Source organism: Bubalus bubalis, chromosome 7 (genome assembly GCF_019923935.1).
Source record: "Bubalus bubalis isolate 160015118507 breed Murrah chromosome 7, NDDB_SH_1, whole genome shotgun sequence".
NCBI classification, from domain to species: Eukaryota; Metazoa; Chordata; class Mammalia; order Artiodactyla; family Bovidae; genus Bubalus; species Bubalus bubalis.
In genome coordinates, this window is record NC_059163.1 from 6,210,676 (window position 1) to 6,337,377 (window position 126,702).

The 126,702-nt window shown below is 45.8% G+C and overlaps 1 protein-coding gene across 1 annotated transcript; it reads left to right on the forward strand.

Annotated features, from left to right (window-relative positions):
• The first annotated feature begins 31,535 nt into the window (after positions 1–31,535).
• Positions 31,536–91,069, forward strand: TAPT1 (transmembrane anterior posterior transformation 1). Its single transcript, XM_025289659.3, has 14 exons — positions 31,536–32,156; positions 45,295–45,425; positions 60,232–60,350; positions 70,632–70,794; positions 73,540–73,675; positions 75,499–75,596; positions 75,781–75,850; positions 79,497–79,577; positions 80,893–81,002; positions 82,412–82,471; positions 82,987–83,055; positions 86,061–86,137; positions 88,060–88,220; positions 90,281–91,069. The coding sequence occupies exons 1-14, from the start codon at positions 31,685–31,687 to the stop codon at positions 90,496–90,498; spliced, it is 1,965 nt and encodes a 654-aa protein (XP_025145444.3). The 5' UTR covers positions 31,536–31,684; the 3' UTR covers positions 90,499–91,069.
• Positions 91,070–126,702: the final 35,633 nt, after the last annotated feature.

Sequence of the window (126,702 nt, forward strand, 5' to 3'; positions counted from 1 at the left end):
ACGGCACCTCACTCCAGTACTCTTGCCTAGAAAATCCCATGGACGGAGGAGCCTGGTGCGCTGAAGTCCATGGAGTTGCTAGGAGTCGGACACGGCTGAGCGACTTCACTTTCACTTTTCACTTTCATGCATTGGAGGAAATAGCAACCCACTCCAGTGTTCTTGCCTGGAGAATCCCAGGGACTGGGGAGCCTGGTGGGCTGCCCGTCTGTGGGGTTGCACAGAGTCGGACATGACTGACGTGACTTAGTAGCAGCAGTGACTATATAACATCCAGCTGAAGACTAGCACAGGGGGGTACTCTTTCTGCCCCCTTCTGATGCCTATGTCAGAAGCTTTCTCTATCTCCTTTATACTTTAATAAAACTTTATTACACAAAAGCTCTGAGAAGTCAAGCCTCATCTCTGGCCCCAGATTGAATTATTCTCCTCCGGAGGCCAAGAATCCTGACATCTTTCCGTTCAGCAACAACCTTTCACAAGGACAGGGGAAGATTCGTGAAGGGGACAGTGGTTGGAAATGCCATATACTGAGCAAGGTTAAGGAAGGTGACATTTGAGGGAATGTCATTCAGTGTGCTGACCAAATGTCCCTCTGTGACCTTTGGGAGAATAATGTAGAGCAGCCAGGCATTAGAGGGACTAGGATTGGGGAGAGAAAGTGAAGGAGGAGAAGGGAGACTTCCAAGCCTCTGATCCTGAGCTCTGCCTAGTTTCCTGCCTGGCAGCGGCCATCTGTATTCAACCTTCACTTGACCCTTTTTCCCTGGCTTCCTGTCCTGTCTCTCTGTCTGCTGTCCCAACAGCACAGCATCTCCTGCCAACAACAATCCCAGCGTTCAGCCAACCAGCAAGCTATGAACTGAATCATCAAGTGGACTTTATCCGATAACAAAATAGGTCAAGGATTACCTCGATGACACGTGTGCTGTCCTCGACTCTGGAAAATGATTAGGATCGCTTTGAGGACACCTTCGACCTGGAAGAGTCCACAAGAATCTATGAAAAGTGGTTACTAACCGGGTCCAGAAAGTAGGACATTGTGGGGAGTGGGGGACGTTTTTTCATTTCTACTATATACCCCATTTTATCATTTTAGGTTATTGTCGTTGTTGTTGTCATTGTTTTACAACAAAAATATGTTAGTTTTATCATTTTAAACACTTGGTAAAAAAAGAAAAACAAATGACATCACCCCCCTCCCCATGCTTCTAAGCTGCAGAGACACCATTTGGCCAAGACCATCTACATTTCTTCTTCTCTTTGTGTTCTCCTCTCATCAATCTTTGGCAGCTAGAATTAACTCAATGGAAATGTTGGCAAACCCTCCAGTCAGACATTTGTTCTCTTTAACATCATGGACGTATCAAGATAATTGTTCTTCTGTATCAACTGATATCTAGCATTTAATTAATTGGCTTTGCATATCCAAAAGCCACTTATGCAAATTAAAACAATGACTCCGCTCAAGAAACTGGGAATGATAACCATGGTCATTATGAAAATGAGTGAAGTTAATCAAAGCCCCATCGTCATAATTTTCTTTTTAGAGACCAACAGCTGAAACAAGTGGAATCAAGAAAAGAATAATTGGCCACTTATTCCAAATGCCCACCATTTATAATAATAATGAACAGCACAAATAGCAAACAAATTAAGAACTGCTCCCGTTGAATTCATCAGTTACCAATATGACCACTCACTACTTGAATTTCTCCCTTCTGTCTCTGGCCCCTTCCCTCTCCCTGGACCACAACAACCTCCTCCCAGATTCCACTCTTGTTCCTCTTAGGTATAGTCTCTACACTGGCCACTGGAATGAAGTCCTTAATACCAAAACCAGGCCACTGCCTTGATTAGAACTCTTTAACCCAGAATTAAGCTCTTTATCAGCCATCCAAGATGGCTAGTCTCCTGGCTCCCACCTGTGGATCTTCTGGACTCAGACTTATGGTGGATCAGCAGAAGCTGCTCACCTGGACTTGGGACTATCCTGTGGCACCCGGATCACTGCCAGACTCTGCTGTGTCTTGTGGTGAACTTCCCTTTGGGGAATTCAAGTGTCCTCTTCTGTCTCAGCACCTTGGTCAGGACCACCACCATCCACTGTAGCAGGTTTTCCTAATTTTAAAATTTAGGGGACTTTGTTGACAAAAGTCCATATAGTCAAAGCTATGGTGTTTCCAGTAGGCATGAATGGGTGTGAGAGTTGGACCTTAAAGAAGGCTGAGCACTGAAGAATTGATGCTTTCAAACTGTGGTGTTGGAGAAGACTCTTGAAAGTCCCTTGAACTGCTAGGAGATCAAGCCAGTCAATCCTAAAGGAAATCAACCCTGAATATTCATGCTGTTCAGGACTGATGCTGAAGCTGAAGCTCCAACACTTTGGAAACCTGATATGAAGAGTTGACTCACTGGAGAAGACCCTGATGCTGAGAAAGATTGAAGGTAAAAGGAGAAGGAGACGACAGAGGATGAGATGGTTGGATGGCATCACTGACTCAATGGACATGAATTTGAGCAAATTCCAGGAGATGGTGATGGACAGTGAAGCCTGGCGTGTTGCAGTCCATGGGGTTACAAAGAATTGGTCATGACTTAGAAACTGAACAGCAACCTGGTAGCCCAGTGGCTAAGGCTCCACACTCCCAGTGCTGGAGGCCTGGGTTTGATCCCTGGTCAGGGAACTAGATCCCACCTGCTGCAACTGAAGATCCCTCATGCTGAAATGAAGATCAAAGATACTGCATGCCACAACTAAGACCTGGCCCAGCAAAAAGAAAAACAAAAAACAGTTTTGGTGGAAGGGGTTTGGTACCTTACCTCTTTTCTTTTCACAAGTCTTTTGGGATCTTTAGGCAAATACATCTACTTCCTCCCCAAACCTCTGAAAAATGAGGGAAAGTTTGGCTAAATCACAGGATTTTTTTTTTAAAGCTACTTAGTATGCCATTTCCCAAAGTCAAGGTATACCTCAATTGTTACATTTATATAAAGGATGCAACTCCTATGTGAATTTCTGTGTTCACCTTTAACTAAAAAATTTCAGCACACCAGGTACTCATTATAGATATAAGCACATACATACATCTTAAGTCTTATTATCTCTGCTTAGAAAATGACTTTTCTGAAAACATCTTTTAATAATATCATTGCAGTTTTGTAGGTAGTCTGACACATCATTTCCTGGAGTCAATAGCACCAAGATTAGAGCCTTCTTGATATTAACCAGAAACAAAATGAATGGAGTGTCTCAGTCAACTGTTAATTACTTATTCTGCCCTAGACTTCTAAAAGAAAGAAGGAAAGAAGCTAGCAATTACAGATTTCTCAGACTATTAATAGGCGCTGTTGAAACAGCATCTGCCTCTATAGCTCTCAATCACACATACACACAGAAAAGGGCAATAGCCACAGTTCTTAGGATCAGGTGACTCTTCGGAAGGCAAAATTTTCAAACTCAGTTTTCAAGCTGTTCAAGCTCTTTCACCAAGAATAACCTTGCCTCTTGGAAGACATTACTCAAGCATCTAGAAAATGGTGACTGCAGATACAGGACTATCCACTGAAAACCTAATGGGAAAAACTTTAGAGATATGATGTTGGACCATCTGATATCAGTAAAATTTTCAGCAGGTCCCACAGACATACAGTCAACTAGCAAGCTGTGATCGTTTTAAAGACCCTTCAATACACAAAAATACAGAGTTGGCCACAATTATGTCTTCAAGTCCACCAGCTTTTTGAGTTCATTTATTCTTACAAAGACAAGTTGAAGCAGACAAGGAAGTTATTTCAGGACACCGGGAGTGCTAGAATCTCTGGGAGTCATGTTTGGAGCCATCTGAGGTATCTAACCAGGAAAAAGGCTGCCCAAGTCGGGCACACATTCCACCCATTCAGTTTGAGATTATTGGGAGAGGTTAACAAAGCTTTGTGTCTTTCTTCATATTATAGTTTCCTTTTATTCCAAATAATAGACTATTATCCCATTTTTTGTCTTATCTCATTTTTGTCTTAAGTCTCAGAGGTCAATTTAGAGTCTCCTGCAGTAACTCCAAAGGTTTGGGCAGTGATTGTCAGGAGGAATTTCAATAACCTCAGATATGCACATGACTCCACCCTAATGGCAGAAAGTGAAGAGGAACTAAAGAGCCTCGTGATGAAAGTGAAAGAGGAGAGTGAAAAAGCTGGCTTAAAACTCAACAGTCAAAAAAGGAAGATCATGGCATCTGGTTCCATCACTTCATGGCAAATGGATGGGGAAACAATGGAAACAGTGACAGACTATTTTCTTGGGCTTCAAAATCACTGCAGATGGTTACTGCAGCCATGAAATTAAAAGACGCTTGCTCCTTGGAAGAAAAGCTGTGACCAACCTAGACAGCATATTAAAAAGTAGAGACAGTACTTTGCTGACAAAGGTCCACCTAGACAAAGTTATGGTTTTTCCAGTAGTCATGTATGGATGTGAGAGTTGGACTATAAAGAAAGCTGAGCGCCGAATAATTGATACTTTTGAACTGTGGTGTTGGGGACGACTCTTGAGAGTCCCTTGGACTGCACGGAGAGCAAACCAGTCCATCCTAAAGAAAATAAGTCCTGAATATTCACTGGAAGGACTGATGCTGAAGCTGAGGCTCCAATACTTTGGCCACCTGATGTGAAGAACTGACTCATTGGAAAAGACCCTGATGCTGGGAAAGATTGAGGGCAGGAGGAGAAGGGGACGACAGAAGATGAGGTGGTTGGATGGCTTCATGGACTCAATGGACATGATTTTGAGTAAACTCCGGGAGTTGGTGCTGGACAGGGAGGCCTGGTGTGCTGCACTCTGTGGGGTTGCAAAGACTCAGACACTACTGAGTGACTGAACTGAACTGAACTTGTCTTTTGGAGCAGCCTCATTTATATGAGTTAAAGTCAACAAAGTCAGGTAAAATTTCTAAATACATTAGGTAAACTAAGTAGAAAGCATAACACACTGCCATAATCAATTGCTTCTAGACCTAGACACAGACATGGCACAGCTCTGGTCTTTTAAACAGACGCTGGATTATCAAAAAATGAATGGCTGATATTTCCCTTTTGCTAAGTTCTCTATCTTCTAAGATCATCATCCTATCAATATCCTAATGGAACTGCCTGGGCCCCATACCACGAATTGATGCTTTCAAACTGTGGTTGCTGGAGAAGACTCTAGAGAGTCCCTTGGACAGCAAGGAAATCAAATTAGTCCATCCTAAAGGAAATCAGTCCCGAATATTCATTGGAAAGACTGATGCTGCAATGAGTCTGCAAATACTTTGGCCACCTGATGTGAAGAGTTGACCCATTGGGAAAGACCCTGATGTTGGGAAAGATTGAGGGCAGGAGGAGAAGGGTGTGGCAGAGGATGAGATGGTTAGATAGCATTACCAACTCAATGGACGTGAGTCTGAGCAAACTCTGGGAGATGGTAAAGGACAGGGGAGCCTGGTGTGTTGCAGTCCAAGAGGTCACAAAGTGTTGAATACGACTTAGTGACTGAAGAACAACAAACATACCAGGTGCCTTGGGAAACCCCAACACAGGCATACACATGGAGGTGCCATTTGCACCCCCTTGGCACCTCCCATGTCAGTATCTCCAAGATGCCTGTGAGGTTATATTTCTAGTCATCAGAATGCCCTCTTAGCTTCCTCCTTCCACTTTGTTGCTCCAGGATTGTGGGCAAAATTTATGGGCATCCAACCAAAAAGAGCTACATCATCCAGAAGGTTCAGCTTCCACCATCCCTTCTCCAGAGAAGACAGGGACAATGACTGACCAACACAAGGGTCTGAAACACCGCCCCTCTGCCTGAAGAGGGGACCAGCTCTGTGATGCAGCACATGCTCTGAAGCTCCCCACGGGGTCAGGTCCAAGTCAGCCCCCAGGCCACGTCCATGCGGGGTCCCCTCCTCCTTCCCCGCTCTTGTCCTTTTACGCCCCTTCTGCAGGGAGCACTCCCTCAAAATATCACAGTCACAGCACCCCCTGCCTCAGGCTCTGCTTCTAAGGACCCAGCCTAACCCAGCTTTGTTTAGCAAATGCTTTCCAAAAGGGGACTGAGAACTCAACACAGACCCGCAAGGACTCAGATTTGTGTGTTCCTTGCTGTGTTGCTAAATCAAGGATCCCCACAAGGAAGCCGTGCAGAGTAGAGAAACTTCTTCTTTCTGCAGGACGATGAGACAAAACCATAACTACTTTCATGGCTTCAGAGATTTTTATTTTGTTTTCTCTTAACTGCCTCCAAGGAAGCAGATGAGCTCAGGAAGGAGAGGCCAGCAAATCCTCGGTATAGGAACCTCCCAGAGTTTGACACTTGCGGCTTGCGAAGGTCCACAGTATTGTGTAAGCAGTTGCCACAGGAAGTGGTCTGCCCAGCCTGGGGGGGAATGGATTAGAGAGAAACAGAGAAGGCAGCGAAATCTGTCAGGAGGCTCTTGAAGTGATCGCCAGTGCTCACCGTATACTTAGGACATCCCAGGCGCTGTGCCGAGCATTTTCCACACTTTATTTCACTTAATCCTCACAGGGGTTGAATGTGACAAACCCTGTCGTGCATCTCAAACGGCAGGAAGAAACTGAGACCCGGACACCTAAGTAAGCGGTCCAGGGAGCCAAGGCTGCTAAGCACGGAGCAGTGATGTCAACCTGCGAGTCAGGACCTCCTTGGTGTCCAGTGGTTAAGACTCCAAGCTTCCCATGCAGGGGGCATGGGTTCGATCCCTGCTTAGGGAACTAAAATCCCACACGATGCTCTGCAGAGCCAAAAGCAAACAAAAAACCTGGGATTCTGGCTCCAGAGTAGGCAGGCTTTTCTGCTCGACTCCAGGGGAGAAACGTTTGCGGTTCTGTCTAGGGCAATAAGAACTGGAAGAGAAAAGTGTGGACATGTTCGTTGCTCCGTCGGGTCCAACTCTTTGCAACCCCATGGACTGCAGCCCACCAGGCTCCTCTCTCCATGGGATTCTCCAGGCAAGAATACTGGAGAGGGTTGCTATTCTTTTCTGCAGGGGATCTTCCCAATTCAAGCATCAAACCCAGGTCTCCTGTATTGCAGGCAGATTCTTTACCATCTGAGCCACCAGGGAACAGAGAAGGGACAAAACAAATGACATTTGCAGGGTGAAGAAGTGAGACCGAGATCAGCACAGATTACTGAGGTTTCCAGTGAACCAAGGCAAGGATATTCAAATTAATAAGATGGGGAACAGCAGCATCAGGGGTTAAAGTCTACCTGTGCGTGAGATGTGAAGGCTGCAGGGACTGTGGGTCTTACTCCTCTCCCCACCTCCCATCTTCCCACCTGGCACAGTCACACTCGCTCTGACCTCTGCTCTACTGAAACGTCTTCTCAAGGAAGTGCCTGGGACACTGGGACAGATGCCATCAACACACTGAGGCCAGTAAGTGCTCTCTGGCTGGACAGCTCTGATCGTAAATGTCGGGCTTATTCCTGTAGAAGGAGTCAGGAAAAATCAGGGAATGTGCTGGAGAGGAGGCTTCCCGGCACCACGGAAACCCTGACCGGCTTAAGTAGATGACCGTCAGTCCCACCCTGAAGGACAAATTCAAACTTAAAACAGAGCAGTTGTTCTTGTTGTTGTTGTTTAGTGACTAAGTCGAAGCCAGCTCTTGGCCACCCCATGGACTGCAGCACTCCAGGCCCCTCTGTCCTTCACTATCTCCTAGAGCTTGCTCAAATTCATATCCACTGAGTCGGTGATGCCATCCACCCATGTCACCTTCTGTTGCCCTCTTCTCTTCCTGCCCTCAATCCTTCTCAGCATCGGGGTCTTTTCCAATAAGTCAGTTCTTGGCATCAGGTGACCAGGGAGCTTCAGCTTCAGCATCAGTCCTTCCAATGAATATTCAGGGTTGATTTCCTTTAGGATGGACTGATTGGATCTCCTTGCAATCCAAGGAACATATTGGACCCCTTCCGACCTGGGGGGCTCATCTTCCAGTGTCTTATCTTTTTATCTTTTCATACTGTTCATGGGGTTCTCACGGCAAGAATCCTGGAGTGGTTTGCCGTTCCCTCCTCCAGTGGACCATGTTTCGTCAGAACTCTCCACCGTGACCCTTCTGTCGTGGGTGGCCCTGCACGGAATGGCTCCTAGCTTCACTGAGTTACACAAGCCCTTTGACCACAACAAGGCTGTGATCCATGAAGGGGAAACAAATCAGGGTCCTCCATTAATTCGGTGCCTGTGGATGGACTGGGGTGGTTCTCAGGGTTCTCTCACAAGACACAAAGCCACTGGGAAGAGAAAATGCTTTGGAATGTCAGCTTCTGCAAAAATGTTCTAGTCCCAAGCACCATCTTTTTAAACAATCAAGCATCTCTCTCTCTACCTCTCCATCTATTCCTCCCTCCTGCCTACTAACTCCTAGTGGTTTTACCTAAAGGAAGTCACTGACAAAGGGCGAAGGCTATTTATTCACTGTGTCATAAGTTATACTAGCAGGGCACGGGACACAATGTAAACCTCCATCCATAGAGGACTTATAAACTACGATGTTGTTACTGCTGCTGCTGTTCAGTCGCTCAGTTATGTCCGACTCTTTGTGACTCTAAAGACTATAGCCTGCCAGGCTCCTCTGTCCATGAGATTTCCCAGGCAAGTACTGGAGTGGGTTGCCATTTCCTCCTCCAGGGGATCTTCCCATCCCAGGGACGGAACTCACATATCCTCTGTCTCCTGCATTGCAGGAGCCCTCTCTTTACCACTGAGCCACCTGGGAAGCCCATAAACTATAATACATTCTCATAATCCTGTATATTCAGCCTTGAAGAAAAATGAGATCAATGGCATATGTACCAATATGGAAGCTGAGATAAATGATGTGCAAAAAAGCAAGGTGCAACCCGGCAAGTCATATGCCGTGTTTCCTATATATATTCTTATATTCGCAGAAAGAAATAGTAGAAGGCTACTTGCAGCCACAGCCTGAGTTACCTGCAGACTGCAGAGGCAGCAGGGCTGCAGAGCACAGGAGGAAGGCAACGGGGCCCTGAGGACGACTCTCCCTTCTTGACTTTGGAATCACACAAATCTTGTGTTCCAAGAGTAAAACTTAATGTAAAAAAAAAAATCTCCTGCACAAATTAAAAGGAGATATTTTACTAAAGTAAACCCTAGGGAGAAGTCAAAACGTGGTGTATGGCCTCCTGGACAAAACCCCCAAAGTGGGGGTCCGACTGGGGCCCGCCAGTCCTCTCCAAAGGGCTTTCCAAGGATGTCCATAGGATGGGAGGAGGACACACGCGGGGACAGGCGGGGCTGCATGGAGCAAGGGGCCACGTGGCTCAGGAGGAGGGGGCCCAGAGGAAGCGGCAGGAGAGCCGGAAGGGCAGAGCAGCAGGAGCGCGACAGCACTCCCCACCCCGCCCCTCCGCCGGCCCGCAGGGACTTCCCCCTCCGTAGCACCAGGACCCTGTCATTCCCCCAGATTGTTTTTAAATCGGAAACATTTTTTTCTAAATATTTAGAAGAGACCCTCTTTGCTATGAGCGTTCGGGGCTTGCGGGACAGGATCCTAATTGAAGACAGTAAACTGTGTCTTTGTTTCTGCACGTGTGTCCCACCCTTGGTCTCTGCTTCCATGTCCCCATCACAGCAGGGAGGTGGTGCCCATGGGTTTTACTGCCTTGGGGAGCAGATGGGGAGGGTAGACCTCAAATGCTTGTCTGTCCAGCACTCACTGCTCCACCCGCTGCACCAGGAAAGAGGGAAGACGAGCGAGAAAATGATGTCTAGGGTCCTGAGAATGAGGGGATCCTGCTAATATGCCAGGAATGGACTGAACACGAGGCCAGGACTCTCCAGGCAAAGCCCAGCCTGAGATCTGTGCTCCAAGCAAGGCAGGGAGACGGTGGCAGGGGGTGGGGGGGCTGGGGAGCGGTGGGGGGGTGGGGAGTGGTGGGGGGGGTGGGTGGCAAAGGAGGGGGGGAGCGCAGGGGGGGCCTTGTGGGGAGACCCACGCCATGTGAAAAGGCTGTGTAGAGTCCTACCTATAAAGACAGGCGGTGGACACTGCCCAGCCCCAGCCCCACCCATTCTCTGGCAGGGAAGGAGGTCAGGAACTCAGACACACATCAGGAAGAGAGACCACTCTGAGATGGGGTGAGGGTTTCCTCTTCCCAGCAACCTACCATGGGTCTGGAAGTGAAAGTGAAGTTGCTCAGTCGTGTCCAACTCTTTGCAACCGCATGGACTGTAGCCTACCAGGGTCCTTCGCCCATGGAATTTTCCAGGCAAGAGTACTGGAGTGGGTTGCCATTTCCTTCTCCAGGGCATCTTCCCAACCCAGGGATTGAACCCCGGTCTCCCGCACTGCAGGCAGATGCTTTACCTTCTGAGCCACCAGGAAAGCCCATGGGGTCTGGAGTTAGTATTATGGCTTAGAGGTTAAAGCATCTGCCTGCACTGCGGGAGACATGGGTTCGATCCCTGGGTCAGGAAGATCCCCTGGAGAAGGAAATGGCAACCCACTCCAGTATTCTTGCCTGGAGAATCCCATGGACGGAGGAGCCTGGTGGGCTACAGTCCACAGGGTCGCAAAGAGTCGGACATGACTGAGCGACTTCATCCAGAACCCACAGATCACTTGCATGCAGGGTTGATCACACACTTTGATTTAGGGGATGAAAGATACGCCCAGTATCTCTGATTCTTTCCAACCTCATTAGACACGTGCACGCTACAAGCGGAACTCTGGCTTGGTGCGGGGAAACAAAAGTAGGGTGTCTCTGATTTTCCTTGAGCTTACCCAGCCCCGTCCTGACCCACCAGGGGGTCACAGACACACCGGGTGTCTGTGCTAAGACCCAGAGGCAGCGGCATCTCTGTGGGGTTGGGAGGGCAACACGAAGCAAAGGCAGAAGCTGAGAGAACTTGTCAGGGAGGACTCGTGATTGCTCAGTCCACCTTTGTTTAATTCAGAACGAAATTCCAAGGAGGTCACACAAACACAGTTGACTCAAGAACAGCCAACAGAAGTGCCCTGTACTTTGTCCTAAAGGCAAAACAACAGCAGAAAAACAAACCAAAGAAAGGTCAGAATGGGGACAGGGTGGGAGGGATGCTAGCTATAAATACAAAGGAAGCAAAGACAATGAGGGTTCTTCCAAGTCCTGAAGGTGGTAGCTGTGTCAGCTGCTACAGGAGACAAGCTTTCGTGAAGGTAATCACAGTCCTGAAACCTGTTCGACTTCCTCATACAAAGTTAACCTTTGGGTCTGTGTGAACTGGCAGGTGAAATGACAACATGAGGGAAAGAGTGCATTTCATGTGTATCAACGATGAAACAAATGAACTCACAAAACAGGAAGAGGCTCACAGACTTAGAAAAGGAGCTTAGGTTGCAGGGCTGGGTAGGGGAAGGGATAGTTAAGGAGTTTGGGAAGGTCAAGTACACACGGCTATATTTAAAATGGATAACCAACAAGGACCTATTGTATAGCACAGGGAACTCTATTCAACGTCATGCGGCAGCCTGGATGGGAGGGAGGTTGGGGGCGGGGGGGAGAATGAATACACGTATATGAAAGGCTGAATCCCTTTGCTGTTTACTTGAAACTATCAAAACATTGTTAATGAGCTATACCCCAATACAAAATTAAAAGTTTAAAGTTTGAAAAAAAAAAAAAAGACTGCATTTCATATGTTCAACTGCTCTCCTAAGATTGCTATTTGTTATTATTGTTAGTTGTTCAGTCTTAGTCTGACTCTTCTGCAACCCCATGGACTGTAGCCCACCAGGCTCCTCTGCCCAGGGGATTCTCCAGGCAAGAATACTGGGGTGGGTTGCCATTTCCTTCTCCAGGGCATCTTCCTGACCCAGGGATTGAATCCACATCTCCTGTACTGGCAGGAGGATTCTTTATCACTGAGCCACCAGGAAAGCCCAAGATTGATACAGATTCTACAAAAATAATAATAATAATTAAGGCCATGTACCAGTGTCTGCTTCCCAGGTGGCTCAGTGATAAAGAATCCGTCTGCCAATGCAGGAGGTGAGGGTTTGATCCCTGCATCGGGAAGATTCCCTGGAGAAGGAAATGGCAACCCACTCCAGTATTCTTGCCTGGAGAACCCCATGGACAGAGGAGCCTGGTGGGCTACAGCCCAGAGTGGCGAAGAGTCAGACAAGACTGAGCGACTGAGCATGAATGTGTGTACGCGTCTCTGCTGGCTTTTTACCCTATTCACTTTCACACATTATTGCGACTCACTCACTCATTATTGCAAACTAACTCACCTGATGGACCGTGAGCTCTGAGAGGGCTAGAACAGTGTGTTTTCACATTTTAACCACACTGTTCACCACAGTGCTCGGTGCAAGTAAGCACCTACCAAGCAGGAAGCAAAGAGATGGCTGGGGGGGCTGGGGGGATCTTGGAGGATGTACAGCGGATATGTGTTGCTTCCTGCCTCCTTTTTTGTGAGGCCACCCAAGTACTGTGCAGTCTGAGAACAAATGGGAGAAGCAGGGATGGGCAGGGTCATAGCACCATGCCCGTGAGCAGCGGTTCTAGGTCGACGTGCTAAACACCCGCTCGCAAACTAGAAAGCAAGGGTGTCAAAACATGCGTGTGCGTGTGCTAAGTTGCTTCGCTCGTGTCCGAATCCTTGCGACCCTATGGGACTGTAGCCCACCAGGCTCCTCTGTCCATGGGATTCTCCAGACAAGAATACTGGAGAGGGTTGCCATTTCCTCCCCCAGGGGATCGTCCCAATTCAGGGATCAAACCCACTTCTTTTATGTCTCCTGCCTGGGTAGGCAGGGTCTTTACCACTAGCACCACCTGGAAAGCCACGTGGCAGCTGGACATTCACTACCGCAGGTCAAGACGGATGATAGCACTGTGGGTTTAGAGACAAGAGATAAAATCCCCTTGACTAAGGATTTTAAGTGTGAATCAAACAGCGATAGTTGAAGGCAGAGCTCCAGGCCCAGTAAGGCATCGCAATATTAACTGGGACACCAAACTAGACAGGCCAATTGATTTATGATGGTTACATCTCTGGGGGCACTGGGTGGCTGACTCACTGGATACAGAGCTTTAGGCAGCGAGACTGATGTCAGATCACACCCCCTGGAAAGGACTGGGGCCTTAACTGTCCTTGGAGATCCTCTTCCAATTCTCCTGCATGTTCATTCTCTTGCTCCAACCCACAGGCCGTTAACCATGCTCAAACCTCTTTTCTGTTTGTTGTTGGCTTAGTCGCTAAGTCATGTCTGACTCCTTTGTGACTTCAAGGGCTTTCCCAGGCAAGAATACTGGAGTGAGTGCCATTTCCTTCTCCAGGGGATCTCCCCGACCCACTGATCAAACTCAAGTCTCCTGGTTGGCAGACAGATTCTTTACCACTGGGCCACAAGGGAAACCCATCTCTCTTCTGTTAAAAGGAAATAAATAAACCAATCAACACATAAGCAAACAAGCTTGCCTTCTTGCAGCCGAGGTTGGCTGGACAACTTAATCCATTCTCACTCTCACTCCTCTTGTGAGTCCCCCCCCCACCCCCCGCTGTGTTTCCTGCTCGTGACAATGAAGATGTCACTGCTGCTCATGCTAAAGGACAGGTTCGTGTGCCTGCTGCACGCCCTCTGCGGCACCCTGGTCACTGACCACTGCTCTTCCTCGACGCGCCTTCCGTGGTGACGCCCTCCGCCGGGTTTCCTCCTGCCTCTCCTCCATGGACCTCTCCTCCGGCTCCTCCAACTTTCTGGAATGCTGGTGCTCTTCCTACTTTTCCTGGGTGCTCTCCAATCATACTGCCTACCCTCCTTGGGAGATGTCACCCATCCCCTTGTCCTCAACACCCGACGCAAATGACACCCAAATCTACATTTGACCCCAATTTCTATCCAAATCGCCATACCTAAATACATAGGCTATTTCCTGAACACCCTTCCTTGGCTATTAGTGGGCTGAAATAGGCCACTTTTATTCTATCATTAGAAGGCAGTTTGATTTGAAGGACCAAAATGAAGCTGACAAGGGCCAAAATGAAACAGATTTCCCAGGAAGCTCAATGGTAAAGAGTCTGCCTGCAATGCAGGACACGCAGGAAACTTGAGTTTGATCTCTGGGTCAGGAAGGTCCCAGGGATGGGTGACATGACAACCCACTCCAATATTCTTTCCTGGAAGATTTCATGGACAGAGGAGCCTGGTGGGCTACAATCCATGGGGGGGTCATGAAGAGTCAGACATGACTGAGTGAAGAGTCAGACACGACTAACTGACTGAGCACGGAAAATGAGATGCAAAAAAATTTATGACAGATGAAAAGCTGACTTGAGGATCATATATCATTGCTAAATTTAAAAACCACAAATTTTTTTCAGAAAACACTGGGTTAGGTTAAAAAAAAAAAAAAAAGCAAACCACTGTGGGCAATAGCTAAATCAGCAAATGGTAAAATATATATATATATTTTATAGATTAATGAAAAATCAAAAAGATTTGATTAAAGTTTATGTATATAAAAATTTGGCATGGTAAAAAAAAAAAAAAGTGGACCTAAAAGGAAACTTGCCATAGAAAAAACTATGATCTATAAAAATTTGACAGTGATGAAGAAAAAGAGGTTGAAAAGTCATGTCTTCCTTATGAAAGGGACATGAGAAAGATTTTATCCTGATGGAAATATTGGTAAGATGAAAATGAAAGTAGAAACCAATGGAAACAGTTGTAATATGCTGCAGAGAAAGTGGATCAAGGAATTAAATTGCCTCCATGGCATTTACAGAATTCATCCGTGTTGACATCATCCTAACAGATGTGTTTACATTCCAGAACAAAACCCAGCAGGGTCTAAATATACAAGAGCTGAAAACGATGAAGTCAAAAATGTCCCACACTCCCTCATGGGCACTTCAAACCCCACAGTTTCCAAACAGGACTCTCTTTTCCTCCCCCACTTACATCCCACATCATTTCTTCTCCCTCACCCCCCTCCCCGCCCTCTCACTGTATCACATCCTGCCTTTTCTGGCTCCTAAAGGAAAAGGAAAGGAAAGTGAAGTTGCTCAGTCGTGTCTGACTCTTTGCAACCCCAAGGACTATAGCCAACCAGGCTCCTTGGTCCATGGGATTCTCCAGGCAAGAGTTCTGGAATAGGTTGCCATTTCCTTCTCCAGGGCATCTTCCTAACCCAGAGAACAAACCTGGGTCTCCCGCATTGCAGGCGGATGCTTTGCCTTCTGAGCCGCCAGGAAAGCTTTCTTGCTCCTAAATGCCCCTCGATGGGTTCCCATTACTCATCCCCACTATGATTCCTGCTATGGAAGCCACAGCACTTGAGTGCAGCAGCCTCTTAACTGGTCCTCCTGGTTTCTGAGACTATGGTAAACCACTCCCACTCACTGGACGCAGGGAGAGCTTTCTGAATGTCTCATCTGATCACACATTCATCCCAGGTTCCCTCTGCCTCGTGCCTGGCACACAGGGGCCCTCATGGGTTTCTACATCTCCATCCTCAACCCCACATCCACTGGTCAATGACGGCTGTCTCTGCGTCCTGACCTGCCATCTTCTCTCTGATGCAAGAGCAGTTCACATTATCCCCTTAGACCTCAAATCCAGCTGCCCTCATCCAAACCCAAGAATCCCTGTGCTTGTGAATTCCTACATGTCCTTCAAGAATGACATTGCAGTTGCTTGTTTTCTTGTCCAATAAATCATAAAGTTCTCGGGGGAGAATCATGCCTCATTCACCACTGTATTCTTAGTACAGAGTACAGTGGCCTATGTGTAATAGGAGCCCTCTCTATGTGTTTGTCAAACAGAAGGATGGATCATATTTAATCTTCACAACAATCCTGCACAGCAGGCATTACTGCCTTTATTGTAGGAAGCACAAAGAAGTCAGGCAACTTGTCCAAGTTTCCACGGAAAGTAAACAGCTGTTAAGGTTAAACCTATAACAGTTTAACCATAAAGTGTACATTCTTTTTATTCCATCATGTACTGTCTCTGTTACAAATTGGGTCTGGTTCCAAATAGGAAAAGGAGTACGTCAAGGCTGTATATTGTCACCCTGCTTATTTAACTTACATGCAGAGTACATCATGAGAAATGCCGGGCTGGATGAAGCACAAGCTGGAATCAAGATTGCCGGGAGAAATATCAATAACCTCAGATATGAGATGACACCACCTTTATGGCAGAAAGTGAAGAAGAACTAAAGAGTCTCTTGTGAAAGTGAAAGAGGGGAGTGAAAAAGCTGGCTTAAAATTCAACATTCAGAAAACTAAGATCATGGCATACGGTCCCATCACTATTTCCCATACGGCAAATAGATGGAGAAACAATGGAAACAATGAGAGACCTTTTTCTTCGGCTCCAAAATCATTGCAGATGGTGACTGCAGCCATGAAATCAAAAGATGCATGCTCATTGGAAGAAAAGCTATGACCAGCCTAAACAGCATATTAAAAAACAGAGACATTACTTTGCTGATAAATGTCTAAGTCAAAGCTACAGTTTTTCTAGTAGTCATGTATGGATGTTAGAGTTGGACTCTGAAGAAAGCTGAGCACCAAAGAATTGATGCTTTTGAACTGTGGTATTGCAGAAGACTCTTGACAGTCCCTTGACTCCAAGGAGATCCAACCAGTCCATCCTAAAGGAAATCAGTCCTGACTATACATGTGAAGGACTGATGCTGAAGCTGAAGCTCCAATACTTTGGCTACCTGATGCAAGGAACTGACTCATTGGAAAAGATCCTGATGCTGGGAAAGATTGAAGGCTGGAGGAGAAGGGGACGACAGAGGATGAGATGGTTGGATGGCATCACTGACATGATGGATGTGAATTTGAGAAAGCTCCAGGAGTTGGTGATGGACAGGGAAGCCTGGAGTGCTGCAGTCCATGGGGTCACAAAGAGTCAGGCACGACTGAGCGACTGAACTGACTGAGTGTCTTTTGCTGGGGTCCAGCCCCAGCTGATCCAGGGTATTTGAAGGAGAGGCGGCGTAGGCGAGGGTCAGGAAACAACTGCTTAATTAAACGTTAATTAAGGATATAAAGAGTAATAGAATAAGGATAGCTCAGTAGGAAAATTCAGTGGAGAAAAGAGGCTGAGTAGCTTGGTTTACGCGGGAGACCAATAAAACTTCAAGACAAGAAGTTTGCACCACTTACGTAGGCCACAGGCATCCTTCCGTTCTCCTGAAGGAGAGGAGACACTGAGGCCTCCCCAGTCGGATCTTAGAAGCCCAGGCATAATTAGTAAGCATGGTGGGTTCCGCGCTCCAGATGGAGACTCAGCCAGAGTGAGAGAGAGACATGGGGAGACCAGTATTTCGAGAAACTGATCCCAATTCTTTATTTTCCATGGTCTACTTTTATACAGTGAGATGTTATGCAAAAGTCACGCGGGGTCAGCAGTCCTGACTTTTATCAAAGTCAGGTGCTTCATACAAATATATACAGAGGTCTTAGGGGTGTTACATCATCTTCTGGCCAGGGGGCCTGCTGACAATTTACGACCCTCTCCTTGTGACAGCGGTCAGTCAACCAGGACACTTATTTCTCCAGGGGTGATTATTCTTAAAACAGATGCCACCCAAATAAAGTTACATTCCTATAGGGTGAAGGTGTAGTGGGTTTTAGTTAAGGAAATAATTTACTTAGCCTAAGGTCTAACGTGATTTATATCAAAGGTTAATACTTATTTCTTCTATATATTCATTAATGTGTGTAAGGGCAGGGGATATGGAGACTTAGCAACAAACATTGGCTCAACAAATGAAAAAAGCCTTCACCAATACAATTTCTAATCAGCCCATTATACTTATGGTTTTCTAACTTTTCTAAGGAACCTGTTTTTAGAAGGTTTAAAGCACCTCATGCCTCTCACAGTTGGGAGGCTGTGAGCAATCACATGTGTCCGGACAAGCCTGTCAGGCAGGCTAGAGAACCTTCAGAGGAGTTTGTAGGTTAAAACACTCCTATCACGCCCAGGAATTATTATTAACTGGAGCTCTAAGTTAACTCCTTCTCCGAAAGAGGTGGTGGGGGACAGCCCCCTGTAAAGACAGAGGTATAGGGGAGAGCACAAAGTAGTAAAGCAGGCAGGCTCTGGTTATGGGGGTAGATGCTCGAGGATTTCCAGGGGGACTCCTGAGGCTCGATCCCGCCTTTGCGTATGTCGAGCCTCCTTCCTCATGACCTTTGCCATGGGCGGAGTGCCTCACACCGGCCCCCAACAGTCTTTGAATTAGATGCACACAAAATATAGATACGGAGACAATTCCTACAGATACGGTGTTGAGAGTCAACAGGAGATCAATGCATTGAAAAATGACAGTGTAGGGCTTCCCTGGTGGCCCAGTGGTAAAGAATCCACTTGGCAATGTGGGAGACACGAGTTCGATCCCTGGTCCGGGAAGATTCCACAGAAGCCGTGTGCCACAACCACTGAAAGCACAGTGCTGTGCTTTAGAGCCCGTGCTCCACAACAAGACGAGCCACTGCCACGCGAAGCCCGCGAGCAACAACTACAGAGAGCCGCCGCTGAGCCCCAGCTCGGAAACGTGAGACGGGCCCGCGCAGCAACCAGGACCCAGCGCAGCCAAGTATGCAAGTGAAATTATTAAAAATAAATAACAATGCAGTTGCAGGCGCGTGGATAATGGGTACATACAGGAAACAGACTGGCCATGGGGAAAGGGGAGGTTAGGAAAGACTGGGAGGAGGGATATGCCAACTAGGGTTTAAAGGATGACTAAGAGCTTGACTGGCAAAGCTGGGAAGCAAATCCTTAGGCAGATGTAGAAAATGAGTTTAGTTTTCTCATATACCAGTTGCTGCATCATAATAAGCTTAAGAAATTAATATGCCCTCCGAGTGTTGTTTAGATGACAAAGCACTGGATGCCAGCATTTTGACATTTCAAAATACTGAAGTGATTAAATGTGTAAGAGTGCAAGTGCCAGCAAAGGTGATTTCTCAGAAGTGTCGGGCACAACGCTGGAAGCCGCTTTCCTGGACACTGCCAGGGTCCTCAGGCAGGCTGTTATGAACACATTTCTTCGTGTCGTGTACCTCGTCAACCTATTCTGCTGTGTTCTAAGTGCTAATTAAAATTGTACACTGCCTGCCAAAGGAAAAGTGCTTATATTAAAACAATAAGAGTCTAAATTAAATGGCTCCAAACAGCCTGATTCCAAGTTGACATACAGTTCTTACCCCACCCCAGAACTGTCGGGGGGAGAGGGGTAAGACTCAGACATAACATTTAATAGTGTTCTTTCTGATATTTATAATTATTCAAAATAATCTAGAGCTTTAATGTTCCAAAGAGCAACCTCCAAGCTGTCATCCCATTTTATTCTTTCAATAGACTGAAAGATTTGGGACTTGGAGGTGAAATGTAATATTCTCTATGTAAAGAATACATTTCTTATCATTAAATTGCCCCTGTGACTGCAAGATCAAACCAGTCCATCCTAAAGGAAATCAACCCTGAATATTCATTGGTAGGACTGTTGCTGCAGCTGAAGCTCCAATACTTTGGCCACCTGATGCAAAAAGCCAACTCATTACAAAAGACCCTGATGCTGGGAAAGATTCAAGGCTGGAGGAGAAGGGGATAACCGAAGATGAGATGGTTGGATGGCATCACCTTCTCAAAAGACATCAGTTTGAGCAAGCTCTGGGAGATGGTGAAGGACAGGGAAGCCTGGTGTGCTGCAGTCCACAGGGTCACAAAGAGTCAGACATGACTGAGCAACTGAATAACAACAAAAGCCTCTTGACTCTGGGGGTTAGACTCAGGAAGGAGAGGGTAGGATAACTTGTTGTAAAGGTCTACCGCAAGTATATAAATTAAAGACACTATTAACCAAGAAAAATAAAAAATAAAAAAAATAAATTGCCCCTGTGATTCTCTGACAAATACCTAATCCTTTGCCTTCTAGCCAAACAAAACAAAACACATCTTTAAGAAATGTTTGTTCTGTAAACATACTGAGATAAATCCTCAGAAAAAAAGATGTCAGAGATCTCTTCAAGAAAATTAGAGATCCCAAGGGAACGTTTCATGCAAAGATGGGCTCAATAAAGGACAGAAATGGTATGGACCTAACAGAAGCAGAAGACATTAAGAAGAGGTGGCAAGAATACACAGAAGAACTGTACAAAAAAGATCTTCATGACCCAGATAATCACGATGGTGTGATCACTGACCTAGAGCCAGACATCCTGGAATGTGAAGTCAAGTGGGCCTTAGAAAGCATCACTACGAACAAAGCTAGTGGAGGTGATGGAATTCCAGGGGAGCTATTTCAAATCCTGAAAGATGATGCTGTGAAAGTGCTGCACTCAATATGCCAGCAAATTTGGAAAACTCAGCAGTGGCCACAGGACTGGAAAAGGTCAGTTTTCATTCCAATCCCAAAGAAAGGCAATGCCAAAAAATGCTCAACTGCTAACTGCTAAGTCACTTCAGTCGTGTTCGACTCTGTGCGACCCCACAGACAGCAGCCCAACAGGGTTCCCCGTCCCTGGGATTCTGCAAGCAAGAATACTGGAGTGGGCTGCCATTTCCTTCAATGCATGAAAGTGAAAAGTGAAAGTGAAGTCGGTCAGTCGTGTCCGACTCTTAGCAACCCCATGGACTGCAGCCCACCAGGCTCCTCCATCCATGGGATTTTCCAGGCAAGAGTAAAAATGCTCAAACTACCACACAGTTGCACTCATCTCACATGCTAGTAAAGTAATGCTCAAAATTCTTCAGGCTTCAGCAATACATGAACCATGAACTTCCAGATGTTCAACCTGGTTTTAGAAAATGCAGAGGAACCAGAGACCAAATTGCCAACATCCGCTGGATCATCGAAAAAGCAAGAGAGTTCCAGAAAAACATCTATTTCTGCTTTATTGACTATGCCAAAGCCTTTGACTGTGTGGATCACAATAAACTGTGGAAAATTCTGAAAGAGATGGGAATACCAGACCACCTGACCTGCCTCTTGAGAAATCTGTATGCAGGTCAGGAAGCAACAGTTAGAACTGGACATGGAACAACAGACTGATTCCAAATAGGAAAAGGAGTACGTCAAGGCTGTATATTGTCACCCTGTTCATTTAACTTATATGCAGAGTACATCATGAGAAATGCTGGGCTGGAAGAAGCACAAGCTGGAATCAAGATTGCCGGGAGAAATATCAATAACCTCAGATATGCAGATGACACCACCCTTATGGCAAAAAGTGAAGAGGAACTAAAAAGCCTCTTGATGAAGGTGAAAGAGGAGAGTGAAAAAGTTGGCTTAAAGCTCAACATTCAGAAAACGAAGATCATGGCATCTGGTCCCATCACTTCATGGGAAATAGATAGGGAAACAGTGGAAACAGTGGCTGACTTTATTTTTTTGGGCTCCAAAATCACTGCAGATGGTGACTACAGCCACATCACTTCATGGGAGATAGATGGGGAAACAGTGGAAACAGTGGCTGACTTTATTTTTTTGGGCTCCAAAATCACTGCAGATGGTGACTACAGCCATGAAATTAAAAGACTCTTACTCCTTGGAAGGCAAGTTATGACCAACCTAGATAGCATATTCAAAAGCAGAGACATTACTTTGCCAACAAAGGTCCATCTAGTCAAGGCTATGGTTATTCCAGTGGTCATGTATGGATGTGAGAGTTGGACTGTGAAGAAAGCTGAGCGCCGAAGAATTGATGCTTTTGAACTGTGGTGTTGGAGAAGACTCTTGAGAGTCCCTTGGACTGCAAGGAGATCTAACCAGTCCATTCTGAAGGAGATCAGCCCTGGAATTTCTTTGGAAGGAATGATGCTGAAGCTGAAACTCCAGTACTTTGGCCACCTCATGCAAAGAACTGACTCACTGGAAAAGACTCTGATGCTGAGAGGGATTGGGGGCAGGAGGAGAAGGGGATGACAGAGGATGAGATGGCTGGATGGCATCACTGACTCAATGGATGTGAGTCTGAGTATACTCCAGGAGTTGGTGATGGACAGGGAGGCCTGGCGTGTTGCAATTCATGGGGTCGCAAAGAGTCGGACATGACTGAGCAACTGAACTGAACTGAAAAGTTAACCAGGTATGAGACTTGGACTTTGAGAATAAGACTTGTTGTTGTTGTTGTTGTTCAGGGGCTAAATCAAGTCCCACTGTTTGCGATCCCACGGACTGTAGCACACCAGGCTCCTTTGTCCTCCACTATTTCCCGGAATAAAGCTTAATACATAGTAAATGGGGGCTGCCCCGATGGGTCAGTGGTAAAGAATCCACTTGCAATACAGGAGACTCGGGTTCAATCCCTGAGTCGGGAGGACCCCCTGAAAGAGGAAATGGCAACCCACTCCATTACTCTTGCCTGGAGAATCCCATGGACAGAGGAGCCTGGTTTAGCCCTGGAAACAAACTCAGTCTTGAACCTCTACTCAAACCCTGCATCTTCCTGCCTTGCTCCCTCTGCCCACACTGTTCCATCTCCCCGTTAAGGCCTTTGTAGCCACCTCCCTCTGCCCCGTTTTCCACCTGATGGACATATCTTCCCGGTGAAGTCGCTCAGTCGTGTCCGACTCTTTGTGACCCCTTGGACTGCAGCCCACCAGGTTCCTCCATCCATGGGATTTGCCAGGCAAGAATACTGGAGTGGGTTGCCATTTCCTTCTCCAAGAGATCTTCCTGACCCAGGGGTCGAACTAGGGTCTCCCGCATTGCAGGCAGACTCTTTACCAGCTGAGCCACCAGGGTATCTTCCAAGACCTGTTCAAAAGCCACTTGCTTCTAAACTGTCCTGCCCGCCCCACCCCACCCCCTGCCCCCGCCCAGCGGAATTATTCCGTCTCCCGTCTGAACTGCCACAGGACTTCATTCATCCCTCTACAGTGATACTTACCACGTGTGTGTGTGTGCTTAGTTGCTTCAGCCTTTCTTCTCTTTGCAACACTATGGTCTGTAGCTCAACAGGCTCCTCTGTCCATGGGCTTCTCCAGGCAAGAATACTGGAGGGGGTTGCCATGCCCTCCTCTAAGGGATCTTCGCAACCCGGGGATCAAACCAATGTTCCCTGCATTGCAGACAATTCTTTACTCACTGAGCCACTGTGGCTCAGCCTTCAGGGAAGCCCTGATACTTATCATACTGCAATATAATTACTTGCAGACAGGAAACACATGTCATTTGTCTTTGTTACTCTTGGGTTCTGTATAGTAACCGACATCAAACACACTCAACGAATGTTTGCTGGATAGGAAATGCTGAAGTCTGTGGATTAAAGGTAAGCAATTTAAGATAAGCATTATAATTTAGAATAGGGAACTTGACTTCATCAGAAGAAAAATAACATTACAAGCTTTATGCTAAGTCGGACATTTAACTTCAACCTAAAATACCCCCAAGAGGTATTCATACTTAAAACCTCCTAAGTCTAAAACTGAAAGGAAGCTTCAAGAAAATATAGCCCATCCTCTGCTATCAGGTTAAGAGCCAGAGCTCATCCCAAGGACTAGTAACGTCTTCAGTGAAGCTTTTCCAGCCTACTGCCATCACTTGATGTTAGATTGTAGAATCTTTTCCCATCCTTGTACTAAGTCGCTTCAGTCATGTCTGACTCTTTGCAACCCTATGGACTGCAGCCTGCCAAGCTCCTCTGTCCATAGGATTCTCCAGAGAAGAATACCGGAGTGGGTTGCTAAGCCCTCCTCCAGAGAATTGTCCCAACCCAGGGATCGAACCTGTGTCTCTTACGTCTCCTGCATTTGCAGGCAGGTTCTTCACCTGGGAAGCCAATGGGGAAGCCAGATTGTAAAGTCTGTGCTGTGCTTAGTCACTCAGTCATGTCCAGCTTTTTGTGAGCCCATGGACTGTAGCCTACCAGGCTCCTCTGTCCATGGGGATTCTCTAGGCAAGAATACTAGAGTGGGTTGCCATGCACTCCTTCAAGGGATTTTCCCAATCCAGGGATTGAACTCAGGTCTCCCACATTGCAGGCGGATTCTTTACCATCTGAACCACCAGGAAAGCCTTTGTAAGGTCTACTTCCAAATAAAGATGCCACCCACTCTGGTACAGAAGCAAAACAGATTGTTTTGAGAAAACCATCAGCTAGCTAGAAATGAATGCTTGCATGGATGAATCCACCTGTGTGTTTATGTAAGTCCCTTAAGAATCAACGGACACTGCCTATCTGAAAGTTTAGTTTAAAAATTACAGATTCTGATAAAAAGAAAACCACTCCTAATATATTGTTTTTAAAAATACAACTTAACAATCCCCACAAATACAAAGAAAATGATTTGCTTTCAAGGGAGAAGCCAATTATACTACTGTCTATAAAACAGAACATTGTCTATAAAATACCAGTGAAGAGACCATATTGTACCAATTAGGCTTTCTCTATGGAACATTATTACAATGTAAGAAGGAAACAAACAGGCGAAGATTTAGAGTGAATATTAAGTTGCCCAAACTCACCAGAATCAACTTATTTTTGAATCTGTACTTACTTAGTACAAGAATGATTTTATTGTCTGCACTAAGATAAACTGGAAACTATGAAAGAGAATAATAAGCTTGTAAAAATAAACTCAGATTGCATGAAACTGAACAATATCTAGAAAAAGGATATCTAGCTAACCATGTCAGATGATAAATTCCAGAATGATACATATTAAAACTGAATAAAATAATAAAAATAGCTTGCAGGACTAGAAATGAATTTTTATTTGTATATTGTGTTACTACAGAGCTAAGAAAAGGTCAGAGTTAAAGTCAAGAGATGATAAATAATGATCAGCATCTGATTTAGCTTGTTTCCTTAGCAATCAGATATTTATGTGTGAATTACCCCTGCCACATTTGTAACCCTAGCATATATCTGTCATCGGTGGGCATATGTACAAGGCAATGTGAATTAATATTAGTATCACCTTAGGCAAAGCATAATTAGGAGGATAAAACTGTCCCAAGAAAGTAATGCTCAATGCCCAAGAAAGTAAAGCCACAAGACACTTTTTCTTTTTATTGCTGTTTTTAAGAACTAGCTATAATAATGTTTTTCTCCAGGAAACTGTACACCTAAGTTAAGGTACTTATTAAGTATTCATATGGAAGATAAGGAGGTAAAAGTTGTGCAGTATTTGAAATTGATACTAAATTAGAAAAATACCGGAAACAAAAAAAGGATTTTACATATAAACGTAAATTTAGAATATTGAAAAGGAGATTACGACAGATGCTTATAAAAAAGCAATTTGAAAATTCAAGGCCTTAAACTCATACAAATTTCTAAAGCCTGGATAGCAAAAACCCTTTTAAAAGGATTATTTTGAAACTCTATTATTTTGGTATCAAAGACCAAAAAGAGATAAATACTTGGGTTTGCACAAGAAGAGGCAAAATTTAAATAATCGATGTTAATAAGAACCAAGGGGTACATTCACTTCTAACTATATGAGAAACAAAGAGGAGAAATGGAAAAAAAATATTAGAGTGGAAATACTGATTCACGAGCAGAAGGGAAACTAATTACAAGGGCAGGACTCACAGCCGATCACAGCCGAAGGGAACTTAAAAGGGCGTGGAAGTAAAGAGAAACTGCACTCAGTTATTTTGATCCAAGAGAGCTCAACTAGAGACACTAAAAGAAAGAAAAATTGACCTGGATAGCATGTGAGGTCTTCTGACTACCAACTACGACTCGGTAACTGGCCAGAAGAAGCAATAAATAACTCACCACAGGGAATAATGGAAACAGGACAATAAAAACAAAAAATTCTGAAAGGCAAAATCCAAAAGGGCTACCAACATGAACCAAGTGATACATAAAATCTTCTCTGCTGCATGATTCCTAAAATTAAAACCTTTGGTAGCTAGAATCCTAATGAAGGATTTTGACAGTTATCAACAGTTCAGTCTGCAAATGGATTCTTGTTAATTAACTGACTAAATGATTAAAACCGCTCTAAACACGACACATCTGTGTTTTTAATCGGGATAATGAAAAATGAACAATGTTTTTCTCCTCCAAGAGAGAAACCTGGACTGCACAGTTTGCTAAACCATCACTATAGTCTGTCCCATCAGTATTTCAGAATTTTCCAGAAATTTAAAATTTCACATGAAACAAACCTTATAACTGATCATGAATAAAAGGTCTCATTAGCCAATAAAATATGGGTTTATGTTCATACACTTTTATTACATAAACAGAACCTACTTTTAGGTCTTCAGAACAGAGTATCTTTTATGAAGCATCTCTTGTAACAAAATACAGTTTTCAGTAGGTCCTGTTTAAAATGGTTTGAGTCCTATATTCTTGTGCCAGAGAAAAGCTTTTAGAAATAAGATTTTGCTCCTGACCATTTTAGTTAAGTTGTAACAGGTACATTAGAATCAAAGGCACATCATTCAATTTGTGCTACATCTTCCAGAAACAAACTGAGTTGATGTTCTTTAGAAATTCATGGAATAAAGCCCAGACAGGATAAAACATAATTAGTATCAGTCCAAAAATGATTGCTGAAGAAAGGAAATATTATTACTGAAACTCAGAGATTCAATAAACTCACATAAATTTACTGCAAAGGCTTGCTCTGGGGCCCATAGTATATTTTATTTCTTTAGAACATCAGTTGCAAAGCTGCTCGGATTTTTTAAAAACATCAATTCATACATTTTTCTCAGAAAGAAAATGGCAGATGAATTAACTTCAGCACTACATTTTGTGAATTAGATCCATGGTATTTATGGTTTAGAGAATAGAAGTCATGTATTGCTGAAATCAATTTTCAACTGGGAAATGCAGAATTCTTTTCAACTGTACTCTAGTCATTGGAGAAGGAAATGGCAACCCACTCCACTGTTCTTGCCTGGAGAATCCCAGGGACGGGGGAGCCTGTGGGCTGCCGTCTATGGGGCCGCACAGAGTCGGCCACGACGGAAGTGACTTAGCAGCAGTACTCTATTCGGTGGCTGAATCTATACTACCAAAATGAACGTTACAGCGGTAACCATCTCAAATACTGGGTTGGGCCAAAAAGTTGGTTTGGGTTTTTCGTAAGATGTTTATAACCCAAACGAATTTTTTGGCCAACCCAGTACCTCTGCAGTTGTTGTTCAATGCCACCTTCAACCAGTATTCTTAGACTTACGTATGCCCAAGTCCAGTATAGGAAATTTACAAAAATACAAAAGTCCTGGGGTTAGAACTGGAAAGGTCAGCAGGAACCATCAGTTCTCACACACAGGGATGAAGAACTGATGCTTACATCATGAAGAAGGGACATTAAAGATTACTCACCTTTGATGTGCTATCAACAAAGTTGTGTGCCTGCATGCTTGTCCGACTCTTTGTGACCCCATGAACTTTAGCCTGCCACACTCCCCTGTCCATGGGATTTTCCAGGCAAGAATACTGGAGTGGGTAGCCATTTCCTTCTCCAGGGGATCTTTCCCGACCCAGGGATGGAACCCACATCTCCTGTATTGGCAGGTGGGTTCTCTACCCACTGAGCCACCAGGGAAGCCTCTATCAATAAAGTTACTGCATTTGAAATCCCTGCATTCAACTTTTAGGCCTGATTACAAAGTAATTCTATAACTAAAGATTTCATACTTTTCTACAAATCTTGAGAGTGTAGGCAAATATCTAGCTTTTTATAATCCAGGGGTCCAAGAATCTGCAAAGGGTTAGGAAGGATTTTATCACAAAATTCTACAAAAGGACACCAGGGTAATCCAGTGTAATGCTCTACAGGAGAGACAATGAAACACAGAGATGTCACGTGTCACCTCAGGTCAAAAGACTGATGGGAGAGCTCAAGTCCCGGCTTCTCCAGATTCAGGGTCCTTTCAAGTCAGCAAAGCACGTGATGTTTTTGTTACTCGGGAAAAGTATATGGAGCTAATTTCAAATATATTTTAGGGGCAATATACCAGAAATATTATCAAGAGGTAAGTTGCTTCCTACTCAGTCTAAACAAAAGGAAGCATTCAAAGTTAGCACTCAGACCAGATCAGTCGCTCAGTCGTGTCCGACTCTTCGCGACCCCATGAATCACAGCACGCCAGGCCTCACTGTCCACCACCAACTCCCGGAGTTCACCCAGACCCACGTCCATCGAGTCAGTGATGCCATCCAGCCATCTCATCCTCTGTAGTCCCCTTCTCCTCCTGCCCCCAATCTCTCCCAGCATCAGAGTCTTTTCCAACGAGTCAACTCTTCGCATGAGGTGGCCAAAGTACTGGAGTTTCAGCTTTAGCATCATTCCCTCCAAAGAAATCCCAGGGCTGATCTCCACTAAGGAGAATAAAAAGGAAATCTTTTTTTGTTTTGTTCTTTTAACTCCTACTATTGTGTAGGTATTGCCCCATTTACCAGTGAAAGATACTGAGAACCAGAGTTTATAGACTCAAAAGAAAATTTTCTGAAGCTTGAATCCATGGTTCATATACAATGTGTTCAATGTATTTTCTATAGTCATAACATCAGTTATTAAACATTTATTAAAAATGAAGTTACGTGATTTATTTTTTTAACTGTATACACTACTCACCCAATTTTCATTCTTTTTAAAAACATTTTGTTTTGCTCTTTTCAAAATACAGCAGCTACATGGTAGATACTACCACCATTAGGTAAAGGTTACACAGTTAATTAAGAATATGTGTAGCAATTTACAAGCTCTTGATTGAATTTACATAATCAGTTATGTGTACATATTAAAATATAATTTGAATGTATAAATCCCTTAAGAAGTTTCTCCACTCCTTGAATCGTTTTCTTTCTATATTGTTTACATGTAAAGACTATTCTCAGCTTCTCATTCTTGCCCATCACTTTCCTCTGTTGAAACTATTACCCAGCAATGAATTATTTCTTTCACTAGCAGTTAATACAGTGACATGTTAACAGCATACCATCTAATTGTTTGTTGAATTAATGTTTTAAGTTCAATTCCTGCAGCTTATTGTCAACCAAATCCTGCTTTTAATGTATACCTTAACTCAAAATGCTTTTTGATGTGTCTTAAATGGTGAGGGTTATCATGTCTTTTTCAACTACTCCTATTATTTCCTAACAGTAGCATTATAAATCTAAGCGTATACCTTTTGTTCTGCAACTGATAAAGAAAACATATTTTAAGTTCTGTTTATTGTTCTCAGAGAACTGTTGGTTTTCTATGCTCTATAACTATTTAAGATTATGTGTAACTTGCCTTTTTGATGATACAGAATACATATTTGACAATACCTTTTTCCTGGATTCTGAAATTCTGACAATGGGTTGAATGAATACAAAGAAACTTTTCATGTACAATAAGATATGTGACTAATTATCAATACCTAGACAAGGAAAGAATAGTGTTAACTGAAAAAGTTATTTACTGTTCATTTCAAAAATGCTTTTTATTTCCTTTTTGGCCATGCCGAGTAGCATGTGGGATCTTATTTCCCAGATCAGGGATTGAATGCAAGCCCCTTGCGTTGGAAGCACAGAGTGTTAACCACTGGACCACCACAGAGGTCCCTCAAAAATGCTTTTTATCATGTTCCACTTCAAGATGGGTTTGTTTGAAATGGTGCAATTTCACAAAACATCAGAGAAAATAATGTAGCGCCAGTAAAAAGACCCACTTGGTGAAAAGGTATAAGAGTTTCAGCTTTCCTGCTTCTGGTTAGGTCGTCTGCTGAAACACCTTCACACCTGGCCTGGACACAAGACTCCCTCCCTTTGCTGATTATTTTAAAGGACAAAGACGGCCTTTAGAACACCCTGTCTTCTTCAGGCCGTTACAGAACAAGAGAGAGATCCATTCCTACAACTGGCTGCCTTAGGAAACAGACTTTACAATTCTTTCCCTTCCAGTTCCTGTGGAGTTAAAAGCAGGGCCCATCAGCCAGTAAACGTGGTGAGACAGGAATTGGGAACTGACAGCAACAAGCAGTAAAAGCTTCCTTCCTCCTGGACAATCGGTAAATAATAGAACAGGATGGTTTTACTCTATCAAAGACCAGAGAATAACAGAACTCGAGCCTTAAGGAATCTCAGAGGCCGCACAGTTTTCAGTACCTTTTTTCAAAATAATTCTGAAGATTTGATCAGAGCACTTGTTTTTGACTGATTTCTTAACTCAGTTTTGACAGATGTAACCAAAACAAGAGAATTTCGTGGTCACAGGGATGTTTAGAAATGTAATGAATCCTCCCAACGGTTCCGTTTTCTTTAGAAGGATAAGGATGTTCCAAAGACATCAGTTCCTCTTTTCACTGGCGCCCAAGGGCCAGTTCCCATCTACCGGGCCTTCCTGGTCCAGCTGGGTCCCTCGACCCCTACCCCTCGACCTGCTCTTAAATCTGTGAGGCAGCTGTCCTCTTTGCATGAAGCCCAGAACAGCCCACTCTGAGTTTGCAACCAGGTGGGTACCCGCTGGCGACAACAGAACCCTCAAGGTCTCTGATGAACCACCACGAGGTCGATTTTTGCTCTGTTCACACCCGCTTCTATCTATCAGAGCTTCCCTGGTGGTTCAGACGGTAAAGCGTCTGGCTGCAATGCAGGAGACTCGGGCTCCATCCCTGGGTGGGGAAGATCCCCTGGAGGAGGGCATAGCAACCCACTCCAGTATTCTTGCCTGGAGAATCCCATGGACAGAGGAGCCTGGCGGGCTACAGCAGTTCGTGGGGTCACAAAGAGTCGGACACGGCTGAAGTGACTTCACTTTTCTATTTATCTATCTAGCTCTCCAGTTGAGGTCTAGGGAACTTCCAGATAACCTTAAGCGAAGAATTCCAGTTTTCCTTAATCAAAAGGGAACCCCCAGGGGCACAGGTTTTAGTTGGCAGACAAGAAACTGACCGGCCACAAACCCCCCACCCCATAAACGGAGCGGCCGGCCCCTTCCCGGAGTCTGGAGCATCCTGACTCCCAGCGGCGGCGGCGGTGGACACCCCGCTCGGTGCGGAGTCACATACGCCCATACGCCCGAGCTGCCCAGGGCGGTCACCCCAAGTAAAGAGGGGGCGCCCCGGTTGATGAGCGAGGGCGGCCGAGAGCCGCATCCTAACCCTAACGCCGACAGGCGGCCTTAGGAAGTCCGCGGGCGCGGAAAAAAACAAACGAAAAAACGTAGAAAGCACCCGGCTCCTCGGGCGGAGTCCCTGGGCCCGTGCCCTCCCCGCTCCGCACCCCCACCTGTTGGGCAGCATCTCCAGGGCACCTTCTGGCCCAAGTGCTTTGGAAACTGTCAACAACAACAACAACAAAACCCCAGAGGCGCGGGATGCTGACGGGCGAGCCTAACAATGCAGAACAGCGTGAGCCCGAGGAGCCGACCCGCGGGGCTGGGCCTCGCGGGGGTCGGGGATCATCTGGAGGCCGGCCCGCAGCGCCGCGGCCGCGCCAGCGGTGCCAAGACCGGGCGGGCGGCGGCGCCGGCGCACTCCGGGCACCGAGCCTGCAAAAGGGGCCCCGGGCGAGCGGCCGGCCACCTCGCAGACGGCGGGCAGCGGGCGCAGCAGCAGCCGCCGCCGCCCCGGGGCTCCTCGGCCGACCCTCCGGCCGCCGCCGCCGCGCTTGGCTTGCTCCCGCTGGGGTCCCGACCCGAGACCCGGTGGCGCTCGCTCTCCCCGGCCGCGCGGCCCGGCGGCATGGAGCCCGGCACGGCGCGGGAGGGCAGCGCGCGGCACGGGGACGGCAGGAAGAAGATGGCGGCGGCCGTGGCGGCGGCGGCGGCGGCGGCCGCCTCCTCTCACGCGCCGGTGACGCCAATGGCGCGCGCCGGCCGGCGGGCCGCGGATGGCGGCGGCGGCGGCGGCGGCGGCCCGGGCTCCGCTGAGGGGCGGGGCGAGGCGGGAAGGGGGCCGGCCGGAGGAGGAGGCCGGGCCGGCGCCTGGAGGGAGGCGGTGGGGACGGTTTGCTGTGCTCGGAACATGGCGGGCGTCGGCGACGCGGCCGCCCCGAGAGAAGGCGGCGCGGACGGCACCGAGCGGGATGGCCGCGCTGAGGCGGAGCAGCTGGGCGGCGGCGGCGGTCACGGGCCCCCGCCGGCGCCTCAGCACACGGAGACGCTGGGCTTCTACGAGAGCGACCGGCGGCGGGAGCGGCGCCGCAGCCGCGCAGGTGAGAAGGGCGGGCGGGGAGGCGGGTGGCGCTAGGCCGCGGCCGCGGAGGCGAAGGGCGGCGAGAGGCGCCGCGCGGGACTCCGGCCGCGAGCTCCGGGGGCGGCCGGGGCTTGGTTGGGCTCCCGCGCCGCGGCCGCTGACAGGCTCCTCGGGCGGGGCCGCCGGCAGCGCCGAGGCCCCCGGGCGATAAAACGCCCGCCCGGCCAGGTGCGTCCGAGAGACAGAGGGGGACAGCGGCCGGGGGCGTTCGTCCCTGCTGCCTTTTCCTGCTGCTTCTGAAAGGTCTTTCTTTAAAACAAACAAACGAAACAGAGCGCCTGGGGTCTCCTCCCGCCTCGATAACGTTGGCGAGCATCTCAGCCCCCACCCCCGGCTCGAGGAGCTCCAAACTGAGCAGCGCGAGGCTGGATTTCATTATCTGTGTGCCAAGGTGACTTCTGTTCTGTTTTCAGCGAACTTGAGTCATCCGAACCTGTTAACTTGCTCTCTAAATAATGTGTTCTTCTGCCGCAGATAAGGCGGTGGTAATGACAGCGAGGTTTCAGCTCTTCTGCCCAGGGTATAAATATTTAGCACTCCTGCACATGTTACCTGTGAACTTTTCCTAAACCGAAACTTAAGCCACTTTAAAAAAAAAGAAAAGGCAGCACTTGCGAATCCTCCTTTCAATGACCGGTTTTTAAGCCTGTTGTTTTAGTATTGTTTCTTTCAGCTGTAGGATTTTATTCTTGTGTTCAGAAAGTTTTTAAAAGTTGCCTTTGTATTCATACTGCAGTTCTGTATGGGGCTCGAAAGAAGGGAAGACACAGGTGTATGTTTCATTGAATGTAGAGTGATCATAGCATTTTAATTCCTGCGTAATTCTGAGTTTTGAAAATCAGTGGAGCCATAACTCCCTTTGAATTTCTTCCAACTACAAATTGTTTCAGCTGCACAGTAGGAGCTGCATTAGCCGTTATTCCTGCAGTTCGTGCTAATAAATGTTTAAGTCCTAAGGCTTACTGCATCATTGGCTGTACTTGTGTATGGAAGACTTGGAAGTCCTTTAGTGCTAACTTGGTCTGATCAGGTGAGATGGTGATTGATTTGCTAATTATCAGAACTAGACATAGGTTAGCTTTTGTAGAGATCTTTATCTTGGAAAAATTAAGTACAGACTGTGCCTTGGTTTGTCTTTCTCAATTGGACCACTTAAAAATTCTCAACTCTGTTTGGTTAAGTTGTCAATTTAAACTTTTGCTTGGGAGAGTGTTTACTTTCTGAATTGGTCAGATCTGAGTAAGACAAAGGATTAAATCTCTCAGCTGTCTGTTTACTTACTTGGACTTGAAAATTAAAAGCACTCTGGTGCAAAGAGAGAGCGATGTGTCCAGGTTCCATTGTAATTTTTTGAAATATATATGAGTTTCAGGAAATCCAACATTATAAATGTTGCTTGCACGCACAAAAAATGAAGTTGTCAGGAGCCTTTTGATGAGCACAGATGCTGGGACCCTTAGCACCATTTCCGTAGCCCTGCCCAACATCCCTCTGGATACCTGTGACCGTGGACTTCTACAGACTTCATGCCGCCCATGCATTCTTCCTCATCATGGGTTACTGAGGGTGGTTTACTTAACATGTTTGAAGCTGGACTTTCAACCCAGAGTTTCGGCAAGTCGTTATCAGGGACACACTCCCGGCTCTGGTGGTTGGGGTAGTTAAGTGTTTCCCCAGTTCCATCCATTCAGTGGAGGTGAGATGCGTGTGGCAGTCCTTGAGGATCAGGACTTAGGTGAGGGTCCCGGGAGATCTCAGCTGGAGTCACCAGCCAGCGTTGTTCTGTCTTGGCCTCCACGTGGGCCCCTTGTCCTCTCTCCCGGGTGTCTGTCCCTCTCTGGTAGGCACACAGCTCTCGCCACTGCCAGAACCCACTCCCTAACACTGATGCTGCTCTGGTCAAACTCTCCTCACTGGAGATTCGAAGTCTTGCAGTCATTCTGAAAGGCCGTGGCCTGCTCAAGTGCCCAGTGCATTCACCCTGACCCTCCAGCATTGCTCCCTTCCGCTGCTCAGCATCCTTTCCTTCCTCTCCCGTCCAGAATTTAGAAAATTCTTCCCTAGGGGCTGCCCTGGGCCAGAGCGCCTTGGAGTGGCACCACCTAGGGTCCTGTGAGCAGCATTTCTTCCTGAGTCAGATGTCTCCCAAGACTGGATGCTTGCACTAAAGGTGTTACTTTGTCCATTTTTTATATTCCAGCGCTGCCTCTGATGCTCTGGTCTTCCCTCCTTTCCTGCCGATTCAGGGCAACCTTTGTCTTGCCTTTTGAAAGTCAGAATTTTAGTGTCTTGGTGGCCTAAAGCATCAGTTAGTTCCAAAGTCCCCTTTATCATTTCTCCCAAGGAATGTAGGACTTGTATAAATTAGATGTTTGTTGGCCTGTCCTAACCATGCGAAATCCTGTAAATGAATATACAGATTAGGTAATTAGCCACACCCTATCAGTCCAAGGAAAATAATTCAGAACATAGTGTTTGAGGTTCCTAGTTTTATTTTGTACTTGTCCGTGTTTATGTATGTGTTTGTAGAATGTATTTGTACGCTGGTTGGTATATATACAGCTACATTAAGGGTAAGCTTTGTTTTTCTCCCTCAAACTCTTGTAATCATTTCATTCACTGAATTCCCTCTGAGTCGTGAGTAGCCTGGTGGTGGGCTGAGACTTTTCTCAGATCTGGTACTTAAACTCTAACATGGTTAGAAATGGTTAGTTCACTCCTCACTCCCAGTTTTGTTCTCTCTCTCATGATGGTCGCTGTGTATTTAATCCGCCTTGCCTCATATGGTCCCCTGTCTTGAACTCTGGATATATTAGTCATCACGAACTGCAGATTCATCTCTTCTTTTTTTCTTCTTCTTAAAAAATATGTATCAATGTGTACAGTTAAGAATAGTTAAAATGGTAACATTTATGTATATTTTACTGCAATAAAAATAAATTTAAAAATTAAAACAAAATATGACCAACTTCTATTGTCCTTTTTGCTATAAGACCAGATAATAAGTACATATTGCTGATCCTTCCTAATGATCCAGTGGTTTCAGGACTCTATGCCTTCACTGCCAAAGGCGTGGGTTTGATCCCTGAACAGGGAACTAAGATCCTGCCAGCCAGGAGGTTCCCACCCGCCTCACCAGCACTCCCCCACCCCTCCACCCTGCCAAAAAAAGTACATGTTGCTATGTTTCCCTGCTTGTTCCCCACCTCACTGCTCTGCAGAAGTTCTAAGTGGTAGAGTTTCTGTATAACCATGTTCCCGTTTAGGAATCTAGGTCCAGCGAGTCAACTTTGGACTAAGCGTTGGGCAATCCATTCTTGGCTTATTTCGATGGTTGAATTGCTTTGTAGACTCTGTGCTTGCCTAATGTACTTGGCTGTGTTTCATAACTCCACCACTCAGTGGTTTAGTATCCGAAGTATTTAAGTTGGCTCTAATAACTGGAGACTTAACAATAGAAGACCTGGTGTAGAATAAACACAGCAGCTACTGGTGAAGATGAAGCAGTGACTATGTAATGCAGGTATTGGAATATGTATAGGAGCAGGTGTTGCTTATAAAACAAAAGAACTTGGAGTAGGGTATGGGTGAACATCCAGGTTTCTGACTGTAAATGGCCCCAGTGTCATGGGGCCCATTTCGTTCCTTTCTCAGTAGTGACTCTTCACTTCTGGAACTTAAACTTGTTACTACCACTTTTGTTTCTCTTCAGTTTCTTTGCATTTTAGACCTCTTGCTTATCTCCATGAGAGAGTGAACAGAGCAAGGAAAACTAAAGCCCAGAAAAACCAATTGACGCCTTTTTAGCAGCTCCCACAAAAGATTTCGTCTGGGACTAAGGTTCAGATTCACCATGTCTGTCCTGTTGTGTAACTGAAAATTTAATATGTTAAAATACATTTTCATTTAACCAGTCCTGAATCGGACACGACTGAGCGACTGAACTGAACTGATCCTCTATAAAATATGTTGCATAGTTATCCTTGTGGCCCGAGAGTTATCCTGATGGATGATTAAAGCCTGTGATTTGGAAAATTATGCCCTAAAGTAAATCAATTTCTCATCTACAAAGGAAACTAAGAATAGTTGTAAAACTGCCTAAGAAATTACCTGGAGTGACCACAACTCTGATACAGATAACGTAAAATTAGCTTCTTTTCTTCTGACAAATGATTGCTTTTCTTTTAAAATTCTCACCTGCTTTATTTAACTAGTACTTGCAAACTAAAAAGCAATGATATGATCTTTGCCCAGGTCAATATCTTGACCTTTTTAAAGATGTTAAGCTTCCATCTGGTTTGCCCTCCAAAATTCAGTCCTAGAAGCTCATTTGCAGCCCACTTTGGGGTATGTTTGCCTGAAAGAGGTCTTTGAAAAGACTGTATATCATTGACTGTCAAGTTAATGATGACTCTGTTCCCATTTTTAGTTCTTTGTAACCTTGTAACCTTGGAAAAAGTCACCACTCTTTTTGTATCTGTTTTTCCATCTATAAATTTATGAATATCTTTTCTGTTGTTTACTTCCCAAAAGAGGTTATTTATAAGCAGATTGAGAGCTTTAACAGCTTCAGATCAGATCAGATCAGTCGCTCAGTCGTGTCCGACTCTTTGCGACCCCATGAATCACAGCACGCCAGGCCTCCCTGTCCATCACCAACTCCCGGAGTTCACTCAGACTCACGTCCATCGAGTCAGTGATGCCATCCAGCCATCTCATCCTCTGTCGTCCCCTTCTCCTCCTGCCCCCAATCCCTCCCAGCATCAGAGTCTTTTCCAATGAGTCAACTCTTCGCATGAGGTGGCCAGAGTACTGGAGTTTCAGCTTTAGCATCATTCCTTCCAAAGAAATTCCAGGGCTGATCTCCTTCAGAATGGACTGGTTGGATCTCCTTGCAGTCCAAGGGACTCTCAAGAGTCTTCTCCAACACCACAGTTCAAAAGCATCAATTCTTCAGCGCTCAGCCTTCTTCACAGTCCAACTCTCACATCTATACATGACCACAGGGAAAACCATAGCCGTGACTAGACAGACCTTTGTTGGCAAAGTAATGTCTCTGCTTTTGAATATGTTATCTAGGTTGGTCATAACTTTCCTTCCAAGGAGCAAGCGTCTTTTAATTTCATGCCTGCAGTCACCATCTGCAGTCATTTTGGAGCCCAGAAAAATAAAGTCTGATACTGTTTCCACTGTTTCCCCATCTATCTCCCATGAAGTGGTGGGACCGGATGCCATGATCTTCGTTTTCTGAATGTTGAGCTTTAAGCCAACTTCTTCACTCTCCACTTTTCACTTTCATCAAGAGGCTTTTGAGTTCCTCTTCACTTTCTGCCATAAGGGTGGTGTCATCTGCATATCTGAGGTTATTGATATTTCTCCCGGCAATCTTGATTCCAGCTTGTGCTTCTTCCAGCCCAGCATTTCTCATGATGTACTCTGCATATAAGTTAAATGAACAGGGTGACAATATACAGCCTTGATGAACTCCTTTTCCTATTTGGAACCAGTCTGTTGTTCCATGTCCAGTTCTAACTGTTGCTTCCTGACCATATTTGAGTTAGGAAAGCAAGATTGCTGTTATTGATTCCTAGTTGGCCTTGTACAAGGGTATGCCTTTGTATTTGTGTAATAAACTTGTAACTAATATCTTAGTGTAACTTTAGTAAAGCCTATTAAGGATCACATTATTTAAGATCATGGAGATTTGCATGTTTCATAGTATTGTCCTAGCAGTTAACCAATATTACTTTGCAATTTTTTAATGGTCAGTGCTATTTTAAGAAAGATATATTTAGACATATTACTGAACAAGTAAATATATTTATGATTACTGATTACTTCAAATTAATACTTTTTTATCCTGAGTTTTTATTTCTAAAACAAGCTCTCTCAAAAGATAATTAATCATAATATTTCTTTGTTCAGGTATGAGGAAGAAGCCATTTATACTGTAATTTTTCTCAATTTAGGGTAGTGGATCACCAAGCAATTCTGTAGTAGATGTATATTAATTAAAAATAATCGGGAGTAATTGATTCAGATTTATGATTGATATTATTTTCCTAGTGTTAAATGTTCGTAACTGGCAAGGCTTACTTATTCAAATGTAGAAGCTCCTATTTCTATTAAATGGTGAAATACTTCTATTTTACTTAATAATACTTGTTGGTGAGAACTGGATAAATGAGCTAAAATTGGTTGACATCTGAAAAGCTCAAACGGTATTGAGAAAACAAACAATTGGGTTATTTTATTTTGGAAAATCATTTGCACTTACACTATAAAGACAGATGTTTGACATAACAAATGAAAGTCACTCTTGCTAAGAAGGCATGAAGCCCCGCCGCAGCACAGAGAAAGCGCAGGTCCCGTTGTGTGTGTGCTCAGTTCCCGAGTCGTGTCCAGCTCTTTGTGCCCCTGTGGACTGCCGCCCGCCAGCTCCTCTGTCCATGCGAGCTCTGGTCCACTGAACCAGTTGAGTTCTTGAAGAGTGGTAGCCACAGGTCAAAGAGCAGTAGTCATCTTCCTGAATAATTAGCCAGGCAGCCTGCCAGAATCGCAGGACAAGTGAGTTCAGGTACATCCATATAACGGAGAAAACAGTGTTTAAAACAATAGCAGTGACAAACAGAAACACTGAAACACAGCTATGCTCCAGAACAGAAGGTTCCAGAACAGAAGTAGAAGATATATTCAAGAATGTATCCATGACCAGGAAAAGGTTTGGGGGGGCGGTGGGGTGGGGACCAGACGGCAGCAGGACTGCCGCATCATACCTGAGGAGCTCGGGCTGCAGGGCAGCAGAAGCGCCTTCTGCAGTGCGGATCAGAGGCTCCTCCTGGGAGATGGAAGCCAGGCCAGGGCTCGGTTGTCTTCTCTAGAAGGATCGTCAGAGAGATGGATGGTAATTACAGTGCAGGGGAGAGTGTGTGTATGCAGTCGCTCAGCCGTGTCCAGCTGTTTGCAGCTCCAGGGACTGCAGCACGCCATGCTTCCCTGTCCTTCACCATCTCCTGGAGTTTGCTCACATTCATGTCCATCGAGTCGGTGATACTATCTTAACTGTCTCATCCTCTGCTGTCCGCTTCTCCTTTTGCCTTCAGTCTTTCCAGCATCAGGGTCTTTGCCAATGAATCAGTTTGTCGAATCAGTTGGCCAAAGTATTGGAGCTTCAGCATCAGTCCTTCCAATGAATATTCAGGGTGGATTTCCTTTAGGATTGACTAGTTTGATCTCCTTGCAGTCCAAAGAACTCTATGTAGAGTCTTCTCCAGCACCACAGTTTGCAAGCATCAATTCTTCGGTGCTGGGTTTTATTCCCAACTTGCTTCTTAGCTTTTCAGTGACTTTGGACAAGTCTCTGAAGCTCTATGAGCCTCAGATTCTTGGTTTGAAAAACGTGAACACTGTCAACTGTGCCTTTAGCTCTCAGAGTTGTGGTGAGGGTTTGATGAAGTAATGTGTGCAGCGCCTTTGTAAGCCACCTCAGTCAGGTGTTACATTTGTGTTAGTCCCTAAGTCGTGTCTGACTCTGTGCCAGGCTCCCCTGTCCGTGGAATTCTCCAGGCAAGAATACTAGAGTGTGTGGCCATTCCTTTCTCCAGGGGATCGTCCCACTCCAGGGATCAAACCCAGGTCTCCTGCATTGCAGGCAGGTCTGAGCCACCAGAGAAGCAGAGGACCCTAATTCCTTAAGCAGGGCCAGTCCTTCAGGAGTGTGGCGGGGTGGAAGGGTGTGGTGGACAGGGAGGAGTGTGGGGAGGAGGAGGTAAGAAAGCTTTCCATCTGTCTCACCCCATGAAGCTTGATTCTTTTGTTAGTATTGCTTTAATGTTTCTTTTAAAACTGTTCTCCAACCCACTGCTGCTGCTGCTGCTAAGTCACTTCAGTCATGTCCAACTCTGTGCGACCCCATAGACGGCAGCCCACCAGGCTCCCCCGTCCCTGGGATTCTCCAGGCAAGAACACTGGAGTGGGTTGCCATTGCCTTTTCCGCTCCAACCCACTAGTATGGTGTTAATGATAGGTAAACCTTACCCTTACACTCAACTCACTGGAGGCTGGATTTGGGAAGATCTGGATACATGGTGCTTGGTTTCAGAAAGTTTAACGGCTGGCAAGGGAGCTGCTTAGTAAACAGTGTAACATCACAGAAGTAAACCCACGGTGCTGGGAGCACAGAGATGGGGTCAGGGGGTGGTTCCCAGTTTTCCAGAACACAGTGGCCTGTTTACAAAAGCACTGAAGACAGTGATAGAATAATCTAGTGCCAGAAGGCACAGGCTTTAGGGATGGACTGCTTGATTTAAATGCTGGCAGCACTGTATGCTTCTTCTGTGACCTTGGAGGCCTCCTTCACTTCTCTGTGCCTCAGTTTCTTCATCTATAAAATGGGCATGATGATAAAGCCTGTCTCGTGGTTATGAGAACTGTGTACTCAAAACATGTTTTATCCTTTAATGCTTGTGTTTACTGTTAAAATTTCCATTGGAGAATCAAAATTGGTATTTACAACTGAAATTCTTGCATTTCTAGAGGTAGAATCCTGATACAGTACTTCTTCACATTTATAATAGAGTTAAAACACCCTCATAGGTTTATATTTTATAATTTTTTAAAACTCGTTTAAGGAAAGTTCCTTAGGTTATATAGTTTGTTAAATGTGCTTGTTAGACATTTTCCCTTTTATCCTTGGAAACAGGATTGCAGCCATAGCAGTAAACGTTAGGTGACCACCAAACGCGGATTGGCTAGTGCTGTGACCATGCGAAGTTACTAGTAAGTGGTTCCAGACAGCGTGTCATGCTTTGCGGTCTTCACACCCTTTCATACACAGTGGCTCGAACATCCTTTGTGAATGACAAGCAGGTGACAAGTGTTGTAAAACCGCTCCAAGCCTCGGTTTCCCTCTTCTTGACGTTGAGATCTGTGGGTGGAGCGGGGTCCCAGGACCAGTGGGGACAGAACCGGCGCGGATCCGCCCTCATCTGACAGCTCTCCCTGTGCCCTCCTCTGGACCAGGGCAAAACCCTCGCTGTGGAGGAGGCTCCGTCATCTGCGGGCCCAGGGAGGACACTGGCCCGGAGGATGACTTTCTAAATAAGCAAGGGTACAGGGTCGGGCTGCAGCCCGCGGGCCCACCTGGCCTGAGCTTGCCCAGGTTCAGGACCGAAGGAAGAGCCGGGACTCGGCAACAGAGAGACCTCTGTGGTTTGAAAGGGATGGGGGTGGGGGGGGGGGCTTCCAGGGAGAAGGGGGCTCTTTGGTTACCAGGGAAACCAGCTGAGGGCCACGCCCCTCCCCGCCCTTCGACCAGTACAGACTAGGGCCGAGGGCGGCTCTGCAGGAAGGTCAGCCCTGCACCAGGGACACAGTGAAGCAGGCCCTGGTCGGTCAGCCGATGGACAGAGAGCAAGAGGACAGCCGTCTTGAGTGGCCTGACCACACGGACAGCTCATCCCAGCCTTTCGGTTTAATTTGCTTTTCAAAAGATACACTCGTGTGACAGCCTGTTTATCTTATCCTTCACACACCGAGATACTAGCTCACGCACCCCAGCTCCCTTCCCTGCCCTTACTTGGTGTGGACGATGCGCCGGGGCCCTTACTGGCTGTGCCCCTGGGGCGGAGTGCAGGTGCCTGTCGGGGACCGTCCTTTGGATGCTCACTGACCAGATGCTCCAGAGCTCTTCCCTGCTGAGAGCGCCCGCATCTCAGAACACACCTGCCCCAGTCCCGGGCTCTGCTGGAGAAGCTGCCGCGCTCTGCTTCCGCCGCCTCTCATTTCCGATTCTTGCTCTCCACCACACCCTCCTCTGTGACTGCCTTCCTCTCCTCTGAGCCACTCATTCGTTCAGGGAGCATCGGCTGAGCCCTCTTTAGCGCTGTGTCCCGAGGATGCAGAGGGAAAGAACACCGGATGAGTGTGTGTGTACCCGGGCTCCAGGGGAAAACCCGGGGCATCTTCCTGGAGCAGGTGACTCCGCGCGTCCCTCGCCCATAGAGGCTCACCTGTGTGCTCACACGAGTGGACAGAGGGAGCCTACACACAGCGTTTGCCCGCGGTGAGACGTGTTGTAACTAGAGAACAGTGACCTCGACGTTCAGGGGAGGCAGGCATGCTGCGTGGCGGGAAAGAAAGATAAACCGGGCCGAGTTGGCAGGGCTCTGCTGTCGCCTCTGCCAGGGTGTTGACCTCGCCTGGAGGTGCCACGAGCCCCGGAGGGTTTCTGCCGCCCACCTGTGTGTGTGCCGACCCGGGCCAGGCCAGGTGGGGCCTAGGGGAGCGAGGAGCAGAAGGCAGGCGCTGGTCAGCCTCCTCGGTAACCTGGAGAGAGCGGGGAGGACCACATGCAGGCAGAGTTCGGAACAAGAGGGCAAGTTTATAAACGTTTTGAGGAGGAGTCATCAGGGCTTGGAAAGGGGATGGAGGGGATGGTCAGAATCGGCCCCCAGCTGCCGGCCTGGAGCCGTGTCACTGGTGAGCCCTGAACTAACGATGGGGCTCCAGTAGTGGGGGTTAATGGGGGAAGGGTGGATTGCAGTTTGCCGGCTAAAGGTGCCTTTGGAAATTCTAGGTGGAGTTGCCTACAGGCAGTGGGAAGTAGTCCAGGCTCAGGAGTCAAAAGCGGAAGCTATGGCAGCGTCAGGATTGAGGTGATGGTTTTGACCTTAGACTGCCCCAGGAGAGTATGTGTAGGGAAGAAAGATAAGAAGAATGAAGAAAAGACACCTAGTGACACATGAAACAATATGGCCTTAAAGGGTGGCCGGAATTTTACTGTGGCCCTGCTGTGTTGCATGCGTGTGCGTGTGTATGAAGTCGCTCAGTCATATCCGTCTCTTTGTGGCCCCATGGGCTGTGGCCCGCCAGGCTTGTCTGTCCATGGGATTCTCCAGGCAAGAGGACAGGAGCAGGTTGCCATGCCCTCCTCCAGGGGATCTTCCCCACCCAGGGATCGAACCCTTGTCTCTGGTGTCTACCTGCATTAGCAGGCAGATTCCTGACCCCTGGTGCCGCCTGGAAAGCCCATAAGAAGCAAGAGCACCCAACCAAACCCGCAAGCCCTTCAGGATCAGGTGGAGGAAGACCAGGGAGTCTGGTGACGCGCCCTTCGGGGCTCGTGACCCCGCTGGCGGGCGTCAGTGCCGGTTTGTGCCAGCACAGTTTCTTCTGCTTCCTGAATGTCCCGTTGCTTCCCAGCATTCATTCACTTGAAAGAATTGATATTTATAGATATTCACTAATGAGAGCGTCTCTCTTCTGTCCAGTTGGAAAACCGAACTGTGTTCAAGTCTTAACTGTTTGATCTTTCTCTTCGGTTTTAGCTGTCCTTGTTTACAGCACAAAACACTCTTTTTTCCCCTCTCCTTCAGGCCGTAGATCTTGTGCTGGATCTAGCCAGCCACCAGCGAGTCAGAAAGTTCCGAGCCAGAAGTGTCACTCCGCACGGATGCGGTTGCCTTGAGGCGCACACGGTGGAGTCCACACCTTGTGTCCGTGGCTTCAGCCATGGTGTCCTGAGAGCACCACGCTCGCGGTCACTGTGCAGCCTGACCTGCCTCTCTGCCCGGCTGCAGTAGGCCCTGGTCGGGTTCTCCACCTCTTTCAGTCTCCAGGTGGCTTTCATGGTACCACTGACTCTCCAAGTCGATTATGAATCTTGTATTTAAAGAAATCTGTAATTTGGGGATGGGTGGAACTCTGACTTCTGCACATAAGCAAGCCACTTCACCTGATGTTCAAGGAACTCGCTGTCTGTCCCAGTGCTGGAGGAAGTCAGCTGTTTTAGGCCCACTGGGAGGTAGTAAGTCCACTTCTGAGTCTTCTAGAGACTCTTCCAGAGTGTTTAGGACTGTGCACTCTTCCCCACCCCTGCAGCCTTTAAATCCTAGCGTCACATAAGACAGAACTCCGAAGGAGGACGCTCGTGAGTGAACTCGACCTTCCTGCTTTGTCATCTGTGGGAGGGAACACCAACATGGGGTTTGGGAAAGGAGCAAGAGGCCAGCTCAGAGCAGAGAGGACGCTTTGCAGCCCTTGGTGTCCTGAGTCCGGGAAGAGAGGACGGCCTTCTAGAGAGTGAAGGAAGAAGGGAGGATCTGAGGCCGGGGGCCGAGAGGTCGACCAGGTGGTGGGCTGCCGGGAAGCGTGGCTCGCACGGTGGAAACGTTAGGATCAGGTAACAACCTTACTTGCCATCCCAGGTCTGCCAGATACAGCCCAGTGGAAAACATTCAGCCTCCTCCACCCTTTCTTTCCTCAGCTGAGATGAGACAATGGAGGGTGAATTTGCATCAGAGGAACGGAAAACAGGTGGACAGGTCCACAGGGAGTGCGGTCTTCAGATGGGGTTGAGGTTCTGTCTTGTGTGACTCACAGTTACCATCGTGTTGGGAAGCCTTCACCTGGGGAAATGGTGTTATTTAGACACTGGCAGCATCTCTGAGACTGAAGAAGGAAGGAAGGATTTGTACCAGTGTCGAGTGTGTTCTTCCGCCCAGCTCACTCCTGGACTGGAGGAGTGCCTCTCGGGTGACTCGGCTCGTGTGTGTGTGTGTGTGTGTGTGTGTGTGTGTGTCTCCGTTTTGTGTGCACTTGGTACCCGCTCTGTGTGGGGGGGGTGTTTGTGTGCGTGTGTGTGTCTCCGTTTTGTATGTACTTGGTACCCACTCTGTGCGTGTAGGGGTGTGTGTGTGTGTGTGTCTCCATTTGTGTGCACTTGGTACCCGCTCTGTGTGTGTGTGTGCGTGTGTCTCCATTAGTATCTTTTCCCCTGCCTTCTGCTCTGCTTCAGCCCAGGCCCTCTATCACCTAAGACCCCTCAATAGACTCTCAGAGAACTTCTGACTTATATTCTGGCTTATAGCAATGGCCCCTGGTATATTCCCCTGACATTTTCATTTTATATCACACAAAAACAGCAGTTTTCTCACTCTCTGCTGATGGCTTATGTGCAGTTCAGTTCTGGGCACCGAAACGTAGATTACTTTGTTTTATAACCTTGTTTTACGTCTGTGTTACCTGGGGCGCCAGCTAGCCTTGGAAGTCGCTTGATAAATGCTGTTCTTTTTGTTTTGTCTTTTTTTTTCTTGTAGAGCTTTCACTGCTCAGGTTCCTCAGTGCTGAACTAACCAGAGGGTACTTCCTTGAACATAATGAGGCCAAGTATACAGAAAGAAGAGAAAGAGTGTACACGTGTATGCGAATACCAAGAGAATTGGAAAAGGTACTGTTATTTTTTTTTTAATTACTTGCCATCATTTTGAAAATTGCCATAATTTTCAAAAAATAGAACATGTTAATTCTATTAAAAACAATTTGAACTGCTTGAGTGGAATTTTTTAAATATTGGGAATAATGTGATCATGAATAATTAGGTGGAATAGGAATTCCCAGATAGGGAGAGTCTTTAAAAAGTGCATTTTTCAGTGTCAGATCCAGTGATCTGTAACTTTGCTATTTATTAAACTTGCTGAATTCCCATTTGAGTCTTCCCTGGTGGCTCAGTGGTAAAGAATCCGCCTCCAATGCAGGAGTCATGGGTTTTATTCCTGGGTCAGGAAGATCCCCTGGAGGAGGAAACGGGTACTCACTCCGAGTCTTCTTGGCTGGAGAATCCTGCAGCGCGAGGAGCCCTTGCCCACCAGGCTCCCCGTCCATGGGACCACAGACAAGCTGGACACTCCTGGTGACTAAACAATACGAGCAACAGTTCCCATTTCTGTCCCATCCAGATAACTTTCTTCAAGGAATTACTCTCTTCTTATCCTTCTAGTTCTCTTCAGTTTGTTTTTCCTAGAAGCAGTTTTTTTTTCCCATTCATCACGATATAAATTATTTAATTTCCCCCTTTGTTAAGGTGTCAGTTTCTCAGAAAGCCCTCATTTTAAAAATGTAAAGGATAGTTTCTTCAAAGAAAATTAGATAGTCTGTTTCACCTTCAACACAGAAAACATCTCAGTAGGGAATAAACACGTAACAGCAGCATTGATCCTCCATGTGGTGCTCCCTTGATGTCTTCGTGCTCCCTTGATGTGTCCTAGGCCACAGGACTGATCAGATACAAAGCCAAGGCTGCCCTTTTCCTCTGCATTCACAGAGTTGATGAGTCTGAACCATCTGGAAATGTCTTATAAGAAGGAAAGAGTTAAGCGATAATTCAGCTTTCAGTTCAGTTCAGTCGCTCAGTCGTGTCCGACTTTTTGCAACCTCAGGGGCTGCAGCTGCTAGGCTTCCCTGTCCATCACCAATTCCCAGAGCTTGCTCAAACTCATGTCCATCAAGTTGGTGATGCCATCCAACCATCTCATCCTCTGTCATCCCCTTCTCCTCCTGCCTTCAGTCTTTCCCAGTATCAGGGTCTTTTCTAAGGAGTTAGTTCTTCACATCAGGTGGCCAAAGTATTGGAGCTTCAGCATCAGTCCTTCCAGTGAATATTCAGTGCTGATTTCCTTTACGATTGCCTGGTTTGATCTCCTTGAAGTCCAAGGGACTCTCAAGTCTTCTCCAACACTACAGTTCAAAAATACCAATTCTTCAGCGCTCCGCTTTCTTTATGGTCCAACGTGTACATCCATGACAGTTTCTTATAAGAAGGAAAGAGTTAAGCAATAATTCAGCTTTAGCTATGCTGAAACATGTTTTCATACATTTTTAGAAACAGAACTTTTGATGTTCGAGTCACTTCCCTGGAATCACAGTTTCTCTTAGAGCTGCTATGGAAGGGTTTAGTTGGTGTGCTTTCTCCGTGGGCCGTAACAACAGGAGGAGCGGTAGACAGTGAGAAGGGAGGGCGCGGGCAGTTTGGCCGAGGTTTGTTTATTTCTAACCATCCATCCATTTGGTAGAAGGAGGAGGGTCGCATGTGAAGAGGTGGGTTGACAGACCTTGTTTTCGTGGGTTTTTGGTGGCAGGTGGCATGCGAGAGCATGGGGGTGTTCTGTACTGGGGCAAGGTTAGAGAGTGGAGGAACCAGCAGACATTTGGTGCCTTTGGCCAGGGTCCTCAAACACACGTGGCTGTTACCGTGTCACTGCTTTTCTCTAGGGCTCTGTGCTAGAGCCAAGGCCTGGAGGTAAGGGAGGTATTTGTGGCAGGGAGGTGTGGGGTGGTGCAGCCCTCCTCCCAAGGGCAGCAGCTCCCTTGTTTTGTGTATTAGAGTAGCTTTAAGGTTTTGTCCAGGAGGAACCTGGCGGGTGACATTTCTTCTGCTTGAAAAAAGAATTTTTTATTTACAGTAATTCTTGTGTCTTTCTTAAAACACCTGAACCTGCTTTTCAAAGCTCACTTTTTTCTGCCAGTGATCAGCCATGGGCTGGAAGTGGAAGGCTGCTGCAGTTGACCCTGCTGGGGGTCTGCCTTCTCTCTGCAGCCTGGACACTCGTCCACCCACCTGTCTGAGCTGCTGGCCTGCCGCTTTGCTCTGGGTGAGCCCAGAGGGTCGTGTCCACTGTCCACAGGCAGACTTTATGGACTTCAACTAAGGAGGTGTCCTTCTGACCCCTTGTACCACTCCACCTGCGGTAGAAATAACTCACAGTGACAGCAGCCCCCATAACCGTCACCTCATCAGAGGCAGGCTCAGTACACCCATCCTTCTCTTTTCCTCATCTGCTGTTGTTCAGTCACTAAGTTGTGTCCAACTCTTTGCGACCCCATGGACTGCAATACTCCAGGCTCCTCTGTCCTCCTCTCTCTCCTGGAGTTTGCTCAAATTCATGTCCATTGTGTCGGTGATGCCATCCAACTATCTCATCTTCTGCCACCCCCTTCTTTTGCCTTCGATCTTTCCCAGCATCAAGGTCTTTCCCAATGAGTCGTCTCTTCATATTAGTGGCCAAAGTTTTGGAACTTCAACTTTAGCATCAGTCCTTCCAGTGAATATTCAAGGATGATTTCTGTTAGGATTGACTGGTTTGATCTCCTTATATTAAGGGACTCTTGAGAGTCTTCTCCAGCACCACTGTTCTTTTCTTCATTCAGTTCAGTTCAGTTCAGTCGCTCAGTCTTGTCCGACTCTTTGCGACCCCATGAATTGCAGCATGCCAGGCCTCCCTGTCCATCACCATCTCCCGGAGTTCACTCAGACTCACGTCCATCGAGTCAGTGATGCCATCTAGCCATCTCATCCTCTGTCATCCCCTTCTCCTCCTGCCCCCAATCCCTCCCAGTCAGAGTCTTTTCCAATGAGTCAGTTCTTTGCATGAGGTGGCCAAAGTACTGCAGTTTCAGCTTTAGCATCATTCCTTTCAAAGAACACCCAGGACTGATCTCCTTCAGAATGGACTGGTTGGATCTCCTTGCAGTCCAAGGGACTCTCAAGAGTCTTCTCCAACACCACAGTTCAAAAGCATCAATTCTTCGGTGCTCAGCTTTCTTCACAGTCCAACTCTCGCATCCATACATAACCACTGGAAAAACCATAGCCTTGACTAGATGGACCTTTGTTGGCAAAGTAATGTTTCTGCTTTTGAATATGCTATCTAGGTTGGTCATAACTTGCCTTCCAAGGAGTAAGCATCTTTTAATTTCATGCCTGCAGTCACCATCTGTAGTGATTTTGGAGCCCAAAAAATAAAGTCTGACACTGTTTCCATTGTTTCCCCATCTGTTTCCCATGAAGTGATGGAACCAGATGCCATAATCTTCGTTTTCTGAATGTTGAGCTTTAAGCCAACTTTTTCACTCTATTCTTTCACTTTCATCAAGGGGCTTTTGAGTTCCTCTTCACTTTCTGCCATAAGGGTGGTGTCATCTGCATATCTGAGGTAATTGATATTTCTCCCGGCAATCTTGATTCCAGCTTGTGCTTCCTCCAGCCCAGCATTTCTCATGATGTACTCTTCATATAAGTTAAATAAGCAGGGTGACAATATACAGCCTTGATGTACTCCTTTTCCTATTTGGAACCAGTCTGTTGTTCCATGTCCGGTTCTACCTTTTGCTTCCTGACCCTACATATAGGTTTCTCAAGAGGCAGGTCAGGTGGTCTGGTATTCCCATCTCTTTAAGAATTTTCCACAGTTTCTTGTGATCCACGCAGCACTGAAATCACAAGCAAGTTTCTGGGTGGATTTCTCACAGAAACTTGTAAGCATTTCATATTTGTCATTGTGAGTACTATGTTGTCTTCTGGGAAAATCTCTGCAGGTCTTGATGGGGCTTCAGTATAAACCAGTGTTTTTCATCCTGTGGTCTGTTGTAGGGCCACAAGTAGGTGGAATAACCCATGCACTAAGTTGTAATCGATGAGGATTTATTCTGTTTAATTGAAGAATAGAAAAAGTATCACATTGCATTCATTGCCTGCACTCAGGGTAAGTGTTTTGTTTTTTTTTTTTTTTTGAAACTTCGGTTTCACTTGTACGTGTTTGAAACATTATTAGCGTGAGAAAAGTTTAGTGGACACCGCTCACACACAGTTGCCATTATGTTCTAATCCTGTTGCCCATGAAAAAGGCTTTGGTTTTAGTCCTATTTAGGGCATGTCGATTTAGTCTCTGAGAACAATACTTCAGGTGTTTTACTGCTTAAAATATACAAAAGAATATCATCTTTTTCAGTTTAGAGAAGTTTCTTCTTCTATTAGGTTGGTGCAAAAGTAATTGTGCTTTGGCTCTTTGATATTGGAGTACATTCTTATATAAATGTGGTTATGTTATACCCCATTTTAAGGCTCATTTCTCACTCTATTTTTTTTTTCCTAATGACTTACTACTTGCTGTTTGTTTTATGTTTATTCTAAGACTATAAAAATGATATTAGAGAAAAAGCAAATTTGAGCAATTTTTTAATTCAAATTCAAAGTGGGTCGTAAAGCAGCAGAGACAGTTCACAACATCAGCAGTGCATTTGGCCAAGGAACTGCTAATGAACATATAATGCAGTGGTAATTCAAGCAGTTTTAGAAAGGAGGCAAGAGCCTTGAAGATGACAGGCTTAGTGGCTGCCCATTGGAAGTTAGCAACAACCAATTGAGAGCAATTATCAAGGCAGATTTTCTTACAACTACATAAGAAGTTGCCAAAGAACCCATCGTCAACCATTCTACATTCATTCAGCATTTGAAGCAAATTGGAAAGGTGAAAAAGCTCGATAAGTGGCTGCTTCATGAGCTGACTGAAAAATCAAAATAAAGTCATCGTTTTGAAGTGTCGTCTTCTCTTATTCTCTTCAACAACAACGAACCGTTTCTCGATCGGATTGTGATGTGTGACGAAAAGTGGATTTTATACAACCAGTGATGACCAGCTCAGTGGCTAGACCAAGAAGAAGCTCCAAAGCACTTCCCCAAACCAAACTTGCATCAAAAAACAAATGGTCTTGGACACTGGTGGTCTCCTGCCAGTCTGATTCACTCCAGCTTCCTGAATCCTGGCAAAACCACTATATCTGAAAAGTGTGCTCAGCAAATGGATGAGACGCGCTGAAAACTGCCATGCCCGCAGTCAGCACTGGTCAGCGCAGCAGGCCCAGTTCTTCTGCACGACAGCGCCCAAGCACACCAAGGCTTCAGAAGTTGAACGAATCAGGCTGCAGAGTTCTGCCTCGTTTGCCATAGTCACCTGACCTCTCGCCAGCCGACTACCACTTCCTCGAGCATTCTGACAGCTTTTTGTAGGCAGAACACGGCCATAGCCAGCAGGAGGCAGAAGATGGCTTCCAAGAGTCTGTTGAATCCTGAAGCATGGATGTTTATACTACGGGAATAAACAAACATTTCTGTTGGCAAAAATGTGTGGATTGTAATGGTTCCTATTTTGATTAATAAAGATGTGTTTGAGCATAGTCATAATCTAAACTTCACAGTCCAAAACCACAATTTCTTTTGTATCAACTTAAGACTAAGTGGAGCATAGAGGAAAGCAGACTTAGATTTCAGTTTAATTCCAGGCTTAAATATCTCTCATAACAGCGTGAATTCACTGTGCTGTCCCTAAGGCCTTTATTTGATGTGGGGACAGGGTCCCATTTCAGGCATTTATCGTGAGAGTTGAGAGGCAGTTGAGACGTTTGTGGTAATATAACTTATTTTTATTGGTTACCTTTGTGTTTATTTAATATATATGCCATACTAATTTTTTAAAAAATGTTCTTGTTTTTGAGGGGGATAAATGCTGCTGTATTTCCACCTAACCTTTGCAAAAAGAGAAACTTGATAATTAAAGAGCACTTTGTGTCTTCAGGGGTTGCAGATACTATAAAGCATGTAATTAATGCTTCTTCTTTTAAAGTCAAGAGAAAGGTCAACTCAGCATCTCCAACTGAACCTGTTTAGTGATTGTTAAAAAGAAAAAAAGACAGGTTTTTTGTGTAATATTGTCAGTAGATAAACATGTTATACTTGACATTTAATAAAGATGAATTACTTATATATTTAAAGTAGTTTTTCTAGTTATTAGCACATTTTTATGCGTGAACTTCTCAATGTGACGTAAGGATGTGAAATTCTGGAGCATTTGTTGACCGCGGGCAACACTTCTTCTTTCCTCTGCAGTCCTTTCTCCACGCTCCCACACGCGCCAGGGGTTCTTGTCTGGATCTGCTAGTAGCTGCTCGTATGCTCCACCTGGGGAGCTCTATTTGTTTCTTCCACACAAGGAGGAAGCTAAACTGCAGTATCTCTGCTTCCTGAACTGAGAGCCAGGATAGCAGAGTGGTTGAAGGGCATGAATTGAAGGCCAGCCTGCCTGAATTTGAATCTTGGCTCCACGGTTTATCAAGTATGAGGCCGTGACCAATTCACTTCTGTTTCCATGTGCCTCAGTGTTCTCATCTGAATGTCAATTTCATGGTAAGCCTTCTGTGGGCTTCCTAGATGGCTCAATGGTAAAGAATCCAGGTTGGATCCCTGGGCGGGGAAGATCCCCTGGAGAAGGAAATGGCAACCCACCCAGTACTCCTGCTTGGATAATCCCATAGACGGAGGAGCCTGGCAGGCTACAGTCCATGGGTTCACAGGAGTCGGACATGACTTAGCAACTAAACAACCGTAAAAGCCCTCTGTAAGTGTTTTAAAATCTTTACAAGTCTCACTTAGCAAATTGGAATGCCCTGCCCTGGGAGAACAGGAAAAAGTTTGAAAGGTTTCTTGTCCCCTGGTTGCACTGCAGTGGCCGTTTCGTTTGCAGTGGGGATGGCAGTCACCCTGGGCTGAGTCCAGCGGGGAGTAGTTGGGAGGGGACTGGTTTTCAAGGTTCTCAGTGTCCCTCTTTGATCTCCTGCTCTACTTCTAACCAGCCTGCTTCACTTGCTAATAAAGGGCTCTTCTAACCCTGGAAGGGTCATGATTTCTGACCCCTGGCCTCTTGGATTGCTGATCTCGGGCGGAAAGAACCTTTAGGAAAAATGTTTTCTTCCCTTTCTCCTTGCAGTCAAGCTATTTGAAAGTGAAGCTTATATCTTTCATGGGGGTTTAGCTGATGGCCACAGAGATAATGCTTGTTCTTTGGAAGAAAAGCTATGACAAACCTAGACAGTGTATTTAAAAGCAAAGACATCACTTTGTGGACAAAGGTCCATATAGTCAAAGTTATGGATTTTCCAGTAGCCATAGACGTATGTGAGCATTGAACCATTAAGAAGACTGAGCATTGAAGAACTGACGCTTTTGAACTGTGGTGCTAGAGAAAACTCTTAAGAGTCCCTTGAAGAGCAGGATCAAACCAGTCCATCCTAAAGGAAATCACCCCTTCATTGGAAGGACTGATGCTGAAGCTCCAATACTTTGGCCACCTGATTTGAAGAGCAGGCTCATTGGAAAAGACCCTGATGCTGGGAAAGATTGAAGACAGGAGGAGAAAGGGACTACAGAGGATGAGATGGTTGGATGGTGTCACCGACTCAATGGATATGAGTTTGAGCAAGCTCCGGGTGTTGGTGATGGACAGGGAGGCCTGGCGTGCTGCAGTCCACAGGGTCAGAAAGAGTCAGATGCAACTTAGTGACTCAGCAACCAACCACCCGCCCTCATGCAGTTATTTATCTTCTCAGTTTTTGATTTGAGTGCTATGTTCCAGGCACTTTTACCATGGGGAAGTACAGAGATAAAACATGGGACTCGTGAAGGGAATGGCAAGGTGATGAGGAAAAAGAGGTCACTTCTGTACAGTTTAGGGCATACGTGGAGGTGTTGGTTAGTGTTAGTCGCTCCATATTTTCCGACTCTTTGTGACCCCATGGACTGTAGCCCACCAGGCTCCTCTGTCCATGGGATTCTCCAGGCAAGAATATTGGAGTGAGTTGCCATTCCCTTCTCCAAGGGATCTTCCTGACCCAGGGATTGAACCTGGGTCTCCCATAGTGCAGGCAGATTCTTTACCATCTGAGCCACAGGGAAGTCCATGTGGAGGTGAGGGGTGAGGTGTGCTAGGGAGACCCAGAGCTGGGAGGTTGTCAGGAACACAGAGGACAGGCGCACTGAGAGGACAGGCTGGAACCAGGTGACTGAAGGTTAGACTGAGGGGTTTAGACTGGCATCGGGAGGAAACGAAAACTTTTTCCTCAGGAATACTTTTAGCTGTGTGTATTGTATAACAGAATGGGCTTCCTGGTGGCACAATGGTAAAGAACCCACCTACTGATGCAGGAGACGCAGAGAAGAGGCCTGGGTTCTATCCCTGGGTCAGGAAGATCCCCTGGAGAAGGAAATAGCAACCCACTCCAGTATTCTTGCCTGGGAAATCCCTGGTGGGCTACAGTCCATTGGGGTTGTAAAGAGTCAGACACGAGTGAGTGACTGAGCATGAATACCTAACAGTGACTTAAACAAAAAGGTTTTTAAAACTTTTAACAAGCCTAGAGCAAGGAGATCTGTGTCCAGTGGATTCATGAGGCCAGCATGGACTCAAGTCCTTTTTCTCTTTCTCTTTCACCATCACTGGCAGATTGGCTCTTGGTCCCCTTGCTGCCTTTCACTAGAAAGATGTCAGCTGCACCTCCGACCTTATATCTGCATTACAGTCAGAGACGAGATGGACAGCGCCGCCTTCTCCACCGACCCTTTCATAATAAATTAAAAGCTTCCCCAGAGGTGCCCAGTGTGCCTTCTTCCGCCGATGCCTTGTTGGCCAGGCTGAGCCACACAGCCACCCCGCTGCACGGGGCCTGGGCCGGGGTAGATTAGGCTTTTCCAGCAAAGGGAGAAAGAGATTGAGGGCGATGAGGGGTCATCTGCCCCCTCCAGAGCTCTGCTTCTGAAGCATAGTGATGTTCAGCATGGACTGGAAATGAAAGAAGCAGGGAGAGGTCAAGACCACTCCAGGTGTGTGCTCTTCAGGTTCAAACCAGTTGATTAATTTACCTCTTTAAGACATCTATCCTTCAAGTTAAACACATGTCAGATGATTATTATGAAGACTTTTATCAAAATTACTTTTCTATGGTAACATACATTTATATAGCTTTGCCTATCCTAAGATGTAGAACTAAGGTGAAAACATAATTTTGACTTTTCTTTGCCTTATAATTCTGTGCATTTTGACAGTCTTTTTCATTGTTACCATGCTTTGTACATTAATTATTTATAGAAAATTGAATTCAACTGCTTAGTCTTAAATAGTAACTACTTAGGTCACATCAGGTTGAAGAGATAAGTATGACGGTAGGTACAGAACGTTGTCTTTGGGGCATAGACTATGTTACTGTTGCAAACGAGAGGTTAGTGCGGCACAGGGGGTCTTGGGGTGGAGATGAACAGCCTTACCTTCTCATCTCAGGTCCGCCGATCAAGGCGTTGCTTTGGCTTTGACTGTCTTTGTCTGAGATTAGGAGGTTGGACTCGGTCATCTCAGGAGGCCGGCAGTCCATGACCCTGTGAATGAGTTTGCCCACAAGGAGAGTATGTGGCAGCAAGGGAAAGAGTCACAGAAGGGAGATTTGATCTTGCTAGTGGAGGAACTCAGTTCTGCTCTTTTGACAGACAGGTGATAAACATTTAGGAAAAATAAATAAAAAACTTCTTTCAAAATAGGAACTGAATGAACATACCATGTAAAGCCTTTTTGTTGCTTTGTAGTGTTGAGGGTATGTTAAGAAGAGGTAGTTGCAGCCGCTGTTTCACTTTTGTGTCAGTGAGACAGTCCTGAGATGGCATTGTGAAGCTAGCGGAGAGCACTCAGGCGCTCTCGTCAAGGTGCTTCCTCCTTTCCGTGCCTGGCAGCAGCTCGTGCCCATCTCTCCTCATGGGGGAGCTTTGCTGACCGTTCCTGCCTCCCCGGGGTGCCCACTCCCCAGCCCCTGTCCCCACCCCAGCTCGCGCACAGCCCTTATCTTGTCCCCAGTGCACCCAGAGTACATCCTTCATCCAGCCCTTACCATGCAGTCCTCCTCTCTAGCTTTGAATTCCCTGGGGAAGGGGTCCCTCCCCAGTGACCTCGTATCCCATGTATAGGACTGAGCAAGACACAGGAGTGCACCCAGAACCTCACACACTGAGACCAGGGGCGGAAAGAAAGCCCTCCTCCTGCTTGACCCCTGATTCCTGGCTCCCACCTCATAGCAGCGGCCTTTGCTCCAGTCGCTGCTTGGGGGCTGTGGGGGAACGGATACAGAATTGCCAGAGGTGGTTTCTGCAGCTCAAAGAGACATCTTCTAAATACTTGTGCTGCTTTTATTTGTAGCCATAACATTTTATTTATTTTGAAATTCCAAGTGGCATTAAAAGGAAGGCAGGAGGTTTTGGTCAAAAAAGGAAACATTTTTAAAAGGTGAAGAAACCTTTCTCTGCTCTCCATGGAGAGGGGCCAGCATTTGATTTGGTTTTATTTGTTTTGAGGCTAGTATCTTTCAGATGATCAAGAGCAATAGCAGTAGGTTCAAAATGAGTGTGGTAAGAGCTGGTTGTGGAACTTTTCACTAGCAGGTGATGTTGACCAGTGTTACAGAATCGTGGTTGGTTTTCACATTGGAGTTTAGATGTTAAAAACTTAATGGTAAATCCTTTTTTTTTTTTTTTTTTTTAACATACAAGCCCAAATCCAGTGGCAAGGTTGAGGCTGAGTGGCAGGTGTCATTAGTAGAAATAGTGCTTCAGTCTCAAAGCCACGTCTTCTGCAGACCTGCGGGGGGCTAGCCCTGCCTCTGCCGCTCAGGCACCAGGTGAGCCCCTGAACCTTGCTGCAGAGTTGGGGGCATGGTGATGAGGTCCAGGTGGAGATGAGGCTGGACGGAGGCCAGCGCCCGGCCCTATTGCCCAGTACCTGCGAAAGACTTCTGAAACCCTTCCACACAAGATCTCCCGTGAGACAGAAAGGCAGGGGACTCTTAGAGCGAGCAATGAATGCTTAGTTAAGAGAGAGAAAGAAGAAATCAAAGCCTGAGTCAGCCCTGGGAAGTTTTCACACAAAACCTCGTGTAGCATTTTGTCATCCATCCCCGGGAAAATCCACCAGCTGGAAAAGAGATAAAAGCCTGCAGCTGCAGTGTAGGATTTCTTTTTGAAGCATGTTCATTATGCTTTGGTGTCTTTGCATTTTGTTATATTTCATATAATTGGGCTTCCCTGGTGGTTCAGCTGGTAGAGAATCTGCCTGCAATGCAGAAGACCTGGGTTCGATCCCTGGGTTGGGAAGATCCCCTGGAGAAGAAAATGGCAACCCACTCCAGTACTCTTGCCTGGAGAATCCCATGGACGGAGGAGCCTGGTAGGCTACAAGTCCATGGGGTCGCAAAGAGTCAGACACGACTGAGCAACTTCACTTTTTTTTTTTATTCATATAATTGCTGGTTCAGAGAGATGACATATTTATAAGGCTTCCCCCTCCACCACCCCGTAAAGCTCAGACACAGCTAAGGCAAGAGATAGTTATAACTTACACATACTTATACATAATTTGCCACCTTCTACAAGATGGGTAAAGTTGTGCGGGGGTGGTGCAGGGAGCTGGAGCAGGAAAGAAATGGGGATGGGGCGAGCGAGAGACAGGGACCCATGCGCACGGTGACGTGACTACCATCTGGCTAGATGGGTGTTCACCCACGGTCTAAAGAGGTGCATCCTAGCAGCATCGTGCTGCTTTGATTTTAGCCACACCACTGTGTTCATTTTGACCTTTCAAGTGACATTTAAAGGAGATTTTTGTTTTCTCAGAAGGGAAACAGTGGGTGGCATATGACAGCAGTTTCTCTGCTTTGTAGTTACACCTTATACATTTTAGGGACAATTTCATCAGCCATTGCTTAAGACTGCGTGACTGCTTTGTGGTTATTTGATCCCAATGAAAAGTAAATCCTAATACTTGTCTGTTTTATCAAGGTGGGCTTCCGTGGTGACTCAGGGGTAAAGAATCTGCCTACAATGAAGACTCAGGTTCAGTCCCTGGGTCGGGGAGATCCGCTGGAAAAGGAAATGGCAACCCACTCCAGTACTGTTGCCTATGAAATCCCACGGACAGAGGAGCCTGGCGGGCTACCGCCCATAGGGTCGCAAAGAGTCAGATACGACTGAGCGACTAAGCAACCACAGCAGTCTACAACATTTTATCAAGATGCCAAAGCACGCTGCCTTCTATACCTAGCAAAAACTGGGCCTGAGATCTTTTGCTACGCTCACACGGCTTCAAACCTGCGGGGCCTGTGGGTAGACAGCCGCAGCGCACAGGCCAGCTCCTGCATTTGACGCGCGGCCCTGGTCCAGAGTCCAGCCGCCAAAACTGTGGCTCCCTGGTGTGCCAAGCAGGGCTGACAGGGATGACGCAGTCAGCACTCAATGCCACACGCCCAGAGGCCCAAGGACACGGGAGTCCCACTTAGCACAGACACCCAGACACCTGGGTCACCAGGTTGATTAAACCAGACGCCCTGGAGCACCCATTAGGGTGCCCAGGGATTCATCTCCCTCCCTCAAGGGTAACTGTTCTCAGGATTACATCTTGTTTATTGCCTTTTAAGGACTTTTGTCATTATCATTGGCAAAGGATTTAAAAGAATGCTGTGCTTTGTGAACAAACGTAACACCTGAGCAGTAGGTACAGGAATGGAGTCACTTGTTTACATTTCTGAACCCTGAAAGGCATAACTGGGTGCTTTCCTGGCCCCCGTTGAAGTGTCTGATCACAGCTGCTTGCTTCCTTCCATTTTCACGTTGTGATCTGTCGTCGCGATAGCTCCAGTGGTCCCTAGGTGCTGAGCGCGCAAGGGTCGGGGGAGTTTTGCTTCCTGGGCTGATTTAAAATGCGATGGGAAGACCCTTAGATGTTTGTTACTGGTGCTTGCCCTAGATGAGAAGCAATACTAAAACAAGTTTCTCTAAGCCTAAGAAGGATGACTCTTCTCCAACAGAAAGTCCGATTCTTTAAGAGACGATTTCAGTCTGGTCAGAAGACCCAAGATGGAAGGGTCATCATGGTTGGTGTCTTCTGAGGCCTCTCCCCTTGCTTGTGTATCCGTCTGCTCCGTGTCATATGATCTTCCCTGTGTGTGTCTGCATCCTAACAGCTCCTACAGGGACGCACCAGTCATGCTGGATAAGGGCCATCCTTACGACCCCATTTTAACTTGATTGCCTCTTTAAAGAGCCCCCACTCCAAATACAGTCACATTCTGAGGTGTGGGGAGGGAGGCCTGTGGTCAGGCCTTCAGCATATAAATTGCGGGGAGGGTATGCAGCTCTTCCAGTAACTGTGGGTGTTAGCTACTTAGTACATTTCTGTAGGTCAGTTTATTGACTAAGAATACATGGAGTGTTGTGTGTGAGGGTGTGTACATCATACCATGTCTGTGTGTCAAATGTACAGAAAGTCACTCCTCTTGAAATAGTACAGGTTAGCAGCCTGGGTGTGGCTATTTGCTAAGGCATCACAAGATTCTACTCTCCATCTGTGAAATACTGTTCTTCAGTCGCTAGCTTGTGTCCAACTCTTTGCGACCTAGTGGACTGCAACACTCCAGGCTTCTCTGTTCTCCACTGTCTCCTGGAGTTTGCTCAGATTCATGTCCATTGAGTCGGCGATGCTGTCTAAACATCTCATCCTCTGCCACCCCCTTCTCCTTTTGCCTCAGCATCAGGGTCTTTTCCATTGAGTCCACTTTTCTCATCAGGTGGCCAAAGTATTGGAGCTTCAGCTTCAGTCCTTCCAATAAATATTCAGGGTTGATTTTCTTTAGGTTTGACTGGTTTGGTCTCCTTGCAGTCCAAGGGACTCTCAAGAGTCTTCTCCAGCACCACAATTTGAAAGCATAAGTTCTTTAACAGTCAGGCTTCTTGATGGTTCAACTCTCACATCCATACATAACTACTGGAAAAACCACAGCTTTGACTATATGGACCTTTATCAGCAGAGTCGCTGCTTTTTAATACACTGTCTAGGTTTCTCATAGCTTTTCTTCCAAGGGGCAAACCTCTTTTAATTTCATGGCTGTAGTCACAATCTGCAGTGATTTTGCAGCCCAAGAAAATAAAATCTGCCACTGCTTCCACTTTTTTTCTTCTATTTGCCATGAAGTGATGAGAGCATGAAATATGGTCCTAAATTGTAACAGATAAAAATGGACAGTGTCACCCGAAATAGGAAGGATGTGGCAAGTACACGAGGAAGCAGAAGAGATGAAGACATTAACAGCTAGTCCTCCAGTTAGGAATAATGACTTCTTTGCACAGCAAGTTCAAGTGTACCTAAAATTGTATTAAAATAAATAATCTCTTCACATTAAATTTAGAGTTTAAGTTTTATCTGAAAGGTTTTCTATAACATCTCTGCAGCTTGAGGAAGTACCCAGAGAGCTACGTCAGATGTGGCATAGTTGTGGTTGAGGGTGACTTGTCTTTTGAAAAATTGACTTGTGTAGATGATAAACCAAAGGCTCCGGAAGAAGAACTACAAGCTTGCATTTTGAAAAGGAATTTTTCATTAGAATATGGCTCATGTACACAAGGAGAACTGTTAACTTGTTATTCCCGTAGCCAAGTTATGAGAAATGAATTTTCTACCAAGTTTAGAAATTCCTTGATTGTTTGAAATTTTCATCTACAGTATTTTAAAGAACACTTATTTTGCATTTCGTCTTTTACGTTCTTCTCTCCTTTTGAAATCCAGCTCATGGTTTTTGGAATCTTCCTGTGCCTGGACGCGTTTCTCTACGTGTTCACCCTGCTTCCTGTCAGAGTCCTCCTGGCCCTGTTCAGGCTCTTCACCCTGCCTTGCTATGGCCTCAGGTAAGTTTAAGATGATGAACTATTGTAGAGGTTTAAATTATTTTTGCTACTTGTGCTTAATAATCACTTGGATAGATTTTTTTAGAATAGGAATAATTCATTAAGTTTCTTTCATACTTTGGCCCTTAATGCTGTTTATCTTTGTAGTGAATATTATATAATATGCTTATTTAATATTTCTACTTTTTATGTGTACTTCTTTTTTTTCCAAATGGTTCTGAACAAGAACTTTGTTTTGGCTAGGCGACAAATGTTAATAATGCAGGAGATTGTGTGTGTGTGTGTGTGTGTGTGTGTTTAGTTGCTCAGTCGTATCCAACTCTTTGCAATCCTATGAACTGTAGCCTGCCAGGCTCTTCTGTCCATGGAATTCTCCAGGCAGGAATACTGGAGTGGGTAGCCTTTCCCTTCTCCAGGGGATCTTCCTAACCAGGAATCTAACCCAGATCTCCTGCGTTGCAGGCAGATTCTTTACCATCTGAGCCACCAGGGTAGTATAGAAAGGGCCCAGTGCTGAGGGTCAGGACTGACCACATGGCCACTGTGCAGGCTCAGCCTGTACTTTTATTTTCTTCACGTCCCCAGCCTCTTGGGCATCGTCTGTATAAAGTGAGGAGCAGGTTCTAGGCTGGGAAGTGGTGGGGCGGGTAGCATCAGTAGCCCTTATGGAACTCCCCCTGCGGGCTCCTCCTCCATCTCATTGGAGAGCCACCGTCTTTGTGGTCTGGCCAGCCTTACCTGCTTACAGGTGAGACTGGTCTCCCTCTGATTTGTGAGAGGGGAAAACCCTGAAAGGCATTGTCCTGGTGGGAAGAACCAGACAGCCTGGCCCAGCAGTGATGAGCTGATGACTCGTGAGCCAGTGCCTGACTTCTTTCAGCCTGTATCCCCGTCCTCAGAAAGGGGGTATTTAGTGCCGGCATCTTTTACTGCAAAGATTGAGAGATGTTAAAAGAATACCCAGCGTAGTGACAGGAAAAGATACTAGTTTCCTTCCTTCCTTCTCTTCCAAAACTAGGAACAGGAAGATGAAAACGTAAAGCTTACATGAATCTTGATTCTTTATTGGTCTTGAGGTTAGAGATTGGATTTTACAGTTTTTTTCTCCGTACTTGTATCTCCATGAATCTACTCTGTGTAGTCCCTCTGTGTAGCATTATTACAGTTCTTAGCACAGTTGCCCAAGTTGCATTTCTAACATTGCATCACTTTTTTAAATACATTTCATTCTGAAAAGTTTCAGAATACTGAAATGGATAATAATATGTGAAACTTAGCTATGAAGTAGGTGACTCTTCCATGGGTATATTAAATGTATAATTAATAACATTATTATCAATAACCACAGAAACTGAGTTTAATATACAATATATCCAGAATTATATGTTGTTTTCTTTTCAAAGACTAAAGTCCTGGAGGTTTCTCTTTTAGTAAATGAGTGTGTACTTGGTATTTAGTAAGTACCGAATGACATTCAGCCTTTTTGAAAATGAGCCTTAATCAATTTTAGTAAGGAAGAAATCCCTCCGATATAAATTAGAAGAATTTATTTATCATGATATTATGATAAGAGTAAAAACTCCTTTGCAAGATTTCATGGAATAAAACAATTACAAGGATTAAGATCACATTGTTGTTACATGTAATACTTTATACTCTTGTCTTACTCTGCTTCGAGAATGAAAGAATTATGTTTTATCTTTTATTAAGTACAATTAATCAAATGGGAAAATCTGTTTTAGGAATTTACCATCAACTTTAAGTGATTCAAGTACTTGCTTTATGCCTTTGGAAGAATTTTTAAGAAGGCCTTATTCATACCAGGAAACCTTTTTGGAAGACATCTGTAACATTCACAAAGCCTCACCTTCTATACTATCCCTATTTCTTTATCACTTTTGGGAGCTCAATAGAGTCATGGTTATTTCAGTTACCTTTTCAGAAGAGCAGAAAAAAAAAAAAATCTAGTAAGACATTACTAAACAGAAGTCTTCATGTGTGATTGCGTAACAAGGATGAACACATGGAAAGCTGGGTAAAGCCAGGTGAGGCTGCCTCATGCCATATATAGATCTTGATGTCTGCTCCATGAGCCAGGTTGCCTCTAAGTTATTCTCAGCTTGGCGGTGTGAGCACGTTCCTGCTCTAGCTGTCTTTAAGCATGTTCTGTGTGGCTGTTGGCGTGATGAGGCAAAGGGTCAAAAGGCTGTGTAACCTAAAGATCCCTTCCTTCTGGAGGGGCTCCTGGGGTCTCTCAAGCCCTCAGTGGATGGTCACGGGGTGAGTGACGAAGGGGACTTGCCGTGTTCCCAACCGCCTCTAAGTTTTCGCTGCGGCAGAGGCATCTAGACTGTGTCTGTGTCCCCTGGGGGAGCAAGGCTCCAAGGTCGCCTAGAGAAGCGCTTTGGTGTTTGTTCTGGAAACCGGGAGAGCTGTTGGAGAGAGCCAGGACACCTTCAGCCCTCTGCTCCTGGTGGCTTCAGTGGGTCGATGGTCCCTGGAGCCAATCTTTTCTAGACCTTTTCAGATTTTTTTTTTTTTTAGCCTATAAAATAAAGATGATAGCTTTCATATATTACTCTAAAATACTTTTTAATCTAAATTAATCTGAGTGGCATTTTAAAGCAGGATTCAGGTCTGTTCTGTTTTCACGCTCTTGCAGCCAGGCCGACACTAGAGGGCGGCCCGTCACACTGCTGCAAGGCGCCGTGCAGTTTCCTGGGCAGAGGGTTCTTGCTGTTTCTGCAGTTTGGATCCTCTGAAAAATTACATTTTATGCCGTCACTTATATATGTGTATATACCGTGAAGCACAGTTAAAACGGTATAACAGAACGTCAGCACTTCTAAGCACTCCGTGAGCATAGGCAGATCATACAGAATATGAAGACCCTGCCTCCCTGTCTCAGCGCCTTAAGTGTGCTTTATCAGAATGGAGTACTTGGCTGATAGTAACATGGGCTGCAGTCCATATTTTCTTTGAGCAATTTAGAAAGCCAAGTCTTCTGAGCATTATTTTTTTAAAGCACCTAACTTGAAATATTTAAAACTTAAAATATAATGTAAAAATTGTATTACCAAAACTATTGTTAATACTAAGTCTAAAACCTTGCAGATATTTTAGGAGTATATGAATACATTTTCTCTTTTAGAAAATTATTAATCAGACAAGTTTTGCCTTCTTTTTCTTCCAACATTCTATTCTGTTCAGGATTATTTGACTTTTCTTTCCTGTGGCTGTATCATGTTCCATCTTTTTCAGCAAGCAAAAAGTGCTCTTTCCTTCAGTCTGACTTAATTTTTTCGAAGAGATAAGAAATGAAAAAGATCAGCAAAGAGGTCAATTGTATTTTTTTCTATTTCCTTTTTCTCACACTCCTGTGTTTTAGTTTCCTTTCTGTTAAAAAAAAAAAAAAGTTAGGGACTTCCTGGTAGTCCAGTGGTTACGATCCCACGCTTCCAGTGCCGGGGCACAGGTTTGATCCCTGGTCAGGGAGCTAAAATTCACCTGCCTCTAGCTGCAGCCCAAAACAAACAAAGTTATTGTCTTCCTAGTCTCTTAGTTCTTAGAAATTATACCCAGAAAGTTGGGGAGGGAGGAGAAAGGATATTTGTCAAAGTGGTTAAGGTGCTGGCATGAACGCAGCAGCGGTTCGCAGGCCCTGGTGCTGTGTTGTTGGCATCTGACAGTGGCCGAGGGCTGGCACGGCCCTCCTTTCAGCAATGGGATCGGCGCTCTCACCTCCTGTACGTGCGGTCACATCCGGCAGTCACATTTGTGGGGCCTGTGGAAGCTGACAGTCTCCCAGGTTTTCTGCTTTAGAATGGACTCTTTGAACCCACTTCTGCACTGCGTCCATAAAAGGTTTACACCCACCCTTAGCAATTTCAAGAACACTTAGGTGAAAATTACTGCTAACGAATTAACAATCTTGAAAAATCTTTGCCGTTACATACCTTGTTGTGGGTTAAAATAAATGCATGCAGGCTCTCTAAAAGCCTATTGATGTATGTATCTCTTCCCTCTTTCTCAGGTAGGGTAGTATAATTTTGGAAAAACATTTGAGAAAGTTCTTGAATTAGGATAATTTTTTAGATGATGAGATGAAAATGAGAATTAAGTTTTGGTTTATTATATGAGATGTCTGTTTCTTGAAAGAACGAAAGTAGTTTGTTTTTAGAAAAGTAGGCTGTCCCGCAGTAGCTGCAGTGTGCTGCGTGTGGCATAATGTGCTTTATGCCAAAGAGGTGTCCAGTGATATTTTTCCGAACTTATAGAATAAATAAATAATAACAGTTGTATGTGTATTTCTAATTTACCTGGCATTTTTATGAATCCTTTTTCCTCCTCCAAGCTATGACTTCATCTTGTGTTTTAGAATCCTCAGTCTTTCTTGAGTTAGAAGGTGAGTGAAGTTGTAGAGAAAAATTATACTATCTGGTGCCAAGAACTGATGGTTTTGAGAACTTTGCTGTGATATTTTAGACAGCACTGAGTGTAGGTGAGGTTTAAGGTAAATGCTGGAGTATTTTTCTTTTACTATTAGAGCAAGTAAAATGTGTGCGAGTAAATTTTACTGATTCTCCCCCTGGCTTTAAGCATGTCTGTTACTGGAAGCTTCAGGTACCTTTCTGTTTTTGAGGCGGTGGTAATTTACCCCACAGAAGTCTCTCTCATCTCCTGAAGAATTAGGAACTTCAGATGCCCGAGCGTTCCTTAGCCCCTTGGGTTTCCTCCCCCTGCCTTACCTCCTCCAAGGTAGTTCTCCCTGAAATGAACTTCACACACGAACACACACACATGTGAGATTTTTCCTCTTTGTAGACAGAAGCCTTAATTTCGACCTGAGTGATTTGCGCTACCCCTGTCATGCTCGCATCACTTCTCCGGGAATCACGGCCGGCCGGCATTGCCGCTCCCAGGCCGGGCCTCTGTGCTCGTTTGTAGAGAGCAGGGTCTCGTTAGAGGGTCTTCCCACCTCAGGTGTCGTCGTCCCCTCCTCCTCCTCACCTCGGCGCTCTCAGCAGCGTAGCAACATTACAACGTTCTCTCTCTCTTTCTCTCTCGTAAATCAGACCGAAGGGAGGAGCACTCTCACTTCCTTTGTAGAGTGGAATGTGGTGTCACAGGGACTCCTCGTGGTGAGTAAACCCTGATTTTCCTTCTATTCTCTTGGCCAAATTGACATCAGTACAAACAGATATTGATTATACTGAGAGACAGACATGACTGTTTGGAGATGGACGCCTCGGAAGGAAGCGAGCCTCCTTATCCTGCCTTGGTGACAGTTTTGTCCGCATTTGTGCAGGAGTTGAGCAGAATCTCACCTCACCTAGGAAGATCACTTGATAAAATGAATTTCGGTTACACATGTTGTCTAGATTTGACATCAAGTCCTTCACTCCCCACGCCACATCAGTTCCTTCACGTGAGCTTAAGTTCCTTCGATGTGAGCAGTTTTTATTTTGCATCATCCAAGTACCAAACATAGCTTTATCAAGCCAGTGCTTTTTTCCCTAGTATAGTTTGGAATCATTTTAAAGCCCAAGAAACATTTTAGTCATTCAGTTTAAGCATTTGTAGTTAATTTTTCTACTGTCTGTTGCAAAAACTTACGGTGTTCAATTTTCAGTCTTCTAAGTAAGGAAAACCTCTTCATCTCAATAGTTTATTGCAGTTTACTTTAAAATTAGAAAATGACTTCTCTTTCAAAAATGGACACCATTTTTGACTTTTCACATTTTTCCAATAGTCCTTTGTCTTTCTTCATTCTTTCAGTCATACCATGAGCAGCTAGAAGCGTTAAGAGAGAAAGAAAGATAGCTCCAGCCTGTGTGTTTTGTGATGAAGTGCCTCATGCTGGTGCCTTGGCATGTTTGAACAGCGATTTGAACATGAAGTAGGCACAGATGACCCCGGTCTTGTGGTCACGGACGCTGCCGCCTCTTTCCTGGTCTTTCTGTTCACTTGTCAGCTCACACTTCAGTCTTAGTCAGCTGAGCACCTCCTGCTGCACAGGGTGAGGAAAACCCTGCAACTGACCATCTTTGTCTGCTCCATCATTCTGTTCCCCAAGAGGGCCCTTGAAGCAACGGGGTCCTTTACTGGGTAAATGTGCAAATCCAGGGAAAGTATTTGAATGACCGAAAGGTAAAATGTAGAAATGTAGAAAGTTTAATTTCCGTAAGCATGGCTTAACCTGAAAGTTTTAAATGATTTCAAGTTCTGTTGAATTTCTTGGTTAATAGTACTTGTCTTGTGATAACTGATAGCCAAGCTATAAATTAGATTAGCGGGTTTTTCACTTTGTCCAGCAGCTTCCTCCACTTGTTTATGTGTTTGTGTAGGATTTTCAGCATTTGCAAAAGGAATTGTAAGTAACTGCTGTTTAATAGGCATTTATAAGGAAGAGCTTCACCCTGAAAGCATTACTCAGGAACCACTTCAAAGCTGATTGGCAGAGCTGGTGGATAAGCTTCCTTTGGAGTTGGAAACACGTATCACACATCCACAAGTGTCCCAGCAGAGAAGGAAACAAACACTGGAGCTGGCTCGGGTTGTTTTCACCAGGTGAACTTACTCTGAGGTTCGATCTTACTTCAGAGAGGCTGTGATGCCACCTTAGAATTTTTTTTTCTTCAGTTTTTGCAGCTTTCCTTTTTCATTTGCAGGGACATTTATATGATAGCAGCATCCTTTGTTTCTGAACAGTTCTGCTTCTTTTGTTTTTTATTTGAATAAATCTCTTTAATTTTTAAAATCAGTCATCTCCATAGCAACCAGTTATGATGTAAGCAATGGAACATTTCCACCAAAGCAGAGAGTGCACAGAAAGCAGCGGATCCAGTGGAAACAGCCCTTTTTTTTCCCCCCTCTCTTTTTAGAAACAAAGAGCAAAAATTGTAGCTATATTTGGTATTTAGCACAATCATTTTTCCGAATGAGATGACAGTACAGTGGTAAATTATACAGCATTAAATTATGCTGAAAGATCAAACATGCTGAGTTGCTGATTCCTGTGAGTTTAAAAAGTTCTTTTAAAGAAATGTCTAGAATAGTAGGCGGGAGTGAGAAATTGCCTCCTCGAGCCAGAGGCCAAGAGTCAGATCCTGGCTCCGCCACTTGTTAATTCCGAACTGCAGCTGCAGGCGCGTTCCTGACGCCCTTTGGGAAATTAGGTGGTGGTGCCTTCCTCATAGGATCTCATAGGGTTTCTGTGGAAACTGAAAGAGAGAACGTACGAAGTGCCTAGAGGGGCCTGCCTCGCAGGGCCTGGGGATTGTAGCGTGTTTCTACAGCACTTCCGCATTTTCCCGACCGGGTTTAATCCTAGGCAACAGAAAGCTAAGTTAAAGTTGTTTATGCTAGATTTTGAACCTAGTATCTATCGTCTTGGTTTAAACAGTGTGGTATTATGTTATTTGAGATTATAGCTTTTCAATGTTTGATTCAGTTCAGTCACTCAGTCATGTCCAACTCTTTGCAATCCCATGTACTGTAGCCCACCAGGCTCCTCCATTCATGGAATTCTCCAGGCAAGAATACTGAAGTGGGTTGCCATGCCCTCCTCCAGGGGATCTGCCTGACCCAGGGGTCGAACCCAGGTTTCCTGCATTGCAGGCAGACTCTTTCCATCTGAGCCACCAGGGAAGCCTGTTCCTTCTTAGAGAATATACTAACTGATTGTTCCATTGTTGTAAACGTTTATAAAGAGATACAACTGAACATATATGTGTTAAAAGTCCCTTCATCTCTTTAAGAGCTTTGGCTGAGACAAGTTAACTGAGTAGATGCCATTCTATCCTAAAAGCTCTACAGATTTCTGCTTTAACTCGTTACCTAAAGGCTTTTGGTAATTAATGCAGATCCACTAATGCCATCCTGCATTTCATTCCTGTCATTTTTTTTCATTCATAAAACACAGCCTCCAGCACTTAAACAGAAGGCCCCGGCCGTGGGTGACTTGTGCGTTTCAGTGTGTGCCCATCTGTGCCCGCACGTCTGCAGAGACACGGGTGGGCGCTCCTGGCTGATGCTTCCATTTGTGCCCCCGCCATCTCGGGGGGACAGACAGTCCAGGAGCCCAAGAGTGTCCGCATGTCTCCTTTTCTCATGGTTTGCATTAGAAATGTTTACCTCCGGCTCTTGACAAATACTTATCTCGGCGTGGGGGGAGGGGGCAGCAAGTTCCCTTGAGAGTTGCACAGCCCTTGGCAGAGTTCTGTGCTCTGGGCTCAGTGTCCGAACTAAGACATAGCTCACTCCAGATTTCATGGGGAAAAACAGGGCCGCGTCTGTGGGGAGAGAGAAGAGCATTGGAGACAGAAAGGGACAGAGGAGTGTTGGTAGAGATATATCAGCCTTGTCCTGGAGGCATTTTTCCCCAAGATTTGAACTTTCACTGCTGAGAACTCCCCTCGGTCTCTTGCGCCTGTCTCAAGGCCCGGGGTGTGACCTGGACCGTCCTGACCCGTCTCTGCATCTAAGCTCATTGGTTCAGCCCAGCGTCATCTGCTGCTGGCCCTCTCTGGCTGCAGTCTTCACAGAGTTTGCCTCTTTTTGGGGCGTTTGTCCGGTTCCATGTTCTCTCTGTGATGAGACTGAAAGCCATGTCCAGGGCACATTGCCAAGGTTCTGCGTGCCTCACCATCACTTACAGCGCACGGCGCTCTGGGCAGTGGTTACCTGTCCTTGCTGAACACAGCAAGGATCTTTGCAAGAAAAGCACCCCTGATCTGAATGTGTCCGAGGGCTCGGCAGGAGCTCAGGGAGGAGGTAGCCAAGGAACAGCCAGTAAGTGAAAGCTCAGGACGCTGGCGGCCCTTGGAAAGTGAGCCCACCCCTTAGTAGGAGCCAAAGTGCCATCACAGCGGTGGAAGTGAAGAGGCTCTGCGTCTCCTGATGCAGATCTTCGGGCTTTCTGTTGATCGCACAGAATGTAAAAGCTGCCAAGGCAGGGGCTGAGCGTTTTCCATCTTGAGGAGTCGGCCTGCAGTAGACTGGGAGAAAGTACCTTTCCATTCCAGTCACAGGAACTTTACGTGCCGTGATAGACATCTTAATTTCTTCTTTTGTAATGTATTTTTTCCCTGTATCTTAGGAATACATTTCTATTCACAATTTAGGGTTAGCTCTTTGTACTCTGACCTCAGAAGTACGGAATGATTCTGCTCATATTAATTAGGGAAAAAAACCATCGTCAGCACTTGAGCCCCTGAGGGTTGGGGTACCAGCCCCATGCACACTGGCCAGCCCGCCATGTCCATGGTCCCTCTGTGTCCAGGACTCCTCTCTGTCTGTGGTTCCTCATTCGTGGACTCAACCAACCGCAGGTCACGTAGTGCTGAAATACGTATTTATTGAAAAAATCCACGTATAAGTGGACCCATACAGTTCAAACCCATGTTATTCAAGGGGCAACTGTATTTCCAACTCATGTTCCAGAGGGCTAATGTTTGTAATATAACAACCATCCTACAAACTAGTAAGAAGAAGATATGAGGAGAGGATTCACAGAAAGTATAGATAAATATATAAAGAAGATGTCCGTGTTCTAGTGAGAGAAATCAGCAGTGAGACTACTGGGTTGGATTTCTCACCAGTGGCGTTAGCCAGTGTCCCTGGATGGATGGATGCACGTGAGCTTCCAGGCGTCTGGTACAAGTGTAAATTGGTGCAACGCCTGCAGAGGGCAGCACAGGTATTACCAGAAGGATAAGTGAACGTAAATAACGTGAGATTCCAGTTTTAAGGCTTTATCCTATAGATGTGTTTTCACTTACGAGGTATGACGTACCTTACATCATGGTTTACAGTTGCAAAGGGCTGGAAATCTGTCGGTCTTATGTTAAATTATGATGCGTCCACGCAGTGGAACACCGTGCTGTCTGTAAGAACTGATAATGGAAAATAGCGTAGAACGCTATCCCTGTGTCAGAAGGGCCACGCCCGTGGGGTCCCGGGATCCTGATGAGCTAGGAGGCCTGTGTCCTCATTGTGGAAACCCATTGCTTCCGGGTGCTCAGCCAGCAGCCACCTGCCCTCTGTGGTCACTCGTTAAGGTTCCCACTTCCTCTCATTGTAATTCTGGTCTAGTATCTTTATATTCTCTACCTGGGCGGGAAGCTTGCTACTGTTGAGTAACCAGCATAACTTTGCTCGTTAACGTGAAGTTTTTGTTTGCAGTTCCCTTTGTTTGCCACTGCCAATCCCGTAAAGATGATTTATTCAAGGGTGCAGAAGGTGAGACTCGCCTTCCTCATTACTTCTCATCTGTTTCAGGGACAGACGTGTGCTGCAGCCCGCCCAGGTGTGTGACGTCCTGAAGGGGGTCATCTTGGTCATCTGCTATTTCATGATGCACTACGTGGACTACTCCATGATGTATCACCTGATCCGGGGGCAGTCGGTCATCAAGCTGTACATCATCTACAACATGCTCGAGGTGAGTCCGGCAGGCCCGGCCCACGGCACACAGCTTCCCGCCCAGGACACCCTCCCGCCAGCTCTGCCAGTGGCGCCTCCAGCCTCGGGTTCGCACCTTCAGGGGTGGTCTTGTGGGAACGCACGTTCTGATTAGAGCCCCTCTAACAAGATGGTGCCTGTGCGTCCCGGGACACGCTGGGGCAGCCGGTCCACAGGGCATCACATGTCCTCCGGTGGGGACGAGGGCGACTGGCCGCCTAGACATTTTGGAGTCAGTGCCCCCTTGAGAGTGTAAACTGTCAGATGACAGGGGAGTATTTTCCCAATTCATTGGAAACCCATGTGTGCTTTTTGTTAGAACTTTAAATCTTATGAAGAGATTTTTAGGATTATGTGTTTATTGGCTATAGTAGATTTATATTTTAAATTGCTTTTAAATTTTCACACAGAACAAGTAAATGATTTCCCAGTTTGTCTAAGTATTTAACACTTTTAATATAATATGTCTTCAAAGTATACTACACTTTAAAGTAGTCATCCTGTGAAAATCGGCATTTATGTAAAAAATAAACAGTTACACAAAGTGCAAAATAAAAAGCCACTTTGCTTTATAGGCAGAATCTTAAGTTTTTTTTTTAAATAGTAAACTAATCTGAGTTATATCATTAACCTTTAAGATTCAGTTTGCACTTTTCTGTACTACTTTTTGGGGACACCAGTAACGTCTCCCTGTCTGTTAGATTCAGTTCAGTTCAGTTTAGTCGCTCAGTCATGTCCAACTCTTTGCAACCCCATGGACTGCAGCATGTCAGGCCTCCCTGTCCATCACCAACTCCTGGCACCTACTCAAACTCAAGTCCATCAAGTTGGTGATGCCATCCAACCATCTCATCCTCTGTCATCCCCTTCTCCTGCCTTTAATCTTTCCCAGGATCAGGGTCTTTTCCAGTGAGTCAGTTCTTCTCATCAGGTGGCCTGAGTATTGGAGTTTCAGCCTCATCATCGGTCCTTCCAGTGAACATTCAGGACTGATCTCTTTTAGGATGGACTGGCTGGATCTCCTTGCAGTCCAAGGGACTCTCAGGAGTCTTCTCCAACACTACAGTTCAAAAGCATCAATTCTTTGGCATCCAGCTTTCTTTGTAGTCCAACTCTCACATCTATATGTGACTACTGGAAAAACTATAGCTTTGACTAGATGGACCTTTGTGGGCAAAGTCATGTCTGCAGTGGGTTTTCCTGACGCGTGGTGGACATGTGGAGCTGTGTGGGACTGCTGGCCCCTCTGCTCTGCCACTGCCTGGGTGTGATAGGTGGGGACTTCCTATCTCTTCACAAAACCACGCAGTCTAGCCATCCTGGTTGCTCCTAAATTCATCGACTGAGATGAGTTGGAACCACACCCCAGCTTCCTGGTGCAGGCTCGTTGCCGCACGCCTGCTTTGACGGGTCAGGTGAGATGCCGGCAGTGGGCTTGCCTGGGTTTGTGAAGCAGAGTAGCCGTCCTGCGCTCCCCTCCCTCCCATCAAAGAAAAGCCCAGGCCTCCTGTCCCCTCTGGCCATGTGGGTAGCTCTCCTTGTCAGGTCCCACTGCCTCCTCCCTGGGGAGATTGCAGCTGACCAGGCTTCTTCCTCCCCCCAAAACTTAATATAGGTGCCTCCTGTTGTACAACACCCCCCACAAGCTGCTGCTGTTGCTGTTATCAGGAAGTAGGCCAAGCAGGAGGATCCATGAATTGCTGATCCCGGTGGTTTAAATACTTACTCACTCTGTAGACTACAGTTGATGATGTAGTTTAAGCGCAGTGGAGCAGAGTCCAAGCTCTAGTCTAGAGATAATGCCCTCCAATCCTGGTTATCCTGCACATGCGTCCAGCTGCTGAGTGACTCTGCTCTTCAGTTTGTTGTCTGTGAGATGGAGATATTAGGAGAATTACAAGGTTTCCATGAGACAGCAAATAGAAGGAGCTTAGCACAAGCCAGGCGTCTGGTGGGTACTCCCTCAATGGTAGCTATCATTTCTTCATTTGGCAAATGTTTAATCAACACTTCTTGGGTGCTGAGATCCCGAAGAGCCCCAGGTGGACAAGCCTAATCCCCTGGCTAATATTCCACAGGTGGGAGAGAGGCCGTGATAAATACCGTGATGAAGAGGAGCAGGGTGATGCTTTAGAGACCACAGGAGCCACCAAAGGTTGGATAGGCCAGGAACGTCCTGTCTCAGAATGTGACATTCCAACTAAATCCTGAATGTAGGCCTCCTTTTTTTCTTTTTTATGTGCTTCTCTTTATCGTACTATATTCATGGAGATCAGTACTTGAAAATGTCTTCCAGGAATAAATTTGCTTATTATATTCTTATATGATAAACTTCAAACAAATCACAGCTATTGTTACTTACCAATATTAGGTATGAAGAGAATGGGTCAAATGATATATTTGTCCTTAAAACTTTGAGTCCTGAATTTAAATTCAAAGAGTTAAAACCAGAAGAACTATGATTTTGATGTGTCCTCTCCCTTTTATTTTTATGACTAAGATTTTCCTAGTTACAAACATGGCTAGTTAGACAAATTCTAATTCAGTTAGTACAGCACTTGGGCGCTCCGCGTGTGTCAGAGAATAAGGAAATGTGAACGATTAAGTAAACAAAGATCCTGTCTCTTCTGGAGCTCATCCCCTCCGGTGTTTGCATTGCCTCTGAATTTTAATAAGATGTACCGATCGCATAGTAAGAAACGTGTTTCCTTACTTTTCTCTTTAGGTAGCAGACCGCCTGTTTTCCTCATTTGGGCAAGATATATTAGACGCTCTGTACTGGACAGCGACAGAGCCCAAGGAGCGGAGGAGGGCGCACATCGGGGTGGCCCCCCACTTCTTCATGGCGGTCCTCTATGTCTGTATCCTTTCAGGCTGCTCGGAGACGCGCATTTTACATCATCCTGTTCACTTAGCTGTTTCTCAGACTTAGAGAGGGGTGTGTGTGCGTGTGTGTGTGTGTGTATCCTAAAGATTAACATGAAATGTCTACTTTCTTTTGAGAAATTGGTTATAATAGTCTACTTAGTCCTTGAACAACACAGGGACTAATCCAAGTATGGGGCTTCTCTGGTTGCTCAATGGTAAAGAATCCACCCACCAGCGCAGGAGACAAAGAAGATGCAGGTCTGATCCCTGAGTCAAGAAGATCCCCTGGAGACGGAAATGGCACCCCACTCCAGTACTCTTAGCTGGGAAATCCCATGGACAGAGGAGCCTGGCGGGCTACAGTCCATAGGGTTGCAAAGAGTCAGACACAACTTAGCAACTAAATAGCAGCAGCAGCAATCCGGGTATCAGTTATAACCAGTCTCTGTATCTGAGGGTTCAGCCAACAGCAGACCATTTAATACTGTAGTATTTTACTATTGAAAATCACATGTGTGTAAGTGGACCCATGCAGTTCATACCCATGTTGCTCAGGGGTCAACTCTAACTGTAAATTAAAGAGTCTCATGTGTGCATGCCCCTTTAAACTGCTAGAAACTGGTTATAAGGAAGGATTTTAGAATAAAGGGGTAGTTATATTTATACATACTTCAAATTTATATAGATCTATATAGCTTTTTCATACTTACGTTAGAATTTTATAAAGTTGCCTTTAAACCTATGAATTCTTTGTTATAACCTTCAGCTGAGAATGTATGCAGTTCTTCAATAAAAAATAAATGAAAAATAAAATGTATACAGTTCATCTAGAAGTAAAATTTGAAATTAGCTGGGGAGGAATTCTAGAGGTTTTCTTTCCCCCTCCCTCACCTCCATCTAAAAGCTTTTCTTTTGGAGAATAAGTGTTTTACTATGTAACACAGTGTGCACATGTGTGTATACTATGCATGCCTGTGTGTTTACATACATGTGCACACTCACACTCGTTTCATATGGGAGCAGGACGGGTTCAAAGGAATGTGTCGCGTAGTTTTTGTTTTGTCCTGTCTTTGAAAGAGCAGTGCTTAAAAGAATTGGGTTAACATCTGGGAAGTTAAGGGACTATATGGGGAAAATGTCTGTGGTGAGTAAAAGATTGTTTCAGACACAGTGGAGTAAAAAGTTACTGTTCTAATTTAAGCTCTTCCATGGAATTTAAGCTCTTCCACAGGCGATATTATTCTGCAGCTTATGAGTGTCTTCAGAACTGGCATCTGAAGAAGAATCTTAATTACCAGACATTTCTGACTCCTGCAGTCCCCATCCCCCGATGAAAACCAGAGAGGAAAATCAGTTCCAGACTGACTCTCACTTTATGTTCTTTTCTGTTTTAGGATGCAAATTATCTGAATTCACAATGTATATATGTAAGTCTCTTCTTTCAGGATTTATCATAATGTATTCCATTATTTAATAAACTTTTCTTAGATCCCATTTCCCAGGCATCATGCCAAATGCCAAAGCTCCAGAAAGAACAAGACGGCTGTCCTCCAGAACTCACCGTCTAAGTGGTTGGATCGTTTCTGCTTTTGTTTGTTCCGTAGTTTGTTTCATAGGTTTCTCATCCCATCAAATTTGTATCAACCATAGCTAATAGGGAAATTACAAAGATAAGAAACTACTTATGTAGGGCATGATTGAGAAAGCATAGTCGTATTTTTCCCCATTTTAAACTTCTGAGATTTTAATAACATTATCTGTTAATATAAACTGGGACCAGAATTCAGTTTTTCCCTTGACATCACTTAACTGCTAGTTTTGCATGCCATCCTTATAATGGTTCAAGCAACCACCCTCAACGTGGCTTTTAACTCACACAACAAGTCCCTGCTGACTATCATGATGTCTAATAACGTAAGTATGAGATTTTACTTGACATTTTTGAGGTTGTATGGGTACTTTAACAGCAGTATTCTAGATGGGAGAAAATTGTTTTTTTCCTTAATTGTTATTTATTCTCTGGGAAGTTTAATACATAGCATGTCACTTTTTTAAACTGTGGTAATAATAAAGATGACTTTTGTGTTTTCTCTTTCAGTTTGTCGAAATTAAAGGAAGTGTTTTCAAGAAGTTCGAAAAGAACAATCTTTTTCAAATGTCAAATAGCGGTATGTACAATCAGTTTCTGCTTGAAGCTTTATGCAGAGTTACTGCGTAATTCATTCTGAAACTCTTAATGTCACATTTCCAACAGGCCACTGTTCCTTTGACTTAAAGCTGTGTTTTCTCTTAACTCTCTGAACATCTTTACCATGTTTTTTGTATTTTGGTTATTGTGATCTTGAGGATGTTTACTATAATAATTACAGGCATTTGTATAGTACTTTACCATACTTTCATACAATGGTGTAGTATGGTATAGTATGGTGCCAGACTTTACCATACTATAGCACACGGTGCTATACAGATGCCCGTAGTTATTTATTATCTTATCTTTCTAACTCAGAAATTTCTTGGAAGCTGCTGATATTACTCCATTTTACAGATGTGTAAACTGAAATACAGAGAAAATGATCTGACTCGCTCAAGGTCACCCACTTAGCCACTGAGAGAAGAATTATGATGACAAGCCTCAGATTGGCTCTGAGGTCTCAGCCTTCTCAGTTAGACTTACTGCCTCCTTCCTAATTCTACAGAGTGTGAGGGCACAAAATTTATCGCAGAAACATCGTCTTAACATAGTTGTCACGATCAGAACAGCAGTGTCTTGGTTCTCAAGGTGTGGCCCACGGATCCCTGGATGGGAGTCTGCAAAGTCAAGACTGTTCTTGTGAAGATGTCATTTATCTCGTTCACCATGTTGCCATCTGCACCGTGGTGGCAAATGGGGGTGAAAAAGCCAAGGAGAGACCACCAGGCGCCCACCGGAATGTCCGGTCCAGTGGCTGCTGGTGTGCGTCAGTGACACTGAGGCACCCCCAGCACAGAGGCTGCAGCCGCTCCGGGAACCCTTAGGGGGCTTCCTCCAGCCTTGCATGGTCACCTGCCCTGTCTCCCAGCAGCAGGAACATGGTTTCACGAGAGGACTTGTGCGAGAATGGTTATGGCAGCCTTATTCACAGCCCCAACTTAGAAACCACCCAGACCCTCCTGTTGAGAGGAGAGCAGGTGCTTAAATGCCAGTGTATCTGCACTGCAAACACTGCTCAGCAGTTAGAACTGCTGTATTTTTGACTGGACAGAGGAGTCTCAAAAGCTTTATGCCGAGTGAAAAGAGGCCAGACATAAATAAGTACATGCTGTGTGATTTCATATTTATGAGGTTTGTGATCATAAATTAATTTATGATAATGGAAATCAAACAGTGATTGCTTATGGGGTGGGGATTGGCTAGGAAGGGGTGTGCGGGAACTTACTGCAGTGATGGAACTGTTCGTGTTTTAGTTACGGGAGTGGTGGCAGAGCTTATGCGTTCATCAGAACCCATCAAATTCTACATTTAAAACTTCGCATGTGTGTAAATTTTGCCTCTGTGTTAGGCAAGGAAAGCAATGGCACGTGAATATATTGAAGCAGAGGAACGTTTGAAATTACAGGAGATTTGATAGGCAGCGAACAAAAAGAACTCATGAGAAACTTTCGGCCGTTCTGTGGAGCAGGGATAAAACCTTCGACCTCAAAGCTGTGAGAGGCAGTATGAGCTTGTGTCCTTCTGTGCAGTGATACTCTTTCGAACGTGTGCTGCCAAGCTCTGTGAATTTGAAATGGAAGAGGAAGGGGAGAGACAGGAGGGAAGCTGAGATAGGATTTCTTCTTCTATGAAGGCAACTATAAGACTTTTCACTTGTAGCGGAAATCATGCTATTTTTACTTAATAGCCTGATTTGAGTAGGCACTCTTCATAGAGCTGTAAACTAGGCATGCAGGTCTTTTTAAAATTTTAACAGTTTTTAATCTTTATTGTGTGGAGGAGATTGTGAACAATTTTCAACCTTATCACCAATGCTACTGCTGCTGCTAAGTCACTTCAGTCGTGTCCGACTCTGTGCGACCCCATAGACGGCAGCCCACCAGGCTCCGCCGTCCCTGGGATTCTCCAATATGTTGAGATAATTAATGTCCCCTTTCCTTTCTTTTAGAAACAAGTCCCCAGAATTATAACCTCTTAGCTTAGAAAAATTAGGAATTTAGTATTTCAGTTTTAAGAAAGATCTGAAAACAATGGCATATTGATCAAGCAATGCATGTGAGTTTAGAAGGAATTCAAGAGTATATTATAGCTTAAAATGGTTAGTAATCACCATGAAAAGTCTTGCTTTTTGTTAGAGGTAGAATAGCTCATGTTACAGTGCAATATGGTCTGCCTTGTATCGCCTTCTATCTCCCTTCAAGTTTTACAAGAAATTAATTTTACCTAAGGTAGCCTTAAAGCCCATTCCCACATAAGAAAAAGAAAAATCTCTCCTAGAGAGAGATGGCACGTAGGTGGGATCCAATTCCTTGCGCGAGTTTAATGTTAAAAACCTGGTTTGGAAACTTTAGAGCATCTTTATCCCTTTCATTTTATTGCCTGACTGCATTTTTCTTTTGGGGACTTGTCCAAGGACACATGAAATAGAGTTTAGTTAATAAAACCCAACTTTTTAACTTTTGGTCCTTTCTTCCACTTCATGTCAGTGTAAGCCCCAGCTGAGTATGGAATCTAGGCTTTTCTGACTTGGGTTCTTAAAATGAAGAGTTTTACATGGTTTTTAACCCACTGACATTGTGAACTGTACATTCAGAAATATCCTGCAGGCATTACATTGGTGTGAAGTAAGGTTCCAGCTCAGGGTGATTCTGTTTAAGTCTCTTAACATAAGCCTGTGTACCTGCATTCATTTGAATAACTTTTGGAAATAAAATAGTCAGTTCACATTTAAAACGTGATTGTAAATATGTTAAAGCATATCCCTGTCAGTGGTAACTTAGAAAAAGGAGATTAATAATTTGAATATCAAAAATACTTTTAAAGCATTAATCACCAGTGTTTTTAAGTTCCTTAATAACGATTAAGAGAAAACATTCCCATTTTGGTAGAAGTTTCACTTTTTAATTAATGTAAGAGTTCACCCCAAGTCAGACAGATTTATTTCATTCCATTTCCTGATTACATAGTATCTTAGATGCTGATAAGAAGATAACAGCTTAAAAAGTAAACTGTATTAACTAGCCCTTAGCAGGAATTTAGTTCTTTGCTTTTATTAAATTCATTCAGACTAAGCTCAGAATACTTAGTAATTAATGTGAATATCATCATGAAACTAATTTTTGGCTTATCTTATTCCCCTAAGTTCCCTTAGTAATGCTGTTGGCTTTGTTAGCTAGCTAAAGGAGTCATCCGGTTGGTTCTTGTGTTCCAGACCTGAAATATTTACCAGATTGGAAGCAGTCTGGGAAGCAGGGGTTTTATGTTACCCAAAGTCTTGTATTTTACTCTCTGTTTCTATATTTTTCTTCTTTTGTAAAATAAAAACAGTTTCCTTATGTCCCCAAAGACCGCTGGAGGAATTTGACTACATCTGACCAGATTGATGGTTTGAACATTTTTTGAGGTTTGTAGAGAACTGGCATTTCTGTAGGATTATATTGGTGAAAGAAGTAAATGGCTTGCCAGTATAGCACCACCCTATAAATAAAATATTTATTTCACAGACATTAACACTGTAATATAATTTCATCATACTCTGACTTAAAAGAAAATTATTTTGGATACATACTATAGTATTATTATTTATATACACTCTACTATTTTTATGTTAAACTTTTTTTCAGATATTAAGGAACGATTCACAAATTATGTGCTTTTGCTAATAGTATGTCTGAGAAACATGGAGCAGTTTTCTTGGAATCCAGGTAAGGAAGTCTTAACAATTATGGTGCCTTTCAATTTTACTCTTGAGCGAAAAATCATTCTCTTCCGTGGAATAAAATGAGTACGCAGAAAAGTGCAGGAAACTCCAGAAGCCTTTAGCTGGTCCATTCTTCACATGTAGGATGGGTTGACTATGCTCTCTATGGGGTGGTGGGAGCTAGACCCCCTGCAGTAGTCTTTGGCCCAGCATGGAGCCAGTGATAAAGAACCTGCCTGCCAATGCAGGAGACGCAGGTTCGATTCCTGGGTGGGGAAGATCCCCGGAGTAGGAAATGGCAGCCCACTCCATTGTTCTTGCCTGGAGAATCCCATGGACAGAGGAGCCTGGCGGGCCACAGTCCGTGGGGTCGCAGAGTCAGACACGGCTGAGCGCGCACAGGTCCCACAGGCCACGTGGCATCGCTGGAGCCGCACACCCAGTGGCCCTGCTGAGCATTGCAGCGTAGACATTTTTCTCTCTCGCAGACGAGGAAACTGGAACTTGTTAATAGACCATTTCCAGCGTCAGGTAGCCAGTCAGTGGCGGAGCTAAGTGTCGAAAGATGTCGAGGTGCCCTGGCTAAAGCTCAGGACCATGTGAGACATGCGGAGACCTCCTTCCTGGTCAGCAGGTGGAGCCCCAGCCCTGCGCCCTCCACCCGCGGTCAGCTGCCCCAGGCCGGGATTGCTGCTGATCCCTGCCAGCATTTCTGATCTTCCTGCTCTGTCCCCTTCGTATATCCTCCTTCAAGGCCTAAGAAGGTTATCCTGATGTCTGCATTTGTTAATCAGGCACTTGGTACTGAGTTCACATTATAATAAATATGGTAAAGGTGAGCAAATTTGGCAGGTTACCTCTGTATGACGGTGAAATAAAGGATGAATCAGTATCATTGAATCTTAGTGATCAAAGAGAGAAAAACAGTTCAGTTGACTTTAGTACCTTGTCCTCCCAGTTACACACTGTCACACCGAGGCAGCCCCAGAGGCTTAGACAGAGCCTCCTCACTCACCATCCCACGTCGTCCTGTGCCTCTCCTGGTTTCAGGGAGAAACCGGGCTCGGCTAACCCCGGCACCCACCTCAAGGCTTCCTCTGTACCCAGCACTTGTTGAATGACTTAGCCTTTATCCTGATAAGATAGGACTCTTCCTGATAATTAATTCTATGCCGGTTCTCTCTCCATTAAGACTTGTTGAAAATGTTCTAGTTTTGCCCCGTGGAGAGTGCACTTTTCTCTGGTAGCCTGTGATAGGATGTTACGGATTCTGTTCATATCACGAGATGTAACTGTCTCTCTTCTCCCCTACTTTATAGATCATCTCTGGGTGTTATTTCCAGATGTCTGTATGGTGGTCGCATCAGAAATTGCTGTGGATATTGTAAAACATGCTTTTATCACAAAGTTCAATGACATCACGGCAGATGTATGTATTTTAATAGGCAATTCAATGTTTGGTGTTGACTTCTGATTAAGTATCATAAGGTTGTAGGATAGCAAGTTAAATTTACTGAATTTATGAATATGATAGAAAAGAACTACATTTTTAAAATTAGAATTATAATTTTAAATTTCTAAAAATGATTTTGCTGCCAAAAGTAAATTATTTCAAAATTAAATAGTTCTGCTTCTGTACTTTTGGATAGAGGTATAGACTGATCAGTAGTTGAAATCAGGGTGTCACTAAAACCATTATAAACTGTTAATACCATCATAACCTGTCTTGTTAAACTTTTAAAAGTCACATTGTTCCTACTTAAAACATTAGATACCAAAACTTCTCTCTTTGACTAGATTGTTTAGTATTTTATATTTTAAAGTTGATTTTCTTTTCTCCTGTGATTATTAATAGGTTTTTGGTAAGTCCTAGAAGACAAACACCTTATATTTTTCTACTGAAAACATTTGTTGGAACTTTGAGCAATTTGCTTTGTTACAGCCAGGCATTTTGTAGCATTTCCAAAAATAGAAATGTGGCTGTAGGCTTGATATGAACAAAATGAGGCCTACTCGCTGAGCCATCCCACCAGTCGAGTTTTCAAGAGCAATGCTCATTCCTCCCCCAGGCCCAAAATGAATGGTAATTCACCAGTATCTCAATTTGGTTTGGGTTGTGCATGCTTATTGTCATATTTTAAAAGGCAAAGACTTAAAATGCAATGCAGTGCAGCTGCTACAATCGATGATGGGATTATGGCATTTCTGAATGTTTTAATATCCTTGAATAAAAGATGATCACGCAGTTTCTGGCAAAGGCCGGATACAACAATTTCACCCTTTACTCTCCTGGCTTCCTTTTCATGGGACATTTTCTCAGCTGCCCAAGTCAAAACTAATAGCCTTGATTCAAGTATTTAGTGTGTTGTAGTGGAAATGACAGTGTTACAAGTGCTTTCAGGACCACTGTGTTCTCCAACTCAGCTTAATATCATACTTAGCATTCACTCTTCTAAGAAGACATCATTATCATTAGACATACAGTAATAATTTTTAAAACTGTTCATTTAATTTAAGTGTTCAGAATTATTTTCCGTGCCTTGCACTACTTAAAATAGCCACTCTTCCTAAAAGTCTAAACTCTCAACAACCATAATCATTAAATACTTATCCCTCTTTAAAAGAAACCTTTAAAAGGCCTTGAACCTATCAAGGGGAATTGAGGCTCTTTTTCACTCTTATTGTAGGTGAACAAATAGGGAAAAACTACCCAGAGGTCACTTGGTTATTAGCACCTCCTTCCTGGCTAGATATTGAACATTTTATCTACAAAGTAAATCTTTCCATGTTCTATATTTGCACTGTATTACTTAATACCTCATTCTTATTTGTCTTTAGGTTTACAGTGAATATAGAGCCAGCCTTGCTTTTGACCTTGTTAGCAGTCGACAGAAAAATGTAAGCATTATATATATATATATAAAAGGCATAATCTGAAGTGAACTGAACAATGGTTTAATTAATTAATAATTAATTTTTTGAACAATAGTTTAATGTAGCATGGGATATTAATTACAGGAAAGCTAGGTAAACCACCTTATTTCTGTTCTTGACACTAAATGTTTACAAAATAATAAAAATAATGCTAATACTTATTACATAGGGTACGATTTCTGCAGCATTGTAACAGTTATGCAACTTTGTATTTTAAACTTCTTATGAACATTTAGATCGCTTCATTGTTTTACTAAATTTCAGTATAGGTACTAGGGTCTCTTCTTACTCACAGTCTCACCTGTTGGGAATATTTGCTGGTGATGAGTGAATTGTACTTTTTTTTATTAAGTTTGAAACATTTCTTATTTTAATTAAGATAACAAGAAGAAACATGACATGTGAGCACAGACAGCATTCCTGTAGCTGACTTTTCTGATGAATTCTGTCCCATAAATCCCTTTCTCCTCTGTGCCCAGGCGTGTACCGACTACAGTGACTCGGTGGCCCGGAGGATGGGGTTCATCCCGCTCCCACTGGCTGTTTTAGTAAGTCGTACGCTTTCTATGATGAGATGACCGTCATTAAAGAATATGAGTAAATGGATTATCAATCAGTTTGTTCTAAAATGACTTGATAGTAAAATTAAAGGTCCATGACGTAGAAGGAAATTTTGTTTTAAATTATAATATTTCCCTTTTGGATTTTGAGCCATTTAATGGATAAAAGATGTTAAGGCATATTTTACATGATAGCTTTCCTAACACTGGGAATATTCATTTTTGCTTATTCATTTGGCAGTGATTTTTCTTTTTGAATGGAAATACCTAGTGATGGGCATTGAGTGGCCACTGTAACACGTATTGGTGGAAGTATAAGTTGATCCAACATTTCTAAAGAGCCCTGTGACCAGTATTATGCTTTGATGAAGTAATTCCAGTTCTAGGAATTTCTCCTAAGAAAACAGTCATGAAAGTCAAATGGTGATTTATAGGAAAGGTTATACACTACAGTAGCATTTATAGTAGTAAAAATTTGGCAACATGAAATAGATTAAATAAATACAATATGCTCAAATGAAAAACTATTCTGTATTCATTATAAGTACTACTTCTTAAATTTTTTTCCAAAGTTTTTACAAGGGAATTTTCTGCCGTTATACACAGGAAATATCATATATATTTTTAAATAATGGCACTGAAACTTACTCGATCAAAAACATTAGTCATCAACTTCTGATATTTTAATGAATTGCTCAGAACAGCCTTGCAAATAGTTACTGTAATATTTAATTAGGGCTCTAATAATGTTAATTAAGAAGATTTTGCTGGCTGCACTTATATTTTATTGCATTCCTTTTTGGCTAACTATTCTCACATCAAAACAAATGCAGCTGTCTTTTCATTGAAGGACATCTGAAGTTTTCCAAAGACGCAAAGTCTCATGGAAATGAAGAGATGTATAAAAACGTTTTGGTCATACTAACTGTATTTTTTACCAGCTTGCCTAACTTTTTTTTAGAGGATGAATGATTAATAGATTTAATGTTATTTAAACTTCAGCAGGACTCCCCAGATAAACACTTCTAAATGTTTTCAGTTGTGTTAGTACCTTGTTTTTATTATATACAAATATGGCTTTCTTTTGCTTAGCAAAAGGAACTCCTAGAATTTTGGAAAAACAGAAAATTCTGAAGAGTGAAATTATTTGTTAATGGTTTAAGAGATTGATAAAATAGAATTTAAGATTTTTCCTATGTTTTCTGCAACTGGAAAAAGGACACATACAGTGTGAGAATAAACCTAGGCGGCTTTTTTTTTTTTTAAGGATTAGTTAAGTGGCTGGATTAAAATGTGGCCCTGCTTTACCAAATAATAATTTGTCTAGTAACTTATTTACCAAAAAATTCTGATCATAATTAGTATGAATTTTTTAAATTAATATCTTTAGATTTTTCATCAATCTTTATTTTTTAAGTGAGTCTTTATGGTTGTTATACCAGAAGATTTAAGTTTAGTTAATACTTGATTAGCAGAACACTTCTGGGAAATCTCCTGTAGTTTCAAAGGGGATTATGGAGCTACGTGCAGACCTGGGGGATTTTCTTCGGCAGTGTTGTTCTCCCTGAGCACCAGAGTGACAGCAAAGCTTTGGCAGAAACCTAGGGCCCCTGAGGAGTAAACTGAGGCCTCGGTAACCAAGCCAATTCCTGCAGTAAGGCCAAGAGTAGCGGTGTTTCCTTGTAAATGTTACTTTAAGTCCTAGAATGAGTTCATATCCAAGAAAAGTAGATCATATTAAGGTCTCAGGGAAATTAGACTTGGGACATACGTATCTTAAAGTTGCCTAATAATATACTGGGTAAAAACAAAGTCATTGAAAGCTCCATTTGCTTTTCTTATTTCTGAACACAATTCTAGAACCATATTACTTTCCGTCACAAATGTTTGATGGCAGGTCATTTCCCCGTTAGAGACTGAGACAGACGTTTTATCAAATATATGTGACGGTTCATTCTGTCTAGCTCCTCCCAATTGCTCTTTTATTAAAAGCATTTTAAAAATATCATTTGAAATGTTCTTGTGTTATTTATTTAATTGAGACTCCTCCATTTGAGGATGACATTACTGAATAAGGTTGGTTATTTTCCCTGATTTTCTGTTTTCACGTAGCAGTCCCCGCATACCCTAATGTATGTACATTAAGCTGAACCTATAACATGTGTAAATGCTTTTCAGTGACAGATCCCATCAGATTTATTCAGCAAATGTCCAGAGATGGTGCTGTTACTGTCATGTTTCTGTGAGATAAGTAAGAAAATATAAGATCCCCTGGAGGAGGGCATGGCAACCCACTCCAGTATTCTTGCCTGGAGAATCCCATGAACAGAGGAGCCCGGCAGGCAACAGTCCATAGCGTGCAAAGAGTCAGAAATGACCGAAGCAACTTAGCAACCATAACTCTCCAAAAGAGAAATTTTCTGGCCTTTAAGTAATTAGTTTCGTGATAGTATTTAGTTTTGTTAAACAGTACACGCCTCCTGAGGGTTCCCCTTTCTCTCTCGCTCAGCAAGTCCTCGGGGCTCTTAGAGAGTCAGAGAACAAAGGACAGGAAAAGCAGGGACGAGGGAGATGCCACCAAGCGCTTCCAGCCCCGTGCGGACGCGTGCAGCAAGATGAGTCCGTCTATATGTTCCACAACAATTTTTATTTTTAAACTTAACTAATTTGCATCTCTGTTAAGTACAGGTAAACATGTTAGTCACGAGCTGGGTGCAGTGTCTGACTTTAGAGTCAGCGGTTGAATTTGGCATTAGCGGGCATTTTAGATTTGCCCAAAGAATCTAAATCTACCATAAAAGGTTCCACAAGCAGCCAGGTTCTGATGTGAATCGACACGTCCCAGAACTGCTTTCTTGGGTTTAGACAGAGGCCACAGGAAGGTGCCCGGAGTGTTAAAGTTGCGTGGAGAAACCTTCTTTTACATATTAACCCATAACTCTGGTTGTGTGTTTTGTTTATGTGATTTGTTGTTTCGGTTTGTTTCTGGCTAGCTCATCAGAGTGGTGACAAGTTCAATTAAGGTGCAAGGAATCCTGTCTTATGCCTGCGTTGTCCTCTTCTATTTGGGGTAAGATGAACTGTTCTTTAATATGTTTTTGGTTATACAGTAAAGCGTAACTGCAAAGGGCTTCCCAGCTGGCGCTGGTGGTAAAGAACCTGCCTGCCAGTGCAGGAGACGTAAAGTGGTGCAGGTTTGATCCCTGAGTTGGGAAGATTCCCCTGGAGGAGGGCATGATCCACTGCAGTATTCTTGCCTGGAGAATGCCATGGACAGAGGAACCTGGCGGGCCACAGTCCTTAGGGTCGCACAGAGTCGGACACGACTGAAGCGACTTCACACACACACACACACACACACACACACACACATAAGTGCACAATGTAGTAGAAGTTAACAGCAACCAGGTCACAACTGTCCTGGGATCTCCCTTGACAGCATGTGTCCCCAGATGTATTTGTGACTCAGTTAAATTCTGGCTAAATTAAATATGCTATCTGGCAGAAGTATTGATGGCACTTTAGATTGTATTTTAATCTTTTAATGAAATCACTTACTTAGAGTCCTCCTTATTTAAGGCTTAAGTTTCACCCATGTTTTCTTTTATGAATAAATTTGCCATTATAATCAGATGTTGTTCTGTGTTTTAAAAAATGTTTTTTTCAACTATGTTTGCCACACTAATTATTAAGCACACTCTAGGCCTTGTCAGACAGTAAAGAATCTGCCTGTAATACATGAGATAATAATGGGTTCAATCCCTGGGTTGGGAAGATCCCCTGAAGAAGGAAACGGCAACCCACTCTAGTATTCTTGCCGGGGAAATCCCATGGACAGAGAAGCTACAGTCCATGGGATCACAAAGAGTCAGATACCACTGAGCACACGTGCATGCGTGCGTGCACGCACACACACACACACACACACACACATATCAATGTGAAGAGTTTTCTTTTTGTTTTTTCAGAATTTTTGCCAGATTTATTTCAAATGCCTAAAAGTATTATGTACCTTTTGGCCCAGAAATCCCACTTCTGTAATAATAGAAGCAGCATGTTAGAAGTAACCTAAGTAACCCGAAATTGAAGGCTTCGGGGGGCTGTGTTACATGATGGCCAGCACAGTGAGGCTTTGCGAGCCGTCACGGTCAGCTCAGTGAGGAGCACTGGTGGGTCGGGGAATGTTCCGGACGTGCTGTCATTTACAGCAGTGTGGTCATACAGCAGAGCTGGTTGCATTTCCATGTGCCCAGCGCTGTTCTGCAGAGAGGCAATGGCACCCCACTCCAGTGTTCTTGCCTGGAGAACCAGGAACGGGGGAGCCTGGTGGGCTGCTGTCTATGGGGTCGCACAGAGTCGGACACGACTGAAGTGACTTAGCAGCAGCAGCACTTTTCCAAGCATCTTACCAAAATCACCCCTTTATGGATTAACTCGTTAGGAAATTCACTGAGATCCACACAGTCCTGAGCAGTGGAGTCAGGACTTGAACCCACACGCTCAGCCCCCAGAGTCTCTGCTCCGGCTGTAAGCGCCAATCCCCCACCGCCTTCTTAAAGAAACCCCGTTTCTGGAGAGCGAGAGGTACAAATAGGTGTCCGTTCAGAGCACAGGTGACCGCAGGCGCGTATGCCGGATGTCGCGTGCTCTGCACTGCAGGGGCGCTCTAAGTTTTGTTGTTGGTTTCCATCTGCGTTTGCTAAATGTCTTTGTTTTGTAGTAAGACAATACATATTAGACAATTTAGCACCAGGTAAGACTTCTAAGTATAATTTGTTCTTATAATGAAAACCAAGGAGTTTTTTCAAAAATGCTTCCCTGGGGTAAAGAAGCCTCCAGAAACTCAGGGTTTGCATGAAGAACTGGTCCTGTGGCGCCCGGGTGGTCCTCCATCCCTGCACCTCCCCTCCTCACCAGCTGAGCTGGGGGTGGCTGGGCCCCATGTGCAAAGACGGACCCCAGCAGCACATGGTGGTTTCTTTCCGATTTTAGGTTGATCTCCCTGAAAGTCCTGAACAGCATTGTCCTGCTGGGGAAATCCTGCCAGTACGTGAAGGAAGCCAAAATGGAAGATAAGTTGTTTAACCCTCCCCCGGCCAGCGCTCCCGGCAAACCGTCCAGTAAATCACAAAACAAGTGTAAACCCTCCCAAGGTGGGTTTGGCTCTCTGTTTATCATCTCTGTGAATCATTACCTAAAGAATCAGTTGTCTGAACTCTCCATGATAAAAAAAATCACCGTTGAGCAGCGCTTTCAAGACCAGATTTTGCTTTGCTCAGCTGTGGATTTTTAGTGTTTATGCTGAGATCTCATGGCAGGCACCCCTGGGGAAGAGCTCCAAGACTTTTTCTGTTCGTCCCTTGTTCAGTAGATGGTCGTTGGGTGCCTGGTACCTTGCGGGTCCAGGGATAGCTGGGCTGCAGACAAGATGGTCAGGGGAAGAGCGGGTAGATATGCACCGTGTCGTCAGGGAGAGCGAAGCAGGTTTGCGGGAGGACACGTGGGGTGGGGGCTCCCCAGCTGTGAGGGGCTGGGGTGCAGGCTGCACATGCAGAGGCCTCGGGCAGGGACAGCAAAAGCCGAGGAGGCCAGAGGGCCCCGACCCCAGGGGAGAGGGACTGGGGGGTCTGAGAGCCCTGACCCTGGGGGAGAGGGACTGGGGGTGGAGGGTGCCGAGAGCCCCGACCCCAGGGGAGAGGGACGAGGTGGGCCCGAGGGCCCCAACCCCGGGGGAGAGGGACTAGGTGGGGGAGGGAGGTGGCAAGAGGCCGCCCAGGGCTCCTGCGGCTCTCGTGAGCACCTCGGCTTCTGCTGTGTGGGAAGGGGCTGTTGGAGAGAGGGGGGCCGGGATGCAGGGTCACTCTCAGTCTCTGTGGGAAATAGACTCGGGAAGGTGAGCCCAGGAGTGGAGGCCAGCGGGAAAACGCCCAGCTCGGCGCACGGGTCACCGTGGGAGCGGTGGGAGACCAGATTCCGGGTGCATCACCAGAAGCACAGGGCTTGCTGGCGAGGTCGTGCCCTGGAGAGAGCAGTTAAGGATGGTCCCAGGATTTCTGGCCTGGAAGATTTGCAGGAATGACTGGGGCTTAATTGTTGTCAGTGGACAGCAGTTCCACGTCCACATGAGTATTTATTCAGATGACTTTTAGTTTAAATGATTTACTCTTCCGTGCCTGTGCCAGGCGGTATATGAGACACTGGAGCTACAGAGGTAAATAAATCAAGCTTTGGGACCTCACAGACTGACAGAGGAGACAGCAAGAGTGGCTGATCCAGATCGGAGAGCAGTAGGGTTATAGAGGGGACGGGAGGAGGGGGTCCTTCCCGGAGCTGGTGAGGCCTGAACTGAATCCCAAAGTGCGAGGAGTAGGACCTGGTGCGGCGGGGAAGGGGCTCGTCAGGAAGGGGACCTGCGGGGTCCACAGTGAGGCGGCAGAGCAGAGACGGGTCAGTGCCCGAGTGCGGCGTGTGCCCGCAAAGGGGCAGGAGGTGAGCCCGCGGGTGGGGCTGAGACAGGGTGAAGGGGTGCCGAGTGCGGCACCGTGCTCCTCTCTCTATCGCGGCCCTGTGTGTGTCAGCGCCTGTCCAATCCTCCGTCTTAACCAGGCACCATTTGTGGGGTGTCACTCTTAGCCCGATGACGCTGCTCAGGTAAGGGCTGCATGTACGATTCAGACATGGGTGGGTCCAGGCCCCCAGACTCTGGATCCCCATGGCCGTTTGGGGTTTTGTTCATTGGTGTGTTTTTAATCTCCGATCTGAACTTCTCAGAGGTAAAATGCCGACTCTAACTACCGTGACCACGCACGAGAGGCGGAGTGGTCTGGAGTCTGCTCAGCCCTGCTGTCCTGGGTGGGAGTCAGTGTTTCAGGTCCGCAGCAGTCTTCTTAGGACCTGCTTGTGTAGGAAGATGCTGTGACACAGGAGTTCTGATTTTCCCCACATCCGCTAACAGTGCTGTTTGTGGGCCATGGTCCACATTATACTGTCATATACAATTTTGGATGAGAAAACGGAAATAGTATAGCCTCTTGAGTTTCATTGTAAGCTATAGGGTTTATACAGCATGCTGTTAATATTAGGCTATGATTTGCTTTATCCGAAAGCACGGACAGTTGACACTTTATTTCAGTCCCACTGTATCGGAAAGTTTGTGGTTATGGTAGGCTGGCGGGACACCCTTTTCTAATTGAACGGATCTGTTTTTCCGCAGAAGAAACCCTGTCTGCCTCAGTCACCAGCCAGCCCACTCATCAGAAGGAAAATGCGATCCCGCTGCTTGTGACGAGCAGCTCTGATCAGCTTCTGACCACCCCGGATGGCGACGAGAAGGACATAACACAGGAGAACTCGGAACTGAAACACAGGTCCTCAAAGAAAGATCTGTTAGAGGTAGACAGGTTCACAATTTGTGGAAACCGAATTGACTGAATTCCGGAGCTCCGGGTGCCAAAGACGCAGTCCCGGGGCCCCAGATGCGGTGCCCCTTGGACGGACAGATGCTGAAAACGGCACTTAAATATTTATTTAAGAACTTAACTTATTGACGGAAAGCAAATCTTAGTGTCCTTCTTCTGGTGACATGGTCTGGCTGAAAGTCAGGTCACACGGGGCAGCCAGCAGTGACCTCCAGCCTCAAGCCCTTGGACAGATGGATGGCTCAGGAAGGGTCCCTCCTGCTTGGGGAAGCCGCAGAGTCACCTTGGGCCCCGCGGGAGTGACCCCACCACCCCCTCTGCTCCGTCACTCTGTGCTTCCAGAGGGTGGGATTCCACCTCGAGTCTTCCTCGGCGTCAGGATGCGCTGGAGACGGTGGAGTTCTCACATGACGCTCCCATTTCCAGCCTCATTCTGTTCCCACAGTTTTCAAACTTCATCTGCCAAAGCATTAAAAAAAAAAAAAGAAAACGATAATTAAACTTAAGATAAATGTTCTTACCACCAGAATACTCTTCGAAGATGTATCTGAATTAATCAGAATAAAAAGCTACCTTAAATGAGACATGATGGATAGTAGCATTTTATAGAGGGAAAGAAAAACAAACCCTTAAGCAAGTTTATTTAAAAAATATGAATGAATGAAGGTTTGCATCACAGAAAATGTTTCCTAATTTTTCAGCTTTACTCTTCACAGCCAAACATGAACTGTGTATTGTGTAATTGCAGTGGATAAAATAGGAATTCCCCTACAGAAAGGCACTTTTATACTGAGAAAAGCAGAGCAGTATTCATTTTCAGGTAGAGTTAACTGGTTTCCCTTTCAAATCGATTGCTTCTTAAGTTGTTACTGTTAAAAAGGTTTGGTGTTGAACAGGCTGAGGAACCATCAGAGGACAAAATTCAAAGGTATCAACTTCAACTGGGTTTTTCAAGTCCCAGTTTTAAAGTCAGCCTTGTGTGGGTGGGGCGGCATCTTGCTCGGGCTCCCAGAAAGAGTTGGTCTGCCCGTCTGTCTGTCTGTCTGCGTGCCCGCACCTGGCCCGGATCTGTGCTCTGGAGGTGCGCAGGCTGTGTGGGGAAAAGGAAAGGAGACGTTTGGGGCGTGCAGGTGGCCGTCTGGGTGTGGACAGGGGCTTGTGTGGGGAGCAGCCAAACGGTGCTTCTTGGTTTTATTTGAGATCAAGATTCCATTTCTGTTTTATTACCAGTCTATGGCCCACATCACAGGACAAGTTCTTTTCCACCACATTTTATCTTGAGGAGCCTTTCTGCATTTTTATAAAGATTTTCCAGGGTCTAATTTTAGAATGTCCAGATGTTGCCATTAACTGTTAACTTCCTTTGATGTTTTCATTTGAAGTTCAGCTCTTGTGCTGATATTCCCCGCATGTGATATGGCAGAAGGTAAATTCAAGCTCATTTGTCTTATCTCCTGGGTGAAACATAAAGTAGGCTTTAATGCTTTGACTCGTTTCTCTGAAAAATAAAAACAAATTTTAATGTTGCATTAAAGCTAAAGGAATCTGAAGATGATTGTTCACATAAGAAAGAAAAAGGAAATAATACAGAAATGCTTTTGGGAAACTAGGAAGTACTTTAAGTTAAAAATGAAAGACTTGAAATTGCTTTGTGTATGTTTCAGTGAAGGCCCATATTAGATTTATTATTGTGTTATTATTGTTTTTCCACCTTCTCTTCACCACCATAAGGAACAGTGTCCACGAGGAATGGGAATAGCTTGGGGAAACCTTTGCCAAACAAAGTCCTGATCAGAGCAAAAATATGATGTGGGTGTATCTTTCAGTTCAGCTTGAATGACTCTGTAGCTATGCTGTCATTTTGGGAAGTATTTTTTTTTTTTTTTTGCAGAATATATTGGGAGTTTGGACTGATGTTCATTTCCTCTGTTAAAATGGCATTCAGTACTAATTTTATAAGTGCATCTTGTGTGAAACTCAATAAATTCAATTTTATAATCTTTTTTTAAAACGGCCACTGAATTTATTTTAATTATATTGACTGCTATATTTGGTGGAGTGAATTTCCCACTCTGTAAGAATTTCCTTACAATTCACAAGTGACAGGACTGTCTAATTTGAATTACTCTTTTTTGGTTTTAATAGGAGAAAAATGTTTGATTTCTTACCTTTGGAGAGAGATATTGGCTGGATCTTGATCATAGACCATTTAATATCTCAGCAAATTAAGGTACTTTGCTTTGCAGGTGTTTTGAATGGCACACCATGTACTTTTCACATCTGGGAGTCAGGTTTAACACAGTGCTTTGGCTTTTAAAAAAAAAAAAAAATACAAGGCACAACATGAGTCAGGCTCATAGCTTTTTTCAGGGCCTGTCGAAATTTTCTTTGTACTTTGTACATTTAGACTTTATATTCCATAGGTATACATGGAAGAATTTTGTTATAATTAGAAAGTGTTCCATCAGAAATGTTCCTACCATCCCTGGTAACTCAACAGCATTGTGTGCTCAGCTGCTAAGTCATGCCTGACTCCTTGCGACCCCATGGACCGTAGCCCACCAGGCTCCTCTGTCCATGGGATTTCCCAGGCAACAATACTGGAGTGGGCTGCCATTTCCTTCTTCAGGGGATCTTCCTGATCCAGGGATTGAACCCACATCTCCTGCGTCTCCTGCACTGGCAGGCAGATTCTTTACCACTGAGCCCAACTCAGCGGAGAAAGATATAAAGGCCCCAAATAATTTAAAATCCCTACATGTTGCTCTGTTTCAGTTCCGTCTACCTATTTATTCTTTTAACCAAGACATATGAACAGTTCCTGGAGAAGGAAATGGCAACCCACTCCATTTTGCCTGGAGGGTCCCATGGACAGAGGAGCCTGGCCTGGGGTCACGAAGAGTCGGACACGACTGAGCAACTCAAGGTGCACTCATTAACACTTCCTATGTGTCAGGAACTGCTCTTGCTGCTGGGACCAGCAATGAAAAACGTCCCTGCTCTCCTAGGGGGACTGACACTAAACAAGTCAGTGAAACAGCAGCTGCTGGGGGCAAGTCGTCTGATAACCGAATGATCTCTCATGTTTATTTCAGTTCTTAAATACAGTTCTGTAGCATTTTGATGGAAATCTGAACTTTTTTCCTATTGGGGGTCTTAAAATAACTTTATAATGAAGTTCCACCCTGCTTCTATAAAATGGAAGGAAGAGAAGACTTTTGCTCAGTAGTGCTTGCTGTCCACCAGCATCTTCTGTGGCTAAGCAGAGTTGTAGCTGGGCACCTGCCTGCCTCAAGGAGGACTGCTTTCCCGGGCCCTTCTTGCTGTTATGAATACATGGGGCCAAATGACGAATCTCACCAGGAGCTGGAAGCTGAGGGCTGTGCGTCATCAGGGTCTCCAGCTCTCCGCTTCCCACCAGCTGGAACCTGGAGGTGTACCTTTGCCCTAGCCAGGCAGGTGAATGCACAGGGCTCGCTGGATGGCAGAGCCTGGGGTGGGGAAGAAACCCAGGTCTCTGAATGCCTCTGGGAAGCAGAGTTGCCCGTCAACTTGGATCAGTCAGCGCAGACTGCACATGCCCTCGGTTCTAAGCCACTGAACCAGGAGGGTCTGCGTTGCAGCCCCCTGTGCTGTGTGAAGTCACATCAGTCGTGTCCGACTCTCTGCGACCCCATGGACTGTAGCCCTCCAGGCTCTGCAGTGGGTTGCCATGCCCTCCTCCAGGGGATCTTTCCCACCCAGGGGTCAAACCTGCCTCTCCTAAGTCCTGCATGGGCAGCCGGTTCTTGACCACTAGCATCACCTGGGAAGCCCATTGGAACTCACATTCACATGGAAATCTGAAAGGGCCTGTTGATAGAGATCCTCACTTCCCAAACACGTGCTTCTGAAAATACACTGGGTATTTGCTATTGATTGTCGGGAAAAGGGAAAAGATAAAACGACTACACCCCACTTACTCCGAGGTCAGACTCCCAGCTTATCTCAATCTGGGTGAGAAAACCTTAAGTGTGTCTTTAACACACTTTAAACATTAAGTGGCGAAGTCCTCTTTGTTCATATACTCTAGGGAAGATGGGCTTCCCTGGAAGTTCAGTGGTAAAGAATCCGCCTGCAATGCAGGAGACACAGGTTCAATCCCAGGGTCAGGAAGATCCCCAGGAGAAGGAAATGGCAACCCACTCCAGTGTTTTTGCCTGAGAAATCCCACGGACAGAGGAGCCTGATGGACTACAGTCCATGGGGTCTCAAAGAGTCAGACACAACTTGGCGACTAAGCAGCAACTACAGGGAAGATGTGCCTTGCCCCGTGTCTCAGGCCACTGTACAGGAAGAGTAGATCATGAGAACAGCCTAACAGCACAGAGGACTGGAGAGAAAGGGCGGCAGTATATCAAAAAAGTGTCAGGCTTGATGTAAAATAGTCATGGCTCAGCCCCTGCGCACGCATAGAACTGAAAAAGCTATGCTCTCAGCTCAGAGTTTATCAGCAGTCTGGCAGGGACCGCTTGCCAAGGTTAAGGGCTACCATAAACATAGCTGCTGCTCCCGGCAGAACATCTAATTCTGATGGGCTCCACCGTGCCCACTGTAGCCCTGGCATCTTGTACAATTCCTGGCACATGGATGCAGCCAATAAATGTTTATTGGATGAATAAACCTGGGAGTCATTCAGGAGGTTCATTTAGGCTTCTTTGAAAATAGAAGAAATTAAATGTATAAAAAAAAAAAAGAAGGGCAATTCAGAAATAAACGAAGGAAGGAAGAGCATAGCATGTTTGCAACACAGAGCTTTGTTCACGGAGACATGCATACCTGAGTGCCTAGAGGGTGCCAGCCGTCATGCTCAAAATACCTGAAAAAAACAGCTTTATCCTGGGGGGGATTTAGAGAAGGGGACAGGCTAGGTCTTACAGAGCTTTTAATGCCTTACCAAGAATCTCAGATTCCAACCTGTAGGCAATGAGAGGCGATTAAGGGAGTTTGTGTTTTTTTAATTGTTTTAAACCACTGTGTGCTAAGTAGCTTCAAGTTGTGTCCAACTCTTTGCAACCCCTTGGACCCTCCTGGTTCCTCTGTCCATGGGATTCTCCAGGCAAGAATACTGGAATGGGTTGCCACGCCGTACTCCAGGGGATCGTCCCAACCTAGGGATCAAGCCAGCGTCTCTTAACGTCTCTTGCATTGGCAGGCGGGTTCTTTACCACTAGCGCCACATGAGAAGCCCTTAAAACACTATGGTTTATTATAATTAATTAATTATATATTTCAGGAGTACAGCATTATAGTTCAACACCTATATATACCAGAGTGATCACCGCCTGTCAAATGAGAAGATAAATGAAAAAGAAAAAACTGCAAGCATACCTCCTTGTACTGCATTTCACAGATACTGCACTTTTTACAAATTGAAAGTTTGTGCCCCACAACAAACAAGTCTAGCAGCACAATTTTTTCCAGCAGCATTTTCTCTGTTTGTGTCTCTGTATCACATTTTGGTTCTTAAAATATTCTAAACCCTCCCTCAGCAAAAAGACGCAAATGAAGGTTAGCATTTTTTAGCAATAAAATATTTTTTAAATTAAATTGAGGTATATACTTTGGGCTTCGCAGGTGGCGCTAGTGGTAAAGGACCCACCAGCCAGTGCAGGAGATGCAAGAGATGCTAGTTCGATCCCTGGGTCGGGAAGAGCCCCTGGAGGAAGGCATGGCAACCCACTCCAGTATTCTTGCCTGGAGAATCCCATGGACAGAGGAGCCTGCTGGGCCACAGTCCACAGAGTCACACACAGTTGGACACGACTGAAGCGATTGAGCACACACACACTCACACATATACATTACTTTTTTTCTTAAGATCATGCTATTCCACACTTAATAAATTATACTGCTGCTGCTGCTGCTGCTAAGTCGCTTCAGTTGTGCTCGACTCTGTGCGACCCTGTAGACGGCAGCCCACCAGGCTCCCCCGTCCCTGGGATTCTCCAGGCAAGAACACTGGAGTGGGTTGCCATTTCCTTCTCCAATGCATGAAAGTGAAAAGTGAAAGTGAAGTCGCTCAGTCGTGTCCAACTCTTAGCGACCTCATGGACAGCAGCCTACCAGGCTCCTCTGTCCATGGGATTTTCCAGGCAAGAGTACTGGAGTGGGGTGCCATTGCCTTCTCCCAATAGATTATAAGATAAGCATAATTTTATAAACAGTGGGAAACCTGAACTATTTGAGTCCCTTTATTGTGATGGGCTTCCCTGATGGCTCAGAGGTAAGGAAATCGCCTGCCAATGTAGGAGATGTGCGTTCCATCAGGAAGATCCCCTCCTAGAGAAGGAAATGGCAACCCACTCTGGTATTCTTGCCTGGAAAATCCCATGGACCGAGGAGCCTGGCGGGCCACAGATAGGATTCACAAGAACTGGACATGACATAGTGGCTAAACAGCAGCAACTTTATTGTGATATCGGATTTGGCGGTGATCCAGCACCCAACCTGCAATATCTTCTCAAAGGTGTCCCCATCCTTTGTAAACTACAGAGTGTTCCGAAACTTGTCCCAGATCCCACAGGTTGCACCATCAGACCACAGAGTTAAAACCCTCTCCTAACTAGAAAGCTGTTCTCTCAACCCCGGTGCTCTGCTGCTTTGGGAAGAGGGCAAAGCACAGGCATAGACCCCTTAAGGAGGCGACTGGTTCATTCACGCCAGAGTAGCAGGACCTAAGGGGAGCAGGGTGTGGTGACCTGGTGGACGTCTAGGATGTTCACCCAGCCAGGAAGCCCAGGGAGGGCTGGCTGGCTGTGCGGTGTTGTCAGGGGCTTCCTCTGTGTGACTCTGCAAACCTCCGTCTACTCCTCTGTCGACTGGGCTTGATAATATTGTCAGGGCTGTTGGGAGGAATGAGCAAGATAATGCATCTAAAACTCGGTTGCAAATGAAAAACACTCTACAAGTCCAAGTTGTGCTGACCCAATGCCTCGCGGCCCAGACGCGTGGTCCTCAAGCCGTGGTCCCAGAGCAGCAGCATCTCACCGCCTGGCAACATGGAAATGCAGATTCCTGGGCCCTGCCCAGCCCCGTTGAATCCAAAACTGGAATCTGTTTTCACAGATCTCCAGGTGATTGTCGTGCATGATCAAGTACAAGACCCCTTGGCCTAGAGCCATCACGGTGTAGGGTGTGGACCTTAAATTATGGGGCCAAAAACAACTCCAGCTGCTCTTTCCAAGGTAAAGGTTGAAGAGACTAAGATAGAATTGGTGGGCGGGGCGGGGCAAAGAAGTTTCTTTGGTGGTGGTGGTTTAGTCTCAAAGTCGTGTCCAACTCATTTGAGACTCCATGCATGGTAGCCCACCAGGCTCCTCTGTCCATGGGATTTCCGAGGCAAGAAAACTGGAGGGGGTTGCCATTTCCTTCTCCAGGGGATCTTCCCGACCCAGGGATCGAACCTATGTCTATTCTATCTTCTTCATTGGCAGGTGGATTCTTTACCACTGAGCCACCAGGGAAGCCCAGGGTTCTTTAGCATATGGTTACATTTTATTTAAAATCTGCACTTTACTGATGCTTGCTCAAGGGGCAGCTGGACTAGGCAAAGCAAGACTGACCCAGGGGCTTCCAGGTCTTCAAGCCCCAGCACTCCACCGACTGCTCCCTCGAGGCTCTGCGGCCAACCTCTAGCAGTAGAACTTCTCAGATGGGTCACGCAGACATCACAGAGCATGGAGTCGAGATATCACTCCCAGGTCTTAATCACCAAAGCTGAGGAAGGGAGAAAGGGCACACAACCCATTAAGTTGTGTAAATGCATGCTCCTGTGCTAAGTTGCTTCGGTCCTGTCTGACTCTTTGTGACCCCATGGACTGTAGCCCGCCAGGCTCCTCTGTCCATGGGACTCTCCAGTCAAGAATACTGGAGTGGGTTGCCATGCCCTTCTCCAAGGGATCTTCCTGACCCAGGGATCGAACCTGTGTCTCTTATATCTTCTGCATTGGCAGGTGGGTTCTTTACCACTAGCATCACCTGGGAAGCCCTAAGTTGTGCAACTGGGCATCAAAACCCTTTGTGGAGAAATGTCTATGTCGGTTCTTCTGCCCATTTTTTGTTTTTGTTTTTTATTGAGTTGCATGAGTTGTTTATATGTTTTGGAAATTAATCCTTTGCCAGTTGCTTCAGTTACAAATATTTTCTTCCATTCTGAGGCTTGTCTTCTCATTTTATTTATTGTTTCCTTTGCTGTACAAAAGCTTTTAAGTTAATTAGGTCATTTGTTTATTTTTGATCATATATATGCTACTATGTATATTTAACTTCTATGCAGAGTACATCATGAGAAATGCTGGGCTGGAAGAAGCACAAGCTGGAATCAAGATTGCCGGGAGAAATATCAATAACCTCAGATATGCAGATGGCACCACCCTTATGGCAGAAAGTGAAGAGGAACTAAAAATCCTCTTGATGAAAGTGAAAGAATAGAGTGAAAAAGTTGGCTTAAAGCTCAACATTCAGAAAATGAATATCATGGCATTTGGTCCCATCACTTCATGGGAAATAGATGGAGAAACAGTAGAAACAGTGTCAGACTTTATTTTTTTGGGCTCCAAAATCACTGCAGATGGTGACTGCAGCCATGAAATTAAAAGACGCTTACTCCTTGGAAGAAAAGTATGACCAACCTAGATAGCATATTCAAAAGCAGAGACGTTACTTTGCCAACAAAGGTCCGTCTAGTCAAGGCTATGGTTTTTCCAGTAGTCATGTATGGATGTGAGAGTTGGACTGTGAAGAAGGCTGAGTGCCGAAGAATTGATGCTTTTGAACTGTGGTGTTGGAGAAGACTCTTGAGAGTCCCTTGGACTGCAAGGAGATCCAACCAGTCCATTCTGAAGGAGATCAGCCCTGGGATTTCTTTGGAAGGAATGATGCTAAAGCTGAGACTCCAGTACTTTGGCCACCTCATGCGAAGAGTTGACTCATTGGAAAAGACTCTGACTGGGAGGGATTGGGGGCAGGAGGAGAAGGGGAAGACAGAGGATGAGATGGCTGGATGGCATCACTGACTCGATGGATGTGAGTCTGAGTGAACTCTGGGAGTTGGTGATGGACAGTGAGGCCTGGCGTGCTGTGATTCATGGGGTCGCAAAGTCGGACATGACTGAGCTACTGAACTGAACTGATAATACAGATAACTAATGAAAACCTATTATATGGCTCAGGTAACTCTACTCAGTGCTCTGTGGTGACCTAAATGGGAAGGAAATCCATAAAAAGAGGGGATATAGGTGTACATATAGGTGATTCATGGATGTTGAAGTTGAAGCTCAAATACTTTGGCCACCTGATGAGAAGAGATAACTCGTTGGTAAAGACTCTGCTGCTGGGAAAGATGGGGAGTGGCAGAAGATGAGATGGTTAGCATCACTGACTCAATGGGAGTCTGTGAAACTCTGGGAGATGGTGAAGGACAGGGAAGCCTGGCATGCTGCAGTCCATGGGGTCACAAAGAGTCGGACATGACTGAGCGACTGAACAACAGCAATAGCTGATTCACTTCGCTCTGAAGCACAAACTAACAATGTTGTAAAGCCACTATCAGTTCAGTTCAGTTTCTCAGTCGTGTCCAACTTTTTGCGACCCCATGGACTGCAGCACGCCAGGCTTCCCTGTCCATCACCAGCTCCCGGAGCTTGCTCAAACTCATGTCCATTGAGTCAGTGATGCCATCCAACCATCTCATCCTCTGTTGTCCCCTTCTCCTCCTGCCTTCAACCTTTCCCAGCATCAGGGTCTTTTTCAATGAGTCAGTTCTTCAGATCAGGTGGCCAAAGCATTGGAGTTTCAGCTTCAGCATCAGTCCTTCCAATGAGTATTCAGGACTGATTTCCTTTAGGATGGACTGGGATCTCCTTGCAGTCCAAGGGACTCTCAAGAGTCTTCTCCAACACCACAGTCCAAAAGCATCAATTCTTCGGCACTCAGCTTTCTTTATGGTCCAACTCTCACATCCATACATGACTACTGGAAAAACCACAGCTTTGACTAGACAGACCTTTGTTGGCAAAGTAAAGCCATTATACTCCAATAAAAAATTTTTTAAATCCTTTGTAGGAGATCGGTCCCCTCTGGGAGCAGCCCTGCTGTTCTGGGAGCCTCAACACAGCAGGGCAGGTAACAGCTTACTCTCCAGTAGAGAAACCAGACAGTGATCTTGAGAACAGCTGAGTAGTTCGGCAGGTGGTGGGTGATGGTGCCATAGAGAAAGCCAGGTAATGTGACAGGGGTGGGATACTTTCATGAAGCTGGATGGTCAGGGAAATCCTCTAAAAGGTGACACATGCAATGTGACCTCAGCTGGTAGGAACCTCGTTCGGGCAGAGACCAGCAAGTTCAGAGTTGGCAGAGGGGAGAACAAGCAGGGTATAGTCTATCCGCAGAAAGAAGATGGCAGGGCTTCAGGGTGGGGGTGACGGTGGGGACAGGTGGCAGCCCGGAGTGCAGTAAAAGGTGGGATGGGGGGCAGGGGTCCCGCTCAGCCAAGCCCAGGAACCAGGAGGAGCTAGGATGTTCCTGGTTTCAGGACCAGGCAAGGGGTCAGGATGTTGCATTTTCCTGCTGTGTGAAGGACGGGTCGCAGGCAGCTAGTGTGGAATCAAGGACATCAGCAAGGGGGTGGTTTTTATGGAATAAACCACATTGGGGAAGCCCTAGAGTCGGGCCAAGGCAGGGCCAGGAGCACCCCCCAGGCTGACCTCGCTCTGTCTCCACCTTGGAAGGACAAAGGAGCACCCCCGTACCCCCAGCGGGAACCTTTAAAGCTCCATTGGCCATACTGACACGGAGCAGAGAACTCAGTCTAGGCTTCCTCCTGCTTTGTAATGTCGGCACTGCGGAGGAGGTAAAATCGATCTGTGTCTGATTTTCTGTTTCTCACCGGATGATGTTGTGATGAGTGGCCTCTGGGTCTGCTAACCTTCTGAAATGACTGCCCAGACCCGGTCACCAGCCCAGGGTGGAAAGCACATTTGCATTACAGGAAATGGAAGGCAACACCCCTAGAGCCCCCAGCTGAGTAACAGGAACCCGGGCTCAGCTCCCTTGCTGTTGGGACTGCACTGAGAACTGGGAAAAAAGAAGCTGGTGGCGGGGTGACATCAAGCCATGCAGTTTCAGATTCAACCCATATTTAAATGGAAATCACAGCAACAAAGAATATGACTTTCCCTTGCAAATTGGATGTTCATTTCTCCTTCAAAGGTAATGCTTTTAAAAGATGGTATAGGTCCTAGAAGATGGGATTTTGCCTCAACGAGGCTCTATCAGGCACCCAACCTCTGTCCCGGGGCAAGTTGCTTTCCTCCTGTACCCTGATGTCATACAGCAAGAGCTGTAGTAGTAATAAGAATAAGAATGATTTATTTTAGAGCATATTTAGGGCTTCCCAGATGACTCAGTGGTTGGTAAGAATCTGCCTGCCAATGCAGGAGACACAGGACACAAAGTTTTGATCTCTGGGTTGGGAACAGCCCCTGGAGGAGGGCATGGCAACACACTCCAGTATTCTTGCTGGAGAATCCCATGGACAGAGGAGCCTGGTGGGCTACAGTGTCCATAGGGTGGCAAAGAGTCAGACACGACTGAGCAACTGAGCATGCACACAAGCCATCATACAAGGCTTTTGTGATTCATAGCTCATCTAATCTGCTCAGTATGCCTGTACAGTCTCCATTTTGCAGATGTGGAAACTGAGGCCAAGAGGGTTTTTCTCAACAGTCACATACCTCGGGAAAAACAGGACCAAGATTTTAAAGGCTGGTCCCTCTGATGGCAGAGCACTAGTCCTTCACAATAGCTCGGTGTTCAGACCCCAGGACAGCCCTGCATGAGAGCTCTTCCCAACAGGCGCAAGGCTTTTTTCTTTAATCAAGGAGTTTTCTGGGACTTCCCTGGCAGTCCAATGGAATACTTTGCCTTCTAACCCAAGGGGTGCGGGTTGAATCCCTGGTGGAAGAGCTAAGATCCCACATGCCTCATGGCCAACATAAAACAGAAGCAACGTTGTAACAAATACAATAAAGACTTTCAAAATAGTCCACATTTTAAAAAAAATCTTAAAAAAAAAAAGTAGTTTGCTAACAAAAGCACGAGCAGTGAAACAGACTTTCCATTCCTCCAGACCTCTTTTCGGTTCACATTTTCCGGTTCACACTCTCATATGATTCTAATTCTCCAAAGACTGGCTTGGCTGAGTACTATTTTTTAAATTTGGATTAGACGTGGATTGTTCCAATTCTGCTTCTTGTTGTTGAATCACCCTTTTTTTCCTCCCCAAGGAACCAAGACAGCGTGAGGCCTGTGGTAGTGGGCACTTTTCCAGGAGTCTCTCCTTGGTCTCTCATCCAGCCCTCCACAGTGGGTCCTGATGTCCATGTACCAACTGGGAAACCAAGGCCTTAGTTTTCCAAGAGTTTAGATGCACGTGCCAGGACCAAGGAGCAAGGCTCTCCACCACTGGTTAGTCACGTGCTTGCTTAACACGTGGAAACAGCAGGCCCTGCACCGCTCTCTCTGTGCTCAGGAAGGAGGGTGGGGGTCCCCATCCAGTCTTGAACAGTGGTAAGTATTTTAAACCCTTATGTTAGTTTCAATCTTCAGGTAATAGACAACATTCATTATAGAAAAATCAGAAGATTATTTAGAAAAAGGTGGAATGACTTCCCTGGTGGTCCAGGGGCTAAGGCTTCAAACTCCCAAGGCAGGGGTCCAGGGTTCAATCCCTGGTCCAGGAACTAGATCCCACAGACCACAGCTAAGAGTTTTCATGCCACAGCTAAAGATCCCACATGCTGCAACGAAGACCTGGGGCAGCCAAATAAATGAATGAGGAAAATAAACGTTAAAAAATAAAAAGGGGGAGAGGAATGTCCATCATTTCACCGTCTGATTTGGTGCATGTTCTTTCAAATTGCTTCTGATCATATACACACAGGTGTAGGTTTCTACATGTGAATGAATGTATTTCCACGAGGCTCTACATTACTGGTTTACAACATGCTTCATTTCCTTCATATGCGGTGGACATTTTTCCATGTCAACGATTTAAGATATTTTCAAGGGCTGTATAGAATTCCATATACAGCCATATCATAATTTGTTTAATCCCTTCCTTTGGTTGGACATTTGATTAACTCCTTAACATCAATTCCAAGAGCTGGAATGCCTTGGACAAAGGTTCCAAGCGCATTTTGTTGTAGTTATGAAGCTGGCTTCTAGAGGCACTGTAAGCACACCAGAAGCCCACCCTCCCTCCAGCCATGGGCTGGATGGCTGTTCTCATCCTTGCCAGCCTTACCCATGGACTGTGGCCCACCAGACTCCTCTGTCCTCAGTTCATGGGATTTCCAAGAGTACTGGAGTGGGCTTCCATTTCCTTCTCCATAAAAAAGGGTACTTACTGTTAAGAGTGAGATTAAATATTTTAAATATATTTATTAGATGTTTCATCTTAGTGACGTGTATTCATATCTTTATTTATTTACTGGTATTTGGTTACAAACGGGTCTGGGAGATGGAAACCTGAGAGCCTCGTGTTTGGCCTCCACCGGTGATTTGGGAAGTTTTTGATGGAGGCCCGTAATGGGAAGCACAGCTGACCCTTGAACGACATGGGGGTTCGGGGCACCCACCTCCTTACAGTCCAAAATCTGTGTATAACTTTATAGCAGGCCTTCTGAATCCACCCTTCCACATCCTTGGATGCAACCAACCATGGACTGCGTGGGACCATAGTAGTATAGTAGCACTGGGGGCTTTTCCAGTGGCTCAGTAGGTAACGACTCTGCCTGCAATGCAGGAGACAAAGGAGTGTGGCTTGGATCCCTGGGTCAGAAGGATCCCCTGGAGGAGGAAATGGCAACCACTCCGGGATTCTTACATGAAAAAATTCCACGGACAGAGGAGCCTGGTGGGCTACAGTCCAATGGGTTGCAAAGCATCAGGCATGTCTGAGTGACTAAGCACACCACAATCGCCATATTTATTGGAAAAAAAAAAAAGAAAAGTGGAAGTGTTAGTCACTCAGTTGAGTTCGACACTTTGCAACCCCATGGACTGTAGTCTGCCAGGCTCCTCTGTCCACAGAATTCTCCAGGCAAGAATACTTGGGTGGGTTGCCATTCCCTTCTTCAGGGGATCTTTCCAACCAGCGATCGAATCCAGGTCTCCTGTGTTGCAGACAGATTCTTTACTGTCTGAGCCACCAGGGAAGCCCTAAAGTGTTAGTTGCTCAGTTTCTGATTCTTTGTGACCACATGGACTCCATGTATAAATGGACCCACACAGCTCAAGCCCATGTTGTTCAAGGGTCAACCATACATGGCACATTGAAACCAGTATAGCACATAGATGTAACTAAAAAGTAAAATTTCCGCAAATAATACTACCTTCACTCTGATTCATTCAAAAATTTTCTATAGTTTCTAGATGCTAGTCACACTAGTAAGCTGATTTAATAATCTTGTGATAGATTGTGTCCATAGTTTGAGAAACACCAGCTTACACCCAGCATAATCAACTGCCTGGAGCATATTGGCTCTGAACAAAATCAAGGTTTCAGTAGCACAGAAGAGAATGTAAGGAGGGACTTCCCTGGCAGGCCATTGGTTAAGGCATCACCTTCCAATGTAGGTGGTGCGGGTTCCATCCCTGGTCAGGGACTTAAGATCCCACATGCCTAAAAACTAAAATATCAAACAGAAGCAATATTGTAACCAATTCAATAAAGACCTTTAAAAAAAAAATGGTCCATATCCCGCACCCAAAAAAAAAAAATCTTTTAGGGAAAGGCGTGGGGAGAGACTTCCCTGGTCGTCCAGTAGTTAAGAATCCAACGGCCAATGCAGGGGACACGGGTTTGATCCCTGGTCTGGGATGATTCCACGTGCCGTGGGATAACTAGGCCCCTGAACCACAACTACTGAGCCCACCTGCTCTAGCGCCTGTGACCCATAGCAAGAGAAGCCACTGCGGTAAGAAGCCTGCACGCGGCAACTAGAGAGTCGCCCCCAATCGCTGCAACTAGAGGAAGACCACGTTGCAACCAAAACCCAGTGCAGCCAAAAACAAACTTTTTAAATTGTGTTAATTATTTTAAAACAGGGGAGGAGACCTCAGGTAGACATCAGAGCCAACATCAGTCCTGGAAGGCTGGGCAGGTGTGCACACGTGAACGGGTGTGAACACGTGAGCCCCAGGAGAGCAACAGGGTGAGTGAAGAGAGGGATGCAGGAAGGCAAGTGTCCAGTGCCTGGGGGCTGGGTTCTGGGAGGCTGGCTGGGGAAGTTGTTTGAACGCCGCCTGCCCCAGAGGCCGTGATGGGCAGGCTTCAGGAGAGCCTCTTCCAGGCTGTCTTAGCCAGTCAGGCGGCTGTAACAAGTTATCTAAGATGGGGTGGCTTAAAGGACGAATCTTCCTCAATTCTGGAGACTGGTAGGCCAAGGCCAGGTTGCCGGCAGATCTGGTCCGATGAGGAGCCTCTCCCGGGTAGGCAGGCAACCATCTTTGGGAAGCAGAAAGAGGAGAGAACGCTTTCTGTCCTGTCTCTCCTGATGAGGGCGCCATGATGGCTCATTTAACGTGTCAGCTTGACTTGGACTAGAGGCAGACAGACAGCTGAGCCAGCGTTGTTTCTTGGTGTGTCCGTGGGGGCAGGCGGGCGGGCAGCATTGTTTCTTGGTGTGTCCGTGAGGGCAGGTGGGGCGGGGGGAGTTTCCAGAGAGGTTAGTGTTTGAATCAAGAGGAATAAACGGATCCACCCTCAACGAGTGTGGCAACATCATCTAATCTGTTGAGGGTCTGAAAAGAACAAAAGGGGGAAAAGAGGGTGAATTCTCTCTCTCTCCCCGATCTGGGGCATGCCATCTTCCCCTGCCCTCGGACGTCAGCGTTCCTGGTCCCCGGGCCTGCAGACAGAGGGACTTAAAACCAGCAACTGCCCTCCCCACCCAGTTCTCAGCCCTGCAGCCTTGAACTGAATTTGACCCTCAGTTCCTGATTCTCCAGCTTGCAGAGGGCAGACTTTGTGACTTCTTGGCCTCCCTAACCAGATGAACCAATTCCCAGAATAAATCTCCTCTTGTATATAACTGTATGTTTCCTGTGGGGCTTCCCAGATGGCCCAGTGGTAAAGAATCCACCTCCAACGCAGGAGATGCAGGTTTGATCCCTGGGTTGGGGGTTAGAAAGGTCCCCGAGAGAAGGAAATGGCAACCTACTCCAGCATTCTCGCCTGATTAAATCCCACGGACAGAGGAGCCTGGGGGCCCACAGTCAATGGAGCCACAAAGAGCTGGACACAACTGAACGCCTAAACAACAACTAAACCAATGTCTCCAATTGGTTCTATTTCTCTGGAGAACCCTGACTGACACGGCACTAATTCCATCCATAAGGGCACCACCCTCATGACCTAATCACCTCCCAAAGGTCCCCCCTCCTAATAGCACCACATTGAGACTAGAGTTTCAACATATGAATTTGGGGCAAGGCCAGGGAGTGGGGTGGTGGGCGAACACAAAGATTCAGTCCAGACTGAAGAGACTTATCCTTGGGCAGGAGTTCTCATCTCAGATACCCAGCGTACTTTCTTCATTTCAGGGTAGCAGGCTCATCCTCCTCAGGTCTAGTCACCAAGTCCAGTGCTGGTTCTCCAGGTGTGTTCAAGCTTCACCTATTTCTCTGCACTCTTTTTTTCACGTGGGATAAGTTTTCCTTGAGTCTTCTTAAGCACACCATCCTCACAATCCTCCCCAAATGTCCAAATGTCATTGGACATTTCTCCGGTGGCTAAGGACAACTGTGCCACACAGGAGTCATACTCAACGGGGCCCATATCATCTTGAGTTGTGGTGTACAGAGGTGATCTGGTGAACTGAGCCCTGCTGGGACAGCATGGGCTGTCAGTTGTCAGTATGGGCTGTCAGAAAGGATGCTCACAGCATCCTTTCATTTCCCTCCATCGTGGTTTCCCCAAAAGACTGAGGACACAGCAATTGGTCCGCATTCTATCCCGGTCAGGCTCAAGATTCCCAGTTCTCCAAAGGAGAGCTTTGCTCGGTTCTGTTGTGTTCAGAGATAAAGCATCTGTGTTTCTACCCGTGATTTGGGTCCATGCCATCAGAGGGTGCTTCATCAAACCTTTGATCGTGTCACATCCTGGGTCCTGCCTCCTGTCAATGTGGACTGTCAGCCTCTTTGTCATCAAGCAGATGCTTGGTGATGATGGATAGAAAAACCAATCCCATTCGTATGATGCCTCTGGGACTGGATTATGCTTGTAAGGGAGAGATCACCCAACAAGTTATCATGGACTCTGCAAAAGTACACACTCCCTACACAAAGGAATCTTCCTGAAAGGGAATCTTAATTCATTACCTTCCACTCATTCATTCATTCACTCACTCAACAAACCAAGTGGGAAGTAGAATCCCAAAGAATCACTTGTACTGCACTGCATTGCCTGTAAGAAATAGCCCTCTGTGATTCACTGTGGTGTGTATTGGAATGCTGCTAGACTATGTCTGTTTCTATATGCTACTTTGATGGATTAGTTGCTAAGTCGTGTTCGACTCTTGCGACCCCATGGACTGTAGGCCACCAGGCTCCTCTGTCCATGGGATTCTCCAGGCAAGAATACTGGAGTGGGTTTCCATTTCCTTCTCCAGGAAACTTTCCCAACCCAGGAATCAAACCTGGGTCTCCTGCATTGCAGGCAGATTCTTTACCAACTGAGCTACAAGGGAAGATATATATGCTACTTTGAATCTTTGTTAAGTGGTCATCAATAAAGAATTAATGAACAAAGAAACAAAAATCGCCATTCTCTGGTGAACTTGGGCTCCCTGGACATAAGCTGAGAGAAGAATCTGATGTGATCATGACATAACCTTGCATTTGTATAGGACTTAATACTGTCTGGATCTGTTCTCCTCAATTATCTTTAGATGACGTAGGTTTGACTACACCCGTGTTTCAGGTGGCACTAGTGGTAAGGAACCTGCCTGCCTGCCGTGGCCTGCGCAGCAGGTAGGGATCAAAAGTGATCAGTGCACCGTTTGAGGGGAAAAAGAAACTAGAGACAGAAATAAAGTTTTAAAGATGGGACCAGGGGACTCAAGACCTCTTGGATCAAGAGCCCTGTTCCTCGGAGCCCCATCACGTTTATTTAGTATCTTGGCAAATGGAAAGTATCTGTTGTGTTATGATGAAGTCAGCCTCTTGTGTCCCCGGCCATGTCTCCCATTTTATTGATTACTTTAAACTATCTCTGTTATTTTCTTGTACAAGGGGTATCACCTCGCTGGAGATCATAGACCCACATATGCCTTGGGAAGACGTCTTGGTGTGTGCACAAGCGGCATTCTGAACTCTACACTACGTTCTTCCTTAGCTTAGCAGGGCATGACGACTCCAACTAATCCACCCAATGTACTTTTATTTGGGTTATGCTGTATTGCTATATTTTGCTTTTATTCTTTTCCCATGGTGATTTTCTCATGGCTTAGTCAGAGTAACAGGCAGCTGACTATTAACCCCAGCACCTGCCAATGCAGGAGACATAAGAGACATGGGTTCAATCCCTGAATGGGGAAGATCCCATGTAGAAAGGCACAGTAACCCACTCCAGTATTCTTGCCTGGAGAATCCCATGGACAGAGGAGCCTGGCAGTCTACACAATCCATAAGGTCTGAAAGAGTCAAAGACGACTGAAGTGACAACATGCATTCTCATGTTTCAGAGTAGGAACACCAGACCGGGGAAGGCAGACAACTTGCCCTCCAGGGAACACATCTGGCTGGTGATGGAGCCAGGACTCTCCCAGATGCAGCTCTGTGTCCGCAGCCACAGGTTTGCCCCACCCTCCCCCTGAGCAGGACACTTAGCGGCCACTGCAAATTAAATTCCTCTGATTTTCTAATTAAAATGGCATTAATTAGCTCTGCCATTTTAACACAGATGACTGATATGGATGCCGTCTTTCCTTCACTTTGCAAAAGTCCTTTGCTTCACTTTGCAAAAGAGGACTGCAGTTACGCCACAAGACAACCCCTACCCCGCCCGTCCCCAGCAAGCTGCAGACCGAGTTTGAAAAGCTGAAGCCATACCTCAGTGCAGACGAACTACCTGAGACCTAGAACTTTTGGTCTCTGTGTTCCTGAACTTAGTCCAAACTGACAAGACCAGCCTCCCAACCTCTTCGCTGTTTTGTGCACTAAGTCGCTTCAGTCGTGTCTGACTCTATGCGACCCCATGGACTTAGCCCACCAGGCTCCTCTGTCCATGGGATTCTCCAGGCAAGAATGCTGGAGTAGAATGCCATGCCCTTGTCCAGAGGATCTTCCCAAGCCAGGGATCGAACCCGTGTCTCTTACATCTCTAGCACTGGCAGGCAGGTTCTTAACCACTAGCGCCAACTGGGAAGCCCAACTGCTGGTTTGATCAAATGATAAAAAGCCTTTATTTTCAAAAAGCAACGTACAACTCACCCAGAGCCTGCATACTGCAGTTTCATTGAATGTTCAGGGCAACTGGTGAGGTTAAAACACAGAACACTAGTTTGTATTGACAGGGTGCTTCTTCCCAGGTCTGGACTCTCTGCTCACAGAGTGGGGTGCTTAGCTCATTCCTTCTGCACGTACATTTTCTGAGCTGGGTACTCTCACAAGCTACTCCTTTTTCTAGATAAGACTCTGACTTCAGATAAAAGCTGCAAGTTCAAAGGAACACAGGAAGGGGCGGAGGCAGCATTCAAACCCAAGCAGTCTAGCTTCAGACCCAACTGAACCACCAAGCTGTTCACTCCATCTGTAGCCTTTCTGCAGCGCTGGGGCCGTGTTTACCCCTTGGATCATAATCATGTTCTGAGAGCTGGTGGAGCTGGCAGAGAGTGGAGGGTCACAGAATCGTCCTCTCCTATGGGTCCCCCCCAGAGGGCATGGACACCCACCCACTGGCTCAGCCCCGGAGGCTGAGGGGTGCAGAGAAAGAAACTCCCTTCTGTTGCTGGCCGGCTTGACATCAACGAGAGGGCTGTGTCCTTCCACACACTATTTTAATTCTTCACTGCAAGAAGCACACTCTTTTATTTTTATTTAATGCTTTAATTTATTTATTTATAAATTGACATATAGTTGATTTACAATGTTGTGTTAATCTCTGCTGTACAGCACAGTGATTTGGTTATACATTGTATGCATTCTGATTTAATAATCTTTCCCATTAGGGTTTATCACAGGACATCGACCATAGTTCCCAGTAGAACCTTGCTGTTGATCCATTCTGCACGTTTGCATCAAATCTCAAACTCCCACTCCCCTCCCCCTCCCCCTTGGCCACCGCAGTCTGTTCCTTATGTCTGTGAGTCTATTTCTGTTCCCTAGATAGGTTCGTTCATTCTTTATTTTAGATTCCACATAAAGTGGTATCATGGTCTCTGTCTTTCTCTCTGACTTACTTCCCTTAGTATGATCATTTCTAGGTCCGTCCACATTGCTGAAGCTGGCATTCTTCATTCTTTTTTACGGCTGAGCAGTATTCCACAAGGAGGACAGTCTTATCTCCGGTTTTTAACTGAGGAGCCTGAGGTCCAGGAAGACCAGGTGAACCTCCTAAGGTCACGCAGCAGGCAGTGGAGATGAGAACTGAACCCAGTTTGCTGATACCCAGGGGCTGACAGAAAGGTGAGGTCATTAATCCCATCCACCGTCAGAGAAATATTCCGGGGGGTTGGCGTGGGGTGGAGGGGCACGGGTGTCAATCATGAAAGAGGGTGGAGCCTGTTGAGCACTGATTAGATTCACAGTATCAACCAGACTCAGGCCGGATCAGAAGCTCCTGAGCAAAACACCTTAACAATGCCAGGGCTTTTGTTTCTCTTGGATCAAGAGGCAGCCTAGGGGGACTGTGCTTGCCTTATGGGAGACCAGAAAAACCAAGGCTCACGTGGACCTCTCTTCTGGGTGAGAAGGGTGGAACTGAGCCCGTTCTCTCAGGCAGGGAGACAGAGAAGACTCAGCACTCAGCGATGAGACCTGAGCATACAGCAAAGCTAGACTAGGAAACACACAAAGGCGGGCGCAGTTTCTAGTCGGGGTGGAGCATTAGGAGAGGACTCAGAGCATCAGAAGAGAGACCGGGTAAAGCAGGGAGCGCAGAAGGAGAGGCTTCCTCCAGGAGGACGCCTGTGGGGCTGAGAGAACACAGGCTGCAGATTCCAGCCCCCACTGCTGCGCTCAGCCAGCCCGGTCCTGATGCCCGAGACCTACCTGCATTCAGAGGGTGAAGCCCCCTAGTATGGCAGGTGCGTGGGAAGAGGTAACCACTGCCCCTCAGTACCTGAGGAGATGGGGGTGCAGAGACCCAGGGAGCCGGGACACCCACCCATCCCTGCGAGGGGAGACCCCAGCAACAAGGTGCACCGGCTCCATCCTTCATCCTGTAGCAGACGAGGGGCAGGGGGTCCAGGACACAGGAGTAGGGGAGCAGCATGTGGGTCATGGGGAGTGCGGTTTGCACAGGGTCTGGGCTACGGTGGGGTTCAGCAGACACGTTCTCCTTTCCCATCCCCATTTAAAAGGAAGGTTCCCTTGCATCAGTTCCCTGGGGACTAATAGGGGGAGGGTCCTCTCCCTGCCATCTCCCCACAGTCCCGCCATTCGAAGGGCATCACCCGGCACAGCTAAGGCTGAGTCTGTTCTGAGGGGCCGGTGCTAGGCCTTGGGATTGTGAAATATTTTCCCTATCACCCTTGTGTGTGCTGGGCGCTCAGTCGTGTCAAGACTCTTTTGTGACCCTGTGGACAGTAGCCCGCCAAGGTCCTCTGTCCATGCGATTCTCCAGGCAAGGATACTGGAGTGAGTTGCCATTTCTTCCTCCAGGGGATCTTCCCAACCCAGGGATGGAACCTGCGTCTCCTGCATTGGCAGATGGATTCTTTACCGCTGAGCCACCTGGGAAGCCCCATATCACCTTTGGTTCTGAATAAAAAATGCAATCTGACAAAAATTGTCTACTTCTTTAAAACAATTGAAAACCATTCTATTCCAAGCCACTTTTCTCTGTGTTCAAGTTTCCTAACTGGGGACCACAGTTGATTTTGACCCACGAGTGTTTTCAGTTGGGGCCTTCAAAAGGTGTTTTAGAAACCAGACAATTTTGCAAAAAAAAAAAAAAAAGTATATATATATATATATGTGTGTGTGTGTGTATATATATATATATATATATAATTTCAGTTTTTTAATTTGCTCTGGTCCTATCCCTCACTTTTCAGCTCATCAGTAGCCTTGAAAAATAACTGTCTGCATTCCTGGTACTGGATGGAGCAGAACAAAGCTGGAATTCTTTCAAAACTTCGTTCCCAAAGAATGAGCATCATTTGACGTGTCTAGTAGTTCCCTGGAAGACCTACTCAGAAAACGTGTCTTCATTTCAACAGACTCAAAGTCCCCTCCATAAAGAAGTCTCCCTCTAGGATGGCTATAATAAAAATAAATACATTTTAAAATAACAAGTATTGGCAGGAATGTGGAGAAATTGGAACCCTCACACATGGCTGGTGGGAACTGAAAAATAGTGCAGACTCTATGGAAAAATTTAGCTCTTTTCCAAAATGTTAAACAGTGTTACTAAATGAGACAGCCATTCTCTTGGATATATACCCAAGGGAAGTGAAAACAGACCTCCACATGAGAATTTGTGCATGAATCTTCAGAGCAACAGGATTCATAGTAGCCGGAAAGTGGAAACAAGCAACTGTCCATCAACATTAAATGGAGGAACACAACTCCATACAATGGAATATTGTTTGGCTACAGAAAGAAAAGCACTGACTCTAACTACAGCGTGGAAGAACCTTAAAAACGTGCTAACTGAAAGAAACCAGGCATAAAGACCGCATGTTGTAGGATTCCATTTATACAAGACGGGTGAATCCATAGAAACCGAAAGCATGGGAGTGGTTTCCAGGGCTGGGGGAGGGGGAACGGGGAGCGGCTGCCTAACGGGTATGGAGAGTCATTTTGGGGAGGGATGAAAACATTATGAAATTAGAGAGTAGTGATGGTTGTACAACCTTGCGAGTGTAAGAAAAGCCATTACATTTTACACTTTTAAATGGTAAATTTCTTGATATGTGAATCCTATCTTAAAATTTTGCATCACTTAGCAAAAGTATAAGGAGGACTTTGCTGTAACTTTTTTTTTTTTTTTTTTTTTTTTGTCTTACAGACCAAATGTCAGCTCCAGATTGCACTTTTGGTACTGAGTTTCTATACCTGACGTTCAGTCTGGCTTTTTGAAGCAGTAAGTAAAGAATATGAATATTTAATCTGGATTCGATTGGAGAGGAAACAAGAGCAGAGATTGGTTTTAAGCCATTTCAGGGGCTGGCTCTCTAGCTATTGTTGGCTTGTTCCTTGTGGAACTCTGTTGCTGCTATACTCATGTATAGAGGAGTCAGTAAGGGAATCTTTTAAAGTCTAAAAATAAAAGTCAATAAGAAAAAAAATGCCAATTGTCAAGTTACAATGAAAAAACATGAAGTATGAAAATATTTGAAAATTATATAACAAAAACCCAATGAAAGAAAAAGAAAAGCATGTTCAAAATTGATTCTTGAGAAAATAAATGGATACAGGCAATAAACATACAAATATACAGTCAGGTAACTTAAAGATTACAGGTTGAAACAATAACAAGACATCATTTTTTTACTATAAAATATCCAATTACACAATGATTATGATGAACTGTAAAACCACTGTCACTGAGAGTCAAGAGTACATTCCTGTACTTTTGGCAGGGCAATGCAGGAGACCCAGGTTCTATCCCTGGGGCAGGAAGATCCCCTGGAAAAGAGAATGGCAACTCACTCCAGTGTTCTTGGCTGGAGAATCCCATAGACGGAGGAGCTTGGCGGGCTACAGTCCATGCAGTTGCAGAGTTGGACATGACTGAGTGACTAACAGAAGACATAAATTATCATGAACTTTCTGGAGGGCTATTTGACAGAAGGTCTGGAAAGAATGAAAAGCTACAGAAACTTACTCTGTGTGTTTAGAGATCAGAAACAATTAACAGTGTAAGTTCTCAGTTCAGTTCAGTCGCTCAGTTGTGTCCGACTCTTTGCGACCCCATGGACTGCAGCATGCCAGGCCTCCCTGTCCATCACCAAATCCTGGAGTTTACCCAAACTCATGTCCATTGAGTCGGTGATGCCATCCAACCATTTCATCCTCTGTCGTCCCCTTCTCCTCCTGCCTTCAATCTTTCCCAGCATCAGGGTCTTTTCAAATGAGCCAACTTTTCACATCAGGTGGCCAAAGTATTGGAGTTTCAGCTTCAACATCAGTCCTTCCAATGAATATTGAGGACATAAGTTCTAGAATCATGTAAACCTAAGTTTGATCGGAGTTGTCACCATTTACTAGCTGTTTAACCTTGGACAAGTCATTTGATGTCTCCAAACCTCAGTCACTTCACCTGTAAAATGGAGTTAATTCTAGTACCAGCTTCCTCAATTTCTCTGAGCATTTGTTAATTGAGACAACACTTGTACAGCACTGGAGCAGTCGCTGGCCCTTGTAAACACTCAACAAATATTCACTATTTATCGTTAAGAATTTATTCTAAGAATGTGTGAGGTTTGTGACAGTATTCTTTATACTAACAGAAAAGAATGTCTAAAAAGGTGAAATGTTAAATAAATTATAGGTCATCTACATAACAGATTTCCATGCAGATATTTTAATGTATAATAAAAATCTTTATTGACTTAGAAAAATGCTTACATTATATTGCTAAGTAAGGAAAAATGGGTTAAAATACTATAACATGAAACTATATAAAAAGTCTGCAAAACTCCAAGCACACAGTTCAGATGGTTGAGTGAACATGGATGTGTGTGGTCAGTCTCTGATTTTTTTTCCTTCAAGTGATTTATTTAAAAAAAAAAAGTAAGCCTTATTTTTTAAGGCCAGTTTTAGGTTCACATCAAAACTGAGTGTAAAGTACAGAGTGTTCCCATAAGCGCTCTGGCTTCAGACATTCACAGCCTCCACCCCCTGATCAAGATCCCCAAGGGAGTGGTACCCATGATACAAAGATGATCCACATGGACACTTCATGATCACCCAATGTCCATAGTTTACAGGAGGGTTCAGTCTTGTTGAGCACATATTCTATGAGTCTGGACAAATATATAATGACATGTATCAACAGGATCATCCAGAATAGAAACACTGCCCTGAAAACCTCCTGGGCTCTGCTTTTTCATCCCTCTCTCCATTCCCCCAAACCCTGGAAACCACTGATCTTTTTACATTCTGTGTAATTTTGACTTTTCCAGAAAGTCAAATTGTTGGACTCATACAGTATATATACAGCCTTCTCAATTGCTAGCAAAGTAATGCTCAACATTCTCCAAGCCAGGCTTCAACAATACATGAACCATGAACTTCCAGATGTTCAAGCTGGTTTTAGAAAAGGCAGAGGAACCAGAGATCAGATTGCCAACATCAGCTGGATCATCAAAAAAGCAAGAGAGTTCCAGAAAAACATCTACTTCTGCTTTATTGATTACACCAAAGCCTTTGATTGTGTGGATCACAACAAACTGTGGAAAATTCTGAAAGAGATGGGAATACCAGACCACCTTATCTGCCTCCTAAGAAATCTGTATGCAGGTCAAGAAGCAACAGTTAGAACTGGACATGGAACAACAGACTGGTTCAAAATCAGAAAAGGAGTACGTCAAGGTTGTTTATTGTCACCCTGCTTATTTAACTTATATGCAGAGTACATCATGTGAAATGCCAGGCTGTATGAAGCACAAGCTGGAATCAAGATTGCTGGGGGAAATATCAATAACCTCAGATACACAGATGACACCACCTTTATGGCAGAAAGTGAAGAAGAACTAAAGAGCCTCTTGATGAAGGTGAAAGAGGAAAGTGAAAAAGTTGACTAAAAACTCAACATTCAGAAAACTAAGATTATGGCATCTGGTACCATCACTTCATGGCAAATAGATGGGGAAACAATGGAAACAGTGACAGACTTTACTTTTCTGGTCTCCAAAATCACTGCAGATGGTGACTACAGCCATGAAATTAAAAGACACTTGCTCCTTGGAAGAAAAGCTATGACCAACCTAGACAGCATATTAAAAAGCAGAGACATTACTTTGCCAGCAAAGGTCCATCTAGTCAAGGCTATGGTTTTTCCAGTGGTCATGTATGGATGTGAGAGTTGGACTGTGAAGAAAGCTGAGCACCAAAGAATTGATGCTTTTAAACTGTGGTGTTGGAGAAGACTCTTGAGAGTCCCTTGGACTGCAAGAAGATCCAACCAGTCCATCCTAAAGGAGATTAGTCCTGAATATTCATTGGAAGGACTGATCCTGAAGCTGAAGCTCCAATACTTTGGCCACCTGATGTGAAGCACAGACTCACTAGAAAAGACCCTGATGCTGGGAAAGATTGAAGGCAGGAGGAGAGGGGACGACAGAGGATGAGAGGGTTGGATGGCATCACCGATGCTATACACATGAGTTTGAGCAAGCTCCAGGAGTTGGTGATGGACAGGAGGCCTGGTGTGCTGCAGTCCATGGGGTCACAAAGAATCAGACATGACTGAGCGACTGAACTGAACTGAACTGAAGGTTCCTCCATGTCTTCCCATGGCTTATGGCTTTTTAACTTCCATTGTCTGGATGGATCACAGTACCCCTTCACCTACTAAAGGCATTTTGGTTCCTTCCATGTTTTAGCAGTTATGCTATAAAAGTTGCTATAAACATCCATACACAAATCTTTGTGTGCACATAAATTTTCTTAACTAATTTTCATGACAGCTTCATTGAGCTATAATTCATACACCATAAAATCTACCCATTTAAGGAATAAGATTCAGTGATTTTTAGAATATTCATAGAGTTGAACAATCATTAGTATAATTAGTTTTGAACATTTTTATAACCAAAAAAGAAACCCTCATCTCACATCTCAGCCTTAAACAAGCACTGATATACTGTCTGTCTCTAGATTTGCCTATTCTAGACATTTTTGCAACATGTGATCTTTTGTGAGTTCTTTCACGTAACCTAGCATTTTCAAGGTTCATCCATGGCGTTGCATGTGCCAGGACTTTGTTCCCTTTGCCCCCATTGTCTGGAGAGAGCACCTTTTTCTATACCTCTTCATCAGCTGATGGACATGTGGATTGATTCCACTTTTTGTCTTCTGTGAATAATTCTGCTGTGAACATTCATGGGCAGGCTCTTGAAAGATTGTTGCTGAGCCGTGAAAGGCCCCGGGATTCTTGACCTCCAGAGCAGAGGAATTCAATCTGGGACCAGTGACAAGGCTTGGCTGCTCAGAGCTTTTGTGTAATAAAGTTTTATTAAAGTATAAAAGAGATAGAGAAAGCTTCTGACATAGACATCAGAAGGAGGCAGAAAGAGTGCCCCCCTGCTAGTCTTTAGCTGGGTGTTATATAGCTGCTAGCAGTCTAATTAGAGAAAAGAAATGTCTCAAAACTCAGAGAATGGCACCAGGCCTCTCAGCCACAACATGCATTTTGAGATAACATTGGCACAAGGTGAGTTGTCCCGGGCCATAAAATGATTGACAGAAATGTCGAAAAAAGGCAGGTTTCCAAGCAAATACAGTCTCATGAACATAGCTTAAGAGAACATTTGTGTGAGTAAAACATACTGGTTTGTCAAGTTGGTTCTGAGTCTTATTAGGCAGAACCGACTTGAAGACAGAGTCTAGGGTAAATACATAGTTCATTAACATAGCTTAAGACCAACACTTTTATAAGAAAAACGCATTAGTTAGCTCAAGATTTGAGAAAAGTTAGGTTCAGGTGGAACCAGGTGTCGTCATGGAAACAGAATTTTAAAAGAAACCTCTTTTTAAATTTGTATAGAGAAGGGGAAAAAAATCTAACACTTGTTTGTTTCCTCCTGCTGCTTAAGAGAGAGAGAAAAATTGTCTGACACTTGCAGCCCATTTCCCCGTTTGGAGACCCCTGGCCTTCCTGCCTGTTACCCTCTCACTCTTCTGTGGCCATATGGTTTCATGTCTCTTGGGTAAGTCCCGAGAAGTGGAATTGCAGGGTCACAGGATAGTTCTGTTGAACATTTTGAGGAGCCGCCAGACTGTTTGGCAGAGCAGCTGTGCTAACGCCAGCTGAGTCTGAGGCTCTAATCACTCCACATCCTTACACATCTGCTGTGATCTGTAGCTGGAGAGCAGGTCCCCTGCACAGGAACCTTCAAGCTGCGAACTTTCAAAGATGCAGACGTGCGCTGGCATGTCCCAGCACGTAAGTTAGTAGTTCACGCGTCTGGTGTACATTGTCACAGGCGTGCGTCCTCTACCAGTGGTTGTGCTTTTGTGCACGTTACTGTACAGACTACAGCAGTACAGAGTCTTTCCTTCTGGCCCATCCATCCACACCACCCCGGAGGCCAGCTGTTGTACTGTCCTACTGCACTTTTCAAGGTACTGTAAGGCGAAAAATGTTTTATTTTGTGTGTTTCTTCGGCCTTTTATTATCATTTATGTGAAAAGTATTATAAACCTATTACAGTAGAGTACTATATAGTCCGTCATGTTAGTTGGGGTACCTAGGCTAACTTTGCTGGACTTTCAAGCAGCACGCTCGCAACGGAACAGAATGGAACTACTTGTATATAGGGGATGTACTGTGTGACCCGTTGTCATTGTGGTGGTTTATTCTCATGCATTTTATGCATTTCTCAGTCTTACAGTGAGTGTGCATCACTTTCGTAATCGTGAAGGATGAGTTGCTAATACAATCCATAAAAGTTGTGAGTGAAAGAGTGCAAAGAAATGCAGATCTCTTCTGGAAAATTGGGCGCAACAGGCCAAGCTGAAACATTGGCCTCTGTTGACACAGGGGAGTGCTCTGTGGTCTGCCACCCCGATGTCCTCTGAGCTCTGCTCAGCAAACGGTTCCCTTACTTTGTTCCCCAACTCCAGGAAATGCACATTCAGGGATTGGCCCTCCCTGGTTGAATTTGGGGTTTGCCTCCTCATCACCCTGCTTTGAGGCTCGCCTCACTTTGCTGCTTGTGGGCAGCAGAAAACACACCACGTGTGGAAGAACTGTTGGGATATTTCAGGAAGCTGCTGGAAACCATCCTTGTTAGCAGGTCCTCTTGTAGGCGATGTTATCCCCAGCAAGGCCCACGTCCTCATGGAAAAATGAGGTTCACAACTACTCGCTTATCCCCAGGACATTGCTGTTTACCTGAAGCTGGTGCATCTAAGTGCTGCTGAAGAGCCTCTTGAGGAAGGGGAAAGAAGAGAGTGGAGAAGACGGCTTGAAAGTCACCGTTAGAAAAGTTCATGGCATCCGATCCCATCCTTTCATGACAAATAGATGGGGAAAAGTGGGAGCAGTGACAGATTTTATGTTCTTGGGCTCCAAAATCACTGTGGCCGATGACTGCAGCCATGAAATTAAGACTCCTGCTCTTCGCAAGAACGCTGTGGCACATGCAGTGTGCGCTCACTTGCTTCCATCCGTCTGGCTCTTGCGACCCTGTGCACTGTGGCCTGCCAGGCTCCTCTGTCCAGAGGACTGTCCAGGACACTGGGGGGGAACATTCCCATCTCCAAGGAATCTTCCAGGGGATCCACATTACAGGCAGATTCTTTCCCATCTGAGCCACCAGGGAAGCCCTTGACAAACCTAGACAGCATATCAAAAAGCAGAGATAACACTTTGCTGGCGAAGGTGCATATAATCAAACCTATGGTTTTTCCGGTACTCATGTACAGTTTTGAGAGTTGGACTATAAAGAAGGCTGAGCAATGAAGAACTGATGTTTTAGAACTGTGGCGCCAGAGAAGACTCTTGAGAGTCCCTTGGACTGCAAGGAGACGAAACCAGTCAATCCTAAAGGAAATCAACCCCGACTGTTTATTGGAAGGACTGATGCTGAAGCTGAAACTCCAATACTTTGGCCACCTGATGTGAAGGGCCAACTCATTAGAAAAGACCCTGTTGCTGTGAAAGTTTGAAGGCAGGCAGAGGAGGCGGCGGTAGAAGGTGAAATGTTTAGATAGCATCACTGACTCAATGGACATGAATTTGAGCAAACTCTGGGACATGGCAAAGGACGGAGGAGCCTAGTGTGATGCAGTCCATGGGGTTGCAAAGGGTCAGACATGACTGAGTGAGCAACAACAACTGCTGCCAAGTAACCCCAAGTGATCAGAACTGTGCTCCTGGGATACTGTATTGTTAGTGGGCAATCAGATGACAGGGAAGATTTCTCTTTTTAACTGCAAACCTGGTGATACAGTCATTGTGGAGCCCAAGTACACAGTTCAGAACAATAATGAGAATGGCAGTGGGCACTGCGGCTGGAGGACTTGATGCCTTAGCTCTGCTGCCGGTTTGTACACACCTCTCGATCCTCTGACTGACACTCGGTAGCTTCCTTGCGGCCTGTTTCCTCACCTTCCAGAAGGTTGCAGACGCCATTCCTCACGCAATCGGTCAGTTCCTCAGTAGCAAAGAGACCATTCCTGTATTAATCGGGGCATTTTACTCTGCATTTTTTGATGCTTTGACATCTTGGGCTCCTGCTGACCCTGCAACCCCTCCCAGGGTTTTCCTAGAGACAGCCAGTGGCTGGTCTGTACTCACATGTTTCCTATGCAAACTGACCAGTAACAAAGAGCCCAGACCCCCAGCCACCTAGTCTAAGACTGTCGCCATCTGAGACACTGCTCACCTGCCCTACTCACCCCAAAGGCAGGGACCAGCATCCTAGGGACAGCGTCCGAGCCCCAGAGTCTGCTGAAGTTATTCCCACCAGACAACCCCAAGCCAGCCTGCCCTCAGCTAGCCCCTTCCCCTGGGAACAGGGTAGAGGCTCTTCCTTGTCCATGTTTCCCTCTTGCTCTCATTGCCTCCAAAGGACTGTGGTGCTTTCCCACGCGGTCCTGCATAGCTCGCTAGACCTGTTTCAGGGGATCTGTGGGCATGACACGCTTCTTCCTTGACGGCAGTCACTTCCGGGTTGGTATCCTAGCATGCTGATGAAAACAAGTCCTGACTACTCTTTATACACTCCTGGAGACTCAGTCGACTTGTGTGTGTGTGTGTGTGTGTGTGTGTGTGTGTGTCTGTGTGTCTGTGTGTGTGTATGCCTGGATGTGCTTGTGCTGTGCTGTAGCAGGATCTTACTTCCCCGACCAGGGATCGAACCTGCGTCCCCTTCAGGGTAAGCACAGAGTCTTAACCACTGGAAAGTGAAAGTTGCTCAGTCATGTCTGACTCTTTGCGACCCCATGGACTATACAGCCCATGGAATTCTCCAGGCCAGAATACTGGAGTGGGTAGCCTTTCCCTTTTCCAGGGGATCTTCCCAACCCAGGGATTGAACCCAGGTCTCCTGCATTGCAGGTGGATTCTTTACCAGCTGAGCCACAAAGGAAGCCCAAGAATACTGGAGTGGGTAGCCTATCCCTTCTCAAGGGACCCAGAAATCGAACCAGGGTCTCCTGCACTGCAGGTGAATTCTTTGCCAACTGAGCTATCAGGGAAGCCGTTTAATCACTTAAGCACCAGGGAATCCTGGAGACCCAGTCTGGAACTACCCCCACCTCCCATTTCTTCAGTAGCCTTCAGATGACTTTGTAACCACCTAATTCCCTGTCCTAATTCTCTTTCTGCCTAGAAACCACTAGAGGGTCTTGTTTCCTGCAGTAAAACCCGGTGATAAAGCCACATAGCCAATTGCACAATTGGCCAAGAACAAAGACCCACACCATCTGCGCCAAGCACCCAGCCCCTCAACCAGGAAGCCCTGATCTGTTTGCACTGGCATGTGCATCAGCACCTCCAGTCTCAAAGGTGTTCCCCTCTCTGAAAGCACTTCTTCACCACAGATGGCTGGTCAGCGTCCAGGGGAATCTGTAGCTTGAGCATGTGTTTTGCAATTCCTTGAAGTCCAGATCACTTCCCTGCAGTGACCTGAGCGCGGGGTTAGGTTTTGGTCCCTGGAGAAGACTTTCTGTGAAGCTGAACTGAGTGTTCTTCACGTTTTGGAAAGTCACTAAGGATGGCCGGGATTTTGAGATCACTTCCTGCCACCACCTGCGTCTTCAGAGTCACTCTGGTTCCGGCTGCTGCAGCTGAGGGGGGAGTTCCTATCAGAGCCCATCAGATATTTTTGCCTGCATGTGTCCTTGGAGTCCTTTCCCGGTCTGAGATCTTGGAGGCAACTTCCCACATGATACAGGTGGATCTGGTAGCTCATTCTGGCCATTTTCAGAGCGTTAAAGATTTCAGTCTAATCTGAGGCTGACTTGTTTTTTTCTTTTTCATCTCATATCTGGTTCAAAGCCATGTCCTTCCCCCAGTGCAGGCAGAACCGCAGCAGGTGTGAGGACATCCTGTGTCCTTCAGCTCATCCTGTTCCCTCACCTTCCAGAAGGTTACAGAAGCCATTCCTCACGCAATCGGTCTGCAGTAGCAAAAGAACTATTCTTGTATTAATCAGGCCTTTTAACTCTGCATTCTTCGATGCTTTGACATCTTGGGGGTTTGCTGGCCCTGGAGCCCCTCCCAGGCTGGTTAATTCCTAGAGACAGCCAGTGGCTGGTCTCTACTCACGAGTTTCCTCTCCTTTCCTCCGTACACCTGGTGTGTCTGGATCCTCTGGAGCTGGGGAAGGAGGGTGAGCAAAAGGGATGGAGATGTGCTGACAAGGCAGCTCTGTTGAATTCCTGTTGGGATCTCTGGCTGTTGGTTCCTGCTATATGGGCTTCCCAGGAAGCTCGTGATAAAGAACCTGCCTGCAGTGTGGGAGATGCGGGAGACTGGGTGCAATCCCTGGGTCGGGAAGAGCCCCTGGGGGAGGAAATGGCCCCACACTCCAGTATTCTCGCCTGGGAAATCCTCTGGACAGAGGAACCTGGTGGGCTACAGTCCATGGGGTCGCAAAGAGTCAGACATGACTTAGCAACTAAATAACAACCACAACCTGCCATGCAACTTATGCTCAAAGGCTGGCCCTTTTGTTAATTTCTTAGGGCTGCTGTACTAACAAACCACCACCATCTGGGTGCTTAACCCAACAGAAATCTATCCTCTTACAATCTGGAGGCCAGAAGTTCAAAATCAAGGTTTGGACAGGGCCACACTTCCTCTGAAGTCTCAGGGGAGGCTCCTCCCTGCCTCTTTCAGCCTCTGTTGGCTCCTCGTGTCCTGGGCTGTGGGCAGCATCGCTCCAGTCTCTGCCTCTGTCTTCACACAGCCTCTTCCTCTCAGCGCCTGTGGAGTTTCCTCTTCTTAAAAGGATGCCAGTCACAGGGGATTAAGATCACCTCCTACTCCGGGGTGACCTCATCTTCACTAATGACATTAGCCACAAGCCCATTCCCAAATAAGGTCACGCTCACAGGTCCTGGGGCTTAGGACCTCAACATACTTGTGTGTGTGGGGGGTCATACAATTCATCCTTAACAGCCCCCTTTCTCCTCTTTCTTTCATGGGGTGTTTTGTGGGCTCTTCAGAGATACCCCCATCCCTCGCTTCCTGCCCTTGCTGCCCTTCCTCCCCTTCCTGGGGCTCCTGGCGTGGGAGGTGTACTCTCTCTGACCTCTCACATCTTTTTTAAAATTTTTTGATTGTACCTCTTGGCATGTGGGGCCTTAATTCCCCCACAAGGGATTGAACCCGGGCCCCCAAAGTGGAATTATGAGATCTTAACCCCTGGACCCCCGGGGAAGTCCCATTACATCTCTGACCCGAGGGGTTCACTCTGGAGGTCCCCTTGCCCAGCCTGCAGACTCCTGAGCAGAGTTTTTCCAGGAAGGCTCTAGTTTGGTTCCTTCCTTGACTTCCCACGGCCCGCCTGGCCCCAGGGGTGCAGATTCCACCCCTTGCTGCTGCTCCTCTGTGGGCCTCCAGAGAAGCTCCAGGAAGGAGGTGCCACTTGCTTGGGGCCCCTGAAATCCAGAGGCCAAGCCCTCAGGCCCCGGCGTCCCTATCGTCTGCTCAGGAGCCCAGGCCTGCAGCTCAGGACACGTTCAGGAGCCCGAGGTTGGAGGGATGCAGCCCCCAGCCAAGGGATGCCCAGAGTCTCCACGAGCTGGAAGAGATGGGAAAGGACACGCCCCCAGGTCCCTCAGAGGGAGCACCACCCTGCCACCACCTTGACTTTGGATTTCTCACCTCCAGAACTGTTCAAACATAACTTCCTGCTATTTCAGGTCACCAAATTGTGGTAGCCCTGGGAAATGGCTACAGTAAATACTCAAGTAAAAGTCTGCTAAGTGAGTGAATGAATGAATGAATTCAGCCCCTCTCTATGGGATCCTGGGGAGCCCATTGCATCAAGACGTCACCCCAAGGGAAGAACAGGGGTCAGGACCACTGAGGGTAAGTCCCCACTCTGCTGCTAAGTGTCAGTTCCATCCTGGCCGCAGTCTCCCCAGTTGGAGAGGGGGTTTCCAAGGTCCCTGGGGTCGCCATGATCTGACAGGAGCGTGCAGAGACCTAGAAGGCTCTCTCCAGGCAGCTGCACACACCCCGGCTCGGAGGCCTCAGCTGGCAGAGGACCCCTGGGAGCCACCCCCCTACCCAGAGCAGCTCACAGGCTGTGTGCCCAGCAGTGGCAGCTGCTATGAGTCTGTGTGTCTGCCCCCGGGGCCTCGGGTTACTGTAGTGACCGTCTCTCCCCCAGGCTCCCCGCGGCAGATGGGACCAGCCAGCGGTAGGGCTAGGGGAGAACCGTCCCCTGGCTGGGAGACAGCTTGGTGCATCACGAAGAGCTCAGCCTCTCGGCCAGGGCAGAGGACCAGTGGTTAAGAGAATTCACAGCGGTGCTAGAGACAGGCTTGGCTTCCATTCAGGAGGTGCAGGGAGGCACCCTGGAATCGTCCTATCTCCTGGAAAGTCTGGCCGGATTCCCCGACACAGAGAAGGAAGACTATTTTAGGCAGCTTGTAACGATCTGCAGAAATCTATCCACAAACCCTGCCTCTGTATTCTCCCGAGAAGATACTTGGATGGCCAAGATGGATGGTTAATTTCAGCAGGCTTGCATGGGTTTTTATAAAAAAATTCAGATCTCAGTGCATTTAAGGTGAAGCACAGCTGACTTCACTCTTGTGACCTTTCCAATGACCGATTCTTCCTGCGCAGCTGCTGCCCAGCGGGGTGACCCCTGCCCCTGGCAGCTGGGTGCAGTCCGAAGGACACTGGCCTAGGTCCCAGGACACAGGAGCATGAGAACAACCTGGGTGACTTTGAAGAAGTTGATGCTATGCTCCGGGCCTCCGCAGACTCATTTGGGAACTCAGATTACAGTGTCTGTTGTGCCCACCTCCGGAGACTGGGAGAAGGTTCAAGTGGGCAGACACGTTGGAGGGACTTTCTAAGAAAGGGCCTGGGCCCTCCATTCCAGAGAAACAGATAGAGAAGCTGGAGGTAGAGGCAGCTTGGTGCGCAGTAAGGCTGCAGTCCCTAAGTATTTTGGGGTCAGGCTCAGGTTTCGTGGAAGACAATTTTTCCAAGGACAGTGGGGAGGCGGGACACGTGGGGAGTGGTTCAGGCAGTGATGCAAGCAATGAAGAGCATAGATAAAGCTTCACTCACCTGGCACTCACCTCCTGCCAGGCAGCCCACTCCTAACAGGCCAAGGACCAGCACCAGTCCAAGCCTCAGGGGTTAAGGAGCCCTGCAATAAAGGATTGATTGTGCCCAGAAGTGTGGCTTTGCCTCCAGCTCCCGGGAGGTAACCTCTAAGCCCTTGGAATGTTCTGCCTGCTACCAGTTCCTTTGGTTACCTGGCTTTGGGGCTATGCCAGACAGTTTCCCCTAACTGTGTGGTCTAGGGTGGGGCCCATGGGCCAAGCAGTATCAGCTTGCCCTGCTGGAAGGAGCTAGATACAAAAGTCAGCCACAGGGGCGGTCAGCTGTGTCTGAGTGGCTCATCTCCGTAAAGACCCCAGACACCCAGGGTGGCCGCATGCCCTTGGCTGGCTAAACCCAGTGCACACGTCTCACGTGGCAGCTGGGAGGAGTGAGGACCATCCTGAGTCTCCTGGGAGAGGACCATGGGCTACTCATCCCTGGGATTCTCCTGGACCCTTCCCCAAGCCCCGTGCCCTC

What these genes read in the sequence shown, in the direction of transcription:
- TAPT1 (XM_025289659.3), top strand. Translation starts at nt 31,685, where the DNA reads ATGGAGCCCGGCACGGCGCGGGAGGGCAGCGCGCGGCACGGGGACGGC. An exon ending in CATGGCGGTCCTCTATGTCT is followed by an intron (nt 73,676 to 75,498) that starts GTATCCTTTCAG and finishes CTTAACTGCTAG; the next exon opens with TTTTGCATGCCATCCTTATA. An exon ending in CTATCATGATGTCTAATAAC is followed by an intron (nt 75,597 to 75,780) that starts GTAAGTATGAGA and finishes TTTCTCTTTCAG; the next exon opens with TTTGTCGAAATTAAAGGAAG.